Consider the following 144,179-nt stretch of genomic DNA (forward strand, 5'->3'; position numbering starts at 1 on the left):
CATAACCACTTACATTTTTTAAAAAGAACAGAATTGATGTGTTAAAGAAGATGAAATAGGATCATATAAAATGCTCAATGAAAGCCATAAGAGAGAAATAAAGCAAAATAACAAGTGTCATGAAAAGAACACAGTTGTAAATGTGGTAAAGATGAATTTATGCTAATAATCATTTCAAATGTGAATTTCTAAATATGATGTCTAATATCAGAATAGCTTTTTAAAAAGGCCCTACTATATGTTTTCTTTCTTTATAAGAGTTTTAAATCAATGATGTCAGATTATATTATTTTATATTGTTTTTTTAAACAAATGACAAAAACCCAGTTTACCAGTTTTTAAAATCTAAGCTTAATATTACATATTTAAATAAATGTCAAAACTTTCCTAAGCTACCAGCATTTATGCACAATTAGAAAACATCCTTACATCCTTAGGAAAAAATCCTTCTGATATTTATTAAATCAGAAATGTATTACCATTCATGCATTAATATCTTTCAATACTAAATAATGGGAAAAGAATGAAATTATTTCTATGGAATACTCATCCTGGCAATGTTAGCTCACAGCAGGCTGACACAACCTGGCTCATACGTCAAACACAATGGAAAGCAGATCCACACTGGTGTTAGAATACAATCTTGTCGTAGCACTACTCAAATGTCAAGGCTTACCTTGGATTACATTTAATAAAAAAGCAAAGGGCATAAAGAGATAACAATAGTTTTAAAGACAAAAAATGGTCTGCTTTGTGGGTACCAACAATAAACTCAAAAGTCTATGACAAATAGGGGCTCTGATGAGTTGTTTATAAATACTTTAGATCAGGTACAATTATACTGAAAGTTGAGTTCATTTGAAATCTTCATAAAAATGTTCCTGTTAATCCTATAACAATGGTGCTTGTTATAGTTTAACATTTCTGCTAAAGGCCAGAGTTGAATTGCTTGTTATTCCCACATAGCAGCTGCCCCTTGGCATTTATGGATAAGGACTTTAACTGGCCATCTTCTTTAACTTCTACTCTTTCTTGACCATTCTCAACAATTCTCTTTGTAGTGATTTTTCTGCCATTCACTATTTTAGTGGGAGTTGATATAGGTTTGAAGTTGGCCACCCCACTACCTCCGAATGACACAGGAGTGAATGAAGTGAGGCCATGGTGACCTACTGATCCAAATGAAGTAAATTCTGCATCAAATGAAGAAAATCCACCTCCAAATTATGGAAATCCACTGAAAGTACAGAAAAATAACCCCATACCTCTGTTTTGAAATGGAAAAGAACCAAAGTAACACTATTTTTTTTTTTTTTTGACTCCACTATATGCTTGCTTATAACGTGTTCCTTTCAGCCTCCTGAAGCTGCATCTGTGTTGACAGTACACTGGGATCTTCCCCTATCCCTGACTATGGGCCTGATGTATAGCAAAAATGACTCTGAAATGTGTAATCAAAACTATTCTCTCATGCAATCAAAATATCTGTCTCAACAAGGTCTTTTCTAACCTACATGTGCCTCAATTGTCCTTGCGGTTTTTGTAAATTTTGCCTTTATAAACCCTTTATTCCAAAATTCAGGGGCTGGGAGTTCTTTAAGGCATTAGCCTGCTCCCAGCCACTGCTTGCCTGGTATGCTCACTTAAAAAAACCATTTCCCCTTTCAATTTGGCTCAATATGCTTGGTGGTTTGTAATTTTCCCACACTCCATAACAGTTGCTGCATCCCTGGGGACTCCTTTGTTCTCAAAAAGTCTTCAAAGAGATCAAACAAAAATGGTTCCCATGCACAATAAATTTCCCTGAAGAATCTGGGTTTCGAACGTGAAGCCAAGCTCAAATAGACTATCAAAATGACTTCTACCTCCACCTCTACCATTTAATCCTTCTTTCCCATACTTGTCACAGATGTCCTGTTTTTTAGTATCTGATAACACTTCATATGCCTCTCAGCTACTTGTTTGAATTTTCTCTCTGCTTCTTTATTCTAAGGATTTCTAAAAATCAGGATGCCACTTTAATGCCAGCTTCCGAGATGACTTTTTGATATCCTCAGGTGAGACCCATCTCTGCATCCCTAGAAGGTCATAGTGATTCAACGCGTTTTACAGTTTGTTGAAACAAGTCTCTGGAAGTGGGACTGCTGGGCTACTCTGGGTCCTATGTGGCTATACGGGCGGCAGCCTCAGCAGCTCCTCATGCTTTCCTTTCTTTCCTCAGAATTCATTTTAAAGAAAGAATTCAAGCAGAAATAAGTGGAAGACAGGAAATACTAAATATGAGAGAAGAAATCAATGAAATAGAAAACAGAAAGATAAAAATCAATGAAACCTAAAGCTCTTTCCTCCGAAAGGGTAAACAAACTTGATAAACCTTTAGTTTAGCTGTTTAGGAATAAACAAGAGTATATCATAAATTACTGAGGCAGATGATGTCACCCAATGCCTATAGATATTAAAATAATAAGAAATATTGTCAACAGCTTTATATAGCTCTATACCCCATAATTCAACAACTTGCATGAAATGAACACATTTCTTAAAATTCACAAACTACTGGAGTTTGCTCAAGAAGAAATATACAATCTGAAGAGTCTTATATCTACTAAGAAATTGAATTCTTAAGTAAAATCAATTCTGCAAGGAAAATACAGATCATTGTACACCAGAAGTGATTTGAAATAATAGCAAATCTACACAAGCTTCGTTATTTTATTTTTCTCCCTCATCTCCCCACACATATAATAGGATTCATTAGATTTTGGACTTTTTAACAGGGAGAATAGAAGTCCAAGAGTTCTTTAAAAATTGATCTTATGCCCTTCTTTGCTTCCTGTTCTACCAGATAGGCTTTAAATTAAATTTTATAATATTTTTTCTTTAGGGCTATTTGTACAGGTTGGGAATTTCTTATTTTTCCTAGACTCCTGTGTGCCCCTACACGGCACTTACCTGCTCATAGATTTCAGGTGGCAGCAGTGTCAAGTAAAGAGTTGATTCATTTGGATCCAAACTGGGCCCCTTCAGTCCTGACAACTGCCCTGCTCCAGAGGGGGCTCCCTGGCCGAGTAGGTTCCTGTCTACTGTGGGAGGTTGAGAGCCAGACCAATTCAGCCCTCTTCTCTTTTTAACCTTCTTCACCAAAAATATATCCTCGTATTTAGATATTTTTTTTCTCTACAGTACACTTAAACATTTATCCCACTTATACTTACCTTATTTTTAACAGCTATTACTAAATTACTTAAGAAAACTAAGATAGCAGACAAGCATGGTGGTTATCATTTCAAGGTTTCTTTTTTGTTATTGTTTTGTTTTGTTTTCTTTGTCGTTGTTATTGTCACAAATAAACTGTGAAAGTTGCTGTACTTGAAACACAGAAAGTCATGGATACTTAATATACTTTCATTTATATATTTGGTCTTAGGTCTTACACAGCTGACAGAAATAAACATAATTCTGACTGACCAGAACCCCAGGCAAGCATGCATGCTAACAATTCTGAAGACATCTTTACTCTTATCTTACCATATATTTACTTTAACTATTTGTGTACTCATTTATCTGTAAGTCACTTTGAGTATAATTCCTTAGGGGATTTTATCACATAAATACACCAGTTTATAAAAAGACAATTGAATCCAAATTATTTTTGAGGCTGCGGACAAAAATTTTTCAGTTCACATAACAGGTTGATTTAAAAAAAAAACAAACAAAAAACACTCCTACTGTCCTTTCCCTTTTCTCATTCTCAAATGAAGTTAGGAAAAAAGGTCAGCCAAGAAAAAAATATTTTAAAGCCTTACATGTTTTTAATTAGGCATGCTGTTCAAAAAATTATTAAAGTAGACAAACTTAGCTTTCTGGCACCATGACAAAATACCTAAGATAAGCAACTTAAAGAGAGAAAAGTTTATGTTGGTTCATGCTTTTAATCCATGGTCACTTGACTCCATTGTTTCTGGGTCTTTGACAAGGCAAAATCTCATGGCAAGACATGTGGTAGAGAGAGAAAGGAAGGACCAAGGACAAGCTGTAACCTTCAAGGACATGCTTGTAGTGACCTAGCTTGCACCAACTAGACTGCACCTCCTAAAGTCTCTACCACCTGCCAATATTGTCACCAGCTGGGGATCAAGTCTTCAGTACATGAGACTTTGGGGAATATTCCAGATCCAAAATTTAACATATCCAGGACCAGGAAAAAGCCATAATATGTTGTTGCCATGAACAAATGAGAAAATGAACCTAATTCAAATTCACCAAGGCAAACTGCCCCCAGAATTTCTATGAATAGCTTTGTGGGTGTTGAGGCAAAGAAGTTGAAGGCAAATATGAAGAACTCTACTCCAAAACCCATCTTGCTGGGAGACTGATTTAGAGGCAGTTTGATTAAGGGATGAATGATGGCAGAGCGGTGGGTGCCTTCTCACAGGTGAACGTTTATGGCCTAATGATTCACATCCGATCCTCATCACCTAGTCATGAGAAACTTTACAATGCTAAAAATTTCAAGAACAAACATCATTGTTTCCAAGGATATTCTTGTCATTTATTAACTTCCTCATGTGTAATTCCTGACAAAATACACAATAGACAGACTAGTGGGATTAGCTTCCCTTAGGCCCTCTTGCTGATCCCCAAACTCATAAGAATGAAAGAAAACCTATTTCACTTGATTATTATGAAAGACAACAGCCAGGTGAGGTTAAACAGGGAGTCAGCCATTGATGTGGTCTTAATGCTAAGCTTCAGAAATTTCACTGGTGTGTGAGCTGGAATTAATGGCTTCTTTACAACACAGAGTGAACCTTTATGTAAACTATGGACTTATAAACTACACTTAATGCAAGACATTAATAATATGAGAAACTGGGAGGTGGCTGGGAAAAAGGGGTAATGGGAACTCTATACTTGTAGCTAAGTTTTTCTGTGTATCTTAAAATGTGCTCTAAAAATAAAGTTTGGTATAGAAAATACTTTGACTCAGGCACAGGTGGAGTGTGATCAAGTAGAGTTGACTTGAAATGTCTCAGGAGAGAAAGAAAATACAGAGTATTGGAGTTCCTATATTCAAGCAAATTGGGGAAAAATGGGCAGTAACCAGAAGGATGGACTTTTAACCCACAATGTTTCAAGATGTTGTCAAGTTCTCTATTCTTATGTTTCAAACTTGGAGAACAACAAGGAAACAAATGATTCTGCATTGAATTCATCCAATTTAGTTGGCACAGATATTTAAAGTCAACTTTAGATTTGTGTGTTATTCTCAATCTAATTAAATCAACAATCACCCTCCAAGTGCTGTTGAGGACACCTATAGTCAATTGTAGTATCAAATAGCTTTGGATTCTCATAAGACCAAGGACCTTCTGCTTTCTAAGAGGCTCCAAGAAAGGAAGAAAATTATATTTTTTCCTTAATTCTAAAATTATTTCATTAATTTGAAGTTATTGGAGTTAACTCTGGCATTTTATTTCCAAATGTTCATGAGAACAGTAAGATAGTGGCACACAGCTGAAGGAGACTTCTGGCATCTGGGTCTCGCTTTGTTGCACATTGAAATCACTGGCAGCTTTACCAAATGCCGATACCAGGCTCCCACCTCTGGAGACTTTTCTTTGGTCTGGGGTGCAGATTCAACTTCGGGATGTTTAATGTGTAGCCTGACTTGAGAAGCTAAAAGAAGGTCTTTCAGCACAGGAACAACTACCCTATACTGAGCGGTGGTGGGGCAGTGAGCATGCACTTTTTTACTGTTGGACGTGGAGACATCCATGATCTCATTATTATTGTTACAGTAGTCTTTCCCATCACTTACTCTCCAGGTGATCTTATGAAGATTAATGACTTCTGTGACACTGTATTTGTCTTCCAGTAAAGAGAGTGTACGCAACATTCAAAATTGTGTTTTCTGAGAATCACATGAAATACAGTAAGTTCCTGTACCAGGCACATGACTTGCTGCACATTCACGGTCAGCAGCTATTTTCTCCCTCCTGGGTTTCCTACCATCCTCCTGGCTCTCCTTCCTTTTCCACTATCACCTATGCTACCTTCGTCCTCTTCTTGCTTCCTTTTTATCTTCCTTTCTTCCTTTCTTCCTTGTCTTCCTTTCTTCCCTTTTCTAATAGAAGGTAAAATCCTCCATTGTGTCTTATTCATCTTGTTATCTTTAGGAACCCAGCACCGATCTGGACACAGGTCAATAGCTATGTTGAATTCATATCTAAATTTTCTGGGATAAGGGCCCATTAGCCTGAAGACTAAGTTGATCACATGAAATTATTTTGGTATATCCCATATGTGTAGAGAGAGCTATCAAGAGAGCATGTCCTTTCTCAGGATGATTTAAAAGAATAGCATACCACAAATACTTTTGATAACAGGGAGTTGCCTGAATGAAAGTAAGAAAATTGGGTCATTAATTCAGCATTAAAACTTTACATTACAAGGCCCTGGGTTCAATTCCCGGCACCACCAAAAAAAAAAAAAAAAAAAAAAAAAAGAAAGAAAAAAATTCCTTTACATTTGGAAATATACAAATGCTTTAGAGAAGTTTCACTATTTTAGATTATTGGTCTTAGGTATAAATACTTGGTTTCTCTATGAACAATCTGCCTTGTGGTGTTGTCTTAGGTGTTGCTATGGGGTGCAACTTAAGAACAGACTGATTACCACTGAGAAGTCCAAATTTGAGAGTCTTTATTAGGTTGGCTGGTTGACTGTCTCACACAATGCCCCAAAAATGGCTATTGGGAGAACATCCTGACCATAGGGTTGCAGAGGTTTTTATACTATAAATCAGTACATCAATCATAAGTGTCTGTTGTTATGATTTAAAATTACAAAGTAACATTATGGAATCTGAAATCATTAGCAGAGGGGGAAGTGGGTAAAAATGATCTTAGGTACAAACTAAAGAATGGTTACTAACATCTAAACAATCACTGTTAACATCACTGTTCACACAATGCGTTGTTTAGGAAACTAGGAATCAAAAAGAGAACAATTTTTCATTATACAAGAATTGCCATTTCATCATTTTGTATTGTCAAACAAGTCATGTTAAGCAACCATTGACAGGTACAGAGGCGGGGCTTTCCCATCAGAGAAGCTTTTCCTACATAACATGGAGTCTCAGGGTAAAATGGAGTCTGTTTAGTCATTGCCCATATAGCCTGGCCTATGACATTTCCATGGAGTCAGATATGTCAACCGGTCACATATATATTCATCTATTGGCAGACATCTGGAATGATTCCATAATTTGGCTGTTAAAATTTGTGTTTCTATAAACATTGAAGTGGTTGTATCACTATAGTATAATGGTTTCAGTTTAGTGCAAAGAGTGGTTCTAATCATAAGCCTAATTAGGCTGTCAGAGGGCAGGGTATCATTCAAAACCAGAGAGTAACAGTTTGAGGTTCCAATGAAATGAAATTATACCTTCAAATTATCAGGGCAGGTCAACCATTGAAATTAGTTTCTCTAGCAGAATTAAAGAGTTTTCTTCCTAGGCAGGATTAGAGGAAAGGCACAGAGACCGAACTCCTAGATGGGAATGGGTAAGGGAACAATGTTCCAACTCTACTGAGAGAGCACTGTGATCAGAGTTTTCATGGACACTATTCTGTCTTGATAAAAATATGTGGTCATCAAGGAGTCCCCGTTTTCACATGCTGTAGACCTCACTGTCGCATGTACTTAATCACTTGCATTACAAGTCCTCAACTATTATGTTATGTACTGCAGACTCTGTCAAGGGTTTGCCAGTTTCTTTGCCATGGCTTTTTTGCTTTATAGAAATGAAATATTTTGCAATTAAAATTATGGTATTGTTTTTTGCCAAGAAGTGATGTGTATGTGTGTGTGGTATGTGTGTTACCTTTTTTAAAAATTTATTCTTATGTTGGGAGAAGATATTGAACATGGTAAAGTAAACCTCATCAAGAAAATTATATTAAATGTTGAATGCATATCAACATATTAACTATTGAATTCTGTATTCTGAAATTATAAAAGAATCACTTAACAGTGTCAATGATATGTAAAATCAGCCTCTATTTGAGATATCTGTTTTCATCATGTTTTGGCAATATCAGTGATGTCCCTTCTCTTAGAAGATTGGAAAATTTGCCTTTTGGGAATTGTTATGATAATTCCTTGGAGAAGTAATTTCTTCCAAGTGCTACCCGGGTGCAGCAATGCTTTTGATAACTGCGGTTAGTCCTGTGAGTGAAGTGCTGAAATAGTGTGGATTCCAAAGTGTTGCACAACTAGTTTCTTTGTTTTTCCTCTTTCTTCCTGTCCAACTTGTGCTGCTGATTCTAAAACCAGAGCATTATTCAGTGAACTTAAGCAGGAAACTTTATATAAAGTGATACCCCCTGGAGAAGTAATAGGAGAGGTGATTTAAATGTGACAGGTGGGTCCCCTGACACTTGCTCCAAAAAGAAATTGATCTTTCACTGTGACTATAAAAGCAACAATACACAAAGGCTGAACAGAAGGAAGAGACAGTTGAGGTAGCTGCCTTCGAATGAGAAAGAGAATTTATTTTAAAGTTGTTGCTGTTCAGGCATTGGGATAAAATGGTGCCTGCCATTTTGCTGAGCACCTTTTTGCTTCATTTGACTGCTGCTGTGACTTCAAAACCGTAAGGGAATACTACACTATTTATATTAAACTAATAACAATTGTTAAAATAAGGCCAAATAAAATTTAATTGTATTTTACCATTTCAACTTCTGCAACTGAGTGCTGGTTTTTCCTATAAATGTTTAGCAAGCATAACTGCAATTAACAACTTAATCTCAAGATATCTCTTTGTGTACTAGAGTTTATTGTAATGCTATCTATGAAGAATGTGTGCTTTTAGGAATATTTCGATAAACTGAAATAGTTTCTGGTGGATGTTCTTCATCTTTCATACGCTTGTTTATAGAACGTTGGTTATTTTCTTTGCATAGGCAATATATCTTATGGGTCTCCTCTGTGATGCAGAGTTATTCTACAGAAAAAGCTTGTCTCCATCTTTTAAACCTCAATGAATCTGTATCATTGAGTGTTGTCTTGGAATATAATGGATCTAATACCACTATTTTTGACCTGTCTGTGGAAGAGGACACCTTCTATGCTTGTGCAAATTTCAAGGTGAGACAATGAATTTAGTAATTAGAACTGCAGATATGGGAACATTAACTTATTATTAAAAGATTATTTTTACATAACAAAATTAGAATTTGGATAAGTTGTAGAAACTAGGAGGGACAACTAGAAATTCCAGAGAGGCAACGAATAAAAGGAAAATTTATACATGCAGCCAATGTATAAATGTTGCCAATCTTCTATCATAAGAATTGATAATAAGATAACTACCTCATTTTAGGCAGTAAAAATATTTCACAGTGTCAGGAAAGAAAATTTAGGGAAAAAGTGAAAGGTTTGGATTCAGGGAAACAACAACAACAACAAAAAAGGAAATAGCAGGCAAGAAGACATAAAACACAAGTTTATTAGAAAGTGTCCCCATACTAAATTAAGCAATTGTAACAAGCAATCATTAATTCTTTCTTTAGGAAGTAAAGGGTTTACAGGAATCTCTCAGCCTGACAAGCCAAATTAAGACATTGTTTATGATTTTCCCATTCTCTGCTGTCCTACATCAACAGGTCTCTCAGAAGTCTTCTGAACAGTTTGCTTTTGTGACTCTCTTGGCTAAGGGAGATACTCTTAAAATCTTTGAGAGGAGATCTGTAGCAATCAGTTCAGAGGAGAAGGTAACATTTGTGCAGACAGATAAACCCATCTATAAACCTGGAGAGAATGGTAAGTCTATTCTCCTTTCCTTTCTAACATTGACTTTAGAAATGCATTCTGCAAGTTAAAAGCAATTCAGACATGTAAGATTTAGTTAAATTTATCATTAATATCATTGGTGCATGAATTTCAAAAGGTCTTATTGATGGTCTAGGCCTTTTATGAAATAGTACCTTTTAACTCTTGTCACTGAATACTTTGCTTCATCAAATTTACCTATCTTTCCCTTCCCCTGTGTATAAACACTAGTGACAGGCCTTCATAATATAAAGGTTTCAAGCATGGAATGTGGAGTGTAATTAATGAATTTGAATCATTTTTCCATATTTTACCAATTGGGCAAGTTAAATTAACCCTCTTTTTAAAGGTTCAATTATATCATATGTAGAATATAGAAAATAAAAGTTTATCCCAAGAATATTGTGAGAATGAAATGAGTACCACTATAAAAGAGTGACTCACACATAGGTCTCATAACTGATATTCATTATTTTCACTATTATTACTGATAGTCATAAGTGTAACTAGATAGATGATAACCGAGGCAGAACCCTGCATTTTCTTTATTATTATAGTAAGTAGAATGTGACAGAAGGACACCAAACTGTGTTCAAAAGAGGTTGGTTTTTGTCTTGGCTCTGGTAAAACAAATTATTGGCTTTTGTCAAGTAAGTTTGGATATTTGGGACTTGTTTCTTCATTTTTAAAATTAGAATCGGTGGAAAACATCTATACATTTTGTCCTGATGAATATTATATGTTGCTATGGTTTATTGAAAAGAAGTAAATGAACTAAATACAGAATTTTTATAGTGAGATTTTTGCTGCATTACATCCTCTCTTCTGAACTTACTAAATGTTGTGATGACGGCTTCTATATGAAGCTCAGTATGCACAAATAATTAAAAATTTTCTTTTCAACTGTTTACTAGTTTCAATTTATTTTTTTCAGGAGTATTGTGTTCTATCTCTTACTATACATTTGTTACATTTTTCCCTCTATGACTAATTCTGCCACCAAGCCTTAAGGTGTTCCTATGGCTCTTGGGGTAAAAGTTTCTGCTGATGGCAGCAACCAGAGTGTCAGCCTTGGTCACAGCAAAACACCATTAACAGAAGAATGACAAATATAATAGGAGATATTTCTTTCCCAGTGAAACTCAGTCTCAAAGGATCACATTGGAGCTGAGAAAAAAGGGAATATGGTATCCTGTGATATTAGAACAATTCAATTCTTTTATTAAAATATTGTTCCTTTCTTTTCTTTTAGCTCACTTTCGCATTGTGACATTGGATAACCACTTTAAACCTATTGAGGATTTGGTGAGTTCAATCATTTCTAATGGTACAGTAACATTTGAACATATTAAGCAAAGACATTGCTATATAAAGCATCTTCAGGAAGCTTTAAATAAGGTTCCAAAGTAGAGTGTAAGATAGGTGCAGCTTTAATACTAGTCTCATATTTAAACATAAAACTTTCATTTTTAGGGAGTTGATTTATAATTCTTTAGGTCTTTTCATCAAATAAAGAAAACACAGGTTGCATGGAAACTGTTTTCTACTTCCCAGAGGAGATTTAGGATCTCTTTCACATTTGGGGTGTGTCTGGCATTTTTAGCTATAAAAACTTTGTTTTCTGGGAAAGCAAGGGTAATTTTAAGAGATGTCATATGTATAATACAGCATTTGGCAAAAGGAATGTACTAATCTGTACTTTATCTCTTTCAGTATCCTTTAATCACACTTCAGGTAAGAGACTTGCTTTTCATATCCATTACTTTAATTATTCAGATAAATAATGTCTTGTTCTCATTTTGTATAATTAGAAATTAAGATGACTGAAATAAAGGGAAGAGCAATCTTCATGTGCATGTACAGTATAAGGCATCAGATTAAGATCTAAATAGAGTCTATTTATTTTCATGATATCCTGTGGGGCAAATGCAATAATTTGGTTTGTATGGAATATGAAAGATTATTAGACTCTAAGGCAGGTGTATATTTGAAATGACTTGATTTTTGTTGCCAGGCCCTTCTCAATCTTAATTAATTCACATTTTATTGTAAGAAAATGGAAAACACAAACACAAATACCCAAGAACTTAGAAATATATGAGAAGATGATATTATCTTGAAACTGATTTTTTGCTTTTAGAAAATAATTGACTGTCTCCTTCTACCAGTTTCTCCAGAGTACTGTAACCTTCAACTTCTTTGAAATCTTGTGCCTATCAGTAAATAAGATTGAATATGAATACATTCAGAATACATAACAGAAGTTATGTTGTTCTCATGATTTAAGACGATTAGTTCAATATAATGATAGCACTTTCTTTACTTCCAAAATAAAGAAGGAAAGAAAAATACTCACATGCAACTTCTGATTGTCTTTATTCATTGTTTTCTAGGATCCTAAAAACAATGAGATTTTTCAATGGCAAAATGTGACCTCTTTTAGAAATATTACCCAACTATCATTTCAATTGATTTCAGAACCAATGTTTGGAGATTATACAATTGTTGTGAAAAGAAAATCAGGAAATACATTGACACATCAATTTACTGTTAATAAATATGGTAACTAATTCCTATTTTTGATTTTTTTCTATATAAACAAGTTCAAAATAAATGAGAAAACTTTTACTTTAGACTTAGGCAAATGTAAGTGAAGCTTGAATTGGTTTTCTGTCATTGTTTTCTGCTGTATCATGAGTCCTTTCCTGCTCCTCACTCCTTATTCTGATCCCTGCTTATCTGTTTCCCCTAGAAAATACCCTAGTTTCCTAGAATGTATCTAAGTTTTCAACAAAATGTAAAGTTATGGGGATAGGGAAATTTAAAAAGGGGGGGGACTACTCAATCCTTAATGAGACACTATCATTCACTGTGGTGGACTAGTTCCACACAGAATTGGAGGCAATTGAAACATTGTCAGCTCAGATGCAAAAATAGGAAAAAATTATGCTTGGAAGCATAGTTATCTGCATTGCAATTAGTTTTGCTCCTAGCCAAAAGGGGGCTGAGATATATTTCTCTTTGTTTTCAGTGTTGCCCAAGTTTGAAATTAAGGTCAGTGCACCACAGACAGTAACTATTTCAGATGATGAATTTCAAGTGGATGCATGTGCTAAGTAAGTATTTATTATGATTTGTCCCCACAGGTAACTCAAAGCTCAGGGAAAACAAGATACGAGTTTAACCTTGAAATTTGTTTATATGCTTACATTAAAAATCTTAGGGAATTTTTGAATATTTGAAAAATATAGAGAAAAACATAAGAAATAAGCTATAATTAATTGTACTCGTTGTCATTAACATTGTGATTTATTTTCCTGTAATCTTTTATGAATGTTTTCCATGACAACAATCTTACTTTCTTATCTATAGTACTTAAGAAAACTTGTTTCCAAATTATGTCAGTCTTTTTATCTATGCCAATTCCTTACCATATCAACATACCTAAACAGTTATCTTTAGCAAATTCACTAAACTATTATTTTATTATCTAATGTGGGCTGTTCCATTCTATTTCCTAGTAATTAATAATTTTGTACATGTACCATTGTGTAATGCTATATAATAATTTTTGAATTAATAGTAATTTACTTAAGAAATATTTCCAGAAGGGGAAATACCAAGACAAAATAGATAACAGTCTTTTAATCTTTTGATTGCCCTATTACTCACCAAACATATTGTGCCAAGATACAATTCCAGCAGCTGTTGCAAAAGTACCTACCTCATTTAGTCTTCATAATTATTGAATATACTCATAAAAATAAAATACATATGAAAAGAAGGGAAAGAAAAACTAACAGGTATAATAAAATATTACTAATTGTACCATTAAAATAAAAATAATAACAAAATGAGCTATTGAAATTGTCATAGTGCAACTAAGAAAGTTTATAATTTAATTTGAATTCATTTAAATCCTCTTAATATAAAAAATACAAATTTTATTTTCTTCTTGGGAAATGATTTCTAATATCTTTAAACCATTTTTGTGATGACTTTTCTTAAATTTCTAATAATATAAAACATCTGCTATTTTTTGGGTGCCAATTACTAGTGTAATAGCTATACATATTCTCACCATGATGCCACAGGAGCTATTATCATCTCAATTTTATAAAGAAAATTGGTAAGACAAAAATGGAATAACTATCCAACAATAATGGAGCCCTTTGATGACAGAGCTAGGATTTACACATGGGCTCTATGGCTTTAGAGATACTTGCCCAATTAATAACTCCATTATACTTTATTCCAAATACCAATATTTGCCATATCTTTTAAATACTTTATGGCTGACATCAAATTACTATTTTTTTTTTTAGTATATTAATGATACATTGTGTAAAGAACTGTCTAGTAAACATGTGAGGGTAATTCTTGAAGTTCTTCAGAATCTTGGAAACTTTTAGTCTTTTTTAAAGTAGTATTTAAAATCTTTAGACTCTAGGGAAATGATCATAAAATTTCTCTGAGTTTTAATATAGAGTACTTGAATGTGTGCCAGAATTTAATATATATGAGATTGCAAATTATCTGTTAAAAATCATGAGATAATCAACATATGGTTGAAAAAATCCAGGATCATAAACGGGCTTTGCTAGAAAATCCAAAGCCAGAAATTTTAATGTCATTGGCATCTCTAATTTATTTATATACCTAGTATTATGCTAAAAAAGTTTAACCCACAGATCAGGAGAGTCAAAATGTTTATTCAAAGTGGTGTGTACAAAAACACTTTCTAGACCAAATGCTAACATGAAATTGGTTGTTTCTTCATTACTTTGGATTATTATCATTATTCTGACTTCTTGTAACTTAACCTTATATGCTAGATAGATCTGACATTAAGGAGCACATCAGTATCAGCAATAATTAGATCCTGTCATATGACCAGGCAACTAGACAGGAGCTGTGCTTGCTGCACAGATGTTACTGAGCGGACTTTGAGAGCAGGATGGTGTAGTCACTGTCCAGATTTGAATTAACACAATCAAGGAGTTGCCTGTCTTAGGCTGAATAGCACTGTACCAGCTGTGCCAGGGATTTAGTTGGAATGGCTAGGGAAAACAATAGCAAAATTACATTATTTTAGCAAAATCTCAGAAATGAACTAGGTTTTTAAGGAGGAATAAAATTTATCTACAGATAAAGAGATTTTTTCAATAAATTCCATTAGTACCCATCAAAAGCTTTTCAAATCACAAAGGGACTTCCTACTCTATGCTGCATGAAGACGTAAACTACATGTTCCAAGAACAAACATTAATCTGTAAATAATGCTACAGTAAAATTTTTATTTTATAAATAAAAAATAGAAGAAATAATGAGACATATGTTTTATTATTCTTACATTTTACATATATTAATCAGACCTAACATTTCTGTCCCAATTTTAACTCAATTTCTGTTTTACATGAGACAATAATTAGAACTAAAAGATGATTTTAGTAATTTAAGTTGAATCAAAATCTCAAAAACATGAAGTATTTTTAAGTAAAAAGAGAAATAGGTTAACAGAATGAAAGGAGGATAGACCATGGAGTGAAACAGATCTGAGTTTGAATTTTCAATCACAACATGAGGAAGTTAGTAAACATCAGTTGACTAATCAAGGTCACTGGTAAAATTAAATAATGTAAATAAGATCTAGTATAGATCAATGTCCAACAATCATTAAAACAAAGTATTGTAATCTGTAAATTCCCTAGTATTCAGTTTGATTATCTCCTAACTACGTAGTTGCTATTTTTTTTAAACCTAGTGGAAAGAATCCTCAAGTTAAAAAACAAACAAACAAACAAACACTGGTATTGACTGGATTTGTGTTTTGTTGAAACTTTTAAAAAATTTGCATTATAGTTTTTGGAGAAAATGAGATTCAGTACCACTCCAGAAAGTATTATACCTTTATTCAAAACATATCCAATTTATGTCGGTCCCCATGCTCGTGGCAAAACGAGCCTTGCTCGAGCATTTCTGCTTAAAATACTGATCTGGACATACTTCAAGAACCTGAATCATCCCAAATTTACTTACTTACATACATATTTTCTGCTAAAGAAAAAGTTACAACTAATTTTTATGATATTTCTATCAGATTAAAAATTATTTTTAAAAATTTAATCATTAAATTTTATTCACTGAGATTTTAGATTACTTCAGATACTATGTCACTGAATTTGATTTTTTAAAAAGCAGCCACAGCCTCCTAATAAATCAAATGACCAATTCTATGAGGAAGTACTGCCAATAGGTGAGGTTTCCTAATTGAATTGGGTTAGACTGAGGTCTTCACAGTTTAGAGATTTCATGTATAAGTGTTGAAGGAGTCCATAAAATACTGCTCTGATGTCATTAATTGGTAATCACAAGTGCACCTTTTCTCACTAGGTACACCTATGGCCAGTCTGTGCAAGGAAAAGCCCAAATCCGAGTATGCAGAACATTTTTTTCTTCTACAAATTGTGAGAAAGAAAACAATGAAATATGTGAGCAATTTATTGCACAGGTACTAACAATGATCTTTACTAAAAAAAAAAAAAAAAGATCTCACTCATTTTTGGCTATTATTCTTTCTTTGATTTCATTTATAAAAAAAGACTTAGCAATACTATTCATTTTATGGATAATAGAGGATGCAATTAAAAATGGTAAAAAATAAGGAGAAAATACAATGTCTAAAAGTTTCTTACTATCTAGGCAATGTAAATTGTTATTCACTTATCAATTTTTAGGATTTTTAGAACTTGAAAAGATTTTGTTGCGTTCCTTATTTTATACTCTGTAAGTGGCTGTCCCAATCTTTAAATAAATGAATCTGCATTATTTTTCACTATGCAACCTAGAATTGTCCTCTTTAAAACAGCTTATTTTCAAACATAGGCAATTATCATATACATCCATTGCTTTAGATTTGTAGGATTTTTTTGTTGTCATTGTCTTTGTGTGTGTGTGTGTGTGTGTGTGTGTGTGTGTGTGATACTAGAGATTGAACCCAGAGCCTTGATACATCCCCAAACCCTGAGGTTCATATTTCAAGTCAACAGTTGCTTTCTCCATCTGTAACATTGTAACTTTAAGAGAATGACTCCACCCATTTCTTTGAGTGAGGATTGACTTTGGAATTCCAATAGTGAAATTTGCATATACACCATAGTATATGTCTGATTGTCCTCAAGTTACTCCCAAAATTTGATGACCACCCTCTAGGTAAATATCAATAATTGCAAATACAAGCCAAAAAACTAGGAAATACAAGCTAAGAAATGTTAAGTGAATTTCTTCCACATCAGTGGCTCATTGTTCCACTGAGTTGTAACATAATCCAGTCAAACATTTTACCTAGGGAAAGGTGTTCACTCAGCTAATGTTTTTTTCTCTCCCTATATGAAAAACATAGCAATAAAAAGATCTGATGCAACCATCTCTATGTGAGAAGCTTTATTTATTTGAAACAGATTCCTTGGAATGAGTTTCCTGAGCCAAGGGAAGTATAGATTGATGTAACTATAGAGATCATTTTAAGAAATATTAGCATATTGCTATTCATAAAATTTTTAGTGATTCAAATTCTTGTCAGCAAAATGTCAGATTATATTTCCCAAGTTATTTCCAGCAATGTATTTAAGACTTTAATTTTTTATCATTTTGATAGACAAATTTATTTTGTTTTAACATGTATTATCTAATTACTAGCTAATTTGAGCATCTTTTCATATTTTTGTTATCAATTTGGATTTGGTCTCTTGAGAACTCTTAATTGACTCTGTTTTTCCTTATTAATATACAATTGAAACTTTCTTTCATTATAAACATTCTCCATCCTCTAAGCAAATTTTTCAAGTATTTAAATAAGTCAAACCATTGACTTTGCAATTGTGCTATTTTTGACATCCCAAGGCTCTTACCATTTTTGGGTTTCAGACTTAGGATAAAAAATGTCTGATTTGCCCTTCTGTTGCATTTGTAACTAAGTATGCTTTAAGATTATTTCAATTTCTTCAGTAAACATAAAATTAATTTTTGATAATGTTTAATATAAGAAGTTTATTTTCTCCCACCTAGATATTGAGTTCATAGCACCCATTTTATATGTTTGCTTTTCATCTTTATTCTAAATCACACTTGTGTTTGCCTATTGTACAGGTTTTTATTATATTCTTATGTTATTTATGTTCATCAATCATTTATTTTAATCTTCATCTTAATAATTCCTTTTCCTAATATTTTAGTTGATATTTTAAATATATAGTCATCCCTCCCTATCAAAGGGAATTGATTTCAGAAACCCCATATATACCAAAATCTGGGGTTAGCTAAGGCCCTTCTATAAAATGGTATAGATTTACATATAATCTAGAGCACATCCTTTAGTATACTTTAACTTCTCTAGAGTACTTATGCTATCTAACAATGTAAATGTGATGTCAATAGTTGTTATACAGTATTATTAAGGAATAATAACAAATGAAAAATTCTGTTTGTGTTCAGTACAGGTGCATTTTTTTCCAAATATTTTTTAGCGTGGTTGGCTAAATCCATGGTTGTGGCACCCATGAATACAAAGGGCTGACTGTGTTAGTGGCTTCATTTAGTAATACACACATTCAGTGTTTTACAGTTTCCTTTCTCCATACAACTTAATGTCATTTGATGCAAAGTATTTTTCCTTTACCCTATATCTAAATTCTTACTGGTTAACCTTACTTTTCTCTTTGATTGAAAGATGACTAAAAACATTTTTCTCCTAATTTCAAAGTCATTAAGAGTCTTCTGGCCACTTTTAATTATTTCATTTTAACTTGTATTATTTAGACAAAGTAGAAGTAATGTGTTTGATGTCATTGATAAAATAGCTCCTTAGTCTTTAGGAGTGCACACTCTACAACCACCACACTTGTTTAGCTCCAACACCTTAAATAACTGTGTGGCCTTGAGTAGGTTATATAATGTACTTGTGTTTCAGTTTACTCATCCTTATATGGTTATAATAATAGGGCCTAGTTCATATGAGAATCTTAAGAACCAAATGAATTGACAGATCCTTGTAATGTTTAAAATTTTAAATTAGTGAATATTTTTCAAATATAACAAAATATATATTGTTTTAATTGTTGATGTTACTGGCAAAAGATTATAGATTTTTCCTAATTTTAAATGTACAATTTACTCTTAAGAAGTATTTATTTTGATGGTACAGCCTTGAAAAGTGATTCTGTTCCACCCATTTTAGTGCCTTTCAAGATGATTTTAATATCTTACTTTTAAAATATCATTCAACTTCATTTCCATCCTTTAATCTCCTCCCATTGACATTGCTTCCAGGAGAATTTCTTTCAAATCTGTGAAATAATGATTATCTTCTTTACCTTGTTTGATATGCTGATGTAATCTTTTCCCTCCTCCCCCTTCTCCTCCTTTAATTTTTTTCTTTAGTTATTTCAACAGTCCTGGGTGGTGGTGGTTATATACTTATGCTAAAAATTCATAGTTTTTAAAATGCTCTTGAATCCCTAACTTTTTCACTTTATTTTCTCTTTATTTTTCAGTTGCAAAATGGTTGTGTTTCTCAAATTGTACATACAAAAGTCTTCCAACTCTATCGTTCTGGATTTTTTATGACATTTAATGTCAATGTAATTGTTACAGAATTTGGGACAGGTAAGGATTGTTTTATGTACAACTGGGATATCAGCTTACTGGGAAGAAGTTGATTAAGTTAGCAGCATGTATAAAATACACACCAATTATTGCTCAAACTGGTAAAAAGTTGTACTTTTGCCCTTAGGTCAACTTGAGGGTTGCTTTTGAATAAAATTTTCCTGATTATATTTAAAATAAAATAATTATGTAAATGTTTTATGACTTTATCTGTTTCTGTGACTACATTAACCAGAAGTAATAGAGCTGAGCTAATAAATTATCAATTCCTTTTTAACTTTGTATATATCAGTTGATAAGCAATTGCCATCACCTAATTTCTGATTTTATTCTCAGTACTTAAAACCTATATCCTGAGGACCAGATTTTTTTGAACATAGCCATATTTTGTTTACCTTGCTTAACAGCTATAACAAAGTAGAGTACTCGTGTCAGACTCAACCCAGAGTGGTCCAAACCCTAGAATGACTATTAGAGTCTTTATGGACGTTTATCAAGCCCTGATTTATTAGAACTGGGAACATTTGCAAATGAAAATGACTATTAGTGAGAAATTTACAAACTTATACATAGTGAGTGCTCAGTAAATATTTCTTAAACAAGTGAAAAAACAGGAAAGTGAGATTTAATTTTGGTGAGGGAACCAGTTGAATGGCTCATAATTTCTTACAACTTATAAAGAGGTTGGGAGTACACTCTTTATTTAGTGATCTATGTACATATACTTTATCAAAATTGCCATAGCTCTCACAATAGGTGAGTTTGTCACACTTCTATTATTACAACAACTTAACTAAATATGTTTGATTCTGCCTATTGGTTTGTTGTTATCTCAAGACTTTTTTTTTTTTTAACTTTGCTTTTCAAATCTGAATAAAGTCTATTTTTTTTTTTTTTTTTTTTTTTTTGTGGTACTGGGAATCGAACTCAGGGCCTTGTGCTTGCAAGGCAAGCACTCTACCAGCTGAGCTATCTCCCCAGCCCTGAATAAACTCTAAATGCTATATAGTTATTTTGTAGGTCAAGAAAGTTTTCAAAAGTGGAAACCCTATGGTTTAAGATATTTTCCATTATAAAGTTACAAGCCAGAACTGAGTGGAATGGTAGGAAGGAAAAACTTAAGAGCATTTTCTCCTGCTCCTGATTTAACTATCATTCCTTTCAAAGAAATAGGTTGCATGTATTTCAAATCATTTATACCTCCTTTTTAATATAGAACAAAAATGTAAACCTGTATTCATATAGTTCTTGTGTGTGCCTTAAGCTCTCCACACCCCCCAGGTGTTGAGATTGAAGCCAGGGCCTTGAACATGTTAGGCAAGTGCTCCACCACAGAGTTATATCCCCAGTTCTGGAATATTTGGTGGAATGGTTAATTCTTTCTTGACACTGTGTTTCCTCATTTCTTACAGGTGTACAAATCAGTGAAAAGACCTCTATTTTTATCACTTCATCACTTGGTAGTGTGAACTTTGAGAATATGGACCCCTTTTATAGAAGAGGAATTTCTTATTTTGGAACTGTAAGTTTAACTTAAAAAAAAAATGCATGTCCCTATTTCATTTTATTCGATCACTGATTATCCTTTGAAAATTTCTAGATATTTTTTTTTCCCTACTTTCATAGTACATCTTTAATATTACCATATCTGATATACTGGAAAAGTCCTAGGCTGAAAGGAATAAATACAATTTTAGTTGTTTCCATATTTTATATACACACACATATATATTTAATAAAACATCTTTCTGTTCATTAGAATTTAAGAAAATTTCTATTGAGTGATCAAAATTATGAATAGAAAATTATTTCTCTGTAGGAATATGAAATTTTGTATTTGAAGAATATTAACACTTCCTTATTTGTACAGCTTAAATTTTATGGTCCCAATAATGTTCCTATGGTGAGCAAGTTGTTGCAATTGGAGCTCAATGATAAAATTATAGGAAATTACACTACAGATGAGAATGGTGAAGCTCAATTTTCCATTGATACTTCAGGCATATTTGATCCAGAATTCAAACTGAAGGTAAGAAATCAAAGAATAGATGAAGACTGGTAGGTATCCTACATCAGAATCAAATGTTAGGAATTTTGAACATTAGGAGTTTCTATTTCTCTCTCTCTCTCTCTCTCTCTCTCTCTCTCTCTCTCTCTCTCTTCTTTTTAATTTGTTGATTCTTTTTTTAAGTTATACATGACAGCAGAATCCATCTGATATAATTATACAAACATAGAATATATCTTATTCTAGTTAGGATCCCATCCTTATGGATGTACATGATAGTGGGATTCACTGTGTTGTTTTCATATATGTACATTTGAAAATTATATCAGATTCATTCCACTGTTGCTTAAGACAGTATATGTTTTTTGCTTGTTTGTTAAATAATATATGAGAATATTTGTTCAGGATGATGAGAAACTAATAATACTACAATTGTTATAAGTTCTATAACAATCAGTATTCTTCTCTGTGTAACTAGAATTCACTCATGGAGAAAATTTGATTTTTTCCTTCAGATCATTTTATGCATAGATAGGGGGGATACTCTGATTTCTCTTTTCTGCTGCTTAAATGGAATTTTGCAGTTAAACAATTTGTCAGTCTTCAAATATAGCTTCAGGAAATAGAGATTAAGTCTAATTCTCTGACTTCCATTCAACTGTAAGAAACAATTTATTGTTAGTTTAATGAAATATTTATACAATTATGGTGATTTTTAGTACATAAAAGAGAAGGGTGTTGTTATTTCACTTCCAATAACTCAACAATGAAATGTCAGCCCCAGGCTGTTTCCTCTCTGGTTTGAAGACAGGTCTTCTGTTCTGTTACTTTCTTTGGAAGTCTTTACATCTCTGAGATCCTTCTCTTTGTTTTACCTGTCAGGCCTCATATGTTCAACCTCAGAGCTGCTATCCTACCAGCTGGTTGACACCTGAGTATTCCGATGCCCACTTCAAAGTTTCACGCTTTTATTCCCGAACCAGCAGCTTCCTGAAGATTGCTCCTGAACCAAAGCAACTTAAATGTAACCAACAGAAGATTATTACCGTCCATTACTCCTTAAATCCCGATGCATATAAGGATAATTCAAATGTCAACTTCTTCTATTTGGTAAGTCTCAGTTAGTGAATTCTTGAAATCCTGCCTAATTGTGAGTTTGTGGGCATAGGACAGTTCAGACAGTGTGCATCAGCTGAGTCATGTCAATCTGAGGGAGTTCCAGCCTCTCATTTTGCTCACTATTGGACCCATTAGAAACAAACAAACAGATAAAATGCTCTCAGATTGTTTCCCTCAGATTTCGAAACTTGCCGTTCAGAGTCTGCTTTCTTAGGCATTGAATTATAACTCATATAATTTATATGAGTATTTATAACTCTTTGTGATAGTAAAATATTAGGCAGATACAAAAAAAGGAAAATGGAAGATTCACTTTGTGTCCTCAAGGCATATTGAAGAGTGACACACAGACTTGAATGCCACTACGTCATTGTGCTCTTTTTCTTTTCTTTCTCCTTCTGCTCTTCCCCCACGTCCTCCTACTTCTCCTCATTCTTCTTTTTTGGTACTGAGGACTGAACCCAGGGTCGCTCTACCACTGAGCTACATCCCCAGCATTTTTACTTTTTATTTTGAGACAGGGTCTCACTAAGTTGCTTGTGGCCTTTCTAAGTTGCTGAAACTGGCCTTGAAGTTATGATCCCCCTGCCTCAGCCTCTTGAGTCACCACCACACCCAGCCCCCACCCTCTCCTCTTAATCACACAAGTTAGTCCATCCTGGACAGGTTTTTAAACTCCCTAAGCCTTGGATTCTTCAGATGTATAATATAATTGGAAATGGTAAGTTCTGCCTCCTGGGATGAGTATTACATGTCAGGCTCTACCCTTCTATGTGTTGGTTGGCTTCCTCAGCCTTATAGAATCCCATATTACAGCTAATGGAACAGAGGGGAAACAGATAAAATGATGTGTCTTAAATCATAAAGTTAATAGTGATTAGATAAAGGCATATTCAGAGCTAGATAGTCTGGATAAATTCACTGGCTCCTACAGTACGTTTCACATTGTTCACAGAGTTTCTAGTACATAATAGGCACTCAATCCATTGTGGTTACTTTCTGTTCTTCAAATGTGCCAAGTTCACTTTTAATTTGTGGAAGCTACTGTTATCTTATGAAACAGAATTATCATTGGATAATTCATTATATAATAACAATATGATATGATATTAGGCAATAGATCTCATATTGTGTTTTCTTTGTCCTATACAGATGATGGTAAAAGGAGCTATCTTCCTCAGTGGACAAAAGGAAATCAGAAACAAAGGTGTATATAATGTAACCATTTATAAATATGTAGTTTACCTTTTTTTTTCTTTAAGGAAATATTAGAGAGTCCAGAAGTTAGGAAGAGCACTTATTTCAATTTGTGGGCAAAGTGCAAATAGGATGGCTTAAAGAAAGTTACCAAATATTTTGATACAGGACACTTTGACCTCTTTCTACTATTGCGAGGTCATCGAGTACATTACAGAAAAGGGATTTCCAAAACCAGAGTATTCTAATTACCTAAATTACACAGTCTTTTTTTTTCATATGTAATTTGCATTATTTAATTTGTTTGCCTTTAAAACAAAGCCTAGTTTGCACTTTCTATCCATAAGCCATTCTCTTTTATCTAAGCATACCCAGTGATACAAGAAATTTTTGACATCATATCTGTTGATCTCCTATTTACACAGCCTGGAATGGAAACTTCTCATTTCCCATCAGCATCAGTGCCGATCTGGCTCCTGTGGCTATCCTTTTTGTCTACACCCTTCACCCCAGTGGAGAAATCGTGGCCGACAGTGTCAAGTTCCAGATTGAGAAATGTTTTAAAAACAAGGTGATTTTTTTTCTATTTCTGACCTGTCCAGAATAAGAAGGGTAAGCAGTTTGTTTCTTGGTACCTCCTTAACTGACCACTATGATCTTTACATGGTAATCTCACAATAAGGGTGGGTATCATTTAAGTTATTAGGGAATCAGAAAATTGCCAAATGGAATGAATTATCCTTAACAAAAGTGCTAATCCTGAGATAACAGGAGGGTGGTAAAGGAGATGTGCCCTTTAAGGAGAGTTGTGGGTGAACATGGGCTGGAGAAATATATATATACAGAATCTATCAGGATTTATTAAGAAAAGATTGAATTGATTCAGATTATCTTCATAGAAAATTATCTCTACTCTCATTTCTTTTCTTTCTCCACTTCAGGTTAGCATCAAGTTCTCTAAGGAGCGGGGGCTTCCTGGCTCCAATGTCAGTCTCTATCTTCAAGCAGCCCCTGACTCATTCTGTGCCCTTGGGGCTGTGGATAAAAGTGTCCTCCTGCTGAAATCGGAACAACAGCTGTCAGCTGAAAGTGTAAGATCCCTGATTTCCTCAATTTTCTTATTTCTATCTGGACTCAAAGTCTTATCCTTTATATGAAGCTTATGTGAGATGGAACATGTTGAAAACATCAACTATTTTATTCCTTTGTTACTTCATGGCTTATACACTTATTTTTCTTGAGTTACTCAGCACTCATAGTAAAACATAATTCTATGAATGATTATGACATGTTAAGAACTTTATAATAATATTTAGTATTCATTTGATACTTGGGACCTAATTTGACCACTATGTCCCATTGTTAATTCTCCTTTTTTTTAACCACATTTTGCTTTATTCCTGTAGTGAAAGATTCAGAAAAGAATCATACGCAGCATTTGTTAGTCAAATATCTCTTTAGTTTTCTTTAATCTGGAAAAGAGTCTTTCTTTTTTTCTTTATGGAATGGACATTTTTGAAGAATGCAAGACATATCTGTTATTTAATAGAATATTCCTTATATTAGGTTTATGTAATGCTTCCTATGATTAGGTGGGATTTATGTATCTATATGCAGAATACCACATAAGTGATATGTTTTTCAGGATATTATATCCAAGTTACACAAGATCCATCTTCCCATCTTTGATAATATTAATTTTGACTACCATGGTGAAGATGTTTTCCTGTATATCCATTGTCTTATTATCCCCATTGAACTGATAAACAGTTTGTGTTTGTTAAGTCTGTGTGTATAACCTCATCAATGTTTCCATGTAGATGCATTCATTAATAATTCTTACCTGAATCAATATTGCTGTAATAGTTGGTGGTTATTCCAGTTTTACCTTTTCCTCTTCATTGAGGAAACACAATTCCTATTATTCAATGGTGAAAAATTTATTGCTATTCTTAATTATTTTTATGCTCAAATTGTTCCAGGTTTGTTCAGTAGGAATATCTTCAAGTTGGTCTCTATGTCTTTTTTGACATGTCCACATGCTGGTTCTAGCTCTCAAGAAACTTTCTACTTCAAGAATGTTCCAGACCTATCTTTTATTGTCTTTGCATTAGTCTTAAAAACCAATATTTTCCCAGGGAGCCTAATTCTGAGTATAGAATAATATTAATCTAATTTGTCTTGTTTCAATTAATAGTGATCTATTTGACACAACATCATCTTCACTCTTTTCATTTAAAATATGAAATTTTTTATATGTTTCTATTTATAGTTATGTTTATTTCTGAACTTCATATTCTATTCCATTGGTCTGTTTTATCATGTGTCAGTTCCACACTGTTTCAATTATAGAGGCTCTGTGGTATGTAAAAATTATTGTTATGAATCAACTTCTTTGGCCTTCCTGGGTTCCCCAGTCAATTCAATTTCAGGGTTCCCCTAGCTGCTATTGGTGATTGTGGGTACCAACTTATTTCCAAGTTCTCAAATTCCAGTTTACTGATATTTTTGTTGTGATTACACAGAATTTATAAACTAACAATAATTTCAACTTTATGGGGTGATGTTCTGATTCAGAACAATAAATGTCTTTTTATTTGTCCAAGCATACTTTTGTGTTTTTGTGAATTTAAATTTTAAATGTTTTTCCTATACAGTTTCCTGGTAAGTTTATCAGCATTTCAACTTTTTTCTGTTGAAAATGAGATTGTTTTCCCTTCTATTATATATTCTAAATATTTTTTTTCTGTTAAAGGAGTCATTTTTGCCTAATAATTTTATATTTTGCAAAATTGCTGGATTGCTTTGGGTTGAATTGGTTTTTCATTGGTTTTCTGGGGACTTTCAGATGTGCTGCCATGTTATGAACAAATAACATGGCATCCCTTTCATTTTTCATTGTATATGACTATTTTTCCCCCTAATACCAGTGCAGTACCAAATTGCAAGGGGGAATAGCATTCTTGCCTTTTTCTTAACCTTAGTAGAAATGACTAGTGTCAGGTACATTTGTGTATCATACATTCTTACCAATTTTCTTTTTCTTTGGGGAAAATAGTTTAAGTTTTCTTTCTCTACTGGTGTCAGCATTGGCACATTATGTTTTTTAAGAAATTAAGATTTTTATATTTTTTCAATATATTGTTGAAAAGGGAAGCCTCAAGAATTTCACAAGTCTGGGGAGGTAACTCAGTTGGTAGAGTGCCTGCCTCACATGCACAAGGCCCTGGGTTCAATCCCCAGCACCACAAAAAAAAAAAAAAAAAAGAATTTTACAAACCATGTTGTCAGTGTCATTACATTTACTTTATCTTTATATTTTCCTCTCCATTATATAATTGTTATTTTGTATATTTGTACTTGTTTTTTATTAATTAGTGTTTTCCCTATTTTGCTCTTTCCAAAAAAATGGGATTTTAATTTATGTCAGTTAGATGCAGTATGGGTTTTTTGGTACTCTATCTTAATTTAGCATTTCCTTAGTAGTGTTTCATTTTGTTGTTGTTGCTTTTAGTTAGTATATTTTTTTATTATTTAAAATTTACACAGTTTTTTCAATTTTTCGATTTTTATTTTTTGGTTTGGATGGTTAGGTGTTTTTTTCTAATGTGTGTGTGTGTGTGTGTGTGTGTGTGTGTGTGTGTGTGCCTGAGGATCAACCCCATAGCCTTATGCATGTTAGGCAAGTGCTGCATCACTGAGCTACAACCAGCCCTGATCTCTACTTTCAAAAACATTCCATGCATTCTGATATGTCATGATGGCCCCATTTTTATTTTAAAGAAATTCTTTAATTTCTGTTTGCATTTATCCTTTCACCAAGAAATGTACTTACTGGAACATTTTTTAATTTATGTGTAGAAATGCCTTTTTATCTTGAATTTATTTTAGTTTCATTTTATATTGTCTTATAATTGGTAATATTTCTATTTTATAAAGTCTACTGATATATTTTTGTGCCCAAATATGTTTTTAACAATGTTTCCATTTGGTGAGAAGATATAGTTTCTATTATCTTATTTTGTACCCATAAAATCTGATGATTTAGATTTTTTTACTCTTGTCTGTATTCTTAAATCCACTTAGCGAGTCTTATACTGAAAATAGTAAGAATAAATACCCTGTTAGTATTGTTTACATATTTTTCTCTCTGTGTAATTTCTGCTTATTACATGGGACACAGATATTCATAACTATTAAAACTTTATTATGAATTGCAGCTTTTAGCAATATAAATCACAATCCTCTATTTTACTTGATGCATTTTGGCCTTAATTCTGTTTTTTTCTGATATCAGGAGGACCGCAACCTCTGCCTCCTTATTATTTTTATTTACCTGCCCTTTAGAGTTACCTTTTTTCTTTGAAACACTGAAACATTGTGCTTCATTATTTTTTATATAAATTATATCATTGGGTTTTGCTTTTTCAAAAAAAATGTTGCTCTTCAAGGAAAATTAATTCCTTTCACTTGTATTAATAATGATTTGTATATTTAGGCTTGAATTCTATCATACTACTTTTGTTATAATTACTGTTAAATTTACTTCCTCGTTGGTTTTTTGCTTTGTTATGGATATCTTTTTTTCCTTTTTTATTTTTATTTTTTGGTGTTTAGGTTAAATCAATATTTTGTTTTAGTGGTTATATTTTATAATACCCTAATCTCACTTTTTTCTTGTTTAAACTTTTTTTTTTTTTCTGTCCTTTTGCAGTTGTTGAGATCAAACCCAGGGTCTCATGCTCTTGTTTAACCTCAAAATTAAGCTAGTTATTTTTAAGTGGTATTCTTTGACTTAGACCTTTTACCTACTCAACAGTCAATAATCTTACTCTGTTTTCTGCTTTTCTTTGCCTTTTGTCTCATTTTACAGTTGTATCTTTTTCTTCTTTGAACATCTAATGCTTATGTTCTGACTTTTTCCTCTTATCTGCAATGTTTTACCAATTTCCTCATCTTTTGGTTACACAAAGCTCATTCTCTACTGGCTTCCTCAGAAGGTCACATAGGTTTAGAATTCCCTAAAAGTCTTCATATTCCAAATTGTTTTTCAAAAGACTTCTTCATACATGAAGACAGGCTACTTGCACATTAAATTCTTGGTTCATACTTTAAACTACTTGAAAATATGGTTCCACTATTGCCTTGCTTTGAATATTGTATTTAAGAATTCTGACTTCAGCCTAGTTTATTTTTTGTTCTAGGTTATTTGACCTTTTTCTCTGAAGGCCTTGAAGTTTTATTCCTCTTAATACTTAAAATGCAGTACTTTAAGTAAAATATCCCTCAATATTTATTATTAGATGGAAGTTTTACCAGGTACCAGTAAAACCATATAATATATAGTCTATATTTTTTTATTTCTAAAAATTTATCTTGAATTATAGTTTAAACATTAAAATTTTTATTTTTCCCTTTCTCGAAAAACTCCATCCATACAATACAACTACTCCTCTGCTTTGCGATTCAAGCACGAGGCTTATGACCTGTTTTAATCCATTCTTTTATTTTTATGCTTTTCTCCAAAACTGCTTTAAAGTTTTATTTTGATCATTTTATTTTCTCTTGAGGTCTTTTATAGTGTCATATTTGTGTTTAATATTTTTGTTTATTTCATCTATTTTGGAGTTCAATAAATCATTATTTTGTGTTTTCTTTTGTTTCACCCATTTTTATTCTATATTGAATTTCTGATTCACAGTGTTTTAAAATATCCAAATGACAGCATGTGAACACTTCATTTATACTGAAGTGTTTGGACATGGCTTTTTTCTATTTATTTAGTTAATTACTTAAGTGGAGAAGTTTCATCAGCTGAGATATTTTGATTAGCAGTTTTTATTTCTCTTATAGCAGTTTTATATGAAGTTTTTTTCTAATGCTTAATATTTTGTGGATAATGTTCATAAAGGAAAATACCTTTTTTTTTATTTTACAAAAATAATTTTTTTTGTAACCAGGATTGAACCCAGAGGTGCTTAACCACAAGCCATATCCCCAGCCCTTTTTTATATTTTATTTAGAGACGGGGCCTCACTAAGTTGCTCAGGCTGGCTTTGAACTCATGATCCTCCTGCCTCAGCCTCCTGAGCCGCTGGTATTATAGGCATGAGCTTCTGTGCCCAACCAAATTTTTCTTTGTTTTGCTAGTGCTGGGGATGGAACCTAGGGCCTTGTGCACGCCAGGCAAGCACTCTGCCAACTGAGCTATATCCCCAACCCTCAAAAATAATTTTTAATGAAAAATTCTTCTTTTGTTTCTGCAGTATTGCTAATGTTATCACGTTACATCCTTCCCTCCTTACCTGCCCTGCCTGCAATGGCCGGTGTTATCTTCCACTAACTATTTGAAGATCATAGCATTTTTCTCTGTGTCTTAGTAATGTTAGTGATGTAAGTCATGAATATTATTACTTGCTCTCTTTTTTTATTTTGTATTTTCTCATGAAGCTACATGAAAAAATTTAGAATCCAGCAGGTAATATTATCCTCTGGACCTGGGAACAGACTTAGCATTATTAGTAAGAAAAAATGAATCCTTTATATACTTGACTTTGAATTAATCAATAGCTAGATCTCAGCAAACTCTTTCATGCTCTCCTAAATTCTACACTAGGCTAGAAAAGTATTGTGACATGACATTGACTGCCTAAAATAAAGTTGGTTTCTTATTTTGAAATAATAAGTCAACAAAAAATATTGGATTAAATATTATTCCCTTGTGTTTAAAGAGGAAAAGAGTAAATGACTGTGACACAAACTTTTTCAATTTTGTTATTATAATAGTGATTAAAACCACTGGGAACCATGTACTTTTCCATACAGGTGTACAACCTGCTTCCAAATGTGGAACCATATGGTTATTTCTACCAAGGTCTCAACCTAGATGATGGCAAGGTAGACCCTTGCATTCCTCAGAAGGATATGTTCTATAATGGTTTATATTATATGCCTGTGAACAACTATAGAGATGGAGACATCTATGACATTGTCAGGGTAAGATCATTGAAACTTTTACAAAATATTTCTCTCAATTTTAATTTTAGTATTCATAATACCGGTTTCGTTGTTTCTCACCTAATTTGAGATTTAGTTTCAGTAATTTGCTAACCCAGTACTCCAAAATTGTGTTATATAAAATGAGACATCTTTTATTATTGATTTTTCTCTTTTCTGTTGAAAATACGTGGTTGAAATGATAAAACCTCAGGTTAGAGATTTTATAATGAGATAATCACCCAATTTATTACACAAAAAAATTGTATGCAGAAAAAGTAAAATCAGGAGGCTAAAATATAGTCTGGATTCTATACATACCTAAGCTACAAAATAGATGTGCTGAGGCTTCTATGACAGGATCTTTATAATTAGAATTACAGTTGTATAAGAACAGGGGTATTCAATCTGACAGATTTTAACTCAAGTCCCAACTCTTCAATTTACTCAGTGTCCATTGTATATGTGTGTGGGGGTGGGTGGGTGTTTTTCTGTTAATTAGCTAGTGCTGATTTCTGAGTAATATTAAATAAAGAATGATATACAATACTCAGCAAAATGCCAGCACATAAAATAATAATGATTATCATTTTTCTTCTAAATTAGGAGTTTATCCCTAAGTCAAATAGAGGTGGTGACCCCTATGATCCCAGACCTTGCTAGCACAGAAAATCTGCTTATTTATGATCTATTTATTATTATAATAATAAATACTTTTTATACTTTTTACATGAAATGAATGAACTTTCTGTTTGTTTCTTTGAAAGGACATGGGTCTGAAAGTCTTTACCAATCTCCATTACCGGAAACCAGAAATATGTTCAGAGGAGAATAATCTGCCATTCTTTGGGCCTGTGTATCTAAAAGAAGGAGAGTATGCATTGATACAAAGTGCTCCAGCTAGAAGTGCATGTGCGTAATCTAGAATTTTGTGTTGGGGGATATTCATAATGATTCTTAAAATTAGGTGTATTGGGGATAAAACCACAGAAAATTGGGATTTTTATATGTGAATTTTTAACATGTTTTTGGCTACAACTAGGCATCCTAAGCTTCAGCAAGCAGAATAAAACAGGCCAGAAATAGATTTTGGCTATTAGAATAATTGACTTTCGATATGAGAAGAATATTGTTTTTATTGGTAGAACAAAATGTCAAAATAGGACCAAGCAGTGTGTGATGATGTGAGAGGACAGTCATTGTAAATGAGTATGACAGAGGAGAGTGATGTCCCTTATGTGCCCATCATACCTTATTATATAGGTTTGTCTCTAGAAATTCCTTTGGTCTTCATGCCCATTTTGGTGCCAATACCATGCTGTTTTAGTGACGAGAGCTCTGCAGTATAATTTGAGGTCCAATATTGTGATACTACCAATAGTACTCTTCTTGCTTAGTATTACATTGCCTATTCTGGGTCTTTTATTTTTCCAGATGAATGTTCGAGATGTTTTGTTCTAGTTCTGTGAAGACTATCATTGGTATTTTAATGGGGATTGCACTGAATTTGTTTAATGCTTCTGGTAATATGACCATTTTGACAATATTAATTCTGCCTAACCAAGAAAATGGGATGTCTTTCCATCTTCTAAGGTCTTCTTCAGTTTTTTTCTTCAATGCTCTATAGTTTTCATTGTAGAAGTCTTTCACCTCCTTGGTGAGATTTATTCCCAAATATTTTGTTTTTTCCTATGTTATTATGAATGGGATAGTTTTCCTGATATTTTTTTCTCTGTAGATTCATTATTGAAATATAGTAAAGTGATTGATTTATATATTGATCTTATATCTCAATGCATTGCTGAATTCATTTATCAGCTCTAGAGCTCTTCTGGTACTGTTTTTTGGGTTTTCTTTTTGTGTTTTTTTGTTTTTGTTTTTGTTTTTGTTTTTGTTTTTGTTTTGGGTGGGGAGATCTTATAGAATCATGTCATCACCAAAAGGTTATTTTGTTGGGGTCTTAAGCCCCCTTGCTCTTCTCAACCAGCGACAAGGGAAGGGAGCACTCCCCAACAAGGTCAGACCGGGAAAGGTAGGGTTGACTGACTGCCCGCACCCAGATCTCCAGGCGGACAATCAGATGCTTTCAGGGAGACCAGTCACAGCAGGAACTCATTTATTGAGGAAGTCACACAGCTTTTATGTAGGGTGGAGGCTAGGCGGGAACCAATCAGCTTAAAGGTCAGCAAGGCGGGGGTTCACTCAGATGAGAGTCCCATAGGACTATATGGCAAGCACGAGCTGATCACGTTTGCGGAACTGTTGTTAACCACTCCCTGACGGTGGTCCAATTTATCGTCATTAACTTTTGAAACCACCTTTGAGGCCTTGATCTTGCTCACTCACCAGGGAGTAAGGAGTCAGCCTGAGTTAGTTAACGTGTCATTAGTCCCAACATTATTTGACTTCTTTTCCTATTGGTATTCCTTTAATTTCCTTTTCTTGCCTGATTTCTCTGGCTGAGTTTCATGAACTATATTGAATAGGAGTAATGAGAGTAGGCATCCTTGTCTTATTCCTTATTTCAGAGGAAATTCTTTGGGTTTTTCTTGGTTCTGTATGATGTTGACCTTAGGTTTCATGCATATAACCTTTACAATGTTCAGGTAAGTTCCTTCTATCTAAAGTTTCTTCAGCATTTTTAAGTAAATGGGTGCTATATTTTGTCAAGTGATATTTCTGCATCCTTGAGATGAACATATAATTCTTTCCTTAACTCTATATGATAAACTAAGTTTATTGATTTGTGTCTATTGAACCAACCTAGCATCACTGGGATGAAACCCATTACTGTGTTCCTGAATACAGTTGGCTAATATTTTATCAAGGTTTTTTGTATCTATGTTGATCAGAGATATTGGTCTTAAGTTTTCTTCCCTTGATATGTCTTTGTCTGGTTTTGGTATCAGGGTGAAACTGATTTCATATGAATTTGACAATGTTCCCTTTCTTTCCATTTTATGGAATAATTTGGGAAGTATTGGCATTAGTTCTTTCAAGGTCTGGTACAACTCAGCTAAAAATTCATCTAGTCCTGGGTTTTTCTTTGTTGCTTCAATCTTACTGCTTCATATTGGTCTCTTTAGGTTTTCTATAACCTGTGATTCAATTTGGTTAGGTCATATATGTCTAGGAATTTGTCAGTATTTTCTGGGTTTTCCAATTTATTAGAGTATAACCTCAAAATAATTTCTAATGGTCCTGTGGATTTCAGAAGTGTCTATGGTAGTATCATTTTTCATGTCTAATTTTGTTGAATTGAGTCTTTTCTCTCTTTCTTTTGGTTAGTCAGGCTAAAAATGTTATCAGTCTTATTTATCTATGTCAGTCTTATGTTCTGAAGGCAGAGATATTTTAATTCCTGTATAACCAGACAGCTGGTTTCAGAGGTATATGTTCCAATACCAGTTTATTTTCAACTAGAAGGACTGTAAGTATAAAACTGGGACATATATGAGATGACTAATGTAAGTATGCAGATTTCTAATATAGAAATGTATTCAGGGAAGCAAAATAGAACAAGGTCACCATAGCAGAACTGAAATCAAAGGTGTATTCTCAATGCATCTGGGAGGACTTGAATAGCACTCCTTAAATCCCTATGGCCTCACAGGAGATTAGTCCAGAGATTAAAGTGGGTCTGATTCTGGAAATAATGTCAGAAGTTCCACCTGAGAAAAATGAAGGTCCTGACAACTTTATGTAAGGACAGGTATTTAAATATTTAAGAGGTCTAATACAGTCTAAAAGTTGAAACCACTTTGAAGTCCTGGTCAAGATGACACTTTCTATTATGAGATTAAACCATATTTAGTGATCTTTATCAGAAAATCTAAACTTTTCTTTATCTCTGTTTAAAATATACTGAAACCCAAAGCTATTCTTTTTTTTTAAAAAAAATAGTTGTAGATAGACACATTAACTTTATTTTTATTATTTATTTTTAATTGAACCCAGTGTCTCACATGTGCTAGGCAAGTGCTCTACCACTGAGCTACAACTCCAACCTCCAAAGCTATTTTTTAAAAATATTTTCTTTCTTTAGTCATTCATTTATTAATTTACTTAACAAATATTTATTGAATTTGGGTACTGCTTCTCTGGAGACTTTCTTCTAAGAGGGAAGTATTACAATTATAGAGGTATTTCCCAAAACTTGGGAATAGTGCATTAAATGGAAATAACATAACTTTGAATAGAAGAGACCTAAATTTCTCTAGAGCCTATGAAATTCTCCTGGAGGAACAGTATACTGAGACATGAAAGATGAATGATACTGTATCACAAAAAGAGAACGATATTTCAAGTAAAAAGGGAAGTACTTTGAAAGATGAAGTAAGAAGCCACAGTCCTTGAGAATAGCAGAGCCAAGGCAAGAGCCCAAGCCCAGTTGAAGCAAGAGGGATAGGCAAACAGATCATGAAAAGATTGCAGGGCATTTAAAGTGTTCAGAATTCATTCTAATGTAATAAACCATTGATAAGCTTTAAGCAGACAGTGTAATTTGAGTTTTTAAATGATATCTGTGTCTGCTGTGAGGAAAAGGGAGTTGGAATTTAGACTGCTTAAGAATTTATGAAATTATGTAAATGTTAATTCAGGGGAAAGACAGTGGTAGCTTTGGATTTATATCAAAAGGCGGTGGACATAAAGAAACATGGACAGATCTGTGAACTGTTTGCAAGTTGTAAATAGAAGACATTTGTAGGTTGATGAGTTATGGAGAATGCAGGGTAGGGAGGGGACAAGGATAATTCTGATTTGGGTAACTGGAGAGAAGCAAGGGGATACATATTGAGTTTACTTTGGGAACAGTTACATTTCAAAAGCTTATACAGCATCCACAGGAAATGCATGCAGGGATGCATAAGTTTGGGGCTCAAGATCAAGTTCAGGGTAGAACATGAGGCTGAGAAGGCTTTAGAACAAGTATTACAGTTAAGTCATGTGTTGCGGTATCAATGTGGAAAGAGTGTGTAGTAGAAGAAGATACGAAACAGAGTTTTTAGGAACATCAAGAATGAGAAGTTTTCATCCTTCAAAACAGACAAGAAAAACACTAGGATATGGCATTATTCAGGTTAACAATTGTGATTATTTTGGAAATAACACTATTTAAGAATGTCAGATACAGTCTACAGGACACAAAGCCAAAAACCTATTCTTGAGAATTATAATTCTCTCTCTCTCTCTCTCTCTCTCTCTCTCTCTCTCTCTCTCTCTCTCTGTTGAAATCATATCAGATGTCAACTATGTAGAACAGGCTGTAATGGAAACAGTAAGAACAAACTTTCCTGAGACATGGATATGGGATCTTGTCAGTGTTGAGTGAGTTTTTAACAGTTTTCTCTCATATGTCTTTATTTCTGTTTTGTTTTTCTTTTTATTCATTAGCTTTTGTTTCTGGGTATATACAACTGTACCATATTTATAAAATATATAGTGTCATTCACTTGTAAATACCAATCATTTTGTCTTTTTTTCCTAGTAGATTTTTTTTCACCAAAGCTTTCTCCTCTATAAATTTCATGCAGATATATGTAAGCTGATTTCCTTTGTTTTTTTTTTTTTTTTAAAAAAACTAATGTTTTTAAAGAATATAACCTTTCTAAGGTTAAATTTTTTAGAAATCTGTCTCTTAAGATTTTTATCTAAAAAAGAAGTGGGGAGGGGGTGGGGGGAAGAAAAAATAACAGAATGAGACAAATATCATTATGTACATGTATGATTACACAAATGGTGTGACTCTACTTCTGTACAACCAGAGAAGCAACTGTTGTACCCCATTTGTGTACAATGAATAAAAATAAATAAATTAAAAAAAAACTTGAATTTATTTTTAATTGATTTGAAAAATCATATTTATGATGCACAATGTGATGTATTGTTATATTTATGTATACAATCTGAAATGAATAAATCAAGTTAATTAACATTAAAAAAATATTTTTATCTAATGCCCTATCCAAACACTACAACTCATTTTTTAACCTTCAGTTAATTCGTTTCTGCTTACTCTGCACTGAATTCAGGTTTTAGTTCAGACAAAGAACGTGTTTTGGGAATAATCACTTATTGCAGTTCCTCAGGTTTCGCAAATCTTTCATTCCTCATCCCTGATACTATAACCCAATGGGCGGCAAGTGCCTTCTGTGTGAACGGTGATGCTGGATTTGGCATTTCATCAACAGTCTCCTTGGAAGCTTCCCAGTCTTTCTTTGTTGAAATCATTGCCCCCTTTTCAGTTGTTCAAAATGAACAGTGTGATTTGATCATCAATGTCTTCAGTTCCCTGAATACCTGTGTAGAGGTAAGTTGCTTCCTTTGATCTGGAAACAAAAATCTAACAAAACTAAGAGTTTCTTAATATTTTCCTTCAATGCCACTATATTGCCTATACTCTCAAATGTGAAATGATACTATAAAGGAATAGACTTGTTTCCACATTCCTCAAACAAATCAGTTGCCTTTACTCATGGCAATGATTTGAATATAGTTTTGAGAATGGCATTTCATAATGAAGTACATTCTCCCATATTTATCTTCTTATAAGAAGAGTCTTTTGGTATCTTAATTTTGCTAATTTAAAACAAAAGCAATCTGGCATGGAGGCACACACCTGTAATCCTAGCGGCTGGGGAGACTGAGGCAGGAGGATCACGAAATCAAAACCAGCCTCAGCAACAGTGAAGTGCTAAGCAACTCAGTGAGACCCTGTCTCTAAATAAAATACACAAAAAAAGGGGGGTGACTGGAGATCTGACTCAGTAGTTGAGTACTCCTGGTTCAACCCCCAGTACCCAAAACAAAACAAAATCAATAAAGCGGAATTGTCATAAGAAGAAAGATGGGATAATAACATCACAGTATGTAAGTTAAGGAATCACTGTATTCGTTCCTTTTTTAGGTATCTGTTCAACTAGAAGCATCTCAGAACTATGAAGCTAACATCAACACCCTGAAAAGCAATAGCAGTGAGATTATCCAGGCTGGAGAGAGGAAAACATACCTCTGGAATCTTAAACCTAAGAAATTGGGTCAGTAACTTTGTGTCCCAATCTCTTGAGAAACAAGTCATTTTAGTACTATATTTTCCTTAAATTATCTAAAACAAATTTTTTTCTTACTTTTTTCTCTTTTCATTATCCTGCATTAAAATTATGTTCTTACCTAATTTCTATTTGCTAATGTATAAAGCAGAGCCACCATTAATTTGCATGCAAATATAATCTTAATAAAATACAACATAAATGCTGCTAGGTGGGTGGTATATACCTCTAATTCCAGTTACTTGGGAGGCTAAGGCAGAAGGATTGCCAGCTTATGATCAAAAGAAAAATTTTAAAAAGGGGCTGATGATGTAACCAAGAAGCAGAACCCTTCTGGGCTCAATCTCCAATTCCACCAAAAAAATTTAAAAAGCACAACATAAATGATAATTTGTATAACATGTCGAGTCTACACATCATGTCCTAAATGAAGAACGTGTTTTCACTAACGTGCCCTAATGTTTTTCTTTTTCTCACCCATCATTTATTCAAAATGTCACTAATATAAAAACTTTTCTTCAATCACAGTGACCAATTATTGGAATATCTGGGATATGTAAATTTACTAGATTTGTGACAGGATATCAAGAACACTGAATACTTGAATGAGGACCAAACCCTGAAAAGGATATTGTCTCAGGGCATGTATTATCTACAGCTAGGAAACTAAATTTAGAAGTATCTTATTGAAGATATAAGGAAGGGGAAAAGTTAAAAAGTACAGTAAAAATTCTAGATGTGATGTGCATAATACTAATTATGAGTAATTTTTTAAGATGTGGCAAAAAGTTTTTTTAATTTCCTATCTCATATTCATTGTATTAGTATAGCAGCAAAGAGTAGAGTTATAAGATTATTTTTGTTTACCAATGATATTAATGTGCCTTGGATTATTTTTCCTACAATATTTAAACTTTGTCAATTTTTAACCTATGCAAGGTCTTCAAAATTCTTACCTTGGAAATTTATTTATAAATACTTTCATATAGGATCTTGAAATGGGTGAAACAAAATGTACCACATTATCTCCAGGCAGAAGCAGCCAGTTAATTTGCTCTGACATTAATATGATGCTAGCATTTGGGTTATCCACTCCAAAATATGATTGACAGATTCTAATTGTTTTTCATTATGCAAGGAGCTGATGGTAGACTTAATTTATATTTGGGAATATTTTCTAGGTAAAGTGAATATCACCGTGATTGCTGAGTCCAAACCAAACAGTGCCTGCCCAGACGAAGTAACTGAGCAGCAAAATCTAAACTGGAAAGACATTGTGGTCAGAAGCTTATTGGTAGAGGTGTGTACCTGCAAAACTATCAAGCTCTTCCTGATAAGAAGCAGATAGTGTCTGAGAGGCTAAATAATAAAAGACATTCTTCTCGAAAAGAGTTAATTGAGCAGTTACTTTTGATACAAAACATTCCATTTTAAATGAGTCGGAACATAAAATTCATCCTTTCTTTAATTGATATCTCACCCAGGGTAGTAAAACTTACAGGCTTTTTGATTTTTTATTCATTCGTGACTCATGATGCTTCCTGTGTACCTACTCCTCTCCCGTCTCTTTTTCAACTGATTCTCAAAACCATTAGACAAATCTACTTGCCCTTGTCTCCTGAGCAGCTCCTGTCATCCTAGATAAAAATTGATGCCTCATCTCTGGGCATGTCCCTACTCCACAAAACACTTACACCTGTCTGCTGGAGATTCTGGACAGGATCAGAGGAGTTTAGAGTGTCATCCAATGACACAGGTTATCCTTGTCCAACCTATTAGAACAGAGAGTCCACAAGGCTGTAGGAAATGCACAGTGACTTTAGATATGTGTGAAGGGGACAATGAACAGATCTGCAAAGGCAACATTACCAGCCAGGCCTAACTGAGCCAATGATTTACTGCTTTTCCTTTCTGGAAAGATGATACAGACTCATCATTTTGTGTTTGCTTTTGTTTACTCTTTGATAGCCGGAAGGTGTTGAAAAGGAAATGACCCAGAGTTTCCTTATCTGTACACAAGGTAAGAAGATATTTTAGGTGGTCAATTAGTCCTAAAGAAAATATTTCAATAGGGTCAGTTTTTTTGTATAAATTTAGCAAATAAAAATATGCTTATGGAGTTTTTTAGTTCACCTAGAACATTGCTCTGCCTCAACCTGTTTTTCTCAATCTTATGTATGCTTGGCTCCTTTTTATTATATGATCATCATATAGTGTTGGTCAAAGAGAAATCAGGCTTATGTTTAAGTAGAACATGATATAACCTTTGCTTTGGTACTCTTAGGATCAAATAATCCATAGACCTATCACTAATCCTCAACTGCCTTCTTTATGCTCCTCAGGAGTACTGTCTTACCTGGGTAATGGTGATCAGGTTTTAATACTTAACCAGAGTCTTCAAGTTGTATTTTTTGTATGGACTATTTTATATGTCTTAATCAGAAGGTTTTGAATTTTTACATTTTTCCCTACATAAATGGTTTAGGCACTAAACTCATGGTGAATGGGTGCTACTAACAAACACACAGATTTATACCATTTTCTGAAAATATTGCCGTATTAAACTAGATCAAACTGTCAATTTAATTTCATGTAACAAGCAATTTGTAAAATAAAAATAAGTAATGAAATCTATTTCCTAATGTATTTCTAAAATCTATTACTTATAAAAGGGAGTCTTCACATTATTTTTTATGGATTTTTTTTTTTTTAGGTGCCAGAGCCTCTGAGGAGATAGTTATGGACCTGCCAAATGATGTAGTGGAAGGTTCAGCCAGAGCCTTTGTCACTGTTGTGGGTAAATAGATTAAACTTTGTTTCACGATATTTGAAAATCTTGGTCGAGGTAAATTTCCTAAAATGGAGAGATTTTCCTATGCTATCAATGAAGAAATTATTATTCAGGTCTTCCTTGTTTTTTCCATATTCCATAACGTTGCCAAGAAATGTTAGTTCTGGTAGATGATGAGTGGTGCAGAGAAAACCTAACATTCTCTTACAGTAACTAATATGAAATATCAGATCCATTCTCAGAAAATCAGAAAAACTTTTCCTATTAAAGATACTGGGAATTTTCTAGTAAAATGAGAAATCTGTTTTATAAAAGGAAAACTTCCTTGCCTATCATTAACACCCTTTGGAGAGGGATAGATTACAGTTTATATGGCATAGGATCGGTTTCTCAAAATCAAACAAGCAAAACACATTTTCCTAACTTCCCATTCTTACTGGTTAAAGGGATCTTCAGAAATATTTTCCTTTAATTCCATCTGTGTTAGTCAGCTTTTTGTCACCATGGCCAGAATTTGTCACCAATACCTAACCAGGAATAGCTTAAAGGAAAGTTTATTTGGGGCTCATACTTTCAGAGGTTTCAGCCTACACACAGCTGACTGCATTGCTCTGGGTGAGGCAGAACATCATGGCAGAAGGGCGTGGTGGAAGAGCAAGGCTTTCCTCATGGTAGCCAGGAAGCAAAGAGGAAAGAGGGAAAGGGTGACAGAGCAGATGCATCCTTCCAGGCACATCCCAGTGACATACCTCCTCCAGTCATGCTTTACCTGCCTGCATTTACTAATCTGTCCATTTAAACTAAAATGGACTGATTAGGTTACAGCTCTTAAGCCAATCATATTACCTCTGAATATCCCTGTGTTAACACAGGAGCTTTGGGGGATACCACATATCCGAACCATAACACCACTCTTCATATCCATCTATCTAGAATTACTTTTTCCTTGTTTTCACATTTTAGACTCACAAAGTGTTTCTTAATTCCCCAATCCTTTTTAATCTATGGCTATTCATGCTGAGATGGCAACTGTAAGTGATATGACTTTCTGTTTTTCCTGTTTCCAGGTGACATTCTAGGAGTTGCAATGCAGAATCGGGGAAATCTTCTCCAAATGCCTTATGAATGTGGAGAACAGAATATTGCCCTTCTATCTGCTAATACATATGTCCTTGACTACCTGAAATTTACTGAACAATTAACAGAGGAAGTTAAATCTAAGACTTTATTTCTCTTATCTAACGGTAAGATGATTTAAGTAGTCTCTGCCCATAGTAGGTAAAATTGATTCTTAATAACATCATGAAGTCAAAAAACTGTAATTATACACTTGTCTGGTACAGCAAAAGTGATCCTGACTCTTGCTAGTCTGAGTCCTAGGTGGGTTTTCTCTTGGATTTCAAAATTTGTGCAATCATTTAGCTTCATAATTTAGTGCTGTAAAGATTCAAATTATGAACTAATTTATTTTTAACACCTAATGTTTTGTCAGACAACCTTTGTTGTTGTTGTTAATAATAGCCGTAAATCATTCGTTTTTCATCTCCTAGATTTTTTCCCAGTTGTGTTTAATTGCAGTAATGAGATTTGTATATAGAAAGGGGGTGTATAAACCTTGTAACGTAATATTAAGGAAAAACCCAGGAGCATAATGTCCTTGGTTTTTGTTTGTTTTCAGAAAGGTAAAACTAAATGAAGTAAAGGGAAAAGTGTTGATTAGTAAGCAAAATGATGAGACAGTTATTAAGCGAGGCATATTCACATGTGACTTGTCATTAAAATATATAAGGAAGAAGTTATTTTTCCCCATTATGGATAAAAAATCCAACTGTCAGAAATTAAAATCAGAAGTATTCATTCCTAGTAATTTTTGTGTGTCTAATATCAAAACCCAGGGATTACACTATACCATTCTTTTTCTTCCATCTTCCTTAGGTTAAACAATTTCCTACTATGTTGTATTTTAGGTTATCAAAAGCAGTTGTCTTTCAAAAACTCTGATGGTTCATATAGTTTGTTTTGGCAGTGGGATCGGAAAGGAAGCATATGGTGAGACAAAAATTTTATTTTCTATGATATAAAAATTATGTGAGGAGGGCTTGAAAGGAGGTGAGAGAGGATTGAGTTCAGTGTGGTTTTTCCAGCAAAGTAGATTTCAAAGTGAATTTACAGAGAAGAATCCGATGAAACCAAAATATTCGATTATTCTAACTCTAATGTGACAATTTACCTACAGTCTCATACAATTTGCTTAGCAGTCTGACCATTTAATGATAATCTCTACACTTACACAGCTGGCTAACTCCCTGGAAAGTGGCACATCCTGCTCTGCACTTCGGAGTCCCATTTAGATTAAGGAAGTGACTCTGGAAGGCCTCAAAGCATCTGATGACAACAGTTCTGTCTCCATGTATATATAATCTAACAGACTACATAGCAAGACCTTTGAAGTTAAACAGGCTAAAAACTGCCTACCATAACTTCTACAGATTGTTTTTCATAATATTTTGCTAACCCCAAAGAAATAGCCACTATCAATCAAGACTGTTGCTGTCAATATTAGACAAGTTGAATGCATCTATCACCCAAGGGAAACCACAGTGATGAGCTGGCTGGGGAGCCGACATCATTTCTCTTTGTATCTAACTTTTGCTATGGCAATCCTCATTACAGGCTCACTGCCCTCACTTTCAAGACATTGGAGAAAATGAAAGAATATGTATTTATTGATGAAACAGTTCAAAAGCAGACTTTAATCTGGCTTTCAAGCAAACAGAAAAGCAATGGCTGCTTTGAAAATGATGACCAGCTTTTCAACAATGCCTGGGAGGTGAGGTACTAATAGAATGAGGTATTCCTTGTTCCTGTGCCTACTGTTCCTTCCCTTACTTCTGGCCTACCTCATCTTGAACATGGTCATTTGAAGGGGGAATGTTATGCCTTCTGAGTTAGCTGTAGTCACAGGACTGTGGTGTCCTGGTCAACAGCATCATTCCTGTTGTATGCATGTTTAACCATAGCAGAGATACAACTCCTCCAAATTTTGCATATGTCTTTAAGTCCTTAGGCCTTCCATCCTCAATCCTTTACAGTAAACAAATTGAAAATTGAGAGGGAGAGAAGAAAACCTACAGAGAAAACATCCATAAATTTGGAGCCAGAAAATATTTTAAAGGACAGGGGTAATCTTGAGTGTATGAGGAATGTAAATTTGTACCTATTTGTGGGAGGCAAGAAAGCTCAGGGAACTGTATCTAGTAATTACCATTGTTTCAATGAAGCAAGCTATTCCAATACCTCTCAAGGAAGGTTGAAGGATGGTTCAACCCTGGCCATAATGTAAATGAGGTAAAGTGTGTCCTTGGCAGGACTCACCTTTTTCCTTTTCCTACCTACATTTAGGTAAATCACTAAGCATTCTCCCTCCCTTCATATTTCTGCTCTTTGAAGACAGTTATCCACCTCTACCCCATCACATGTCTTCTCTATTCTCCCAACCTTCCTGTTTCCCTCTGGATGTTTGCAACCTCCTATCCTGATATTTCAGCATAACCTGATAGTCCCTAAGAAAATGTCCTGGGTTTTTCCTCTGTATCCTTCATAATGACCACTCCAACTTTTGGATTGTGGCCTATAAATCTAATTCACTACAAAATATGGATGAATGGGAACTCCTTACTAAGTAGGACAGAAGAGGCTGGACACCCAAGGGATTTTCAGGAACCAGGCTTATTGGCTGCGCCTGGCCCATCCAGGCTCATCCTGGCTCATGCCTGAAATTCTCCTCTGAACCAAAAGTCTAGAAATTCTTTGAACTTTATACCCTGTGATGGGGGCGGGTGTATGGGTGTTTAAAGTTTTTGTAGAAAGTGCTTTTTAGGCCAGACAGAGGTTTTATAAGTTTTTATCAAGAAAACGGAGATAATATCTTTTTATACAACAAACTTGACTGTGGTCTCTAACTCTATCACCTCTTTTGTGTGCAAACCTGATATGTACAAGAAAGAGGAAACTTAAAACCACAGTTCTCTCTGCAGACCTCCTGCTGATACTCTAAAAATCTTTCTGACAAGAAGAGAAGCTTAATTTTGGCAAGGGTCTTTTGGGTGGGGGTGCCTGGCCTGCTTCATTTATGGTATTTAACTTTAATGCAGTTTATTTTCAAACTGCTTTATTCTTAAGTAATTGAAAGGGAGGAGAAGTCTTTAAGTTATTCCAAACATAGTCTCACAAAGGGAGGACCCTAATGGGAAAAATTCTTGTTCCTATGTAGAAAAATAAAAGACATTTTAATGTTCTAAAATATCCTCTCCGTATCTTTCTTCTTATTGACCGTGTTACTGATCAATGCTTCCATTTGTGTGATCTCACTCAATCCTTTCTGTATACAGTGTAGCTGGCCCTTTGTATCCAAGGGTTCCACATGCATGGATTCAACCAACCATGGATTAAGGGTATTTGGGGTAGGATGGGGGACTGCATCTGTATTGAACATGTACAAAGTTTCTCCCATGTCATTATTCCCCAAACAATACTTATAGCAATAGAGAGCTATTTAAAATAGAAATTATATCATATTAGATATTATAGGTATTTTAGAGATGATTTACATTATACAGGACTTGAGCACCCATGGATTTTTATACCTGCAAGGCATCCTAGAACCAATTCCCCATGGATACCTAAGGATGACTGCAATTAAGTCTGTGTGTGTGTGTGTGTGTGTGTGTGTGTGTGTTGAATTCTGAGAAAGATGCAAGAGAAAAGTAAAAACATGGCAGAAGAATGGTGATACCACTTACTATAATTTAAACATGCTTCTAACCACATCTTGCTTTGGTGTCCACCCTGTTCTGTTATTTGCACCTTGAAAATTGTACTTCAGAAATATTACTTTTCTGAAAAAAAGAAAGGTTTCCTTTTGCTTAGATAAAATGAGAGTTGTGTATTAGATCATTGGATCCCAAATCCAGTCTGAATGCTGTCTGCACCAGAATCACCAGAGTACCCATTACAACTCATTTCTCTGAACACTTATTACAATTCATATTTCTGAGTTTTTAAATGATATTGTCTTGTGTGGATGCAGGCTTAAAAGTTTCTTAGAGAACTTTTATACACAGCCAATTTGAAAATTATTTGATTTATTTATTTTTTCTAGTTTTACACTGTAAGACTCTATGAGACCTGACAAGTATTACCTCCTAGGGTAATTTTGCATAGATTTTTCAGAATTGTTTTTCAGTGATTTTCTGTTTTACCATATCACAAATTCTTTATTTGCTGGTCAAATTAATACCAAATAATGTCAAATAGAGTCATATGAGTTGCTTGGAGTACATGCTTAATTTCAGGTCACATAAATATCATATATGTATTAAATATATCTAAAATTGTTATGTTCAATGTAATCATTACATTGGACCTTAATTGATTCTTGTTCAGATAGCATGGCTATTAATTAGCAAATTTAAAGTTTATACATGTTTGGGTTTGAGATTATAGCTTAGTGGTAGAACACTTGCCTAGCTTGTGAATCCTTGGGTTTGATCACCAGCATTGCACATGCATGTGTACACACACACACACACACAAATTGCACATGTTCAAGTGTTTTGTGAATTAGGATTTTTGTCCTTGCATTTCTTTCCTACTTAGTTTCTTTGCAGATGAATAACTGTTCTTTTGTTATCTACCATCCTATGTGACTCGCTGTTGTTCTTTTTAGGGTGGAGATGAAGAGGACATTTTACTCTCTGCATATATCACTGGAGCACTCCTTGAAGCTGGGCTCAATTCCTCTGTATGGATTCCACTAACTTCTAGCTTCAGCATCTGAATGCACATTAAGTAGACTCTAGATTAAGAGTAATCAAAATTCTTAGGATGGAGGAACATTGCCTTTTTCTTATTACTTAAATTTTGTTTATTACATAGTAATAATAACATTACAAATGTATTTCAAGTTATACTTTTGAAGTATATTACTTTTGAATATATATGAATGGGTTTATATACAAAATATATTTCAAAGATACACACACACACACACACACACACATATATATATATATATATATATATATATATATATTATGAACAATGACTAGTTTAAATATCCAGCAAACTTACAAAATGTTCAGGTTCATTTTAAAATATATTTTTCCTCACTAGTTTCCTGTTCTACGTAATGGGCTCTTTTGCCTGGAGGAGGCATTGGAAAGTGGTGTCCCTAATGGCTATACACAGGCAATCCTAGCTTATGCTTTTGCATTAGCTGGAAAAGAAGAGAAAGTGGAAGCCTTACTCCAGATCCTGGATCAATCTGCTACAAAAACAAGTAAGTTATAGCATTCAATTTTGCTAATAAGGGATTATCTTTAAAACAATGTAATGGAACTTACTACATAATGATTTTTTAACCCTCTCTTTACCAGGGTATTCCCACTCCTCTTAAGGAATTCATCTGTGCCCCCTTTATCTTTAAAAAATACTGTGTGTCTTAGATTCCCCTCTTTCTCTTTTTTGTTAAATTCTTCTCAAATGAGTATAGTAATGGAAATCAGACACACCAACCATGCCATATCCAGTATCTTCTTTTGTGTTTGTTTGTTTGTTTGTTTTGTTTTGTTTTGTTGTTGGGGGTTTGGGTTTTGCAGTTCTAGAGTGGAAACCCAGGGTCCCAGGTGTGCTAGGCCAGCAGTCCACCTCTGAACTCATCAATAAGAACTACTTGTGAAACTTAATCACACACCACTTTTGACCTTACATAGTTGCTCTTTAGGGCTGTATTCATTTTCTAAAACTTTAAAACAAAAGACCACAGTGACTTAAACAACAAAAACTTATTTACTCATAGTTCTGAAGAGTAAAATAATAAGATGAAGGAGTCAGCAGATGTAGTTTTCTTACTTGTAGCTAGGCATCTCCTCCCTGTCTTCACCTGGTTTTTCCTTTGTGTATAAGCATTCCTGGAGTTCATTCTGTGTCTCCAAATTCCTTATAAGGACATCAGATTGAATTTCATCCTACCCTAATGAAGTCATTTTAACTTTACCTCTTCAAAGATTCCATATTCAATCACATTCTGAGGTCCCAGGAGTTAAGACTTCAGTATATGAATTTTAAGGAGATTCATATACCTCAGTTCATAACAGAGGCCAAGAATGGAATTTTCACCCTCATTATCTGTAACTTTATAGGGACTTTCTATCCAGACTCTGTGAAAATTCTTCCTTTTTCTCAGATAATGTGATATATTGGGAAAGAGAAAAGAAACCCAAGACAGAACAATCCCCATCCTTTATTCCGTGGGCACTTTCTGGGCAGACTGAGAAGACTTGCTATGTGCTATTGGCTGTCATTTCCTGGAAAATTCAGGACCTCACCTATGCTAGTAAGATTGTGCAGTGGCTGGCTCAACAGATGAACTCCCATGGAGGCTTCTCTTCCACCCAGGTAATCAATGTGGACCTGACATTAATAACAATGTGCAGAAGATGGTATTCTACAGAATGCAAGTCTATAAGTGATTTCTACCATAAGCATCAGGTTTTCAGTACATTAGATATTTGACGATCCTTTCTACAATGAAGAGAGATTTCTCTCTAATTCTGTGCTTTAAACATTGGAAAAAGTAACTGATAAGAATGGATAACAGGAGAAATCAATAATCATAAAAATAATGATATTTCTTTTCCTAGTGGGAAAAATTGAAACTTCAAGAAAATGTGATTAATTTATACAAGAAAAATGTTCATTTCCCTCTCATTTTAGTCTCAGTGTCATTAAAACCATAGGCAGAGATAATATTTATATATATAATGTATATCTATTATATTATTATATTTTATAAAATATTTCAGAAAACTAAAATCAAATTAAGAGTTCTTGAAGAAAGTCAAAAGGCAACAACTCGCACAAGTGACTATATTTTTCTATTGTTCAGGATATTGCTTCTTGGTGTTCTCTTGACTGTTTTAGGGATATTTCTATGGGTTGATTTAAAGTTCACAGTTAAATGATGACTAATATTGCCTCATAACAGAGCTTGGGTCATTACTTGTACTGTTCTGTGCAGGACACCACAGTCTGCCTTCTTGCCATAACCCGCTACATGAAATTAACCTTCTCTAGTGATCAAAACATCGTCACCTTTAGAAGTGAAGAGTCTAGTGAGATTTTCCAGATTAACAGTGAAAACCGCTTGCTAGTCCAACGTTCAGAACTAACAAAAGCACATGGACGATATACAGTAGATGTGGAAGGAAATGGCTGCACATTTATCCAGGTAATAGAAATCAACCTAAGAGGGAAACAAATGTTTACCAGTTAACTGCTATCATACGAACTGTTCAGTTACATATAAAGTGTTATTTGCCATTTTGCATTGTTCTGTGATTATCTCTATTCTTCCTCTCATGTGTTTTCTAATCAATAGCAGAAAATGAAAGTTATTTTATGAAGAGGTACTCTTTTCTTTATTCCTTTATTTTTTATTAGTTCATTTTAGTTATACATAATATTAGGGTTCATTTTGACATAATTGTATAACCATGGAATATAATTTGCTCTAATTAAGTCCCTAGTACTCAATACATCTTAATTGTTCCAATATTTCTGTCTCCTGATGATGTAAATTCATCTGTAATTTCCCACCATGCAAATGATGCTACTGCGACATATTAACATAAAAATATATAACTCTTTGTCTTAGTATGTATGGACATGTCGGTGAGTTCTTTGGGTTACATACTGTGGAACAAATATTCAGAATTATAGGATATTTATCTAAATTATTAACTATTCATCTTTAACTAAAACGTATTAGCAGTCTCTACATTCAGTAGAGACTCACCCAGATTCATAAGTAGTGGAGTCATCTAGCTTTCTAGTTTTGTTAGTCTTTTGACTATAAAATGCTAATATATTATAATTTAAATTTGCACTTATTTGATTATTTATGATTATGAATTTATTTTATTTTATTTGTTCTTTTTAGTGTATATGCTCCTTTTTATTTATTTTGATTCATTATACACAAATGGGATACAACTATTGTTTCTCTGGTTGTACAGGAAGTAGAGTCGCACCATTTGTATAATCATGCATGTACATAGGGTACTGATGTTTGCCTCATTCTGTTATTTTTCCTTCCCCCCACCTCCTCTCAACTCCTTTTTTTCCTCTTTACAATCCATCCTTCCTCCATTCTTGCCTCCTTTTCACCCCCCATTATGTATCATCATCCGCTTATCAGAGAGATCATTCAGCCTTTGGTTTTTGGGGACTGGCTTATCTCACTTAGCATGATATTCAACGACTTCATCCATTTACCTGCAAATGCCATAATTTTATTATTCTTTATGGCTGAGTAATATTCTATTGTATATATATGCCACAGTTTCTTAATCCGTTCACCATTTGAAGGGTATCTAGATTGATTCCACAATCTAGCTATTGTGAATTGAGCAGCTATGAACATTGATGTGGTTGCATCACTGTAGTATGCTGATTTTAAGTCCTTCGGGTATAGGCTGAGGAGTGGGATAGCTGAGTCAAATGGTGGTTCCATTCCAAGTTTTCTAAGGAATCTCCACACAGTTTTCTAGAGTGGCTGCACTAATTTGCAACCCTACCAGGAATGTATGAGTGTACCTTTTTCCCACATCCTTGCCAACACCTGCTGTTGCTTGTATTCTTGATAATAGCCATCCTAATTGTTCTTTTTAGCGTATTCACTCTTAAGTTTAACTGGCTAGGAAAAGTTTCTTGAGGAATATAGTCATTAGAAAGTATTCTATCTTCCATAAATTATGTTGGGAAAGATTCTATTAATGATGAAAACTATACCTGATTACTTGATGATAAGTATATAGAGAGCATTAATAATGGACAAAGAGATACAAGAAGTCCTTTGGTTCTTACTACAGGATGAATTTTCTCATCATGTGTCATTCATTCTAGGCCACCCTCAGGTATAATGTGCCACTACCTAAGAAGGCATCTGGATTTTCCCTTTCCTTGGACATAGTAAAGAATAACTCCTCAGATATATTCCAGGCTAACTTTGGTCTTACAGTGACTCTCAAGTAAGTATAACATTTTGATATCAGTTCCCAGGTTGGAGAGAGAGTGATATATAAAAAATAATTAAACCAAAGTGAAATAACAAAATATAAATGATGGTACCTGTGATGAGGTCACATGTTGGTAGAGAATGTTCTACATCACTTCACAACTGTATGTATAGACACCACCATTTAGTACATCTTTAGTTAAATCAGAGCTAAGGTTATTCAAGTACAATTTGTACTCTGTGCAAGTATAAATCGAATGTTTTACCTTGCTAATATTAACAGTAATGTTTTTATTTGTGTGTGTGTGTGTGTATGTGTGTGTGTGTGTGTGTGTATAGTCACTTCCATTTTGGGACAATGGAGACAGTGTATTTTCTCCTCAAGACAAGTATAGGTGGCCCTATAGTGGAAGTCTCACAAATTTTATTTTATACCTGAAAGAGCCAAATTTTAGGTTTCTACTTTTCAGAATAGAAAAATAAAATAATCCTCTTGAATTCAAATATAATTTATAGACACCAAAGGGTTTTACCATAAGTTAATGTATAGGGAAATACTGAGTAAAACTATTTGGGGAGATTTTACCTAGGATTTCTAAATGATTAATTTCTTGAAAACCAGAGCTATGGATTAAATACATTGTGGAACTCTTAACTTCATGTCCCACTAATGCTTTCCAGAGGCCAAAATAGGACCTAGAAAATGTCAGGGGGTATGTATACCAGAATGCTCTCCTTTAAACAAAGATCTGCTCTACATGTTGTGCTGATCTAAGGCTAACATGACTATATGTAACATAAATGTATAAGCTTTATTTATGTATTTATTTATAAGTTCTGACTTTGAGATCGCAGGTGAACTTCACAGCAGTTTGGGGAGAGTTTAGATCTAGACACTTCATTATAGCTTCAGCCACTGTTGGTTTGTGCCATCTCCTCTATTGTCACTCTGGTTGTACCAATTCTCAGATGTTTGAGGATAAATTTCTTAAGGTCTTTCTTTTTCAACTTTTGGCTTTTCTCCAGATGTCTAGCCCATTAGAATTCATCCATCTGCCCCCTTTACTGTGAATTAAGTCACATTTCTAAACTGATGGCTAAACTAGTGTTGTTGTTGTTGTTGTTTTTAAATTTAAGATATACTGGAATTCACAATAACTCCATTATGGTCCTTGTGGATGTCAAAATGCTCTCAGGATTCACTCCCGTTCTGGCATCCATTCAAGAGGTAAACAGTTGGAACACAATCTTTCAGTACAGAGAAAATGATTTTGTATATAGATGAAACAAACCATTGGTTAGCAAACAAAACCGTGGGATTTTTTTTTTTTAATTTAAGCATACCTCTTTAGAGTCCACAGTTGTATTTTTGCTGTAACATACCTAGAGGAATGATGTTTTCAATTTGCAGCAATTCTCAGTCATTTTTCCCCCATGGCTCATAGTATGTTTGTTTGGTTCCTAAGTGTGCTTTTAAAAACATCTTATAAATAAGAACCTGACAAAACAATGACCTGAACGTACAATTTGCGACTGCTTCTCTCTGTGTTCTAATATCTACCTCATCTTCCCTGCCACTTTCTTCCAAGCTTGAGAACAATGGTCACGTAATGAAGACTGAAGTTAAAAATGACCATGTTCTTTTCTACCTGGAAAATGTAAGTTCACAATTATTTTTTTCTTTCATGTCTTTTTTTTTTGTTTTGTCTTCTAAAAGGTTATTGGGTGCTCCTATTTCATACAGACATAAATTAGAGTTTACAAAAAATATAAGAGATTAAATATTCTGTCCCACTGATCCTCTTCTCTCTGTTAACTGTAAAATTTTTTGTATGCAGGCCTTGTTTACCTGACTAGATAGTTCTCAAGTTTAGAAGCATCATCTCCCCATTTTTTCAATCCTTATAATATCTAACTTAGTCTTTTTTTTTATTGTATACAAATGGGATACATGTTGTTTCTCTGTTTGTACATGGAGTCAAGGCATACCATTTGTGTAATCATACATTTACATAGGGCAATGATGTTTGATTCATTATTTTTTTTCCCTTCCCCCCCAACCCTCCCACCCCTTTTCCCTCTATACAGTCCTTCTTTCCTTCATTCTTACCACACTCCTTATCCCTAACCCTAAACATAACCCTAACCCTAATGCTAACCCCTCCCACCCCCCATTATATGTCCTCATTCGCTTATCAGCGAGATCATACGTCCTTTAGTTTTTAGAAATTGGCTTATCTCACTCAGCATGATATTCTCCAATTTCATCCATTTGCCTGCAAATGCCATAATTTTATCATTCTTCATTGTGGAGTAATATTCCATTGTATATATATGCCACAGTTTCTTTATCCATTCATCAACTGAAGGGCATCTAGGTGGTTCCACAATCTGGCTATGGTGAATTGAGCAGCAATGAACATTGATGTGGCTGTATCTCTGTAATATGCTGATTTTAAGTCCTTTGGGTATAGGCCAAGGAGTGGGATAGCTGGGTCAAATGATGGGTCCATTCCAAGCTTTCTGAGAAATCTCCATACTGCTTTCCAGAGTGGCTGCACTAATTTGCAGCCCCACCAGCAATGTATGAGTGTACCTTTTTCCTCACATCCTCTCCAACACCTATTGTTCCTTGTATTCTTGATAATCGCCATTCTCATTGGGGTGAGATGAAATCTTAGGGTAGTTTTGATTTGCATTTCTCTTATTACTAGAGATGTTGAACATTTTTTCATATATCTGTTGATTGCTTCTACATCTTCTGTGAAGTGTCTGTTCATTTCCTTAGCCCATTTGTTGATTGGATTATTTGTATTCTTCGTGTAGAGTTTTTTGAGTTCTTTATAGATTCTGGAAATTAGCGCTCTGTATGAAGTATGAGTGGCAAAGATATTCTCCCACTCTGTAGGCTCTTTCTTCACATTGCTGATAGTTTCCTTTGCTGAGAGAAAGCTTTTTAGTTTGAATCTATCCCAGTTGTTGATTCTTGCTTTTATTTCTTGTGCTATGGGAGTCCTGTTGAGGAAGTCTGATCCTAAGCCAACAAGGTGAAGATTGGGACCTACTTTTTCTTCTATAAGATGCAGGGTCTCTGGTCTGATTCCGAGGTCCTTGATCCATTTTGAGTTGAGTTTTGTGTAGGGTGAGAGAAAGGGGTTTAATTTCATTCTGTTGCATATGGTTTTCCAGTTTTCCCAGCACCATTTGTGGAAGAGGCTATCTTTTCTCCATTGCATATTTTTGGCCCCTTTGTCCAGTATGAGAAAATTGTATTTATTTGGGTTTGTGTCCATGTCCTCTATTCTGTACCATTGATCTACCTGTCTATTTTGGTACCAATACCATGCCGTTTTTGTTACTATTGCTTTGTAGTAGAGTTGAAGATCTGGTATTGCGAAACCCCCTGCTTCACTCTTTCTGCCAAGGATTGTTTTAGCTATTCTGGGTTTTTTATTCTTCCAGATGAATTTCATAATTGCTTGCTCTATTTCTGCAAGGTACATCATTGGGATTTTAATTGGAATTGCATTGAATCTGTATAGCACTTTAGGTAGTATGGCCATTTTGACAATATTAATTCTGCCTATCCAAGAACATGGGAGATCTTTCCATCTTCTAAGGTTTTCTTTAATTTCTTTCTTTAGTGTTCTGTAGTTCTCATTGTAGAGGTTTCACCTCTTTTGTGAGATTGATTCCCAAGTATTTTATTTTTTTCGATGCTATTGTGAATGGGGTAGTTTTCCTAATTTCTCTTTCTGAAGATTCATCACTTATGTATAAAAATGCATTGGATTTATGAGCATTGATCTTGTAACCTGCTACTTTACTGAATTCACTTATGAGTTCTAAAAGTTTTCTGGTGGAATTACCTGGAAATTCTAAATATATAATCATATCATCAGCAAATAGGGATAGTTTGAGTTCTTCTTTTCCAATTCATATCCCTTTAATTTCTTTGGTTTGTCTAATTGCTCTGGCTAGAGTCTCAAGGACGATGTTGAATAGAAGCGGTGAAAGAGGGCATCCCTGCCTTGTTCCAGTTTTTAGGGGGAACGCTTTCAGTTTTTCACCATTTAGAATGATATTGGCTTTGGGCTTAGCGTAGATGGCCTTTACAATGTTAAGGAATGTTCCCACTACCCCAATTTTTTCTAGTGTTTTGAGCATGAAGGGATGCTGTATTTTATTGAATGCTTTTTCTGCATCTATTGAAATAATCATGTGATTCTTAACTTTAAGTCTGTTGATATGGTGAATGACATTTATTGATTTCCGAATGTTGAACCAACCTTGCATCCCTGGGATAAAACCCACTTGATCGTGGTGCACTATCTTTTTAATATATATTTGTATGCGATTTGCTAAAATTTTATTGAGAATTTTTGCATCGATGTTCATTAAGGATATTGGTCTGAAATTTTCTTTCCTCGATGTGTCTCTGTCTGGTTTAGGTATCAGGGTGATATTGGCTTCATAGAATGAGTTTGGGAGGGTTCCCTCCTCTTCTATTTCATGGAATAGTTTGAGAAGTATTGGAATGAGCTCTTCTTTAAAGGTTTTGTAGAACTCGGCTGAGAACCCATCAGGTCCCAGACTTTTCTTTGTTGGTAGGCTTTTGATGACCTCTTCTATTTCATTGCTTGAAATTGATTTATTTAAGTTGTGTATGTCCTCCTCGTTCAGTTTAGGTAATTCATATGTCTCTAGAAATTTGTTGATGTCTTCGAGGTTTTCTGTTTTGTTGGAGTATAGATTTTCGAAATAGCTTCTAATTATGTTTTGTATTTCACTCGTGTCTGTTGTGATGTTTCCTTGTTCATTCCGAATTTTAGTAATTTGAGTTTTCTCCCTCTTTCTCTTTGTTAGTGTGGCTAAGGGTTTATCAATTTTGTTTATTTTTTCAAAGAACCAACTATTTATTTTGTTAATTTTTCCAATTGTTTCTTTTGTTTCGATTTCATTGATTTCAGCTCTGATTTTAACTATTTCCTGTCTTCTATTACTTTTGGTATTGGTCTGCTCTTCTTTTTCTAGGGCTTTGAGCTGTAGTGTTAAGTCGTTTATTTGTTGATTTCTACTTCTTTTGTTGAATGCGCCCCATGAAATAAATCTTCCTCTAAGTACTGCTTTCATAGTGTCCCAGAGATTTTGATATGATGTGTCTTTGTTCTCGTTTACTTCTAAGAATTTTTTTATTTCCCTCCTGATGTCTTCTGTTATCCATTCATCATATAATAGTGTAATATTTAATCTCCAGGTATTGGAGAAGTTTCTGTTTTTTATTCTGTCATTTATTTCTAATTTCAATCCATTATGATCTGATAGAGTACAAGGTAGTATCTCTATCTTCTTGTATTTGCTAACAGTAGCTTTGTGGCATAAAATATGGTCTATTTTAGAGAAGGATCCATGTGCTGCTGAGAAGAATGTGTATTCGTTCTTTGTTGGATGGTATATTCTATATATGTCGGTTAAGTCTAAATTGTTGATTGTGTTATTGAGATCTATGGTTTCTTTATTCAATTTTTGTTTGGAAGATCTATCCAGTGGTGAGAGAGGTGTGTTAAAATCGCCTAGTATTATTGTGTTGTGGTCTATTTGATTTCTGGAATTGAGAAGGATTTGTTTGACGTATGTGGATGAGCCAATGTGTGGGGCATAGATATTTATGATTGTTATGTCTTGCTGATTTATGCTTCCCTTAAGCAGCATGTAATGTCCTTCTTTATCCCTTCTGACTAGTTTGGGCTTGAAGTCCACATTATCTGAAATGAGGATGGATACTCAAGCTTTTTTGCTATGTCCGTGTGCGTGGTATGTTTTTCCCCATCCTTTCACCTTTAGTCTCTGGGTATCTCTTTCTATGAGATGAGTCTCTTGAAGGCAGCATATTGTTGGATTTTTCTTTTTAATCCAATCTGCCAGTCTATGTCTTTTGATTGATGAGTTCAGGCCATTAACATTCAGGGTTACTATTGTGATATGATTTGTATTCCCAGTCATTTGACTCATATTTGTTTTTTGACATGATTTGGTTTCTCCTTTATTTGGCTATTCCTTTAGGCTAGTTCCTCCTGTTGCTGATTTGCATCATTGTTTTTCATCTCCTCCTCATGGAATATTTTGCTGAGAATGTTCTGTAATGCTGGCTTTCTTTTTGTAAATTCCTTTAGCTTTTGTTTATCATGGAAGGATCTTATTTCGTCGTCAAATTTGAAGGTAAGTTTTGCTGGGTATAAGATTCTTGGTTGGCATCCGTTTTCTTTCAGGGCTTGGTAAATGTTATTCCAGGCCCTTCTAGCTCTTAGGGTCTGGATTGAAAAATCTGCTGATATTCTTATTGGTTTCCCTCTGAATGTAATTTGATTCTTTTCTCTCGCGGCCTTTAAAATTCTGTCTTTATTTTGTATGTTAGGTATTTTCATAATAATGTGCCTTGGTGTGGGTCTGTTGTAATTTTGTATATTTGGAGTCCTATAAGCCTCTTGTACTTGGTTTTCCATTTCATTCTTCAGATTTGGGAAATTTTCTGATATTATTTCATTGAATAGATTGTTCATTCCTTTGGTTTGTTTCTCTAAGCCTTCCTCAATCCCAATAATTCTTAAATTTGGCCTTTTCATGATATCCCATAATTCTTGTAGAATCTGTTCATGATTTCTTACCATCTTCTCTGTTTGGTCAACTTTGTTGTCAAGATTAAATATTTTGTCTTCAATGTCTGAGGTTCTGTCTTCCAGGTGTTCTGTCCTATTGGTTATGCTTTCTATGGAGTTTTTAACTTGGTTTATTGTTTCCTTCATTTCAAGGATTTCAGTTTTTTTTTTTTTTTTTCAGTATCTCTAACTCTTTATTGAAATGATCTCTTGCTTCCTGTATTTGGTCTTTTAAATGTTGATTGGTCCGATCATTTAATGCCTGCATTTGCTCTTTCATCTCCCCATTTGCTTCCCTGATTGTTTTAATTATGTACATTCTGAACTCCCTTTCTGACATTTCTTCTGCTGTGCTGTCATTGGGTTTTATTGATGTAGTATGTAGGTTTGTTTGGGACATTTTCTTCCCTTGTTTTCTCATATTGGTCAGCTGTCAGTGGGACCCTGAGATTTTGCAGATTTCCTCTATTAGCTTATAGTGTCCCGGTAGATTTCCAGTGTATCACCTCCCAGCCTTCAGTAGCCTGAAGTCTTTGAGGAACTTGATAATGCAGTGCTTCCGAAGAAAGCTGCCCCTAGTCCTCTACTGGTTCCAGGGCTTGGAGCTGGCTCTGTGTGGAAAGGCTCTCACTGGGGGCCTGTACCATGCAGCTGGCCGTGTGGGAGGAGCCCACCGCCAGGTAGAAGACTCTAGCTGCCCTGCCCTGCTCTGATAAGCCACCCCTATCTGTGCCTGCCGCCCAGGCCAAGTTTCGCCCAGTGGGGGAGACTCACCCCGTGACTCTATTTTTGTCCAAGTCTCTCAATGTCTCCCCTTCTTGAGTCCTGGGTTCTGGAGCGACTGGAGATGCAGTCACCCTCTAGTCCACCATCTTGGATTGCCCCATGGAAAGAGCCTGTGGCCGGAGTGGGCAGAGCCGCCTGGAGAAGTCTCTGGCTGCCCTGCCCTGATCCCAGAGGCTGCTTGCGGATCGAAGCTCTCCGTTGGCTTGGGGACTTGTGGCTTGCTCTGTATAGAAAGACTCTCACTGGGCAGTCTGCTCTGAGAAGCTAGCCTTGAAAGGCGCCTCCCACTGCAGGGGGCCGGGCTGCTTGGGGAAGTCTCTGGCTGCCCTGTCCTGGTCCCTGAAGCCACTTGTGGGCCAGAGCATGCCGCACTGGCTCCGGGACTTGGAGCTTGTTCTGATCAGAAAGGCTCTCACTAGGGGCCTGCTCCGAGAACCTGGAGAAGCTGGCTGTGTGAGTGGGGCCCACCACCGAAGTGTGCAGGGCTGCCTGTGGAAGACTCTAGCTGCCCTGCCCTGCTCCGATAAGCCACCTCTATCTGGGCCTGCCACCCGGGCCAAGCTTTACCCAGTGGGCAGACTCACCCGTGGCTCTATTTTAGTCCGAGTCTCTCAATGCCTCCCCTTCTTAACTCCTGGGTTCTGGAGCGACTGGGGATGCAGTCACCCTCTAGTCCGCCATCTTGGATCGCCCCCCTAACTTAGTCTTGAGAGATACAATTCTTTTATCATTTGACATGAACTCCAGTGAAGGCAGAAATAATTTTTTAATTTATTGAAACTGTATATATTTAAGGTATACAGTCTGATGTTTCATATGTATATATACAGTGAACTGAATATTATGATCAAGTTAATTAATATATTCATCTCTTCATATAATTACCTCTTATATGATGAAAACCCTTAAGATCTATTAGCAAATTTTAAGTATACAGTGAGTATTTTTGACTATAGATCTCATACTTTAGGTCTTTATAACTTATTCATTCTATATAACTGAAACTTTGTACATTTTGATTCCTTGATAACTATCATTCTGCTTTCTGCATCTATGAATTTAATTTTATATATTTTACTTCTTTTTTTGTGTGTGTGTGTGTGTGTGCTGTGTATTGAACCCAGGGCCTTGTGCATACAAGGCAAGTAGTCTACCAACTGAGCTATCTCCCCAGCCCCTATATTTTACTTCAGAGTCACATCATGCAGTATTATTTTCTTTGTATGTTTTATTTCACTTAGCATAAATTCCTTCATGTTCTTCAGTGTTGTCAAAAATTGAAGGATTTCCTTCCTTTCTATGGTTAAATAATTTTCTCTTTTGCATATATACCACAGTTTCTTTATCTGTTGACAAACACTCAGGTTATTTCCATATCTTGGTAATTCTTAATAATGTTGCATTGAACATGGAAGTGTAGCTATTTCTTCAAAATAATAATCCAATTTCTTTTGGATACATACTCAGAAGTGGAATTGCTGAATCTAATAGTAGTTCTACTTTAACTTATTTAAGGAAACTTCAAACTATTTTAAAGTCATCCTTTTTATGTATACATCACTACTACTGCCATGAATGTCTGCATCCCTCTAACATTTTCAACTAAATTGTTTTCACCTCAATATAAACAATGGAACTGAAGATAATATACACTTTAATAATAGCTAGCTCATTGTTTTTGCTATTATGCAAGATTATGCTCACACTAGATCTCTTTGAGTAAATCATGAACTCCTAATGTTAATTTTCTCAGTGATTTCCTTTTTCCAGACATGTTATAATATAGTTATTGTTTGTATGTTTCTAGGTTACTGGTGTAGTAAAGAGTTTCACTTTTTCTGTTGAGCAAAGCAACCTTGTATCTAACATTCAACCCGCACCAGTTGTGGTCTACAATTATTATGAAAAAGGTAGGAAAGTAACAATTGTGCCCTAATGCAGTTGAATGTTATCTATGTCTAACATTCTATGAGGTATGAAACTTTCCAAAGTCATCCTCTGCCTTCAAAAACTAAACAATGGATGTTTTTACTTTGTATGAGGATTATTTTTATTCCATAATACATTTTCTGACTAGGCCATTTTCTAGTTTCCTAGAGTTTTTCAACACTTAGAATCTTTATGATATAATCTGAAATGGCTCCCTTTTTACTTAAAATACAAACCATGCTAAGATTCTAAGTCTTTCTTGTTTTTGTCATGGTTGTTGATGCCAAGATTTATCCTATCACGTTACCACTATGGACTCTGACTTTCAAAGGGATGTGAATGATACTCTGAAATGTTATAGAATTTCAATACCGTAGGTTCTACAACAGTTACTAATGTGTTGTAGAAACCATAAAACTCTTCCCAGGAAGGTTGATACTATTAGTTTCTTGTTGAGTGTCATATGAAGTTTGTTAAAAAGTATTTTAACTCTGTCCCTGTCATTTACTAATTGAATGCATTCTCTCAAGTAACTTAAGTGTTAGCAGAATATTTATGGATTTCTAAAATGAAGAAGTGACAGCTTCTCTTGAAAATTTATTGGAATATTAAATATAATGTGTTTATATTGTCTGATGTAGTCTGGTTATGGACAGTTGGAGAGTCAATATGGATGGATATTCCCCTTATTTTTCAGATGAGTACGCCCTTGATTCTTACAACATCAATAATATTCCAGTTTCCCAATGAATCAAAGGTAAGGAAATTACCTGCATCATAGTCTTAAAAGCATACCTAGTGAGAAAATGAAATATATAAAGATAAAACAATGGATCAAGCCAAGAGAAGTCTCTAGTCCTTCATAAGGTTTATGTAGCTAAGTGTGCTACCTCACTACTCTGATGATCATTGAAATGTTCTTAATTTATTTAAAATAGCTTTAAGAAGTTCATAGTTATTTATGTATTGTTTTATCTGTCATGTTTGTTTTATAAGTTTGCAGGTCATCAATCTATATGCAATATATTTGTACAATTCATGTATATATTCTATGTGTATATGTATATATTTCTGAACATGTATATATTAGCATGTTTTATATCTATCAATATATAGATACACACATATATGCATTTATCTATTTCTTAAACTATGTTTTAAATCCCAGGTGGAAAACTACTTCTTTTGACAAATTCCTCTTCTGTATCATGCCTGAGAGAACCACAAACTCCATTACATCCTGAAAAATCTGAAATCTGTTTTAACTTCTTATCAGATTGTATTTCTTTATTATCCCATTAAATGCTGTCATTTCACATCTGAATGCCTGATTTTCATTTATTCTAGTACTCATTCATAGTTTTTATTCTAGGAAACTTGAGGCTTTATGTGATAGCAACTTGTATAAGGCCCTTCAATGTTGTCAACTCTGAATTCAAGATTTTAGACATTGTGGCATATAGAATTGGAATGTTCCAATATGCAACAGAAGACAGAGAGAGAGGTGGAGGGAAGGAGAAAGACTGTGAAAGTTGAAGAGGGCTTTATAAAAGCTCAAGGAAATAAAAATAATCACACAAACACAACAAAACAGACTTCTCAGTAAAATATTATAAAGAGGGAAAAACAGAGAAAGGTCACAAATTAAGTGATTGATTTATTGAGCTTATATGCAAGATCAGGATGTTAATCTAAGGGCATTTATCTTTTTAAATTTTTTTATTCTTCTGAGTTTATGACTTATTGCTGAAAAGTAATACCCAATGTCTATAATTGTCTTATTTAATTTGAGTATTATAACAAGTTAATATTGGGGAGAGAAGATCAAGAAGAAAACGGAGAAAATAGGATAGAAATGAAAAATTACTGGCTTTCAGGAAAGGGATTGAGGGTTGCTGTTTGGACTTTGGCTTCACTGTTCGGAACAAACCTAGCACTCACTGCAGTGTTTGGTAGAGGAGGGACCTGACCCACTTGTTTTAAAATGATCTCTTGGCTTCTGTGTTGAGAAAAGGCTGTAAGAGTGCAAGAGTAGAAATGAGGAGACCTGAAGAGCCTGTTGCAGTAACCCAGCAAAAGGTGATGGTTGCTGGGACCAGTGTTAAAGCTGGGCAGATGGTGAAAAGTAAACAGATTCCAGGTGCGTTTTTTCCTATTGGTAAAGCCGATAGGATTTCTTGATGGGTTAGGTATAAGGAATGGAATGATAAAAATACTGATCAGAGATTATTTTCATGTATTTTGCCTGAGCTGTCAAAAAGATAGAATTGTCATCATCTGAGCTGGCCATGGCTGAAGTAGGTTTGGGATGGAAGATTAAGAATTCCTTGGTGAGGTTTTGATGTTACAGACAGAAGTGGAGATAGCAAGTTGGACAAGAACTTTGCTGTGAACATTGTGAGGTGGGGAAAGTCAGTTGAGAAGGAATCAGCCTTGGGAACCAAAGGAGAGACCAGTGAGATGGAAAGTCAAGTAAAAACTCTACGAAGGAAAAAGTGTCAAGTACTACTACCTAATAAAGTATAATGAGAACTGCAAATTGATCATTTACTTATGTGGGCAGAAAACAAATTTACAAACCGTTTGATTTTGGTCCCATATGAAATGTCATATACCAAAGTAATCAGATTCTGTTGAGACCATGGCCTGATTCTGCTAGGGAAGTGGAATAGGTTGCCAAAAGGCCAAAGAAAATACCTGAAGATAGTGTGCAAGATACAAGGTTTACTGGAAATTACTTTCAGGGAAATTCCAGTGGTGCCAGGCTGGACAGAGAGCACCTCTGTCCCTCATGGTACCTTGTCCAGTGGCAGCCAGATGGAAAAGTGACACATTCTTTCCATAGTGCCACCAACTCTGCACTAATTATCACACAGGAAGGGTTTTATAAGTTAGACTGCAAAAACAAAACATTGTTAGTTTGCCTACTTTGCTTTGTTCTTTGTGTGACTGGCATTCCAAGGAGCAGTCGTCCTGGTGTGCATGCAAGAAAGTAATTCCTGCTGATAACACTAGTTTTCCCCAGTTGCTACATATGTGAGAAAGAGTTAGTGTCCTTGTCCAAGATACTAATTATTTGGATATTCTGGTCTGAGCTCACTTTTATTGTTCCCTTAATTTGGCTAAGATCTTTGGACTAGAAAGAGGAGTTTCAAGGACATGGTGTTTTATTGTCCTTTTTCAAGGATGACATGCATTTGTTCTGCTTAGATCTTTCACACAAGTGTACTAGAAGAATCACATTTTTTTTGGAAGGAATTTCCTTGAACTTCATAGGAGCCCAGGGTGTTTGTTCTCTTTTTAAAATAAAAATGTAAATTCTTGGGTCTCACTTACACTAATGAGAATGAGGTAGTGGTTCTTGAACTTTAGTGTTCACCAGAATCACCCAGGTGATGAGATTGCTGAGGTTCTCTCCCAGGAGTCTGACTCTGTCTGGATGCACATAAGAATTTGTATTTCTAGCAGATTCTCAGGTATTACTGGTACTGCTAGGCTGAGGAAAACAACTAAAAATTTCTGATCTAAGAGTGTAGTTTGGGCATCAAGGTTATTAAAAGCTCTCCAGGCATTTCTCATGTTGAACTGGTTGAAAACTGCCACTTCAGAGCCTTGCCACTCCAAATGTGATCAGAAGAGTAGCAGCATCGGCATTGCTGTGAGCCAATTAGAAATGCAAGGTGTCAGGTCCTACCCACACATACTGAACCAAAACCAATATGTTGAGATCTTCAGATGGTGCATAAACATGTTAAAGTTTCAGAAGCCCTTTTTGGACCATCTCTGAGTGCATCTTTCAGGAAACACTACCCATGTAGTAGTATCTAGGGAGAAGGAGGAACCTTCGGTGAAATGTCTCTCTGAGGATAAGGGAAATTCTCAGAGCTGAATTCATCTGAGAGCCAAGAGTCCCTGACATTCCCAACAGCAGGAGTCCTGAATGCCTCTGCCATAAAGGGGAATATCTAAGGGCACACTACATCAGAGCCCACCTTGGTCTGGTAATGAGGGATATAAGCCAGGCATGGCCAACAGGAGTATTTCCTGGTGTGGCATCTGCAATCATTTCACTCCTTGGTTAAAAGAGAGGAGAAAAGGGAGAAGAAGAAAAAAATGCAGGAGTAGGACATTCTTCCACTGCTGATTACTTCCTTCCAGATTGGGATATTACTGGGTAGAAACAATCTTTAGTTCGTCATGATTCAAACTGTGGCCAAAAAAGCAATAATATTGATACACCAAGGAAGTAGAGCAGAAAAAATGTACAAATTCTTTAATGGCACGAGTGAGCTGCTAAACCAATCCCAGCACCACCATTCTTCAAATTTGTGCCATTTTTTCACAGTAATGCTCTGTATGGGTAGGAAATTGGGAGAGTGTGATTATGTGATATTTAGTCTTTGTAGGAATTTATCCAAATGTTTGCTATATGTCAGTCACCATGCTAATCACTTTAAGTATATTGCTTTATCTAATTCTTATTATAAGATTATGACTTAACCATTATTATTATTCCCAATTATAGACAAAAAGGATCACAGGGAATTTAATAACTCATCCAAGTTCACCCATCTAGTAAGTGGTAGAACCAGGATCCAAACTGTGAGACTTCAGGGACTATGAGGCTTCAAGGACTGTTCCCTTCTCTATAACCGACTTGCAAGGAAAGGAAGGACAATATTGCATACCAAAAAGATGGTCACATTTGAATATTTAAGTCAGTGTAATTGTAGTCCTTATAGCCTCAACAAAAGCATAACTATTTTTATGAAAAAGGCCTGCATCTACTCTAAACAATTCCTAGCACAAGGCATTCATTTCCCAACCACATTCTGCCTCCAAGACTCATCTGCTTCCAATGGCCGTAAGTTCCTGGAAATGTTTATGACCTGCCATGACAAGTTAATGCTAAATGAAACAAGATTACAGACACTCTATTATGTTCAGTACTGGTAATCCAGAGGACAATACTGCAAGCTTGCTACCCTGACACAGCCCCACCATGAGTCCATTCACCTGTGGATCTCCACACAAAAAGAGTCTTTCAGGGAGAAGACAGGTGAGCATTACTTACCTTCTACAGCATGAAATACCTGTCCACTGAGGATCTAGACAAAGTTCTTGTCAAGAACAGGTTCTGCAGGGGAAGGACAAGTTCTCATTTGTTAACTGACTCGTGGTTAAGTTCCTGGCAAATTTCCCCTAAGCCTTTCAACATCTAAGAAGAAACACTGAATGTTATGCAAACTGATGCCAGCAAAGGGTGCAAAATGGCTAGGATTCTTTCCTGAAGTTGTGACTTTCTTAATAGTCCTCTTGAGAATTCTACCACACTGTAAAGAAAGTGAATCAGGAAACATGAGAGGATATAGGAAAAGAGTTTATATTTCAAAATTGATTTTGAAGTAAAGAATATGCTTTCACTAGGAATAAAAGAATAATTTGTTCTTACTCTTTTTACTTTTCATGAGAATACATGCCTATTTACTTTTTAGGAATATATATTACCTATATATTCTTCAATCATTTTTCACTTTAGATAAAGGTATCTGGATATAAATTTTTCTCTTATTTTAAACATAAAAAAGTCACTATAAATAAAAACCCACCGTATATATTACCAAAATAAAATGATTGCAATTTATTCATAAAATAACTCCTCATAATCTTGTTTACATTTTAATTAATGATCACTAAACTCAAGTTTTCATTTCATTTAAAAAAAATGCTGCTTTTTGGGGAAAAATTTTCAATTTGAGGTATCCCAAATGCATCCTTGACTAGAAAAATCATCTTAAATTTAGGAACATTGATTCAGATTTTATTTGGAACTCTTATAGTAATTCTAAGGAGGACTTTTCCAAACAAATTTCTTTTATAGTTGTAATGAAGTAGATCTCTGCTTTACAGGATGAGGGAATGGATATTGGGATGTAGGTGAATGGAAAAAGGGGTTTTCCCATATCCGGTAAATAGTATGACCAAATTTCCTGACAGACAACCACACCGTCATTTTCTCCACTCTCTACACACCCTTAAATTTATTAATGATGTCTTTCTTTTCTTTTAAATAGTAACATCTTTTCTTACGTAGAGGGGAATTCCCCATGCAGTGAACTGAAAACCAGAAACAATTGCTGTGCATCCTCTATGCAAATAACATTGCTGTTCATTGATGTGATCCAAAAATCCTTGTTTATATCTGTGTGCATATGTGCATATATCTTTCTGTATTTCTTACTGTTTCACTTTTAAACAATTATATTACTTTTACAAAATTCAGATGTTCTATTATGGAGGTATGTAACTATGTATGTATCTATCTGTATAGATAATATCTAATGTGCAGTTACTTTGGAGATCTGGGGAGACATCTCAAAAATAAGAATCCTATTCTCAGTAAGATAAAATTCAGCTATAAAAAGAGGTAAGGGGGAACGCTTTCAGTTTTTCACCATTTAGAATGATATTAGCCATGGGCTTAGCGTAGATGGCCTTTATAATGTTTAGGAATGTTCCCATTACCCCAATTTTTTCTAGTGTTTTGAGCATGAAGGGATGCTGTATTTTATCAAATGCTTTTTCTGCATCTATTGAAATAATCATGTGATTCTTAACTTTAAGTCTGTTGATATGGTGAATGACATTTATTGATTTCCGAATGTTGAACCAACCTTGCATCCCTGGGATAAAACCCACTTGATCGTGGTGCACTATCTTTTTAATATATATTTGTATGCGATTTGCTAAAATTTTGTTGAGAATTTTTGCATCGATGTTCATTAAGGATATTGGTCTGAAATTTTCTTTCCTCGATGTGTCTCTGTCTGGTTTAGGTATCAGGGTGATATTGGCTTCATAGAACGAGTTTGGTAGGGTTCCCTCCTCTTCTATTTCATGGAATAGTTTGAGGAGTATTGGAATGAGCTCTTCTTTAAAGGTTTTGTAGAACTCGGCTGAGAACCCATCTGGTCCTGGACTTTTCTTTGTTGGTAGGCTTTTGATGACCTCTTCTATTTCATTGCTTGAAATTGGTTTATTTAAGTTGTGTATGTCCTCCTCGTTCAGTTTAGGTAGTTCATATGTCTCTAGAAATTTGTTGATGTCTTCAAGGTTTTCTGTTTTGTTGGAGTATAGATTTTCGAAATAGCTTCTAATTATGTTTTGTATTTCACTCGTGTCTGTTGTGATGTTTCCTTGTTCATTCCGAATTTTAGTAATTTGAGTTTTCTCCCTCTTTCTCTTTGTTAGTGTGGCTAAGGGTTTATCAATTTTATTTATTTTTTCAAAGAACCAACTATTTATTTTATTAATTTTTCCGATTGTTTCTTTTGTTTCGATTTCGTTAATTTCGGCTCTGATTTTAACTATTTCCTGTCTTCTACTACTTTTGGTATTGGTCTGCTCTTCTTTTTCTAGTGCTTTGAGCTGTAGTGTTAACTCGTTTATTTGTTGATTTCTACTTCTTTTTTTGAATGCACCCCATCAGACCAGAGACCCTGCATCTTATAGAAGAAAAAGTAGGTCCAAATCTTCAACTTGTTGGCTCAGGATCAGATTTCCTTAACAGGACTCCCATAGCACAAGAAATAAAAGCAAGAATAAACAACTGGGATAGATTCAAACTAAAAAGCTTTCTGTCAGCAAAGGAAACTATCAGAAATGTGAAGAGAGAGCCTACAGAGTGGGAGAATATCTTTGCCAACCATACCTCAGATAGAGCGCTAATTTCCAGAATCTATAAAGAACTCAAAAAACTCTACACGAAGAATACAAATAATCCAATCAACAAATGGGCTAAGGAAATGAACAGACACTTCACAGAAGATGTACAAGTAATCACCAGATATATGAAAAAATGTTCAACATCCCTAGTAATAAGGGAAATGCAAATCAAAACTACCCTAAGATTTCATCTCACCCCAATTAGAATGGCGATTATCAAGAATACAAGCAACAATAGGTGTTGGCGAGGATGTGGTGAAAAAGGAACACTCATACATTGCTGGTGGGGTTGCAAATTAGTGCAACCACTCTGGAAAGCAGTGTGGAGATTCCTCAGAAAGCTTGGAATGGAAACACCATTTGACCCAGCTATCCCACTCCTTGGCCTATACCCAAAGGACTTAAAAGCAGCATACTACAGAGATACAGCCACATCAATGTTCATTGCTGCTCAATTCACCATAGCCAGATTGTGAAACCAACCTAGATGTCCTTCGGTTGATGAATGGATAAAGAAACTGTGGCATATTTATACAATGGAATATTACTCCGCAATGAAGAATGATAAAATTATGGCATTTGTAGGCAAATGGTCGAAATTGGAGAATATCATGCTAAGTGAGATAAGCCAATCTCAAAAAACTAAAGGACGAATGATCTCGCTGATAAGCGGATGAGGACATATAATGGGGGGTGGGACGGGCTAGCATTAGGTTTAGGGTTAGGTTTAGAGTTAGGCTAAGGAGAGCAGTAAGAATGAAGGAAAGAAGGACTGTGTAGAGGGAAAAGAGGGGTGGGAGGGGTGGGAGGGGTGGGAGGGGTGGGGGGGAGGGGAAAAATATAATAAACATCATTACCCTATGTAAACGTAAAAAATAAATAAATAAATAAAAAAATAATAATAATAATAATTAGTAGCAGTAGCAGTAGAGGAACAGGAAATGAAACACTTAGGTATAAGGCTAACAGATAACCTGAGGAGCTGTATAAAAATTACAAAATGATGGTGAAAGAAAAAAAAGATAATTTAAATAAATTAAAGACATATCATGTTAGTAGGTTGAAAGACTCAACATAAAGATGCCAGTTCTCCCCCAATTGTTCTATGGGTTTAAGATAATTCCTTTTACATTTCAAGCATGGTTTAGTTTGGGGTTTTGTTTGTTTGTGCACATAGATAAACTTACTTTACTGATTTTTTTGGTTGGTGTTTGTGTACGCACATGTGTGTGTGTGTGTGTGTGTGTGTGTGTGTGTGTGCGCACACATGTATGAGTGTTACCGAGGATAAAACACAGAGCCTCGTGCTTGCTAGGCAAGTGTTCTACCACAAGCTGAACTTATTTTGAAATTTATATGGAACAGTGCAGGCCCTAGAATCAAAAGCAATGTTAAAAAGGAAAGTGGGTGGAAACAGTCTGCCTGATATTAAAGATTATGTATCTATCAATAGTAAACAAGATAGTGTGGTATGTAGAGGGACAGATACTCTGATCTATGGAACAAAATAAAGAACCCAGAAATAGACACACACACACACAAAAAAAAAAAAAAAAAAAAAGAGGTAAGGATAAATAATATAAAGTGAATCATTTCATAAGCATTGCACTTTTATGGAAAGAGAAACCATATTTCTAGATGTGAGCCCCAGGTACACCAAATTTTAGGTGCTATTTGGCCATCTAGAGCATTTACATATGGGCCAATGAGGTAAGCTCAATAGTGACATAAATTTACTTTCCAGAGAATTGTCATTCATGTATTTAATAATTATAATTGCCCTTACCAAATCAAATTGTATGTATGTGTGTAAACACAAATTTCATTCAACTTATAAAAGAGAAATGTTCTGCAAGTTTCCCTCCTACTCAATAATTTCAACATTTAAATTAATTTGTATTTTTGATATTTTTATGTGAACTTTTCTGTTATTGATGTTAGACTTGGACTTCTGAATTATAATGCACTAATAAGGTTTTGGAAGGCATTGGACCTCCAGATGTCCCTCACTACTGCTGTGATTTCTGTTATGCATTTTATTTAGCAAGGATATTCTATATGTAAGCAGATGTTTGCATTTTTCAAATAGTAAGTGACCATTTTAGATTTACACTTTGTAGTGAGTCTTCTGGCGAGGGGCAAAGAAACCCCAAGGAGTCAGTAATGGACAATCAGAAAGAGTAGTAGGTTTTGGTACTGCTTTTCATAAATAATATCATAAATGTTCACCAGTATGAGACTTTTCACCATCTGGCATATAAAAATGTAGTCAATTAAAGGCATAAAGTCCACAGTCTTATTCAAGTGAGTGGAGCCAGTTTTCTTCCAACTTGGTCAAAACCTTGTAGATGAAGAACAAAATAGTAAGCTATCTTTCTAGAAAGAGTTAGGGATAAATACAGTAAGGAGTAAATACAAACTAGTACCTCATTAAGTTGACCTAAAGATCATATCATGATTGGCATTATTCCATTTGCATTATCTAGAATGCAGAGCAGTAGGAAGCTAGCAGAAGACATTATTACCCAGAAAGGTATATCTGCCTTTTTACTTCAAAAGTCAATGTGCTCTCCTTGTATAGAAAGACAGCACCCCAATAAATGGGTTTGCTCACCAAGTCTGGGAGTCAAGAGTGCTTACTTACTTCAAAGATCTGTAGCATTCCAACTGTTGGAAAGCCAGCAACGAATCAAACGCACAGACCGTGACTTTGAGATTCTAACAGCCAAGTGGCACATGTGACATTAAAGCAAACAATTATGGTGTAAAATGACATCCTGTAATAGAGATTTGTACCTGATCTATATTCATACCTGATCTTAAAGGAGCAACAACCAATTTCAACTTGTGAGTCATAAAATTTGAACCGAGACATGAAGAATGAAAAAGAAATGTATTTCTGATAAAGAAGGAAGTCAGAAATAGCAAGAGAGAGGGAGATACTAGATACAGATGTTTGAGAGGAGATGAAAAAACGTGGCAGACTTAAGAAACTGCTGGTGTTTTCATGGAAGAAAACAAAAAGTGTCTGTGGGGAAGGATCCTTAGTAAGAAGAAATTTGCTGGAGTTTGGGATTTATCCAGTAGGCATTTGTGGACCACCAGAGAGTTTTTAAAGAACAAATTGCATAATTAATTTGCCTTTTAGGTAAAAAAAAAAAAAAGGAGTTGTTTTATTTTTAGTATAAAATGGATTTCCTGTTTATTAAAAAGGGCAATATTAGAGCCTAATTAGAGGCCACTTGGTGATATTTGGTGAAATCACAGCAATTGTGAGATTAGCCTTTCAAGAACTTCTTTTTTAGTCAAAACTCTAAAGGACACAAAACACTTGGTGATAAACTTGTAAAGGGAAAAACTAAAATTGAATTTTTTTTTTTAAATGATATTTCAGTCAACTTTCTTGCTAGTACACTTGGATGTGCACGCATAGGCCTTGTGAGGCTTACCTAACTCAGATTCATCTTAAGTTTGCCTGACTGTGGAAGTGAAAGTGATGTCCTTATCTCCTCTCCAGCTTCTGAGGCAAATTGTTCCTACTCTCTTGGACTCTGTTTATAAGAAATAAAAAGGGATGCAACCTTAGCAAAGTAAAGGAGGCTGAGCCTGGAGGTACAAAAAGAACTAAATGCAAAACAACATTTTATTCCATTCTTTCCAAGGCGCATTAATGGGCACCAGCTTGCTTTAAGTGAAAGGTGACTTTCTATGGTTGTGTCAATATAACAATCTAAATATATGTTTAGTATAGCAACTTCTCTTGCTAAATAAATTAATATGTGCCATTTTATTAGGTATTTTGCTACACTTATAAGCCATTTAGAGCAAGAGAAGATAATTTTATAACAATAAATTTTATTGATTTCTGTATTTTCTTATAATTAATCTATTAAAAACTTGAGGCCTAGAATTAATTATTTCCTCTTGATTTAGAATTTCAAGTATATATTTGGCATGTAAAATATATTATATGGAAAACACAACATTAACAATTGGTAAGTAAAAACACATGATCATGTTTGAAACTTTTTTTTCGCAATCTGAGCTTCCTTAAGCCTTTTTCTATTATTTTTAAATTATTCCCATTCTATTAACTGTATGGAACTATTGCCAACCAGAAATTAATACTATTATTTTCAACACAGATTTAGTTCCCAACCACTAAACAATGGTTTAGCAAGATATCAATTTATTTTTAATGATTGAATTTATTGGAATGAAATTTATTTTGTGCTAGAAAGACTCACTCATAGATATTATATACTAAGTCTGGGAATATTTTTCATAAGATGATGACACTCAAATGACACCCTAATAACATAATAGGCATGACTGATTACAGGGAGGTGACTAAAGTTTCAAAACTGTATCCAGTTGGATCACATGTGTTATTCTTTGGGAATGATTCAGGAAATGGTCCCAGAAGTTTTGCATGGATATATAACTCCACGTTTGGCTTTATCGACCAGTTAGAATGTCTGAGCTTCCAGTACATTGACCTAGACGAGGATCCAGTGAGCACAGTCTATTGACTTCTTTGTCTTTTTGGATCATGAAGTGGATGAGAATACTTCTGGGTGTTCTTCTCTTTCATCTGTCTCTTTCTCAGTCTCCAAAAGTGTAAGTGATTGCATAGAGTTTTGTTATTTCATGTGGAAGACAAATAGAGCTTGGCATTAAAATTAAAATATTATATTTTATTTCAGTGATTAGATTTTAAACATTAGATTTTAAACATTTTCACAGTGTAATAAACATTTTAATTTGCACAATGAATTCTGAATTTGAATGATACCATTATCACTGTTAGCATATCTGCTGATTAAATTATAATAACAATATTTATACTGGTGAAGAGGTGTCAAACAACTGCTTGGGGGAAAAATTGCTAGATAAACACTAGGCAAAAATGAAATGGAATGTGCCTATCAGTTTAGGAGCAAAAGCATTGCATGAGGACACAGATGTTGCTAATTTTTGTAGAACTAATGACAAATTAATTGCTTCTTTGGAAGTGGTATTGTTTTGTTGAATTTACAAAATTCAGTTCACAGGCCAGCATCTTTCTCTTTCATGCATTTGAAGTCTTCTGATGTAGCATTCTGGTATGTTTCTAACATTGAGAAATGATACATTTTTCTTACACTCCAATCCTTCAGCTAAATAAATAATTGCTAAGTAGCAAATCATTCCTTTGACAATTTCAATTTTAGTGTTTTTGCTTAAATTTTGTAGGCAATATGTCCTGCTGGTCCCTTCTGTTCTACAAGAAAGCTCTTTGGATAAAGCTTGTGTCCAGCTTTTTAATGTGACTGAGTCTGTTGTTTTGACTGTCTCCCTCAACTATGGTGAGGTCCAGACCAAAATATTGGAAGAGTATGTTACAGGAGAAAATGTCTTCAGATGCATCAGCTTTGAGGTAAACATTTCATTCTACTCACTATAGAATACAAATACTGCAGGGCCATGAAAGCCATCCGCAAAACTGACTTTCTAAGGACAAAGATTAATTGCTGTGTATATAAAGTTATTTTAATGTTTCTAAAAACAATGTACTCCTCAGTTTGAGATGATGTAAGTACAATTATAAATGGTGTCAAGGAGAAAGTTCTAACTATTTGATTTTTAAAAGAAATTTATTGAAAGGAAGAAAACACGGAGAGAAGCAGGGGAAGAGAGAGAGAGACAGAGACAGAGAGAGAGACAGAGAGAGAGAGAGAGACAGAGAGAGAGAGAGAGAGAGAGAGAGAGAGAGACAGAGAGAGAGAGAGAGAGAGAGAGAGAGAGAAATGTTTTAAGGCCAGAGATGTAGCTAAGTGGCGGAGTACTTGCCTAACATGTGCAAGGACCTGGATTCAATCCTCAGTACCATCAAAGAAAGAAAGATGCAGAAGAATTTATTAAAATGGCGAGATAACAAAATGGCAAAAGAAAGAAAAATAAACAAGGCGGGTTATTCAATAAATAGAGACAACAAGTTATGGATTTAAATTCACTGATAACGACATATACCTAGTCATAGAGATCTTTTGACAAAACACCAATCTCATGAAGTGTGTATTTGTTTGCTCCCTAGGTTCCTCAGGCCAGATTGGACCCAGTGGCTTTCATCACATTCTCTGCTAAAGGAGTCACTATCCATCTGGAAGAGAGGAGGTCTGTGGCAATCAGACCCAGGGAAAATGTGGTCTTTGTGCAGACAGATAAATCCATCTACATGCCTGGACAGAAAGGTGTGTGTACCTATATTCTATTACCCTCAACTAATATTATTTATAGAATATTTAAAATGATAGTACACAATACAAGCTCAGAAAATTTATTGCATTAAAATCTATTAGAGATTATTTAAAATCAAAATAGATTATATTACCTAAATATTAGAAACTTAATTTAAGTATGTCTGGGTAGGGAGCCTCAGAAACTATTATTAAAGAGTTCCTTAATATTCTAATAATATCTATATTTTTCTAGTAATTTATATGTTTGGGAACCATGACATTTCAGTTTATACAAATTTAGTTGTTTTAGAAATAAAACAGCAACAAAGTGTCTCAAGAACATATTAAAAGCAGGACACACTGGTACACAACTGTAATTTCAGCTACTTGGGACACTGAGGCAGGAGGATCACAAGTTAAGGCAAGTCTGGACAACTTAGTAAGACCCCCTCACAAATTAAAAAATGGGCCGGGGGTACAGCTCAGTGATAGAGTGCTTGCCTAAGCCCTGTGTTCAGTTCTTAGTATCAAAAATACATGCGCGCGCGCGCGCGCACACACACACACACACACACACACACACACACACACATACACACACAGAAAGAGAGAGATTCTCCTAGTAGCTAAAGAATTGTCCATTATGATGTCGAATTAAACTGAAAAGCCTCCTCTCATCTCCTGGTTTTAGAGAGAGATCAGGAACACAGCTCACAATCATAAAAAGGAAGACATTTCTGACGAGCTAAGTGGAACACAAGAAAACACAGAGATAAAATTAATTCAAAAGCCATACCTTAAAATGTGAAATATATAGACTTATTTGGAGTAGAGAAAATAGATGGAAGGAAGGAGAAGAAGCAAAGTGAATGACAGTTTAGGAAAAGCCTTTGTGAACTGAAGCGGCATTTTCATGCTGTTGAGCAATGTCAGTGAGACATCACTACAGCTTTGGGGATTACACCATATGAAACAGTAGAAGGATTATTCTGAGGAATATCTACATATTGTTATGGTACTCAGGTTTTTGAAACCATTAGTAAGCGTGATAGTAGTGATGAGTAGCACAAAGTGCTTGGTCAGGAAAAATGGACATGAACATAGGGGAAAGGTGTGAGAAAAAAAATAAACCCAAGTGCTTCTATACTTCTGCTCTTCAAACAGGCTTCTTTTGAAAAAAGAATGAACAAAATTAAAAATGTTACATCTTTTGATATGTGACATGATCATTTTTTCATTCAACTTGCAAGTATGATCATGTTGAATAATAGAGATTTAAATATTTATATATCTGTAATATATATGAGGACATTTATTTTTGAGATACACATGCACTCATATATTTAAAGTTTAATGAAACATGCTATTAAACTCATCTCATGTATCAGTTTAAAAATACATTTCATTTGAACTAGATTTATTTTTATTAGAGCATTATAGATATACATAGTAGTTGGGTTTATTTTCACAAAATCATACATGCAAGGAATTTGATTTCAATCCCCAATCTCCCCTCTTTACCTCCCCTATTCTCCCTCCTCTGCTTTACTCACTTTTCTTTCACTTCTTTCTTTATTTTTGACTGGTACTTTCTACATACACATAATGGTGAAATTCCTTTTGGAATTTAACATGATTTTGTTAAATTCATTGGATATTCCTCCCCTTTTCCTGTCTTCCCTCCTTCCTTCTCATTCTCTTAATGATCTACTCCACTGATCTTTCCCACATATTTATGATATTTGATCTACCCTCATCTGTCTTCATTCCCTTTTTTTTGCTCTAGATTCCACATATGAAAGAAAATTTTGACCCTTGGTTTTCTGAGTCTGGCTTATTTTACTTGGCATCTTGCTCTCCATTTTCACCCATTTACCAGCAAATGCCATTATTTCACTCATCTTTATGGCTGAATAAAACTCCCTTGTGTATATGTATTACACGGGAGTATATAAACTACTCCATTTATATATCAAGAAAATGTAGTATATATGTAATGGGGCACAACTTAAGAACAGACTGATCACCAATGAGAAGTCCAAATTTGAGAGTCTTTATTAAGCTGGCTGGCTGACTGTCTCACACAATGCCCTAAAAATGGCTATTGGGAGAACAGCTCCAGCCATAGGGTTGCAGGGGTTTTTATACCATAAATCAGTACATCAATCATAAGTGTCTTGCTATGATTCGAAATTACAAACTAACATCATGGGATCTGAAATCATTAGCAGAGGGGTCAGGGGGTCAAAATGACCCTACTTAGGTGCATACTAAAGAATGGTTACTAACATCTAAATAATCACTGTTGACATCACCATTAACATGGTACATTGTTTAGGAAACTAGGAATCAAAAAGAGAACAATTTTTCTTTATATAAGAATTGCCATTTTGTCATTTTGTATTTCCAAACAAGTCATGCTAAGCAACTGTTGATGAGTACAGAGGCAGGACGATCCCATGGGAGAAGTATTTCCTCTATAACATGGAGTCTCAAGGTAAAATGGAGTCTGTTTAGTCATTGCCCATATAGCCTGGCCTATAACATTTCCATGGAGTCAGATATGTCAACCCGTCACATATATATTCATCTATTGGCAGACATCTGGAATGATTCCATAATTTGGCTGTTGTAAATTGTGTTTCTATAAACATTGAAGTGGTTGTATCACTATAGTATACTGGTTTTAGTTCTTTTGGATAAATACCAGGGAGTGGGAGAGCTGGTACATGGTAGTTCCATTCCTAGTTTTCTGAGGAGTCTCCACACTGCTTTCTAGAGTGGTTGTACTAATTTGCAGTTCCACCAACAATGTATGGGTGTACCTTTTTCCCTGTATCCTGGTCAGAATTTATTGCTGTCAATGTTCTCAATAATTACCATTCTCACTGAGGTGAGATGAAATAGTGGTGGAGTTTTCATTTGTATTTCCCTGATTGCTAGAGATGTTGAATATGTTTTTCATGTATTTCTTTACCATTTGTGTTTCTACTTTTGAGAAATTTCTATTTAGTTCTTTGGTCCATTTAATAATTTAGTTATTTGGGGTTTTTTGGCATTGAGTTTTTTGAGTTCTTTATATATTCTGTTTAATTAATCCCCTGTCAGAGACGTGACTGGCTAAGATATTTTCCCATTCTGTAGGCTCTCTCTTTACTCTCTTAATCATTTCCTTTGCTGTGCTGAAGCTTTTAAATTTGATGGCATCCCACTTATTGATTCTTACTTTTATTTCTTTATCTTCTATATATGGATATCCAGTTTTCTCAATACCAATTGTTTAAAAGGCTATTGTTTTTCTCCAAACATACATTTTTGTCAAGTATCAGATGGTTGTATCTATGTGGGTTTGTCTCCGTGCCTCCTGTTCTATTCCATTGGTCTTCATGTCTATTTTGATGCCAATATCATGCTGGTTTTGTTATTGCAGTTCTTGTTCTTCCCTAAATATCTTTCTCGTACTATTAGCTACAATTATCATGTATGAACATGAATATGTTTTCTAAGGTGATGGAGGCTCTTTAAACACATATTTGTATAACTATTTTTGTCTAGTTGTTTTCATATAATATCACAAAGATCTGAGGTGCTACAGTGGTTCCCAAGCTTCAGTGACTAAAATTAATTACTTAAGAAGTGTGTTAAACGTTCATTTTGACCTGAGAGCAAAGGAAGTTTTAAAATCTGTATTTTAAAAATAAATTTCAAAGGCAGGATTTTTTTTCTGCTCAGGAGACATAAAAATTATTTTAGTATTAGCCTGCTAGTTGATACTGGACCTTTGAGTTGGGTATGAGTAAGTTGGGGATTTTTTTTAATCACAGGCTGCTTAGGTATCAACACGCTGTGACTTTGGAAAGTCCAAACTGAGGGAGGGGAAAAATACTGATACTGTGGGAACTGGGGCATGTGTGTATTTCCCTTCCACACCCTTCTACTCCCCTTTCCCTGCCCTTTACCATCACTCCCTCACTGCAGAGCAGTCACAAAAGTGGGGTTTCACAGCTACACTTGGGTACCAGAGGGAAACAGATACACCAGGTAAGAAAACAAAGGCATTGATCAGTGCTAAAATTTGTACAGCACCAACAGTTTTTGAACAGACACTATAAATTTACCTGTGGTGTTGAGAGGTGCTCATGAGGAGGAGGACTGTATGTAGTAGACACAAGCAAATGCCCAAGGAAGGTTCCTAGATTCTTGCTAAGAAGAACTGCAGAAGGCAGAGGTTGGTAAGGAGTCACTACTTCAAACAGCACAGAAATGTAAAAGCTTAATCAAAATGAATTTTTTTTTCTTATCCCATCCACTTTCTAGTGAAGGACCTAATGTGTACAGAGATGGTTTTTCTATAATGCATAAAATGAAGATTGAGTATTGACAATTGAAGAATACTCAGTTTTCAAAAAAAGTCATTAATATCTGAGATACAATGCTGCAACTATTCATAGTTTACACATTATAGCAGTTCTTCTTTTATATAAAGCACATTGTCGTATTAACTATGACCTTATGCTTAAACCTCAATGCACATATGGTTTTTCATAGCTTCCTATATGACCACCATCTTCATTTTGATGCATATATGTTTATCTTTCCTTCTCCTTCTAAGAAATTACAGATGATATGATATCAGTGCAAACTAAAAATTTTATAGGAAGTTATTTATGACTAAGTCATAATAAATCTAGCCATTTAAATCTCTTAAGAAAGGACCCATAAATTAGCTACATGCATTTTTTTTAACTTTGTGTTTTCCAACTTTCAAATTTGAATTTTATCTTACATGAAAGTATCTTACCTTATTATGAATGAAATCTTTGACCAGAATTATCTGGCTGACTGAAAATTAGATACTTGTTTGACTGGCTTTTCATGAAGATTGTAATCACTTCTGCCCAAACTTGCCTCAGATCAAAGAAAAGGAATTCTAATTCAGAGAACAGAAATAAGAATAGGATGGCCACTTAACTTGTCTTCTATCTTACAGGCAATGACAACAGAGTAATCCTTAGAAATTTAGAGCAGGTTCCACCTAGTATAATTTCAGATTGCAAATCCCTCCCAAATAATAGTTACCACCTGCTTTTTGTTCTCTGAATTTCGTAGTAAGAGTTTTATTGAATTCGTTTAAAATATTTACCCTGCAAGAACAAAACATTTTGGACATAAAGAGATTTTTATTATTAAACATTAGTTTAATAATATTTTAGTTTATCTCTTAAAAGTATATACTCACAGGTAAAACTTTAAAGACATCAGGCATTTGAATAGAGGAGGAAATGAAACTAAAGAGTTTCCACTTCTGCGGGCAGGTGGGGTCTGCATAAGCTGCAGGCCTCTGCAACCCAGAAATGTGCTACAGTTCTTAATGGTGGGCCCCATTTCCATTTCCCACTCTCGGCCTGCAGTCCCAGCTCCCCAGGAGGTTGATGTCAGCAGACTGTGAATGCTGGGGGCAGGGATGAAGTGGGCTTCTGCAATGGGGCATCAGCTCAGTCAGGTGAGGCTGCTATGGGGTAACAGGTCAGGTGTGCCCTGACTTGCCCCACCGCAGGCTTGGCCAGCAAGTTGGGATCTACATGACCATGGTCAGTGCTCGCTGCCCATGTTCCAGCTTACCCAGGCCACCACTCTGGCACTACACTGCTCCACTGCCACTTCTCAGTGGGGATTAGTGGACTGGCTACATGGAGGGTGGAGAGGGAGCCATGTCAGAAGGGAGTTCACCAAAAATCTGAAAGATGAATTAAGATCCTAAAACAAAACTCTTAAGATTTAAGGAGAGATTATTTTAATTTACCCACTAGCCTAGAAAATGTCATAGCTTTCCCGTTGACCAGAAAAGAAACTTGTGCATTTATTATGTTTGCACTGACAACTACTGTCATCCCATGAAGAAGAATGACAGTTTGGTGCTCTTTTGGCAATGAATTTTCTAAAGGTATAAGTGAATGATGTCAAATTATATGACTGATCAGTTTGGATCAGGTATCCATCCAGGTATTCAGGCCATGTTATAAGTTCACAGAGTGTTGGAATTGTTAGGGATTCACCCTCTTGGATGTTCAGACAAGAGAGGTGTGGGATGGGCAGTTTCCCCCATAGATATATACTCTAGTATTAAAAACAGCATTAAAGAAAATATTGCTTAACAAAGAAAAAATAAGTCACCCATGATTCTAGCATGTAAGAATAAATAAGCTAAATAAGAAAATCACTCTTCTTTTTTGATAAGAAAAGGGCTAAAGTTATTATAGACAGAAATGACAGAACTAAAGATAGTGCTCATGATGAAATAACACAGAGGGACATGATACATGGCTTCAGGTTAGGTGGCACCATGGGGAGTGGCTAGATAGGAGGCTGCAGGGAGGAGAGGCTGGGGCTTTCCAGAGTGTAAATGTTACTGGTTCATTAAGTTATTAAAACACACTTATTTTGCAATGGGAGGTTTTCATCAGAGAAAAGATCAGATTTAGTCTGCAGAAGGTCGCTTTTTTAACTACAGAAGGATTAAATCATGAGGGCAACACCAATGGCAGAGATCCAGTTAGTGTTTCTTGCAAAAGACCAAACAAAGACCATTATGTATTTAATAAAGAAAATGACAGTCAGAGTAATGGAGAAATCAGTGTCTAAATGATAGTGCTACCAAAGTGGGCAGAAGGATTGGGGCTAGAGGAAAATACTGTTTTAAGGTAAATAAGTAAAGACTTTCAATGAAGTGAGCCACAGGTACAGCATGGGTGGGGAGAGTCATTCTGGGTAAGAGACATGGTTAGCACAGTATTTTCCAGGTATATAGGGAGGTAACATTAGAAGAAGTCCAGGATTTCTGACCTGAATACCTGCAGTTGTAAAAACATCCTTTTATAAAATGTGAAAGAGTAGGGCAAGAGTAAGCTTGAATGAGGAAATGCAGTTCATTTTTAGACACACTAAATACAAAGTGAATTTTAAACAACCAGACAGATAAGTAGGCAAGTAGGAAGCATGGTTTACAAATCCATAGGTTAAAAGAAAGGGTGGTGACTTTGGGTAGCCATCAACAGGAAATCACATTTAAAACCATCAGACTTAAGATTGGGATTTTCCTGCCAGTCTATGGCAGGCTTGTGATATACAGAGGCATGTTTTTCTTTATTTTCAGTGCTTGACACCAATCCATGCACACACGTGAATAAAATTACAAAATACGTTCTCAATGAAGATTTTAAAAAGTGTATGCATAAGTAAATTGAAATGAGAAGAGGGTTAATAGTCTGGAAGAATGAGATTAACAAAGCTGAATTCTAACTCAGTCTGAAAAAAACATTTAAAGGGCCTGTAAGGATATGTATACAGGTGATGACATCTGACCCTATGAATGAGTGCCCTTTTCTCCAAAGTGCAATAGCATTGGCCTGATAACACAAATTTTAACACAGATCTTCATTTTCCTTAAAAGGACAACTTAAGGACCCTACCCCATGGAGCATTTCAAACTATCTAGGACATCTTTAGCTGGTGGAAAGAAATACCATTAGCTCAGTGAAATTTTTTATGTGATTAAAGAGACAATAACTACTTGCATAGGATTTTTTTTTAAACTAATGGCATCTAAAGTAACACTTTCTCCAATCTCAAAAAACCAAAGACTGAATGTTTTCTCTGATAAGCGGTTGCTGATACATAATTGGGGTGGGGGTAAGGGAAGAATGGAGGATTGTGTAGAGGGAAATTAGGGGAAGGGAGAGGAAAGGGAAAGATGGTGGAATGAGACAAATAGCATCCTATGTACATGTATGATTACACAAATGGTGTGACTCCATATCATGTACAATAAGAGAAATGAAAAGTTGTACCCCATTTGTGTGTAATGAATCAAAATGCATTCTGTAAAAATTTAAAAAATAAAAATTTTAAAAAAGCAAAAAATAAAGTAACACTTTCTCTTTTATTAAAGTGCAAGGAAATTGTTTCATTGGAGGTATGACTTCAGGAATTTGCTTATTTCCATTTTTAAGCCATGTGGAATAGTTCCCATTAGAGAGACCTAGAGGGCAAAAGGTAACCTCAGTGCAGAAAAGAAATGGAAAAAGCGTCCTGTGAGAAAAATAGGGACAAAAGGAAACTCCTTAAAACAGAATGAATTGTATTGACAGCATGGTAACATGGATTTGACAAGGACCATCAGGCTGAGAACGGATAGGACATAGCTAGGGAAGACTGGGAGAGTAGAGGGGCCTGCAGTTGCTTACACTGCGGATGATGGAAGAAGGGGATTAGGTAATGAGCCATAGACAGAATAAAAGTGTACTCGAATTAAGTCCACACAGAATTTCTGGGATGGATTGTGTAGGTAAGAAAGAGTTAACTTATCTCACCTTCCTCCTCTTTCTTTCTTTAAGGAAGTAATTAAGCAACCCTGAGCACATTTTATGATGACGCATAGGAGGAGAAAGTGCAGATGGATGTAAAAGAATGACAAAGTCATTTTACTGAACTCTTTGCTGAGTCTGCTTTAACGGGCTCATGACAATAGCCCCTGCACTTGATATGTATCACTTTGGATATGTGTGTTACTACTCTTTACAGTTTGCAATAATCTCATGCTCTCTGATTCACGTAGGTTAATCCATTTAGGAAGAAAGCCATTATGACACTAATGATAAATACTGTTTTATTTCTTTCTTCAGTGATGATTCGAGTTGTGTCTCTGGATGATCATTTGAAGCCTGTTGAGGAAATGGTAAGTTATAGTTGGAAATAGGTTACGTATATACTTAGTTCTGTTTCTCACATTATAAAATTAATCTATGACAAAGAAGAGGTCAGTCTTAAATTGTTGGCTCTATGTTCCATTAGTCTATGACCCATGGTGTTCCTCACTTAGAATTAAAATCCTTCTTCTCCTTCCTCCTCCTCCTCTTCTTCCTCCTCCTTCTTCCTCTTTTCTCTTCTTTCTCTTCTTCCCTTTCTCTATCCCTCCTTCCCTTTCCCTCCCTCCCTCTCTCTGTCTCTCTCTTTCTCTTTGGTTAACAAAATTAAATATATTTTCCAATTACAAATACAAGCCTATAATTTACTGAACTCCCACCACTATAAAGCACTGTGCTAGGTACACTGTGATCCAAAGATAGTGAAGATGTTGATCCTACCTTCCTCCCAAATGATTACATTAGAACTGAGGTAGTTGGGAAAGAACAAAAATGACCATAAGGAAAGTGGCATTAAAAACATAAAAGCAAAATGCATCACTGAGACATTGGCATCTGGAAGAATAGGATATGGCAGATCATAGGTTTTAAATTATATAGTGGGAAAATTGTGTATTGAGTGAATGAGAAAATATTATACAGGATGAATAACATTGTATAATACCTGCATTAAAGAATTTATAATGTATGAATGAAAGCATTAGGGTTGCTTCATATTTGAAATGATTAAGAGAGGTATTAAATTAAGCCACTTCCCCAAAATCAGATCCTGAGTCAGAGGAAAATGAGCAAATACATTATTAAGGAAGTGGTACAAGAGAAACCAGTGTGAGAGTTGGGGGAAGCAGGACGGGGTAAAGGAAGAAACCAAGCCTGTGCACAACTGGTTTTAGGCTAAGTCATCAGCCTGACCTACAGGAAGCTTCAGAACATATGTTACGCTTCAGTTTATTCCATTATTAGGAGTATTTTCATATGTCAGCACCAGGCAATTGTTGGTTAGAGGAAGCTCCCTAGGTAGAAATAACCTCCCAGGAACTTGCCAAGAGGCCCAATGGCAGGGCTCTCAAGAACTTCACAGATAAATGCTGGTAGGAGCAGAGCACAGGGAAATTGGGGCTGGGTGCAAAGAACCAGAAAAAGTGATCTGAGGGTGAACGTTAGCCACATCTACTACAGATGTCAGGGAGAGGTGAAGATAAGACACTCCTTAGAAAATAGATGACCCAATGGTTAAATTAGGAGTAGGACGATATAAATAGAGGGAAAATATTAGTGAAGGCACATGGGTGATGAATCAAGATGAGTTAGGAAATAGTAATGTAGCAGTCCATCTTTGCTGAAACACCTAATGGTAAAGAAGTCATGGGAGGAGGGGAACCTGCACAGGACACTTAGTGCCATGTTATAAAGGCACCTGAATTTCAGTTGGTCATAAAGGTGTAGTTTGTGGGTAGGATAGAGCAAGACACCGATTAGGGATGTGTTCCCAGACTTCTTCCTATTTCTTGAGAAATTATTCTTTATAGGTACACCAGGATAGTAAGAGGGGGCAGTGTAGTTACTCACTAGGGAAAGTGATTCCATTCCACTTAGAAATACGGAGGAGTTATTTCATGGATGCTTACCTGCAGTCAGGGGACTAAATGAATAGTAAGAATATGGTGTAGATAATCTCAGATGGTGATTCAGCTGGAGTCTCCAACCTGACTCAAGGCAATCTGAGAACAAGGGGGACAATAATGGAAATGATCAAGACAGTGAATATCTGCCTAAGCAGAGATTGAGGTTTCTACAGTGGGATACCTGACGTGGTTTATCCATATATAGAAAGGGGCTCATGAGAATAACCATTCTTTTGTGCTGTCGCATGTTGACCTATCAACTGAGCAGTCACATCGAAGTCTGTTAAGCTTATAGAAGCTATGTGGATGGTTTCTCTGTAGGTTGACTGCATTTTTCTCCTCCCAAATCACCCTCCTCCTTAAATAGTCAAGGCATCATCTCTTCTAATCCACGTCCTTTTCCTATCTCCTAAAGCCACATTAATCTTGTTGAATTCCTTCTTATTTTTTAACTTTGAGAACACATATACTTAATTTAAATGCCAGAATTCCTTTTAGTAATTTAAATCATAAATCACATCTAGGAGATACCATTTGCTTCTTATTCTCCTTGGTTCAAGGTTGAATATCATTTTTTTTTTTTTAAGAATGCTTCTCTTCTCTTTAAACAAAGCAGTAAACATTCCTACTGCAAGCATTTAATCAAAGATACCTAGCCTTGACTAGAAGGATCATGGGAAAGTGCAGGGTTCCCTGAAAACCTGAGGGACTGCAAAGCTATCATAATTCCCTTGTTAGGCTCCTCCACCCATATCAATTGTTCGTATTGTCAATAAAGCCAAATATGATTATCTTATTCCCAGATTTAATAATTATTGCATTTACGTGAAGCAAATCAAATCAATTAACTCTTCTTCAAATATTGGTCACAGAAAAGAATATCATTTATATGAAACCTTTCTGGGAAAAGTTTCTATGACATAGCAAATGGCATTCATTTTTGTACAGAGATCAAAATTATGTAGCATTTCCAAAAATGGTGATAGAGATTATATTCATGTATATTTCCAGACCAATATTTTTAAAATCAGCCACTGTTTCAGTATCATATTCCACTTAAATAAATGACTCAATATATGGCTCCTTCTATGAGAACAGGAATTCATAGTAATTTTGATGATAATAATCAAAACATAGTAGTAATATGACTCTTTATCAGATGGATGAAGATATAGAGCATACACCTAATTTCTTCTGCCCAGTCTTCCTTCCCTTCATTCAGAAGGTGACATGAAGGTGACCTTGGTCCGGGGCTGGTTGTGCAGAGTCATTTTTTACTATAGCAGATTCAGCCCCATTTTAATCCTTGCTTTTGGACAAAACAAGAAGCTTAGAGCAATGGTATTATACTTTTTTTTTTTTTTTTTTTTTACATTTACATAGGGTAATGATGTTTATTTTATTTTTCCCCTCCCCCCACCCCTCCCACCCCTCTTTTCCCTCTACACAGTCCTTCTTTCCTTCATTCTTGCCGCTCTCCTTAGCCTAACTCTAAACCTAACCCTAAACCTAATGCTAGCCCCTCCCACCCCCCATTATATGTCCTCATCCGCTTATCAGCGAGATCATTCGTCCTTTAGTTTTTTGAGATTGGCTTATCTCACTTAGCATGATATTCTCCAATTTCGACCATTTGCCTACAAATGCCATAATTTTATCATTCTTCATTGCGGAGTAATATTCCATTGTATAAATATGCCACAGTTTCTTTATCCATTCATCAACTGAAGGGCATCTAGGTTGGTTTCACAATCTGGCTATGGTGAATTGAGCAGCAATGAACATTGATGTGACTGTATCTCTGTAGTATGCTGATTTTAAGTCCTTTGGGTATAGGCCAAGGAGTGGGATAGCTGGGTCAAATGGTGGTTCCATTCCAAGCTTTCTGAGGAATCTCCACACTGCTTTCCAGAGTGGCTGCACTAATTTGCAACCCCACCAGCAATGTATGAGTGTTCCTTTTTCACCACATCCTCGCCAACACCTATTGTTGCTTGTATTCTTGATAATCGCCATTCTAATTGGGGTGAGATGAAATCTTAGGGTAGTTTTGATTTGCATTTCCCTTATTACTAGGGATGTTGAACATTTTTTCATATATCTGGTGATTACTTGTACATCTTCTTCTGTGAAGTGTCTGTTCATTTCCTTAGCCCATTTGTTGATTGGATTATTTGTATTCTTCGTGTAGAGTTTTTTGAGTTCTTTATAGATTCTGGAAATTAGCGCTCTATCTGAGGTATGGTTGGCAAAGATATTCTCCAACTCTGTAGGCTTTCTCTTCACATTTCTGATAGTTTCCTTTGCTGAGAGAAAGCTTTTTAGTTTGAATCTATCCCAGTTGTTGATTCTTGCTTTTATTTCTTGTGCTATGGGAGTCCTGTTAAGGAAATCTGATCCTGAGCCAACAAGTTGAAGATTTGGACCTACTTTTTCTTCTATAAGATGCAGGGTCTCTGGTCTGATTCCGAGGTCCTTGATCCATTTTGAGTTGAGTTTTGTGTAGGGTGAGAGATAGGGGTTTAATTTCATTCTATTGCATATGGTTTTCCAGTTTTCCCAGCACCATTTGTTGAAGAGGCTATCTTTTCTCCATTGCATATTGTTGGAACCTTTGTCTAGTATGAGAAAATTGTATTTATTTGGGTTTGTGTCCATGTCCTCTATTCTGTACCATTGATCTACCTGTCTATTTTGGTACTAATACCATGCCATTTTTGTTACTATTGCTTTGTAGTAGAGTTGAAGATCTGGTATTGCAATACCCCCTGCTTCGCTCTTGCTACTGAGGATTGCTTTAGCTATTCTAGGTTTTTTATTCTTCCAGATGAATTTCATAATTGCTTGTTCTATTTCTGTAAGGTACGTCGTTGGGATTTTAATTGGAATTGCATTGAATCTGTATAGCACTTTAGGTAGTATAGCCATTTTGACGATATTAATTCTGCCTATCCAGGAACATGGGAGATCTTTCCATCTTCTAAGGTTTTCTTGAATTTCTTTCTTTAGTTCTCATTGTAGAGGTCTTTCACCTCTTTTGTGAGATTGATTCCCAAGTATTTTATTTTTTTCGATGCTATTGTGAATGGGGTAGTTTTCCTAATTTCTCTTTCTGAAGATTCATCACTTATGTATAAAAATGCATTGGATTTATGAGCATTGATCTTGTAACCTGCTACTTTACTGAATTCACTTATGAGTTCTAAAAGTTTTCTGGTGGAATTTCCAGGTTCCTCTAAATATATAATCATGTCATCAGCGAACAGGGATAGTTTGAGTTCTTCTTTTCCTATTCGTATCCCTTTAATTTCTTTGGTTTGTCTAATTGCTCTGGCTAGAGTCTCAAGGACAATGTTGAATAGAAGCGGTGAAAGAGGGCATCCCTGCCTTGTTCCAGTTTTTAGGGGGAACGCTTTCAGTTTTTCACCATTTAGAATGATATTAGCCATGGGCTTAGCGTAGATTGCCTTTATAATGTTTAGGAATGTTCCCACTACCCCAATTTTTTCTAGTGTTTTGAGCATGAAGGGATGCTGTATTTTATCAAATGCTTTTTCTGCATCTATTGAAATAATCATGTGATTCTTAACTTTAAGTCTGTTGATATGGTGAATGACATTTATTGATTTCCGAATGTTGAACCAACCTTGCATCCCTGGGATAAAACCCACTTGATCGTGGTGCACTATCTTTTTAATATATATTTGTATGCGATTTGCTAAAATTTTGTTGAGAATTTTTGCATCGATATTCATTAAGGATATTGGTCTGAAATTTTCTTTCCTCGATGTGTCTCTGTCTGGTTTAGGTATCAGGGTGATATTGGCTTCATAGAATGAGTTTGGGAGGGTTCCCTCCTCTTCTATTTCATGGAATAGTTTGAGAAGTATTGGAATGAGCTCTTCTTTAAAGGTTTTGTAGAACTCGGCTGAGAACCCATCTGGTCCCGGACTTTTCTTTGTTGGTAGGCTTTTGATGACCTCTTCTATTTCATTGCTTGAAATTGGTTTATTTAAGTTGTGTATGTCCTCCTCGTTCAGTTTAGGTAGTTCATATGTCTCTAGAAATTTGTTGATGTCTTCGAGGTTTTCTGTTTTGTTGGAGTATAGATTTTCGAAATAGCTTCTAATTATGTTTTGTATTTCACTCGTGTCTGTTGTGATGTTTCCTTGTTCATTCCGAATTTTAGTAATTTGAGTTTTCTCCCTCTTTCTCTTTGTTAGTGTGGCTAAGGGTTTATCAATTTTGTTTATTTTTTCAAAGAACCAACTATTTATTTTGTTAATTTTTCCAATTGTTTCTTTTGTTTCGATTTCGTTGATTTCGGCTCTGATTTTAACTATTTCCTGTCTTCTACTACTTTTGGTATTGGTCTGCTCTTCTTTTTCTAGTGCTTTGAGCTGTAGTGTTAAGTCGTTTATTTGTTGATTTCTACTTCTTTTTTGAATGCACCCCATGAAATAAATCTTCCTCTAAGTACTGCTTTCATAGTGGCCCAGAGATTTTGATATGATGTGTCTTTGTTCTCGTTTACTTCTAAGAATTTTTTTATTTCCCTCCTGATGTCTTCTGTTATCCATTCATCATATAATAGTGTATTATTTAGTCTCCAGGTATTGGAGAAGTTTCTGTTTTTTATTCTGTCATTTATTTCTAATTTCAATCCATTATGATCTGATAGAGTACAAGGTAGTATCTCTATCTTCTTGTATTTGCTAACAGTAGCTTTGTGGCATAAAATATGGTCTATTTTAGAGAAGGATCCATGTGCTGCTGAGAAGAAAGTGTATTCGTTCTTTGTTGGATGGTATATTCTATATATGTCCGTTAAGTCTAAATTGCTGATTGTGTTGTTGAGATCTATAGTTTCTTTATTCAATTTTTGTTTGGACGATCTATCCAGTGGTGAGAGAGGTGTGTTAAAATCGCCTAGTATTATTGTGTTGTGGTCTATTTGAATTTTGTAATTGAGAAGGATTTGTTTGACGTGCGTGGATGAGCCAATGTTCGGGGCATAGATATTTATGATTGTTATGTCTTGCTGATTTATGCTTCCCTTAAGCAGCATGTAATGTCCTTTTTTATCCCTTCTGATTAGTTTTGGTTTGAAGTCCACATTATCTGAGATGAGGATGGATACTCCAGCTTTTTTGCTGTGTCCGTGTGCATGGTATGTTTTTCCCCATCCTTTCACCTTTAGTCTATGGGTGTCTCTTTCTCTGAGATGAGTCTCTTGCAGGCAGCATATTGTTGGATTTTTCTTTTTAATCCAATCTGCCAGTCTGTGTCTTTTGATTGATGAATTCAGGCCATTAACATTCAGGGTTATTATTGTGATATGATTTGTATTCCCAGTCAATTGACTCATATTTGTTTTTGACATGATTTGGTTTCTCCTTTATTTGGCTATTCCTTTAGGCTAGCGCCTCCTGTTGCTAATTTGCATCGTTGTTTTTCATCTCTTCCTCATGGAATATTTTGCTGAGAATGTTCTGTAATGCTGGCTTTCTTTTTGTAAATTCCTTTAGCTTTTGTTTATCATGGAAGGATCTTATTTCATCGTCAAATTTGAAGGTAAGTTTTTCTGGGTATAAGATTCTTGGTTGGCATCTGTTTTCTTTCAGGGCTTGGTATATGTTGTTCCAGGCCCTTCTAGCTTTTAGGGTCTGGATTGAAAAATCTGCTGATATTCTTATTGGTTTCCCTCTGAATGTAATTTGATTCTTTTCTCTCGCGGCCTTTAAAATTCTGTCTTTATTTTGTATGTTAGGTATTTTCATAATAATGTGCCTTGGTGTGGGTCTGTTGTAAGGTATTATACTTTTACTTGATTTTTGCTTATTAGTTTTTTGAAGTAGTCCATCCTTAGTAAAAACTAAACATACTAATAAAAAATTTTAAGGTATTGAACACAATGGAAGTCATCTGCATTGGAAGCATCATAAATAGGTAACAAAAAGGGACAGTACTCTAACTTTGACCCTAATTATTAGAATTTGATCCACGACCTCACCCTATGGTAATATGGATAATAGTTGTTTATTTCTCTCCTGTGAGGGAATTCCATGAGAAGATCTGTCTCCCTTACTGTTTGAGTTAATAACATAGTAGTAGTTATCTTTAATACCATCTTGACATTTCATCAAAAAACTCCCATAATGAATATATAATACAAATAGAGCCCCAATTCTGCCGCTATATTGAATACCAAAGATTATGGATTCTGCTTGTACATGATAAAACATGTATTTTTATGAGTTATCATGTTTTATGAGTTTTATCATATTCTACAGTTTGTGGGGAGTAGCACTTAATCTTGAGGAGCAGGCGCAGAAGCTTAAATAGCAGTTTCAACTGCCCCCTCAGCCTGTTCACATCTACCCCATGGATTCTCAACTATGGGCTGGTAGGTTTTAGGGTCCTGAGAAATTGCACTGAGAGATGAAAAGCAAACGGTTGACTCTGTGGGTCCAGAGGGGCAGAGGCTGGTATGCACTGTGAGAGCTGCGAGGCTGGGCAAACAGGTACAGGAAGGCAAAGGAGAGGAGACTCAGCAAGATTTAGAGTAAATGCCTAAGATGCTTTACTCTACTTATACAGAAAAATTAAAAATCTAAGATAAATGATATATAACTTAAACCATCAAAGTATTTCAGAGGTCAGCCAGCAGTGTAAAACTTTGTCCCTGCTCTACTGAAGACTGGTCATGGAATTTGTCCATTAAGAGTTAATAGCAAGCTCAGAGAAGTTTTTTAGTATGTTGGAGAAACCGAAGGGTAGGTTTGCTTACTGAGACTGCAAGGTGTGTGTTTGTGAAAGAAAGGAGTCAATGAAAAATTCTTGAAAATGATGTGGGAGAGCTTCTATGTAAGCAACAGATATTTAGACTTTCAGTCAGAAATTAATACTTGAGTTTTCCTACATTATCTGCTTAGGTATCTTTGTTCAATAATAGATTTATAATTACCCTATGTACTCATTGATTAAAAAACAATCTTGAGTTCATATATTAACATTATTTTATTTTTATTTCAGTATCCAGTAATCACCCTTGAGGTAAGATAACTGCAAGTTTAAGAGGGTTTATTTTCCCCCTCAATTTTAGAGCACCTTGTCAAATCTCAAAATTAGAAGGCAGTTTATGGGAAAATTATCTTAATTGCTAAGAAATTATTTATTTTATGTAGCCATCCCATCCTCAAGACAATAAAGTTTTTTCTTCCCTTTGATTTAAATTCACATCTACTCTTTAATACTGACGTAGGCCAGTATAATTTTATTTAACACTTATTGAATGTATATAAAAGTGCACTGGAGGGCTGGGTAGATAGCTCAGTTGTTAGAGTGCTTGCCTTGCAAGCACAAGGCCCTGGTTTCAATCCCCAGCACTGCTAAAAAAAAAAGATAAAAGAAAAGTGCACTGGGGTCAAAATATGACTCACCCATAAGAAATGAAAGTGTGATGCAGAAAACAGATATAACAAAATAATAATTCTAAAGATATAATAATTGAATCCCCAGTACGGCAAAAATAAATAAATACTAACATAAAAACATACTAAATGCTATAATATGTAGAGATGTGAATCCATGCAAGAAAACAATCACTCCTCTATGGGGACTCATTTAAAATTTGTGTTTTGAATCAGCAGATTAGAATTTTAACAACTAAGAAGTTACTTGTTGAAATGTTATGATGAATGAAAAATCCAACATGGAACACAATATACTTTCTTCCTCCTCAGGACCCACATGGTAACCACATACAACGGTGGGTTAATGAAAAGGCTGAGAGAGGCATCCTACCACTCTCCTTCCAGTTAATTCCGGAATCCACCCTTGGATGGTATCACATCACCGTGGAGATGGATTCTGAAAAAAAAACATACCACTCCTTCTCTGTGGAAGAATATGGTAAACTTGAGGTTATGAAGATATTATCTATTAATGAGGAAAAATGCAAAGCTATTCATTTTTGCAAGGGCCTGGTTCTTTAAAAACATGTCAGTAATTGTGCATCTCTGCCACTTTCCTTATCTCCCAGTATTATTTCAGAATTCTCTACTTTTTCTGATTTTTATCCCCTAGTTATCGGATCGTAATCGTCACACAATTTTCTGTTGACCTAGGATATCTTTTCTATTTTTCTTTTGTGGTGTCTAAAACTGAGTTTATGTGATGGTTTCTGGTATGTTTACTTTCTTTTTATGCCATATTTAGGCTTTGAAGCACTTTTTACAAAAGGAAAGGAATTAAAATTAGCTATGGAAGGAAGAGTGCTTCTCACAGAATTTTAGTAAATCCTTGTAAAATTCCATTATGATATCATTATTCCCATTTTACAGATAAAGAGATTGAGGCACACTTACCCAAGATCAATATCTCAGAAGTTATGGATTTGAAATTCACACCTGAATTTTCCTATTCAATTTCAAATCCATCTCTTATGTCCTTCTGTATCTTCCTAACACTCTTTATTAACAGCAAATATTGGCAAAGGCCCATGAATTATAAAAGGGAAAGATTGCTTAATATGAATACCTTCATATTAGTAAGTTATCTTTTTCCTTTTTATCAACAGTGTTACCCAAATTTCAAATGACTGTGGACGCACCAGAAAATATTTTAGTTGTGGACTCTGAATTCAAAATTAATGTCTGTGCTTTGTAAGTATAAATTGTACCCAATAAAATGATGTACTCATGGATAGAGAATAGAGCAAAAGTAGCTAAAAAGAAGCAAAATAAAAAGTGATGGAAGGCAAAGGCAAAAGACAGGGCAAAATTACATTGCTGATTTTATATCAAATAATGTAAAATATAATTATATCAGTAATTATTTGAATATGTGTTATGACACATTTCAGGTAACAGTTTGACTACTGATTACTGTCTTATATCATAACACATTGTTTTATACCATCCAATGCAGTATTCATTGAGCGGTCATATGTGGTTAGTTATATTCCAATTAGTTAAATAAAATTAAATATTCAATCCCTCAGTTGCACTAACCACATTTCATGTAAAGCAAAATGCTATCCTAAGAAATGAAACAATCAATGATCATTGTATTTCTTTCCTTTATTATTATTTTTCTTTATTTATACTGTATTTTAGTGATTTACTTTAATGAGGTCTATATGTTGTCTGTTTTGACCATTTTTAATTAAAACATATTTTAGCCTAAAGTGATCAGTTCATTTTAGTCAATATCATTGCTTAGATTTCCTCCAGAAAATAAAATTTAAGATAATTCACTATTTAAATGTTGTGGCAGTAGTAGTTTTAGACACTAAAAAGTAAGTTTAAAAAAAGCCTAGGCAAACTAATAATGTCATTGACTTTGATGATTGTGTTGTTGTTATATTCTTCTATTAGATACACCTATGGCAAACCTGTGGAGGGGAAAGTTCACCTTAGTGTGTGCAGGGCATCTACTTTTTATGGTTCTTGTGGACCTCTCAATTCACTCTGTAAAAATTTTACTCTTCAGGTAAGAGGTGTATCTGCAAAATCATAAATAAGTTTGCATTAACCGTATGACCTCAACATTCATTTTCCTTCCTTTCTTCTTATTTCCCTCTTTATATTTAAAAATTATACTTCTATTCTATATTCCTATTTCCATTTTTAAATTTTCTATTTTTTTTTTCTTGCTAACGTCTCATGTTCTATTAGATGACAAAACACAGATTGTATTATTGGAAAGCTCTGGAGTAAATTCCTATTCTTCACTAAAAATGAATTTGGTTCCATATCAAAATCTACACTCTAACAATGTGCCACATTTGATATACCTTTCACTTCATACTTTCTAGATATAGTAAGGGAGGTATGAAGATGTTCATGTGTTTTCAAGATTATTTAGATGACCGATTATTTTTTTCTCAATCTTTTCTCACTGGAATTGGGTGTTTACAGGATTTCCAGGTGAGACATGTATCAGGTGGAATTCTTAGTTACTAACAAGAGGAGTTGACTTTTTCAAACTTTTAAGGGGAGGAATTTTCTGAAAAGATTCAAGTAATGTTTGAGAACCAGCACCAGAAAATCTACACAAAAAGACTAGGATGTAACAAGGACTTCAATTATAATTATGCCAGAGTTTCACATGTTAATATACAACTGCTACTTACCATCTCTGTATCACAAACAGCAACACACCCACACACATGCACATGCACACATACACACATATCATATACTTCTATTATTCCTAGAGAAGAATTTTTGATTAAAAATAATTATAAATTCCCTGGCTCTAAATTTAAAAGTTGTGTTTGGACAATAGACAGTAACAGTAATAATTATAACAGCTAACATATTATGGATGCTTACTATGTGTCAAATGCTAGGACTAAGTAGTTCATAAGCATTTAAATCTTAAAACAACCCTATATGTTGTACTGTTGCTATCACTCATCTGTAGATGAGTGGATTTAAGGAGGGAGAGGTTTAAGTATATTGCACGAGGTCACACATTTGCATTAGTAGCATTGCTGTATCCTCAGGCACTTCAGGGTCTACAGAATTTTCTCCATTTATTCATTCAACATGTGAATACTGAGGTCCTTTAATATATAAACATTATTGTGTTTCAAAGCTTCAGTGTTGAACCACAGAGACCTGGTCCCATTCTCATGGGGCTTGCATTTTATGAAGTAGTCATTATCTTCAGAAGATACACACTCAGGAAGAATGGACCAAAGTAAGCCAAGAACATGGGGTAGATAGATCCCAGAATGAATTACAAGGAAGGTTGTGTTATATAGATGCCCTTCAGGAGATTTGAGAGATTTTTAAATTTAAAAATATTCATTTCCTTATATAAAGCAGGAGTGTAGCCTGAATTTACCTGATTGCTAACCTTTAACTCTAGTGAAATTTACAGGGACCCTTAAGATTGTGGAAATGTTTCAAGGTCTTCATATAGTTTTAGGGACACTGTGAAGCAGCATATGTTTTTGGTTTGGTATGATTTCTGTTGTTTTGGTGGTGCTGGGGGTTAAACCCATGGACTCACATATGCTGAGCATAAAGTGGCATAGGATTTTAACCTGCCACTCAAGGACTGTTTCATCATTTCAAGATGAAGGGTAGAACAACAACTCAATTGTCCCTTAATAATCTATTAATCTATGAACACATTTCATCTCCATCCTAAATATCTTTGAAGTAGTTGCCAATTCCTTCTGTTTAACTGCTTCCTAATTATGACATTTTAAAAAAATGAGGCATTCTAGCTTGACTAAATAGATACTGAGACAAATTCAAAGAATCTAATAATAATAACACTACCATTTACTAAATGTTAACTAAGTACCAGGCACTATGCTAACCACTTTACAAATACTGTCTTGTGCAATACGGCTGTAACATCTTTATTAACATCTCATTTTGTACCAAGTGATAAGTGACCAAACCAAGATTAAAATTCTAGTGTTTGACTCAAAAGCCTATGTCCTTAATTGCCATATAAATTCTAGTTCAATAAATATTCAAGGCACAGTAACCACAAAATATGACTGTTTCAAAACTGAAAAAGAATATGGTCTAAATTAACAAAATTGCAATATCATGTCTGAGTAAAAGTTATTAGAGATAGATGTGTTTATCTTATAGATTAACAAAGTAATGCCACTAGGAGGAATCTGTTTAACTAATTGTGAGAATTGGTATTTGTTAAAAATTCAAATGGAGTCAGAGTTAAATACATGAACTGGAATTTTAAAGCATATAAACACAATGAATTAATTTATAAAATTCAAATTTGAGTAAAATATTTCTCTTAACATTGCTTCCTGTGGGTTACACATTTTTTCTACAACTGTTATTTCTTAGTCTTTAAATTTTGATTTCTCTTTTATTGTTATATTCATTAATGTTTCAGTTGGGGAAAGATGGCTGTGTCTCCCAGCTTATTAACACAGATGCTTTTGAGTTAAACCGAGAAGGATACCGGAGTTACTTTGAAGTACACGCTGTTGTCACAGAAAGTGGAACAGGTAATGCTCCTGAACCCAAGATCCCAGTGGATATCACTTTCCCGTTTGAACTGTCACTGCAGATTAATTTCACAATGTTAATATGATCATTTTTCACAAAGGATATGTTATCAATTTCTTAGATCCAAACTCTGAATGTTTCTTATTTTAACCATAAGTTTTTAGACACCTAGTGATGATGGATAAATACTACAATCAAATGAGACTACAATAAAATTCAGCATGCTAATGTATTAGCATATAAAGGGGGCATCTGTTTTGAATACTGGTATTTTCCCTTTCCTTAATCATTCAATATATAACTGAGAAATGTAGTGGTTGATTGCAAAATATTTTGGTGAGCATAGAACCAAAACAAGGGTGTAGAATATAGTTTTTTGAGAATATTTTACCAAACCTCTGAAAATAAATTCAATGAAATATCTTTAACCCACAACCAGAAATATATTTCTAATGACTAATTTCTCATCTCTCTGATGTAGTATATTTTTCCCTCTCCCTTAAATAGAAGGTGATACATTCTTTTTCTTGAAATGACTTTTTCTGTTAAGATAGACTTTCTTTAACTCTCCTATGTGATATTTTAGTAAAATTTCTGTCCATGAGATCTTAAATATCAATATGCTTCAATCCATATTCAAAGTTTTAGAAACATCTTTCACATCCAGAGAAAATTCAAGTAATAAATAAATAAACATTTAATGGATATGTTTGTCACACTAAACAAAATAAATAATGAAAGAATATCTAAATGAAAACATGCACATTTATAGCTGGAATATTATGCAGTCATTAAAAGAACTAAGTGTTTAGAAGGGTATCAAAATTTCAATGTAATGTTTAAAAACATAATGTCAAACTACATATTTTTTACAAGTAGGTAAGTATGTATATTTACACACATATATAATCCCAACTATATTATTATAATGATAATTTAAAGGATTAAAAAAAAACTTGCAGAAAATAGCCTAACTCATTAAATTAGGTTTTCTTTCACCTTTTAAAAAATTTGCATTATCTTCTTAAAACTTTAAAATTTCTACTGATATATGTATGTTACCTTTCTTTACTATGAACAGATTAAAATGTATGTTTTAAGCGGGCAGAGAGTAAAAAAAAAAAGTTTTAAACCATTTAAAAGTAAACCATTAAGAATAATAAGAAATCAGTGATGTTAATACATCATGAAAGAATAATAAGTGAATTGAATAGTCTATAAAAAGAAAAACACTGGTTAAGAATGATAAGCTTTTTTATTTTTCCCGTCTGTATTAATTTTCCTCTAAAATTTCTGAAAAAAATTATATATTAAAACTGCATAGAAAAAGGGAACTATTAGAAAGAAATGACATTTGAGTTTTTTTTTTCTGTAGTTCTGTTTGGCTTATTTTTTAGGATATTTTCCAAATAATACTTAATTTACTATAGGTATACAGCTTACAGAATTCAAGTACATAACCATAGACTCATCAATGGTGAAGATTAGATTTGAGAATATGGAGACAGTCTACAAACAGGGACTGCCTTATTTGGGCCAGGTAAGAGAAGCAATAACTTCTTTACATACTCATTCATTTATTCTCTCATTCATTTCATTTATTCATCTATATTTCATTCATTTGTTCATTCATTCATTCATTCATCTATCCAAAAGCTATTTCCTGAGAAATTACAATATTAGAAGTTCTGTGGCTAAGCATCATAGGATGATTTATAATGTTGGTTTTCACAGACCCATCTTGGTTTTTGCCTTTTGCCAAAGTGTAACTGTTAAAACTGTCCCATTTCACACTCAAATGTCCATGACTGGAAAATAGATTGTATAGTCTGCATCACAGGATAACTAATTAAGGATTCTAGGATTAAATCTCCTCATTTGTGCAATGTTTGGTTCTCCTTTGCTATTATTATGTGCATGTCACTTCTAATGTCCAAAATGTCTAAAATTACTCCCAAAGGTTTTGATTATGTGGTCAAAATGCATCAGTTAAATCTATCATTCCTGACCTATCTGAATCATTCTGTTTCTCAAAAGTAATTGTCACTCTCAAAGATAATTCTCCTAATATCTTGATTCTCCGTTTGCTTTTTTTCACCTTCAAATTTCCAGTTTCTTAAATTTCTGTCTGACCTTTCCTTGGTTCCCACATTATTTTAATGGAGCAAGCCCTCTAGTAGCTTCCTGAGCAAGGCAGATGGTATTTTGAGAAAGTTAAATATGCTGCATAGGATCCAAGATGGCGGACTAGAGGGTGACTGCATCTCCAGTCGCTCCAGAACCCAGGATTCAAGAAGGGGAGGTATTGAGAGACTTGGACTAAAATAGAGCCACGGGGTGAGTCTCCCCCACTGGGTGAAGCTTGGCCTGGGCAACAGGCCCGGATAGGGGCGGCTTATCAGAGCAGGGTAGGGCAAGCTAGAGTCTTCCCCAGGTAGCCGGACTCACTCCCGCGGTGGGCTCCGCCACACGGCCAGCTTCTCAGAGCAGGCCACCCAGTGAGAGCCTTTCTGCCCAGAACCAGCTCCAACAGGACAGAGCAGCCAAGGACTTCCCCAAGAAGCCTGGCACCCTCCGGCGGGAGGCGCCTTTCAAGGTTAGTTTCTCAGAGCAGACCACCCAGTGAGAAGATTTCCATGCAGAACCAGCCCCCAGCCTTGGACCCAGTAGCAGGCTAGGGGCAGCTTTCTTCGGAAGTACTGCATTATCAAGTTCCTCCAAGACTTCAAGCTACTGAAGGCTGGGAAGGGATATACTGGAAATCCACAGGGACACTATAAGCCAAAGAGGAAATCTGCAATATCTCAGAGTTCCACTGACATCTGATCAATATGAGGAAACAAGGGAAGAAAATGTCCCAAACAAACCTAGATACTATATTAATAAAACCCAATGACATCACAGCAGAAGAAATGTTAGAAAGGGAGTTCAGAATGTACATAATTAAAATGATCAGGGAAGCAAACGAGGAGATGAAAGAGAAAAATGCACGCATTGAAGGAGGAGATGAAAGAGCAAATGCAGGCATTAAATGATCACACCAATCAACAGTTAAAAGAGCAAATACGGGAAGCAAGAGATCATTTCAATAAAGAGTTAGAGATACTGAAAAAAAAAAAAACAGAAATCCTTGAAATGAAGGAAACAATAAACCAAGTTAAAAACTCCATAGAAAGCATAACCAATAGGATAGAACACCTGGAAGACAGAACCTCAGACATGGAAGACAAAATATTTAATCTTGAAAATAAAGTTAAGCAAACAGAGAAGATGGTAAGAAATCATGAACAGAATCTATAAGAATTATGGGATATCATGAAAAGGCCAAATTTAAGAATTACTGGAATTGAGGAAGGCTTAGAGAAACAAACCAAAGGAATGAACAATCTATTCAATAAAATATCAGAAAATTTCCCAAATCTGAAGAATGAAATGGAAAACCAAGTACAAGAGGCTTATAGCACTACAAATATACAAACTTACAACAGACCTACACCAAGGCACATTTATTATGAAAATACCTAACATACAAAATAAAGACAGAATTTTAAAGGCCGTGAGAGAAAAGAATCAAATTACATTCAGGGGGAAACTAATAAGAATATCAGCAGATTTTTCAATCCAGACCCTAAGAGCTAGAAGGGCCTGGAACAACATTTACCAAGCCCTGAAAGAAAACGGCTGCCAACCAAGAATCTTATACCCAGCAAAACTTACTTTCAGATTTGATAACGAAATAAAATCCTTCCATGATAAACAAAAGCTAAAGGAAATTACAAAAGAAAGCCGGCATTACAGAACATTCTCAGCAAAATATTCCATGAGGAAGAGATGAAAAACAACGATGCAAATCAGCAACGGGAGGAACTAGCATAAAGGAATAGCCAAATAAAGGAAAACCAAATCATGTCAAAGAACAAAAATGAGTCAAATGAATGGGAATACAAATCATATCATAATAATAACCCTGAATGTTAATGGTCTGAACTCATCAATCAAAAGACATAGACTGGCAGATTGGATTAAAAAGAAAAATCCAACAATATGCTGCCTACAAGAGACTCATCTCAGAGAAAGAGATGCCCAGAGACTAAAGGTGAAAGGATGGGAAAAAACATACCATGCACATGGACACAACAAAAAAGTTGGAGTATCCATCCTCATTTCAGATAATGTGGACTTCAACCCCAAACTAGTCAAAAGGGATAAAGAAGGACATTACATACTGCTTAAGGGAAGCATAAATCAGCAAGACATAACAATCATAAACATCTATGCCCCGAACATTGGCTCATCCATGTACGTCAAACAAAACCTTCTCAATTCCAGAAATCAAATAGACCACAACACAATAATACTAGGCGATTTTAACACACCTCTCTCACCACTGGATAGATCTTCCAAACAAAAATTGAATAAAGAAACCATAGATCTCAATAACACAATCAACAATTTAGACTTAACCGACATATATAGAATATACCATCCAACAAAGAACGAATACACTTTCTTCTCAGCAGCACATGGATCCTTCTCTAAAATAGACCATATTTTATGCCACAAAGCTACTGTTAGCAAATACAAGAAGATAGAGATACTACCTTGTATACTATCAGATCATAATGGATTGAAATTAGAAATAAATGACAGAATAAAAAACAGAAACTTCTCCAATACCTGGAGATTAAATATTACACTATTATATGATGAATGGATAACAGAAGACATCAGGAGGGAAATAAAAAAATTCTTAGAAGTAAACGAGAACAAAGACACATCATATCACAATCTCTGGGACACTATGAAAGCAGTACTTAGAGGAAGATTTATTTCATGGAGTGCATTCAACAAAAGAAGAAAAAATCAACAAATAAACGACTTAACACTACAGCTCAAAGCCCTAGAAAAAGAAAAGCAGACCAACACCCAAAGTAGTAGAAGACAGGAAATAGTTAAAATCAGAGCTGAAATCAATGAAATCGAAACAAAAGAAACAATTGGAAAAATTAACAAAATAAATACTTGGTTCTTTGAAAAAATAAGCAAAATTGATAAACCCTTAGCCACACTAACAAAGAGAAAGAGGGAGAAAACTCAAATTACTAAAATTTGAATGAACAAGGAAAAATCACAACAGATACAAGTGAAATACAAAACATAATTAGAAGCTATTTTGAAAACCTATACTCCAACAAAACAGAAAACCTCGAAGACATCAACAAGTTTCTAGAGACATATGAATTACATAAACTGAACGAGGAGGACATACACAACTTAAATAAATCAATTTCAAGCAATGAAATAGAAGAGGTCATCAAAAGCCTACCAACAAAGAAAAGTCTGGGACCAGATGGGTTCTCAGCCGAGTTCTACAAAACCTTTAAAGAAGAGCTCATTCCAATACTCCTCAAAGTATTCCATGAAATAGAAGAGGAGGGAACCCTCCCAAACTCATTCTATGAAGCCAATATCACCCTGGTACCTAAACCAGACAGAGACACATCGAGGAAAGAAAATTTCAGACCAATATCATTAATGAACATCAACACAAAAATTCTGAACAAAATTTTAGCAAATTGCATACAAAAATATATTAAAAAGATAGTGCACCACGATCAAGTGGGTTTTATCCCAGGGATGCAAGGTTGGTTCAACATCTGGAAATCAATAAATGTCATTCACCATATCAACAGACTTAAAGTTAAGAATCACATGATTATTTCAATAGATGCAGAAAAAGCATTCGATAAAATACAGCATCCCTTCATGCTCAAAACACTAGAAAAAATAGGGATAGTGGGAACATTCCTTAACATTGTAAAGGCCATCTATGCTAAACCCATGGCCAATATTATTCTAAATGGTGAAAAACTGAAAGCATTCCCCTTAAAAACTGGAACAAGGCAGGGATGCCCTCTTTCAGCACTTCCATTCAACATCGTCCTTGAGACTCTAGCCAGAGCAATTAGACAAACCAAAGAAATTAAAGGGATATGAATTGGAAAAGAAGAACTCAAACTATCCCTGTTCGCTGATGATATGATTATATATTTAGAGGAACCTGGAAATTCCACCAGAAAACTTTTAGAACTCATAAGTGAATTCAGTAAAGTAGCAGGTTACAAGATCAATGCTCATAAATCCAATGCATTTTTATACATAAGTGATGAATCATCAGAAAGAGAAATTAGGAAAACTACCCCATTCACAATAGCTTCGAAAAAAATAAAATACTTGGGAATCAATCTCACAAAAGAGGTGAAAGACCTCTACAATGAGAACTACAGAACACTAAAGAAAGAAATTCAAGAAAACCTTAGAAGGTGGAAAGATCTCCCATGTTCTTGGATAGGCAGAATTAATATTGTCAAAATGGCTATACTACCTAAAGTGCTGTACAGATTCAATGCAATTCCAATTAAAATCCCAATGATGTACCTTACAGAAATAGAGCAAGCAATTATGAAATTCATCTGGAAGAATAAAAAACCCAGAATAACTAAAGCAATCCTAAGTAGAAAGAGCGAAGCAGGGGGTATCGCAATACCAGATCTTCAACTCTATTACAAAGCAATAGTAACAAAAACGGCATGGTATTGGTACCAAAATAGACAGGTAGATCAATGGTACAGAATAGAGGACATGCACACAAACCCAAATAAATACAATTTTCTCATACTAGACAAAGGGGCCAAAAATATGCAGTGGAGAAAAGATAGCCTCTTCAACAAATGGTGCTGGGATAACTGGAAAACCATATGCAACAGAATGAAATAAAACCCCTATCTCTCACCCTGCACAAAGCTCAACTCAAAATGGATCAAGGACCTCGGAATCAGACCAGAGACCCTGCATCTTATAGAAGAAAAAGTAGGTCCCAATCTTCAACTTGTTGGCTTAGGATCAGACTTCCTTAACAGGACTTCCATAGCACAAGAAATAAAAGCAAGAATCAACAACTGGGATAGATTCAAACTAAAAAGCTTTCTCTCAGCAAAGGAAACTATCAGCAATGCGAAGAAAGAGCCTACAGAGTGGGAGAAAATCCTTGCCACTCATACTTTAGATAGAGCACTAATCTCCAGAATCTATAAAGAACTCAAAAAACTCTACACCAAGAATGTAAATAATCCAATCAAGAAATGGGCTAAGGAAATGAACAGACACTTCACAGAAGAAGATGTACAAGCAATCAATAGATATTTGAAAAAATATTCAACATCTCTAGTAATAAGAGAAATGCAAATCACAAGTACCCTAAGATTCCATCTCACCCCAATTAGAATGGCGATTATCAAGAACACAAGCAACAATAGGTGTTGGCAAGGATGTGGGGAAAAAGGTACACTTATATATTGCTGGTGGGGTTGCAAATTAGTGCAGCCACTCTGGAAAGCAGTATGAGATTCCTCAGAAAGCTGGAATGGAACCACCATTTGACCCAGCTATCCCACTCCTTGGCCTATACCCAAAGGACTTGAAATCAGCATACTACAGAGATACAGCCACATCAATGTTCATTACTGCTCAATTCACCATAGGCAGATTGTGGAACCAACCTAATGCCCTTCAGTTGATGAATGGATAAAGAAACTGTGGCATATATATATACAATGGAATATTACTCAGCCATGAAGAATGATAAAATTATGGCATTTGCAGGCAAATGGATGAAATTGGAGAATATCATGCTAAGTGAGATAAGCCAAACTCAAAAAGCTAAAGGATGAATGATCTCGCTGATAAGCGGATGAGAACATATAGTGGGGGGTGGGAGTGGTTAGCGTTAGGGTTAGGGTTTGGTTTAGGGTTAGGGATAAGGAGGTGTAAGAATGGAGGAAGGAAGGACTATATAGGGGGAAAAGAGGAGTGGGAGGGGTAGGGGAGGGAAAAAAATAACAATGAATCAAACAACATTACCTTATGTAAATTTATGATTACACAAGGTATGCCTTGACTCCATGTACAAATAGAGAAACAACATGTATCCAATTTGTTTACAATCTAAAAAAATACATTTTTTTCTAATTCTGTAAAAAAAATATTCTGCATAGTTTTTAAATAATTGGCTAGCTATTTTTAGAGTTTGCATTTAATACTTCTGCAATAATTGTGGATTTGTTAACAAATTTCTGTGTTATTTCTGTTAATGTTTGGTACACACACACTCACACACAAAGTTGAAATTTTTTTTTATCAAGTATGTACCATTTTATCCCTATTGGTGCATTTCACTTCTTTCACTCTACTTTAATATTTTAAAATCAGTTTCTGAGTGTCACTTTTCATTCTTCTGTTTTTAACTTTCTGAATATTTTTATGTGTGTCTATGATTGAGGTGAATTTTTAAATGCAACATGAAAATTTTTCCTTATTAATAAGTTAAATCCATTTATTCATTAATGCTGATACAGGTGTATTTATTTCTACCTTGTTATTTTTGTTTTCTATTCCCACAGACCTTTTTTTCAACTTCCCTTTTTTTTAAATCTGGTCTTCTGTTCAGTTCTTAAAATTTCTCCTTGCACTTTCTTTCAACAGTTTTTGTTACTCCTTAAGTATTTAATATATTTAAATTTCTTTTTTTATTTCTATCCTAAAATATGTTTTTGAAATTTTAATTGTATTTTTTAATTTCCAATTTTACTGCCTAGTATTTTTACATCTATTTTTAATTCATAACCACATCTGCGTCATACATAATCTTTCTTGTTTTATTGACAATATTTCTAACTTATTACACATGCGTGTCCTAAAATTCTTTCAAATTATTCTTATTCAGATTTCCTAGACTGGTGATAATAATAATTTATGGACAAAAGAATTGTCGTTCATAATATATATGTCAAGGCCCTGTCACGATTTCTTTTTCAGGCCCCCATGCAAATAGTTCAATTAATTATAATTCTCAGATCATGAAATGATAATTTTAGAACATATCACTTATTTTATTTGTTTATTATTTCCCTTTTAAGTCCCATTTTTCTCTCCCTATCTTAGTTATTTACTCTAATATACTTACTTGTACTCTTAAAATTCTGTGTGTAAAACTTTCTCTGGAATGTATTCTCTGCAGTGGAATTGCTGGTTCATCATAGAATACATGTGAAGTTTGACTAGTTATTGCCGAATTGCTCAAAATAATAACTACAATGTCCCCCAGCAGAGGCTAAGAGGCCCCACATTCGAACAGTTCCAATAGCACTGCATTATCACATCTCAATCTTTAATATCATCCAGTTAATCAATTATTTTGATGATCTATTGTTTCTAAAGTGATTTGTCATTATTGCTTGAGTTTGCATTTATCGCTTTACTCACGTGCTTCGCATCCCCTCATGTACACATTAGTCATTTGAACCTTCTCTTTTGAGAACTGCCTGTGTTTCTATTGGTTTATCATTCTCACGATTACCTTGCTTATTCTAGATATTAGACTATTTTGCATTTGGGTATTACAAATATCTTCTGATTTTTCATGAATTTGATGACATTTTGTTAAAAAACGGTGACTTTCATTAAAAAATATTTCAAATATATAAAATATTAGAGAAAATAGTATATTAACCACCATGTACCATCACTCAAGTAAAACATTTATAAATTTGTGCCAAACTTATTTCCTACATACAACTACCAAATTAAACTTTCTTTTCAGATTACTATAGATGTATCAATCCTTCTTTAAATACTTTTGTATTTTTTTCTAAAATAGATGGATTCTTTTAAACCTATTACCTCAATTCTATTATTCCATCTAAAAAATCAATAGTACTCCCTGAAAACATTCAAGTTTTCAGTTCTCCAACTGGAATTTTTAAGTATATCTTAAGGTTATTACAACAGGACAGAAATAAGATCCATAGATTCTGTTGGTTAATATGTCTCTTAATTCTATTTAAAATCAGAAGGATCCTCTTTCTTGTTTCTTTTGTTTTCTTGAAATATGTCTATTGAGGAAACTGTGTTATTTGTCCTGCAGATTTTTCCAGAGTTTGAATTTTTCTGACTGCATTCGCATGTTAACATTGAACACTTTCTTCTGTCTCTTGCATTTCCTATAAGCTGGTAGTTGGATTTAGGGACTTGACCATATTGGAGTTCATTTTTGTGCAGGAAGGTAAGGAAACTTCATAGGTAGTATCATATTTTTCTCAAAATACACTCTTTCCCTTGTGCTGTTAGCAGCCCTTGGCAATAATTGCTTAGATACATTATTTCTCTAGCTACTATATTTTTAGTCTTGGAACTATTTAAATTTTTGGTCAAATAATACTTTGCTGTGGGGAGTATCCTGTGAATGGCAGATGTCTAGCAAGATCTCTGACTTCTTATTAAATGTCAGTAGCACCATCCCTGCCCCATTTGCTACAATGGCCACAAAGGCAAAATATGTTAGCTAACAAATTAAGAAGTGACAGCGTTTTGTAATCCCTAGAATAACAGTTCTCAACAAAGGGGAATTTTGGATACTTTTGAGCACATTATCTAAATTATATTATTTTATCCAAAAATTAGTAATAATTCCCTAAAATTTCCATGTCAGTCATGTTAAAACTTAGCTCAGAGATTTCATTTCTTTTTCTCCAGCACAGGACCTGGGTCATAAAGGCTATGTGTATGTGTATATGTGTATGTGTGTGTGTGTGTGTGTGTGTGTGTTTAGAAGCTAAGCCTCAACCTAGCTACTAAAGCCCAGCTCTTTCCCATTCCCTCTCAAATGTTCTTAATATATTAAAGTATAACATCATCTCCCCCTATGATCAGGAACACCGGGTTATCTCTTCCTATAGGAGACAATTAGGAAAACCAACTGAGGTGAGTACTAACTTATCACAGACAGGCAGATAAGTGACAGCTACATGGCTCAGGAATCCTTGGCAAAGTAGTCTGTTATATCATAATATAATGCAGATATCCAGCCTGGATTTATCTTTTTCATTAGCATTTGAATGAGTTAGTTCTTGAAAACTAACCCAAGAGCTCTCATATCCTTGAACATTATAGGGTGACAGATGGCAGCGATAAACAGATGTGACTGAGTCTCATTAAATAAAATTGTTTTCACTAAAAAATATGGTAGTACGGAGTGGCCTCTTCTGGATTTTAGGCATTTCTTAATGGCAAGTGCTCTGATCACTCTTTGGAGATGTGCTAGTAAAAATCAGTGATTCCTCTTCTACCTTTTAGAAATGGGCCGATTACTTTGTGATACTTGGGTCACTGTACTAGCTGCGTTATTATAAATTACAAATGGCACATCTACCTGCCTTCAGTAATAGAATTCTCCACATGTGGCACAGGAATATTAGGTGGTCCTTTGGAGGGCAAGTTTATCACTAGTACTATTTTACCTTTGAGTCATCTGGTGAACATTTCAAAATTTCAGAGGAAAGGGTACCAGGGGGAGCTGTATTTGAACATAAAAATGGAGCAAGGGTGTGGGCTAACAGGAGATTTTCTTCATAAGTGACAGTAGCAGTGTCACCGGACAGCTAAAATAATAGCACTTAAACTTGAAAGACAGAGGATACACATATGTGCCACAAGAAGTATCTGCTAAGAGAGTGTTGCATGCCTGGCCCCTGAAGTCTACTGTGAGCTTACCGCCACTATTCAAGCCCTATTTCAGGGTAGAGACATACAAAGACCCTAGGGACCTTGTGGATTACTCCTTCTGTGACTAGAAAGGGCCCGAGGATCTTTCTGGCTTCAGTGTACTAAGATTAGAACAAATGTCTGTGGGGATCATAGAAGCAGGTTGTCATGTGTCCATGGCCTGGGGATCACTAAGTTGAATTTTTTATGAGGTCAAGCCTTTAAATGAAACTGAATTTAAGAACCATGTATGTGGTGCAGGTGAGGCATGAGTCTACAAGAGCCAACCAGGGACAGAAATGAGAGATGCCTGAACCAATAGGAAAATGATAGGTGCCATAAATATCAGGGCAGGTGATTTGTGGAAATCACATGAGCTGAGAAGAGGGTTTCTGAAGACCATTTTTTTTTTTCTGATGACTGTGGCATTAAATGTTGTTAATAGGGGTGCACTTACAGGTTCATAAGAGGCATAGAAATCAATGCAGGCACTATATCTACTATAAACTTGCAGTTTCGGAAGGGACTTTTTAAGGCTAATACTGCCTGTACCACTAAGACAATGAGAACAAGATTTCTAACTAATAAATGTGATTTAACAGCACTCACTGAAATGTTTTAGGGGGAAAAATTCCAAGTTTTGAATTTTAGAGAATTTGGCTTTGTGTCACTATAAAGAATAGAAGCAATACAGAAGATACAGATTGGGTAGGACACTTAACACATATGAGGAAAAAATGAGAAATTAATATAAGGCAGTAAAAATGATAATGAATATGATGAATTATAAATAAAAATCATGAAAATTTAAATTGAAAATATTTTATTAACAATTAAAAATTATAGATTTGATTTCAGTAGCTAAATGAATGGTTGGGCTAATCATTGAAATAAAGAGAAAAAGAAAGAAGAGAAGGTAAGGTGTAGTAGTAAATCATGGCATTTTGAGGGTCTCTATAATATTTTTATTATAAAGTATTCAGGATACAATTATATATGTGGACTTGAATTTCCAAAGATCTTTATGCGAAGAAGAAATGGAGTTTAGAGTCAACAAAATATGGATGATATAGGTCATGCAGTCCACAGGAAATGGAACTACCCAGGAAGCACACCAGGAGAGAGGAGTGTGTCTATGACACAGCTTGGCAGTTCCATCAAGATTGGTTCTCAAACTTACTAAATGCTTCAGAAATTGCTTTTCTTCCTCTTGTACAGATTAAATTGCTTCATCCTGACAACTCTCCCATCCCAAATGAAGTTGTCCATTTGCACCTAATGGACAAAATTGTGGGAAACTACACCACAGATAAAAATGGTACTGCTCAATTTTCCTTGGACACATCTAAGCTTATGTACCCAAACATCACTTTGAAAGTAAGTTATCCAAAGGCAAGTAGTGAAAAGCAAACAAACGAATAAGCAAAAATATATTGACTAGTTAAGGTTTACATTTATGCTACATTATATTTTTGGAACAGAAATGAAAAAAAGCATGTTGGTATGAATTTAGAGTGCTACAGAATGGTTATATGTTAAAGAAACAGTCTCTATTAAAATAGATGACTATTTTACAAATCCTGAGAAAATACAGGAGAGCATACACATTGAAGTGTACAGAGGAAAATTAGCTGAAAATAAGCCATGCTTCACTTTTATTGTTGAACTAGAAAGAGAATGGCATTTCTATAGAAGGAAATACTTTGGAAACTTTATAATCTATTATCATGGATAATATAAAGAATTTCTCTGGGGGCGGGCCAAGATGGCGGACTAGAGGGCGGCTGCATTTCACGCTGCTCCAGGACGCAAGATTCAAAAGAGGAGATAGTGAGAGACTTGGGACCAACTCAAAGCTGCCGGGTGAGTCTCTCCTGTTGGGGAGGCGTCCCGGATGGGGCGGTAGCCCCGGAACGCAGGGAATTTGTGAAGTGGAGTTGCTCGGCGAGTAGCCCCTCCCCCCGCTGGAGCGGTAAACACGGACAACTGGGATCATCGTAGAGGAGGCGGCTCAGCATAGCGCTTGGACTCGAGCACCCGCTGGGGCTCCGGGTGGCTGCCTGGGGAGGAGCTGCGTGGCGAGCTGTTTGGACCCAGAGTGACCCCTTCCAAACACCGGGGGGTTGCCCGGAGGAGGAGGAGAGGCCCGGCGGGTCGCTTGGGTCTAGGAGTGACTGCATCAGAGCCACGGGCGGTTGCCAGAGGAGGAGCTGCGTGGTGAGCTGTTTGAACTCAGAGTGGGCGCTCCTGAGCGCCAGGGGACTGCCCGGAGGAAGAGGAGGAGCACGGCGGGACGCTTGGTCTGGGAGTGACTGCATCAGAACCACAGGCGGTTGCCAGAGGAGGAGCTGCGTGGTGAACTGTTTGAACCCAGAGCGAGCGCTCCTGAGTGCCGGGAGGTTGCCCGGAGGAGGAGGAGGAGCGCGGCGTGTTGCTTGACCTGGAAGTGACTGCATCAGAGCTGCGGGCGGTTGCCAAAGGAGGAGCTGCGTGAAGAGCTGTTTGAACTCGGAGCAGCTGCTCCAGAACACTGGTGGCCTGCCTGGAGGAGGAGAGCGGTGGGACGCTTAGCCTGGGAGTGACTGCATCAGAACCACAGGCGGTTGCCAGAGGAGGAGGCGAGTGGTGAGCTGATTGGACTAAAAGCAACCGCTCCTGAACACCAGTGGCCTGCCTGGAGGAGGAGCGTGGTGAGTCACCTGGTCTCCGAGCCACCGTTCCTGAACACCTGGGGGACTACCCCAAGGAGGAGGAGGAGGAACAGGGTGGGTCACTTGGACTTGGAGTGACTGCCTAGGGCTACGGGTGGTTGGCGGGAGGAGGAGACCTGAAGTGAGTTGTTTGGATTCCTAGTGACTGCGTCGGAAACCGGGCGGCTGTCCGGAGGAGGAGGTGTGTGGCGGGTCTCTGTGTCTTGGAGCTATTGTACGGGGCTCCAGGTGGTGGCTCAGGGGAGGGGCTGCATAGCCAGGCGATTGGTGCAGAGCAGGGTCCCAGGAGCTAGGTGGCTTCTTGCTGGAAGAGCCGCACAGAGACACGCCTAGGGGCGGAGCGAAGTTTCCAGGGACGGCGGGCAGATTCTCTGGGAGAGGCAGCCTAAGGAGACTCGCCTGCGAAGGGTGAGGCTCCCAGGCCCAGGACGTAGGTCCGGGCCCCTGGGATTGTTGCAGAAGAAGACAGCCCAGCCCAGGTGGTAGTTGTAGATTGAGGGGAACCTCTAGGAGGGCAACTGACCTAGCGAGACGTCCCCACCGAGTGACTCTTCCCGGCCGGGGGAGGTTTTCCCACAGGGACGGTAAAGCCAGAGACATAGGCACAAACAGGCCTTGCCTCAGCCCAGCAGTCTACTTCCCCATTGGATGACCATTGGTCAACAAGTGGAGGCACCTCCGCCCACTAGCAGGGAATATACGCCACCTGAGGGTTACCACACCTAGAGAGGCAGCTTCTTCGTGGAGCTCTGCATTATCAACCTCCTCCAAGACTTCAGGCTACTGAAGGATAAGAGGGGATATACTAGCAATCTTCAGGGACATTATAAGTTGATAGAGGAAATCTGCAATATCTTAATGACCCACTGATCCCTGAACAATATGAGAAAACAAGGGAAGAAAATGCCCCAAACAAATCTAGATGTTACATCAATAAAATCCAACGACAGCATGGCAGAAGAAATGACAGAAAGGGAGTTCAGAATGTACATAATTAAAATGATTAGGGAAGCAAACGATGAGATGAAAGAGCAAATGCAGGCATTGAACGATCGCACCAATCGACAGTTAACAGAGCAAATTCAGGAAGCAAAAGATCATTTCAATAAAGAGTTAGAGATATTGAAAAAAAACCAAACAGAAATCCTTGAAATGAAGGAAACAATAAACCAAATTAAGAACTCCATAGAAAGCATAACCAATAGGATAGAACAGCTGGAAGACAGAACTTCAGATATTGAAGACAAAATATTTAACCTCGAAAACAAAGTTGAACAAACAGAGAAGATGGTGAGAAATCATGAACAGAATCTCCAAGAACTATGGGATATCATGAAAAGGCCAAATTTGAGAATTATTGGGATTGAGGAAGGCTTAGAGAAACAAACCAAAGGAATGAACAATCTATTTGAAGAAATAATATCAGAAAATTTCCCAAATCTGAAGAATGAAATGGAAAATCAAGTCCAAGAGGCTTATAGGACTCCAAATACACAAAATTACAACAGACCCACACCAAGGCACATTATAATGAAAATACCTAACATACAAAATAAAGACAGAATTTTAAAGGCTGTGAGAGAAAAGAACCAAATTACATTCAGGGGGAAGCCAATACGGATATCAGCAGATTTTTCAATCCAGACCCTAAAAGCTAGAAGGGCCTGGAACAACATTTTTCAAGCTCTGAAAGAAAATGGATGCCAACCAAGAATCTTATACCCAGCAAAACTTACCTTCAAATTTGACGATGAAATAAGATCATTCCACGATAAACAAAAGCTAAAAGAATTTACAAAAAGAAAGCCAGCATTACAGAACATTCTCAGCAAAATATTTCATGAGGAAGAGATAAAAAACAAAGAAGCAAATCAGCAAAGGGAGGAATTATCCTAAAGGAACTGTCAAATAAAGGAGGAACCAAGATGTGTCAAAAATTTTAAATATGAACCAAATGACTGGGAATACAAATCATATCTCAATAATAACCCTGAATGTTAATGGCCTGAATTCATCAATCAAAAGACATAGACTGGCAGATTGGATTAAAAAGAAAGATCCAACAATATGTTGCCTGCAAGAGACTCACCTCATAGAAAGAGATACCCATAGACTAAAGGTGAAAGGATGGGGAAAAACATACCATGCACATGGACTCAGCAAAAAAGCTGGAGTATCCATCCTCATTTCAGATAATGTGGACTTCAAGCCAATGTTAGTTAGAAGGGATAAAGAAGGACATTTCATACTGCTTAAGGGAAGCATAAATCAGCAAGATATAACAATCATAAACATCTATGCCCCAAACAGTGGCTCATCCATGTATGTTAAACAAATCCTTCTCAATTTTAGAAACCAAATAGACCATAACACAATAATACTAGGTGATTTTAACACGCCTCTTTCACCACTGGACAGATCTTCCAAACAAAAATTGAACAAAGAAACCATAGATCTCAATAACACAATCAATAATTTAGACTTAACAGACATTTATAGAATATACCATCCAACCAAGAGCGAATACACTTTCTTCTCAGCAGCACATGGATCCTTCTCTAAAATAGACCATATATTATGCCACAAAGCTAATGTCAGCAAATACAAGAAGATAGAGACACTACCTTGTATTCTATCAGATCATAATGGATTGAAGTTACAAATTAATGAAAGAGTAAAAAAACAGAAACTACTCCAACACCTGGAGATTAAACAATATGCTACTATATGATGAATGGATACAGAAGATATTAGGAAGGAAATTAAAAAATTCTTAGAGGTAAACGAGAACAAAGAAACAACATATCAAAATCTCTGGGACACTATGAAAGCGGTACTTAGAGGAAGATTTATTTCATGGAGCGCATTTAATAAAAGAAGTAAAACTCAAAAAATAAATGACCTAACACTACAACTCAAAGCCCTAGAAAAAGAAGAACAGACCAACACCAAAAGTAGTAGAAGACAGGAAATAGTTAAACTGAGAGCTGAAATCAACGAAATTGAAACGAAAGAAACAATACAAAAAATTGACAAAATAAATAGTTGGTTCTTCGAAAAAATAAACAAAATTGATAAACCTTTAGCCACACTAACAAAGAGAAGACGAGAGAAAACCCAAATCACTAAAATTCGGAATGAACAAGGAAATATCACAACAGACACGACCGAAATACAAAACATAATTAGAAGCTATTTTGAAAATCTATACTCCAACAAAATAGAAAATTTCGAAGACATCAACAGGTTTCTAGAGACATATGAATTGCCTAAACTGAACGAGGAGGACATACACAATTTAAATAGACCAATTTCAAGTAATGAAATAGAAGAAGTCATCAAAAGCCTACCAACAAAGAAAAGTCCAGGACCAGATGGGTTCTCAGCCGAGTTCTACAAAACTTTTAAAGAAGAACTCATTCCAATACTTCTCAAAGTATTCCAGAAAATAGAAGAGGAGGGAACTCTCCCAAACTCATTCTATGAAGCCAATATTACCCTGATTCCTAAACCAGACAGAGACACATCGAGGAAAGAAAATTTCAGACCAATATCCTTAATGAACATCGACGCAAAAATTCTCAACAAAATTTTAGCAAATCGCATACAAAAACATATAAAAAGATAGTGCACCATGATCAAGTGGGTTTCATCCCAGGGATGCAAGGTTGGTTCAACATCAGAAAATCAATAAATGTCATTCACCATATCAATAGACTTAAAGTCAAGAATCACATGATTATTTCGATAGATGCAGAAAAAGCATTTGATAAAATACAGCACCCCTTCATGCTCAAAACACTAGAAAAAATAGGGATAGTGGGAACATTCCTTAACATTGTAAAGGCCATCTACGCTAAACCCATAGCTAATATCATTCTAAATGGTGAAAAACTGAAAGCATTCCCTCTAAAAACTGGAACAAGGCAGGGATGCCCTCTTTCACCACTTCTATTCAATATCGTCCTTGAAACTCTAGCCAGAGCAATTAGACAGACCAAAGAAATTAAAGGGATACGAATAGGAAAAGAAGAACTCAAACTATCCCTATTTGCTGATGATATGATGGTATACTTAGAGGAACCAGGAAATTCCACCAGAAAACTTTTAGATCTCATAAGTGAATTCAGTAAAGTAGCGGGATATAAGATCAATGCACATAAATCTAAGGCATTTTTATATATAAGCGATGAATCTTCAGAAAGAGAAATTAGGAAAACTACCCCATTCACAATAGCTTCGAAAAAAATAAAGTATTTGGGAATCAATCTCACAAAAGAGGTGAAAGACCTCTACAATGAGAACTACAGAACACTAAAGAAAGAAATTCAAGAAAACCTTAGAAGATGGAAAGATCTCCCATGTTCTTGGATAGGAAGAATTAATATTGTCAAAATGGCCATACTACCAAAAGTGCTATACAGATTCAATGCAATTCCAATTAAAATCCCAATGATGTACCTTACAGAAATAGAGCAAGCAATTATGAAATTCATCTGGAAGAATAAAAAACCCAGAATAGCTAAAGCAATCCTTGGCAGAAAGAGTGAAGCAGGGGGTATCGCAATACCAGATCTTCAACTCTACTACAAAGCAATAGTAACAAAAACGGCATGGTATTGGTACCAAAATAGAAAGGTGGATCAATGGTACAGAATAGAGGACACGGACACAAACCCAAATAAATACAATTTTCTCATACTAGACAAAGGTTCCAACAATATGCAATGGAGAAAAGATAGCCTCTTCAACAAATGGTGCTGGGAGAATTGGAAATCCATATGCAACAGAATGAAACTAAACCCATATCTCTCACCATGCACGAAACTAAACTCAAAATGGATTAAGGATCTCGGAATCAGACCAGAGACCTTGCATCTTATAGAAGAAAAAGTAGGTCCAGAGCTTCAACATGTCGGCTTAGGACCAGACTTCCTCAACAGGACTCCCATAGCACAAGAAATAAAAGCAAGAATTAATAACTGGGATAGATTCAAACTAAAAAGCTTTCTCTCAGCAAAGGAAACTATCAGCAATGCAAAGAAAGAGCCTACAGAGTGGGAGAAAATCTTTACCAATCATACTTCAGATAGAGCGCTAATCTCCAGAATCTATAAAGAACTCAAAAAACTCTACACCAAGAATGTAAATAATCCAATCGACAAATGGGCTAAGGAAATGAATAGACACTTCACAGAAGAAGATATACAAGCAATCAACAAACATATGGAAAAATGTTCAACATCTCTAGTAATAAGAGAAATGCAAATCAAAACCACCCTAAGATTCCATCTCACCCCAATTAGAATGGCAATTATCAAGAATACAAGCAACAACAGGTGTTGGCGAGGATGTGGGGAGAAAGGTACACTCTTACATTGCTGGTGGGGCTGCAAATTAGTGCAGCCACTCTGGAAAGCAGTGTGGAGATTCCTTAGAAAACTTGGAATGGAACCACCATTTGACCCAGCTATCCCACTCCTTGGCCTATACCCAAAGGACTTAAAATCAGCATATTACAGAGATACAGCCACATCAATGTTCATAGCTGCCCAGTTCACAATAGCCAGATTGTGGAACCAACCTAGATGTCCTTCAATTGATGAATGGATAAAGAAAATGTGGTATATATATACAATGGAATATTACTCAGCCATAAAGAACGATAAAATTATGGCATTTGCAGGCAAATGGATGAAACTGGAGAATATCATGCTAAGTGAGATAAGCCAATCTCAAAAAACCAAAGGAAGAATGATATCGCTAATAAGTGGATGATGACACAGTAATGGGGGGTGGGAAGGGTTAGTGTTGGGGTTGGAGTTGGGTTTAGGGAGGGGGGCAGGAATGGAGGAAGGAAGGACTGTATAGATGGAGGGGAAGGGTGGGAGGGGAGGGGGGAAGGGAAAAAATGGCAGAATGAATCAAACAACATTACCCTATGTAGATTTATGATTACACAAATGGTATGCCTTTACGCCATGTACAGACAGAGAAACAACATGTATCCCATTTGTTTACAATTTTATAATAAAAAAAAAAAAAAAAAAAAAAAAAAAAAAAAAAAAAAGAATTTCTCTGGACACAATCAAGAGAAGTAACCTAGTATCTTGAATAAGTTAGTAATGACTAAATGTCAAGTTTTCCTAGATATTTTTAAAGGACCTCACAGACTTTTGTATTTGGCAATGGTAATTGAGCATAGTTAGATTAATCTCCTTGCTCTATTTGATAAAAACTTATTTTCAATCTTTCAGCAAAACTCCATTATGTTATTACTATCAACATCAACTGATGTATGCATTCACAGGTTCTTCATATAACATTGAGAGATATAATGATATACACACTAATAAAAACATAATTTTAGTACAGAGCACAGTGAAACATTTGGTGTAATATTACTGAAACAGGATTTAAATAGTAAATTATATAATGTAGTGGTCATTCTAGAGTATAACTGGAAAGTGGGATTGAGGGATTCAGTTAGACTTTGAAGAATGGTCCTGAAATTTTCCTAGAGATAGAGCAGCATGATGATAAACCATCTTTCCAAATATTCTTTCACTTATTCTTTCTTTTTACCTTAAAATAACTAAATTTAATTCTCCATCTAGGCAACCTACAAGGACAATGAGAATTGCCATGCACAGGGTTGGGTGTTGCCTCAATACCCACAGGCAGAGTACTTTGTGACCCGATTTTACTCCAGGACTAATAGCTTCCTAAAGATTGTCCCAGAGATGGAAGAACTGAAGTGTGACCAGCAGAAGCAGGTGACAGTGCACTACCTCCTCAACATGGAAGACCTTGAAGACAAAACCTATACAGTGAACTTCAATTATTTGGTATGAACTGAAACTATTCTGCCCAAACTAGAATTGCTTCTTGACTTTCACTAGGTCTTTGAACCTAGTACAAATCCTTTAGCTTGAATATCATGAAAAAGGTCAAAGTAAACATAGAAGAAAAAGCTTACGTAACTTAAAAATTTAAAGTTCCAGTTTTAAATTAAAAAATATAAGAGGAACCACACAGAGCATGTTACCATAACCTGGATGCAGTCCATCGTCCTTGCCGCTCTTCTTCATAGTTACCCATTTTTTAAAAAAATTACCTCTCACATTTTTTTTTCTTTCTTTAAGCATTTCTACAAACATTAAAATATTTTAGACCAGTAAGTCTAGACACCAAATTCTCAGAATAGACAATGTATAACTCCACTGAATCCCTTAGCTAAGCTGACTGTGGTTCCCTTAGGTGATGGGGGTGGGGGTGCTGGTTGTGGAGGAAGGTCCTAGCAGGACCAGGTGAGAGATCTGGGGAACTCAGAGAAGTGACTCTACCAACCAGTACTGACATTCTTCAGCATTTCAACAGCAATATTGCCATAAGGGTGTGCAAGGAATATCAAACATCCTTGGGTGAGAAGCTGAGCCTCTTAACTAGTCTGCATGTAGACACTCAAACATCTCCCTACGCTTGTGTCTCTCTTCCCTGCTGCCGCACCCTGCCCATCTCAGTATCCAATAGCTCCCACCCCAGAGTGAGCCCCCTTTTAGGTCTGAGGGTGAACTGGTTTATTCCTCGTCAATTTCACTCTTGAAACAGCTTAAGGTCAACCCTTCCCTGCTCTGATAATGCTTTTCTAGGTACCTCTCCTGATTTCCATTTAAAATAGAAAGTTTGCCTTTCCCTTCTTCCCTTCCTCCCTCCCTAATTCTGGAAATTTCAAGTGATTTTTTTTCCAAAGCAACTTGGGTTATTTCAATCCTCTAATAGAAATACATTCTGTAATTTCCTGTCTCTATTTTGCCTGCTTAGGGCTGCAGACTAGCCAGCTTCATTCTGCATCATTCTTCTTTGGCTCTCTCTACTGAGGCTCACAGGCCTGTTGTTTCTATGACAAGCCATGTTCTTGTCTACCTCAGGAGCTTCTCACATCCTTTTCTGACTGTTCATAACCATCTTTTTTCCCATGTGCTGGCACTGCACCCACACTACCTGTACCCCATTTTCCTAGTTGATCCCTCTCATCATTTCTCTCTCAGGTTAAATGAAATTTTCTAATCCCCCTGGTAATTCAAGTCTTACTCCATACACTTTCACAGTACATTATTGTTATCTATAGTCACCTACTGTCCAGAAGCACACCAGAATTCTTGTTCCTAACTGTACCTTAGTACCCACTGATCAACCTCTTGCCATCCCTTCCTCCTTCTGACTCGCCCAGCCTCTGGTCATTCTACTCTCAACTTCTATGAGATCAACATTTTTAGATTCCACATGAGTGAAATCACACAGTACTGGCTTAATTCATTCAATGATCTCCAGTTCCTTCCATGTAGCAATAACATGAGAGTCTCTTGATAATGCCTCTGTGGACTTTGTTCCACTAAAGTAAATAAATTTAAGTATAATTCAGGAATTGCAAATATGAATGAAAGTTTTTCACCTGGTTACAGGAACTGATTTGGAATGTGTAACATTAATTGTTTTTACAGGAAATTTAACCATGAATCTTAAATTCTCTTGAAGATTGTTAATAGGATTATAAACTCATGTATTTGTATCCTGAGTTCACTGGTAAACATTTTCAGTTATGTTGTTCAGACTAAGAAAACAGAAAAATCATATATATTTATAATTAAGTATAGTTTGGTTTCTATTCCACAAACTTTATCACAATATTTTCTTTCTCCTAGGTGATTGCAAAAGGCGTAATTGTTCTTCATGGGCAACAGAAAATGGAGAAGAAAGATGCTTGTGAGATTTCTAATTTGAGCATGGGATTTTATGCAAATAGAATGTTTTAGCTGGGGTATATTTTACATATTTCTTTAAAAGTCACAGCCTTCACTTTTTAGGACTACAAAAGCCAAATCACCCTTGGAGATTATGCAAGCTAAAAGAATAGGCAAAATGTCACACAAAAAATGATCAGTTAATAAGTATTTATAATGCTAACTATATTTAAAGCATCTTTATATGAGAGAAAGCAATCATTCCCTCTCTTTCTCTTCCAAGAATTACAGTTAAGTATTTGTTCACTCAATTAGGAAGGAATAAACAATGAAACAAAATAAAACTTTAGGGTTTAAGGTACTAAGAAATGTCCAACTAATCCTTCCTTGTATAATTTACAGAACAAGTTATGAACTCCTCCTAAAAAGTTTCCATAAATTAAATGTGTTAGATTGGGGCAGTCTCATTCATTGGCGGAGGCTGGGATGTCTAGGAAGCTTTCTACAAGATGGCAGTCAACTGTTTTACCAAGGCGCATCTTCAGTTTGAGCTTTTCTTTCCCCAGCTATGAAAGGAGTATTTTCTGTACCTATAGACGTTAGTGCCCAGCTAGCTCCTTCTGCAGTTATGCTGGTCTATAGCTTGCATCCTGAAGGAGAAATGATTGTTGACACCACCCGATTCCAAATTGAGAAATGCTTCAAAAATAAGGTGAGGAAAAAAGGGGAAAAAGACTCTTTTTCAGATTTGTTTAACTTATTGGAAAATTAAATCAATTTTGAAATGTGTTGGGCTTCTACCTCCATTTATTCTGAGTTCAAAATAAAAAATGAAAGCTAGAATTTTAGTTAATATGTTAGACAATCAAAAAGTGTCAGGATTATGCATTCACTTTGGATGTCTTTCCCATCCTTCTAAGTTACAGGCGTCATTAGAAGAGTAAATCAGAGAACGCTTCCAACTTGTGTGTTTGAAAATTAAAAATAATGAAAGATGATTCTTCTCAAATGATTTGAAATCCCTTCGCCCTTTTGTTTGTTTTTATTTCCAGGTCAACTTAAAATTTTCTGAAGAAAAAAGTTCACCAGGATCTGCTATCAGTCTTCAAGTCTCAGCTACTTCAAATTCTCTTTGTGCTCTTTGGGCTATAGATCAAAGTGTATTGCTACTAGGGAATTATGGTCAGCTCTCAGCACAAAGTGTGAGTGCTTGAAACTACCTCAATTTACCACCAAACTGTATAGGTTTGTTTTTACCTTTAGATATAAATGAGAAACCTTAAATAAACTAGGGCACAAAGAAATTTACTGGAATCCAAGGAAAAAACATTTTAGGTTAGAAATCAGATCAAATGAACTTTATTTACTGATTATACTTATTCTCTTATGCTAAAAATTAAATTTACCACTTTTAAAAATGAATTAAATTTTTAAAATATTATTTTTATCCTTTTCAAAATATATAATATTTGCTGAATGTCTACTGTTTGACACATACTATATTGAGTAATTCTGGTATACATTATGTAACTTTATTCTCATACTAGCCATATAACATTAATGTAATTCCCCATTTTGACTAATGAATAATATAGGGGAGATTAATAAATTAACCACGGGTATTGTCTGACAGTGTCTTTGAATGAGCCATTGAAGAATATTGAGACACCCCTTTATCTGGAAGTTATTAAAATCCAATTGAGTATCACGTATCTTTGTTAATTTTATTTCAAAATGATTAAACCAACAATTATGTAACTGACTAAATAATGTTTCAGTCTTTATAGCTCATCTTTCCTAGTGACTCTTTATATATTACTCATAAGAAAAAGAATAAATTGCTTTTTATGAAAATATATAATTAATTCTCTTCTATCACTTAGGTATATAATCAACTATATTATAAGGAACTATATGGCTATTATTTCAAAAGACTTAACTTAGAAGATGGTCCAGTAGTTCCATGTTTGAAAAATGAACAAATCCTTCATCAAGGAATTTATTATGAACCTGCGTTGGCTGACTTTGGAAAAGATGCTTATGATCTTGTGAAGGTAAAATGACTATGCATTAAAATGGTGACTGTGTAACAATATATAAATAAGCTAGGAATGAAAATAAAAATGTCCATTGTGTGAATTTTTAGTACAAGAATTATTAGTCTAATCTATAATTAATATTGATATCTGAGAACTAATATTTCAAAAATATATTTTACAAAAGAACTACTATTTTACATTTGTTATAAATTTAATAAGATAATATTACATGATTATGATAATATAAAAAATTGATAGTCATATTATTAAAAGAAAATTAATACCTGAGAGAATCATCAGTTTCATTGACAATGTTATATGCATTTTATACTGAGTCTCTAATGTAAATACCAAAAACATGTTCCTACGTCTATATTCCAAATTTAAATTCTACTGTATTAAGTTGTAAATATTTTTGAAGTGTTTACAAGTGAGATATTTTCCCTAGTCTAACAAAAATGCCAAATTCAAAGCAGTGACTATACAGTGAAGTAGGATATGAACTGGGGTCTGGTTGGTTTTTTAGTTGTTGTTGTTGTTGTTGTTGTTTTTCTTTTTTGGTCCTCTCTTATGTAAAGGTTTTCATCGCTAGCTGTTAATTATGAAAACAAGGGAAAGACTGTTAAATCTAAGAACCTAGGGAAATGGAAAACACACACCTTACAAAATGGCCATGAAATTCTCTAAATATGTGACCAATAGAGATAGAGAAATAAGTAAGAGAAAGAAATAAAAGCATGTTTAAAAAAACTGATCCAAATGATATCCTGTACTGTCATATGATATAAAATTGATTTTTATCTTGAAAGGCAATAGGATTAAAAGTCTTCACCAATCCTCATCTCCGGAAACCAGTGCTGTGTGAGGATCCCAAACATCCCGGCTATGCTGATGAAAATTACTCAAGTGAGTTGTGGTATAATGTGAAAGAGAGATGACAGCTTACAGTCTTGTAATTCATCTAAACTGCTGTGGGCAAGAGAGGAGGATGTTGTTTTGTTTTGCTTTGGTTTTTAACTCATTCAATGTGACTGTCATAGCAAATGCTAGAAATATAGTGAGAATACAGCAGGCATATCTTTATACTCATGGAGTTTAAATTGAATTTGGGATCCTGCCTATACACAAATGACATAATTTCAGATGGTCATAAGTGCCCTGATAGCTAATATTTATTGAATGGTTGCTTTGTACCAAGCCATGTTTTAACCATTTTACATATATCAACCAACTTGCTCATCACAGGCTATAAGTTAGAAACTGTTATCTTCAGTTTGGCAGAGAGAAAAAGGAAGCACAGGGAGGTGAGGTAATTTACCCAATGCCACAGACAAGTGACAGAGATGGGTTTGTGATCCAGGCATTCTGGTCCCAAGTCATATTACATTAGCACTATGTTGTACTCTCTCTCAAAGAACTACTATAAAGAAAATAAAACGATAGAAGGGAAGAGAGCAAACCATGAGGATGCTGTTTCAAATAAGGTAGTCAGCAAAACCCTCTGTGAAGAGGCAACCTTTGATCAGAAACTGAATGATGTCAAGTTCTATATAAAGAAATATCTGGAAATTTTTAAAAATATGAAGACATGATACAAAAAAAGGAAAACAAATAGATTAAACTACATGAAAAGCTTATATAATTTCACTAGTAATCAGGAAAAATAATTAAAAGAACATCAAGAAATCAGTTCGCATACATGCTAATAGCAAAAAGAAGAGAAAGCAAAAGTCAAATAGCAATTGTTCCAATGCACAAAATGGGAGCACCCCACACGCTGCAGGAAAAACCATAAGTTGGCACAGCTATATGTGGGTGAAAACCCTTAAGCCAATATGATCTACCTTCTAACACAGCAATCTCAGAAATACACCAAAGTATTTTATTCAAGTTCACAAGTGGCCTTGAACGTTATGGGATATCTAGCACATTGTCATGTGTGCTGCCATAGGATGGAGACAATCCAGGGAACTATTACTAAAAGAATGGATTAAAATCACACAGTGACTGCATGCTGTGGAATGTTTTATAACATTCAGAAATAGCATGGATATGATTTAAGACCAGTTTTACGTGGGGAATAAAGAACATCGTAACATCCAAATTATAATATCATTTCCCTTAGTGAAAAATAGATGAATATTCTCAACAAAATTTCAAGTATATATACATAGTGAGTATATATAAAAAATAACTAGATTGCTAGTGGAGGGGAATAGTTCTTCAGGGAAAAGAGATTGGAAATGTTTAAATTTTTATATATTATATATGCTAATAATATATTACTTTTATGTGTACTTACAGATTAGTAGAAATATGGGCTAAAATTAGCAAACAGAAATTGACACAGATCATAGTCTGCATGCAAGATTATCCAGTCACATCTAAAATAATCAGGAGACCATCCAGATGAGAGACCATTGAAATTTAAAATGTACACACAAAGCCTCCCATAGACTATGTTCTCAGGACTAAAAATTATAAGCTCCTGAGCAATCTGTAAGCTTTGAAAGGCTATGAAAAGTTAACAACAAAAAGGAAGCTACCTTGAAAGCTAAATGAGTGATAAGAAAATTGAGTGATAAGAAAAATATATGAAAATGAATATTGTATCCTTAAGGTATTTAGAGAGATGAAGGGAGCATTGGTGGTAAAATCAAAGGAACTTTTTGTTTTTTGCCTTTTAATTATTTTGTTGGATGAAGTGTTCCCATACTAGTTGTGTAGAAGATGTTTAAATACAATGACAAAATATCAATGACAATTGCAGGGATAAATAATTAATATTCTCCTGACTTTTTAATAAGCATTTATAAAATATTCATGGGTTATTTATCAAACATAAGACATACATAGAAATAGAATCTTAAAGCTTTATCAAAGTTTTTTGTGAGGATTGAATGAGTTAATTATGAAAAGCACTTTCAATACTGAGAAATAGCAATAATTCTATAAAGTGATGACTGCTATTATTATTAAATATTGCCCTCAAAATATAACTTCATTTATTAAGAGATGAGTTTTTGGATGTGAACTAACTAATAATTTGTTGCCTTCCTCCTAATATGTTGTATTTTATTTTATTAAGACTTGTAAATTTACAAATAATAATCTTATATATTCATGAGGTACAATTAGATATTTCAATATATAGTGAGCAAATCAGGCTATTTAACATACCTTTTGCCTTAAAATTTATAATTTCTTTATGGTAAGAACATTTAACATCTTCTACTTTAGCTATTGCTGCAGGACTAACAGAATCAGATTCTGAACGTGACTTTGGTGGATTTTATACTGAAACACTGAGGAAATCATTTCCCGAAACTTGGGTTTGGAATCTTATTACAACTGAGTGAGTTTTTAAATTATTATTGTTTTTCTTCATTTAATTTTTCTTTTTGCTTGAGTGAGAGACAGTATTCATAATGCTTATAAGCCTTCACAAAATGAGAATTCCCTAAAGACTGAAAATTAGGAGAGTGTCAAACTTCTGCCAAACCTCTGAGAGGTTTCCACTAAATTCTTTTCTTTCTTTCACTTTCTCCTTTCTTTCATGTTTTCTTTACTTATTTTTCTTACTCTGTTGCTTTTTTTATCATTTACTTTCATAAGAACTTGACTTTGTTGAAAGGACAGTTGTATATAAAATACTCAGGAATTTTCTTTTTTGTTGTATGACATGATGAACCTGAGACTCATCAAGTACATAGGGTTGTAAGGGAGACAGGAGAAATAATAGGAAATAAAATTTTAAGAAAGCAAAAGAGAGGGGAACAAAGTAGAAATAATGAAAAGAAGGAAGATAGGGAGGAAGAGAGGTTAAGAAAGATGAGTTTCTAAACAGCACCCAAAAGATTCAAGTACAAGGCTGATGTGCACATTTTAAACTTGAAAACTACCTATGTAACTCAGATTTCCTTGCTTATCACTAAATTTGGGCAAATGCACTATGAATTACTTTAAGTACATTGAAAGTAGACTAAACTAGTCACTAAATTATGTCTTCTGTGTAAAATATATTAAATGAGTCCTTAATACATGTATCCTGCCCACTCAACATTTCTAAATGCTTTGATATTTGAGAAAATTCATGGTGTCCACCAATAACAAAGATAAAAATATATACGGATAAAAGCATCTTTCTCAGTATTCTATAAGAAAGTGAGAGATTTATGTCTATGTCAAGTACTTAAGTAGTTTGTAATTTGGTAGGAATTGTAAGCATCAGTAAAATGTAGAGTTAAAAGGATGAGATCACAAAATTAAGAAACAGAGTAGAGGCAAAGGTAACTTGGTACTACAATAAGATCATCTAATGTCCAGAACACAAAGACTTGATTTTGAGCTTCTTCATAGATTAAGTAACATGGAACAAACAGAGAAAGGAGAGGATAAAAAGAGGATTTGTCTACTGTAGTTTAATAACTGAACAGTAAAAGTAAAGTAAACCTTTGAATAGATGGAATGAGGTGATGATATGGTGACAGCTCCTTTCTTCAGTGTTACCTGAATCTCCTCTTTTAGCTCCACAGGAATAGCCAACCTTGGTCTGACGGTTCCTGACACCATTACACAATGGAAGGCCAGTGGATTCTGCATGAGTGACAAAATTGGATTTGGCATCTCTCCAACCATCTCCCTGACAGCTTTTCAGCCCTTCTTTGTTTCCCTCACTTTACCCTATTCAGTGGTTCAAGGAGAAGCATTCACCCTAAAAGCCACTGTGTTCAACTATCTGAACAAAAGTGTTCAGGTATTAACTCAAGTCTTAATAATATATATCTTAGTAATAATATACCTTTCCATTGTAATAATATACGCTTCCAGGTATATTATCTTCAAATATCAGTATTATGAACCTGTCTTTCCTAAGCTTTTGAGCACATTAACCAACCTTTCAGTGAGGGGTTTAGAAATACAAATTACCATATCTGGGTGACTGAACATAGAACTTAAGACAAGCTTTATGTTGTAAGTCATCTTTTCTGTTTGTGAGAGGAAGATGGATGGGCAGATGAGATGAAGAGATACATGGTACCTCCATTCTTCAACATATTCAAAAACAAAACAATTTCATATTGAAAAAAAGCTCAGACATTTAAACCTGAATTCATATCTTAGTTTTAATAGTTTTTAGTTCTGTTTCTTTGAACAAAGTTTACCCCTTTTTTAGTCTCAGATTAGGAGTGGGTAAAAATGGTATCAGTAATAGGTATTTCACTTTGTTCTTATGAGAAATGAATGAGATTAATACAAACAGTCTTGTACAAAACACTGCAAATAGACTTTGGGTTTATTTTCCTCACCCCAGGAAGAATGGCAGTCATCAAAAATACAAGTAATAACAAATGCTGGAGAGGATGTGGATAAAAAAGAAACACTTAAACTATCGGTGGGATTGTAAATTAGTAAAACAACTATGAAAATCAGTATAGAGGTTCCTTAAAAGGCTAGGCATGGAACCACCATATGATCCAGCTATACCACTCCTTGGAATTTATCCTGAAGAATTAAAGTCATCATACTACAGTGATACATGAATATCCATGTTTATAGTCACACAATTCACAATAGCTGAATTATGGAACCAACCTAGGTGTCCATCAATGGGTGAATGGATAAAGAAAATATGTTATATATACATGATAGAGTTTTATTCAGCCATAAAGAAAAATAAAATTATGTCATTTGAAGGAAAATGGGTGGAACTTGAGATCATTTTGTCAATCCTTTATTGACACCCATTTATTGGGTCAAAGTCACCAAACAATAGGTACATCATGATATACTCAAAATGCCAAGTAATAAAAATGATCAAAATATTTTTACTTTAACTGATACTATTTACTGAAAAGATTAAAGGGGTTTGTAGGTCGAGTTCAGTGATAGAGTATTTGTTGGGCATATGCAAATCCCTGGGTCCAATCCCCAGAAAAAAATAAAAATAAATTGGAAAATACATTATAAATATCTATTTTGTTTATCAGGATGCAGTATTAAGTAATAGTTATTTTTAGGAAAAAATAGGAGTATTTTTCATATTCAAGAGAGTTTGTATTTGCTTTTTTGTGAGGCTGAATTGGAATGTACTGTTCTAGATATTCTGTATATGCTATTTATTATGGCTTATACAACTGCAAGCCTGTGATGACAGTGGACTCAATTTGTAATAAGGAAAATGAAACCAAGATTCACAAGAGCTTATGATAATTTGTTCAACACAGATTGATCAAAACACCAACTTTATTGTGCTGCAGATCTCTAAAGAAATGTATTGTTGAGTAAATTACTAGTGCATTGATCTCTTTTTCAAACTAATTAGTCAGAAGGTACCAAAGGTCAAATTATAATAATTATATAACAAGATTTTGAAGGTTTCCCTCATGGTTTGGAAACCATTCTTCCCATAGCAGAAAATGTGAAATGTGGGAAATTTAACTTCTCAGACATGAACAACTGTATTATGTTTACATGTGTAAAAGATTAAATCTTCTTTCTCTCTCTCTCTCTCTTTTTTTTTTTTTTCTCAATCTGGTCTTCACAGATAAATACTGTACTGAAAGCATCTAGTTTTTACCAAGCCAGATTTCTCTCAACTAAGGATGAAAATGATTACATTAGTAGCAATGAAAAAAAGTCCTTTACTTGGCTGGTTATCCCACATAAAGTCGGTAAGATTTGCAGTTATTACATGATTTTATATTCCTAGGTAAATTCTCCTAAGAGTTGATGTTATATTATTTCTCTTCTATAGCAAACTTACCCATTTTATTGTACCACCATCCATTCTCCTATTCCTACTACAATACTCTTTTACAACCAAAAGCTAATATACCTGGGGATAGGGGTGGGAAGTTGCAATTTCTGACTTTAAAAGTTCGTGTTTTCTATACCATTTTTAATTTTCTCTTCTGTAAAATTTCAATTACTTTTATCATTTGCCTCAACTTAGAGGCTAAAATGATCACTGCTTCCTTGAATCTCCATTCAGCTGACTCTGCCAATTACATTTCTTGCCATTTCAGGTACAATCAACATCACCATCACAACTAAAACCCTGCAGACAAGTGGCTATGTGAATGGGTCATCCATGGTTCATGATATTGGTTGGAAGGATACATTGATCAAACCACTGTTGGTAGAGGTATGACTTTAAAGGAAAACTGTGGTCCTTCATGTTTATTGCTGCACTATGCATAATTGTAAGATGTGGAATCAACCTAGGTGCCCATCAAAAAGGGAATGAATAAAGAAAATGTGTTTTATATACACAATGGAGAATTATTCAGTCATAAATAAAAGTGTAATCCTCTCTTTTGAAGAAAAATGGGTGTAACTGGAGGATAGCATGTTAGTTGAAATAAGCCAGATATAGAGAGACGAGTACTATATGTTCTCTCTCATATGCAAAAGCTAAAAATGTTGTTTTGAAAGTAGTGACTATCGCCCTTCTCATTTCCTTCTTCATAATTTAAAGTTCCTCCAAAAATCATGGAATGAAACACATCATTACCCTATGTACATGTATGATTACATGATTGGTATGAATCTACATTGTGTACAACCATAGATGAAATGATGTACCCCATTTGTGTACAATGAATCAAAATGCAGTCTCTAAAAATTTTTAAAAAATAAATAATTTTCTTAAAAAGTAGTGATTACTAGAGATTGGGAAACACAAGGAGTGGAGATGAGGGGAGAAAAGGGGAGGTTGGATTTGCTCATAGTGCACATTGTATTCATGCATGGAAATATCACACAAAACCCCATAAGTATGTGCAATAAATGTGTGCTAATTTTCAAAAACTTACAGGCCTTGAGGAAAAATATACCTGTATTTCAAATTTTTTTCTTCATAAACAAATATTAAGTATCCTTTTCAGAGTTCATAGAAATAGGAATTATCCACTTATATAACAATACAGCACAATATTTCAATAAAATTTTGGGGACAAAAAGCCAGGGATAGCCACTTAGTTCACTCCATAGAGAGAACATTTGCAATCAAATGTATATTATTCTTGAAATTGACTGACAGAATTTTGAAGATTGAAAGATTTCTTAGAAAGTTCTTGACTTCAGTTTTGGTAACACTCAGCTTCTTTTATAACATGCAAAATTGAATTGTTCATTTCAGCATTATCTTGGGCATAAAAATTCACATATTCATTACCTGACACAAATTTTTGAGAATGGTTTGTTCTATTCAAATATTATTATTAATTGACAAATATTCTAAATTTACTTGAAACATGAAATTAACTATGACTACCCTCTCTTCTTTCAACAATTAGCCTGAAGGTATTAAAAAGGAGGTGACACAAGGCTCACTTATTTGCACTAATGGTAAGTAGATATCTTTACACAGACTTGTGACATGGCAATGTTGAAAGACACCTCTATTTCTCTTTGGGAATTAATTCGTTTTTCTTCTCAAGTAAATGGCTACTGGGAAAACTTGTTACTTCCAAATAATAAAAAAAATTGAACATCCTACGCACCAATGTGTAATTGTAAAACTTTTAGGTCTTCCTTATTTCCTACTCCCCAAATAAAAAATCAGAGCATTCTTGATTTTATTCAATTCTTAACTCTATCCCTTAATGTCTTTCCATTCAACATTGATTCTTTCATCAAAATACTCATGATTATAAATGTTCTGTCCAAAGACCATCACCAGACTAGAATGATCTCTAACTAACTCACATACATGACTTCTAGGACCTTTTCTTGTCATCCTACCTCTGAGCCAAATTATGACATCTTTTTTCTAACTACTACATCATCAGAGATTCATTACTTACCCAGAGGTTTAACTCATATCTATTGTCTAGAAATCTTTCCATCTCACCAAATTTGACAACTAAATTGTTCCATAAATAACATAGCAACAAATATTTTTGTATTATCTAACTTATTTTTAGTGACTTTTTTTGTTTATTTGTTTCTTGATTTGTTCGAATGTTAGAAATGTAGAAATTCCTGTAGTCAGAGAAGCCAGAAGTCTCATTTAATTTTCCCAGTATTTTATCACCTCAGGGAGTATATACTCAGGTAGTAGAGTACTTTAGCACCTGTGTAGAAATTATATTGACCCTGAATTCAAAAAGCGTGGATCCAGACTCTGTGTTTTATTGTTTTGAATTATGCAACATTTCACATCTCTTATTTTCTATTTTCCTGAACATTCTCTCAATTTGAAGGCCAGGAGTGGTGCTCATATCTGGTCTCTATATATACCATAATTTATTTCATGAAAATTGATCAAATGATATCTATGAAAGTACACTGTAAATTATAATGTGCTTTCCAAACTTAAGGTTTCACTATATGTTAAATTATAATTGATTGTGGAAATATTTAAGATAATCCAGTTAATTATAATTATAGAAATTCTCAATTTTTTTTCTGGTTGCTTTACAGTTGGGAATAAGCAATAAGAAGATATTAAGTGACTTATTAATAATGAACATAAAATATAACATAAAACCCTGGTTTTGAAAACAAATGAAAGTTCTGAATTAATTGGTTAATTTTTATTGTTTCCTAGGATCCACAATATCTCAAACAATAACGTTCACTTCACCAGAAAATCTTGTGAAAGACTCACTGAGAGCTTATTGGTCTGTCCTTGGTAAGTCTGTAATATGATATAAGGAAGGTATACATAGGTTAGGAAGAAGGAAAAGCATTCCTATTTCTGCCCTGGTTCTGTTTGTTAGCTTGTCATCTATTGGGTTCCATATCTACTCTGCAAATTTTATGATTCAGATAGATATATCTGACTAGATATTTAAATGCCCTCAGAAATTGTCAGAAACTAAAACACCTTCATTTTTCTGGTTCTTACCTTTCCCTTACTTTTTATTTTATTTTTTAAATTTTTTCTTTTTCTTTTTTACAGGCTGCATTTTGATTCATTATACACAAATGGGGTACATCATTTCATTTGTATTGTTATACATGATGTAGATTCATACCATTCATGTAATCATACATGTACTTAGGGTAATGATGTCTGTCTCATTAACTGAGATAGTCTAGCAATATTGCCCAGGCTTGACCCCAAAGTAGCAATCCTCCTGCCTCAGCCTCCTGAATAGCTGGGATTACAACTGTGTACCACTATCCCAGCCTCTTTCCTTTTATAAAGGTCATTGTAACTCTGGTACATACAATTTAGACTCATTATTGATCTTTCCCTCTGCTGTCTCATTTAAAGACCACCACAGTAAAAAATAGTTCTGATATGTTCTCAAAAATTAGTGATTTTTAGAGCATACCATGCAGGACTAGTAAGTATTGATATTTCACACCTTTTGATTGGAATAATAATACTGAGGCAGGAACAAATAACACTCTACACAAAGGTAGTGGTTCTTGCAGGTCAATAACCACGGGCAGACAAAACTTTTTTTTTTTTACTTTGTAGGCTCTGTAAACATAAAGCCTCAGCAATCTACAAATAAGTGGAAGATCTTGAGGGTGATCAATAGCAACTATTAAATGCTTTCAGACATTGAAGCATAAATTATTTGCCAAAATTAAGTGCAATATGAAATCATTTTAAAAATCATTTTGTACAAATTCTGTACTGTTTATCATCTACCCTGTACTCAATAATACAGCACAAGGTAGTTTTAACCTGGAGATCTGAGGGATTCAATAGAAGGGCTTTGCACTGCATGTGGCATTATGGTTACTCCTCTTGTTGCCAAAGAAAAAGTGTGTTCTAGAAAAGTACTCATGAGCAAAACAAGAAGTTATATCAAGAACATCCTCTAACCTCCAACATCAAAAGCAAAAAAAAAAAAACCACGCTGGAGTTTAATTGAGCTTACACTCTAAGCAAAATGATGCCCTACAACTATGTTGCAAACATAATCATATTAATGGCAGTGATTCTAAGGCCCTTCAACATTTTATGATCTTATTTGTAAATAGTTTAATTTCCCTTCATTTAAAATGGTGTTGAATTCACTTTGCTAGTATTTTGTTGAATATTTTTGCATTTATGTTCAGCAAAGTTACTGACCTATAGTTTTCTCTTTTTAAGTAATGCTGGCCACCCAAAATAAATCTGGGAGTATACCATCCTCTTTAATATTTTGAAAGAATTTAAGAAGAATTGGTTTTAATTATTCTTTAAATGTTTAATTGAATTCACTGTGAAGCCATCTGGTCCTGAGCTTTACTTTGTTGGGAGACATTTTTTAATTTCTCATTTAATCTTATTACAATTATTGTTCATGTTTTATATTTTTTTATGATTCAATCTTGGCAAATTGTTCATTTCTTCTAGGTTATCCTATTCATTGGCATGTAATTATTCAAAGTAGTTTTTATGATTCTATCTCTATGGCATCCATTCTAGTGTCTTCTCTTTTGTTGTAAAATTTTTCCAATTTTATTTACTTGAGTCTTCTCTCTTTTTACTTAATCTAGGTAAGGGTTAATCAATTTTTTGTTTATCTTTGAAAAACCTGCTGTAAGTCTTTTCTATAATTGTTTTTAAGTCTTTATTTCAACTCTGATAATTTATTTTCTTCCTTCTGTTGGACTGTTATTTGTTCATTTTGTAGTTCCTCAGGTGTCAAGTTAGGTGTTTATTTGAAATCTTTCTTTTTTCTTAATGTAGGCATTTATTACTATAAACTTCCATCTTCAACTACTCTGCTATATCCCATAAGTTTGTTATGGTTTGTTTCCATATTTTTTACCTCAGGATGTTTTGATTTCTTCTTTGACCCATTAGTTGTTCATAAGTGTGTGTTTAATTTCCACAGAGTTGTGTGTTTTACTTTTTTCCTCCTGTTGTTGATTTTTAGTTTCATGTCATTTTTGTCAGAACAGATGATTGATGTGATTGTGTGTGATTGTGTTGGAGCACAGCAGATAAGAAAACTGACTCTCCCAGAACCCTTCCTAGATTTGAATCGAAGATTTATCACTTTCTGTAGCATTTTGGACAAGTTGCTGAACCTTTCTGTGCTTCATTTCTTTATTCCTTAAGAGAACTTAATAATATTACTTACTTCATAAGGTTGTTATAAAAATGAAAGTAAGATGTATAGATACCTCCAGATACATTTTCAGGCTACATAAATACTAAACATTGACAGGAAGTGTGTAGGGAAGGGGCTGAGTTCAGGAACTCTGAAGCCATATTGATTTGGCTTATTCCTGACTCTGTTGCATCTTTTATGAATGATGTTGGAAATATTTTTAAACTTCTCTGCCTGTTTCTTCATAGATGGGAACTGTGGTACCTATTTATGCTATTGTTCTAAGGATTGAATGAATTAATATAAGTGCTCAGAACAGTATCTGATACAATTTTCATAGATGTTAATTTGGAGGCCACATTCTATCCTATTTGATTAATGAATGACCTGACATTTTCTACCTTATCTTGGGAGCTATTAGGACTTTTGATTCCCACAATTATTTTAGTTCTTCTGCTCTTGACTGTGCTGCTTGGGATAACAATTTCCCCCCTTCTGGAAATAGTGCCTTAAAGTATCTTGCTAATTTTATGGTATGACCCTAACAAACAGAACAGATAGAAGGCTCAGATAATATTTAAAAAGTTATCATGAATATCCATAACATAAAAATCTTGAGCATAAACTAATTTTATTTATCTTACTAATTTTTATGAAGCACTTCATATTGACTCGATTGTCTTTTCAGGAGACATTCTGGGTTCTGTCATGCAAAACTTACAGAATTTTCTCCAAATGCCTTTTGGGTGTGGAGAACAGAATATGGCCTTATTTGCTCCTAATATTTACATCTTGGACTATCTGAATCAGACTGAACAACTGACAGAAGAGATAAAATCCAAAGCTATTGGATATTTGACTGCAGGTGAAGCATTTAAAAGTCATATTTTGTTTATCCTAGTAAATCTCTGAATCCAAATTGTTTTGCTTATTAAGTACATGAATGTGCATATATATATATACACCTATATATGTATGTATACACACACATTTATACACACATATTATTTCTTTTGGATAATTTTAAATTGAAAAATAATAACTCTTTTCTTATTCTAGGATATCTGAGGCAGATGTCTTATAAAAACTCAGATGGATCATATAGTACCTTTGGACATACAGATCAACAAAAAAATACATGGTTTGAATTTATTATTTATATCAGCAAATAAATATATATATTTATTTATATATATTTCAAAAGATGTATTTTTAAATGGATTTTGGGGATTTTCTAAAAAGTATAGGCCCTCACCTCCAAACTATGGACATCATTTTAACAGGACTCTTGGGCTCTTAGATCAAACACATGGAATTCCTATCTTTTATTTACCCAAACAACATATGGTAAATAAGAAAATCATTATAGATAGTTACTCATTGGGGCAGGATAAAGGATGGGAAATCACATTTATTATATAGCAAATTATTCTGATGAAACATTAACATCTTCCAACATTGCTTATGCTGACTTGCAATGCTACTCAGAAATCATGTTGTGTAGATGTGTACTCTCTTAGTGACAAATGACTAATTTTATTAGAATAAAACTTACCATAAATAGTGCAATAACTAAGACAAGATAAATTAAGCATAGGTTGTGTTATTATGTAAGCCTAAAATATAAGATCACTAGTGAGATGCAAGTTGTTTTAAATTTTATTCCTCCTATGATTAATCTTTATTTACAAACATATATTCACCTTGTTAATATGTTCTGAACATTAATAAGCCCTTGAGTTACAAAAAGATAAATGGTAATTAGAGTAATCATTGTCGTTTCTTTTATAATTGAGTACAATTAATACCACAGGTAACATTATAATACTCATTTTGCATATGAAGAAATAGAAACACAGTTTATTGCCAGGTCTACCATAACAAAGTGCCACAGGCTGTGTGGCTTAAGCAACAGAAATGTATTCTCTTAGAGTTCTGGAAGATGGAAGTGCTAAGGTCGGGGGGATGGCAGGCTTGATTTCTTTCAAGGCCTCTCTCCTTGGCTCCTACATGCCTACCTTTTCCCTCGGTTTTCACAGTCTTTTCTCTGTGCATCCAAATTTCCTTTTCTTCCTATAAAGACACCAGTCACATTGTATTAACACCTACACAAATATCTCACTTTTACTTCATTACCTCTTTAAAGATGCTGTGTCCAAATATGGTCACTTTCTGAGGCATTAAGGGGTTGGGACTTTAACATATGAGAATGAGGAAGACACAGTGCAGTCCATAACACAATTTTTTTCTAAATTCACCCTGCTAATTATGTGGTGGAATTTTAATGTCTGTTTCAGAATCTGATCTAATATTTTGCTTCTCAGTAGTACATGATCTTTGACCTCAGAATGTTTACAGCACAGTGGGAAAGAAAAGAAAGTACATTGGAGCACAATATTGCAAAAAATGTAATCAAAATATACACAAAATGCTATGGTAGCCCAGAGGCAGGACAAGCTCCCCAGGAACTGTGTAATGACAGGTTTGTACACATTACACACGTTAATCAATCTGACCTAGCACTTGCCTTTAAGGAACACCAGTCTACGAGGAAGAAGGATGCATTTCTAAGCATACACCTTGCTCGTCACGTCTGGAGGAGCATTTCAGGTTACATTCTGTGAAAACAAGTCACACATGCCTGAGCTTGACTGCTAATAGGTCTATCATTCTGTAACCTCTCATTAAATTCTTAGATGTTAAGAGAGGAGAAATGCAAGAAGTCTACTTTTGCTCAAGGTGCAGATTAAATAATCTGAGAATACATCATAGAGGAGATAGCCTTTCATCTGGGACACATGATGAATGGGGAGAAAGAAAAAGAGGCACTTGAGCCAAATGAGAGGAGGTTTGAAGGGGACAGGGGATACATTATTAGACTAAAATTTGGAGAAGGAATTTTCAGGATGTGACACTCAAAAATCCAGTTGCGTCCAGTCACCTATGCTAATGAGAAACTGTCTGCCTCTCAATGATTGTTACGAATATGCACTGCATGTAATTTTTTCCAGGCTCACAGCATTTGTATACAAGTCATTTACACAGGCCAAACGCTACATTTATATTGATGACAAAGTTCAGTCTCAAACCCTTATTTGGCTCTTAAGTATTCAGGAATCAGATGGCTGCTTTATAAACTTTGGCGAAGTCTTCAACAATGCTTTGAAGGTATGCATGGAATTCTGCCTTACAGTTTTCTATTCTTTCATCATGATCATTTAATGAATTCCAAAGTACCACTTAAGAAATTGACAAAGGTCATCAAACTGAATTTCTACTCACATAAATTAACTATCTGGAAAACCAGTAATTTCTTTCTTCTTCTTTTTTTTTTTTTTGGGGGGGGGGCGGTGCTGGGGATCGAACCCAGGGCCTTGTGCATGCAAGGCAAGCACTCTACCGACTGAATTTCTTTCTTCTTAACAAATAGAAAATTTTGTTTCCTTCAGTCAGATTTAAAAGTCTAGAAGAAACTAACAGTAGTTGTGGTAATGAAGGTGGGGCACTGTGGCAGGATGACTGGTACAAGTATTCATGGAAGAAGAAATGTAAGAGAACTCAGATGATTACCAGTAACTTAATAGTTAATCATTTAAGAAATTCTTTATTCTTGGGCAGCTAAGGCAGGAGGATCACAGATTTGAGGCCAGCTAGGTAACTTAGGACTGGGGATGTAGCTCAGTGGTAGAGAGTTCATCTAGCTTACATGAGGCACTGGGTTCAATTCCCAGAACCACGCATGAATAAATTCTTTATTAATTTTTTAATTATTAGAATTCAATTTGTTTAACTCTCACTTGTTAACATCCCCAAGGTAGGTGCTAACAAATGAATTTGTATTTCTGACTTTTTCCTAAGCTTGTATTTTCTTCCTAATTATCATGTATTTATAGTACATCAGAGATTTAATATAAGAAATTTGCCAAAATATTATTCCTGTTTCAACAGCTCAGAGGTGGTCACTGTTGATGTTTTGACAATTGTTTCCTTCAGTCATTTCTCCAATGCTATATAAACATAATTTGGATTATTCTGTACTAAGTTTTTTAGTCTTACTTTTTTGAAACCTAATTTGCATATAATGATTTGCTCTGCCATTACAATAACTTAAAAACATAAAATAAATAGCTTTATATACTCTATCATATGGATAAACCATCAGTTATTAATTGTTTGATCTTGTATTGAGTTTTCAAAAATGTTGAATAAATTCAAACTAAAGTTATATAAACATTTTTATATGTGCTCCAACTTTATTGACTTAAGGATAGATATCTACAAGTAAAATTTTTTAAAGTTCTAAAATAATGACATCAGACTGATTTTTAGTAAAGTTATACCAATTTACATTTCCTCTATGTAGAGAGTATCTATCTGAATCATAGTAATATCACTAGAACTGAGTAATATATGTATGAAAACAAAAATCTTCAAAAGTATGAGAGCACCAAAGAACTGTTTTATCCTATTTCTGTTAATAGGTCAATTGCTTAAACAATTTCTTTTCACATGATTATTTCCATTTGTATTTTCTCCCTTGTAATTTTCATTTAACTTTGTTTTTTTTTTACTACTAGACTTTTTTTTTACTAGACTTTGATTTTATTTACTACTAGAATTATTGTATAATCTAGAAATCATTTATTTCTATATTCTAAATAGTTCACCACTTGTAGCACCTCCTATTAATTATTGTTGTCTGTGTCTACTGGTTTTTAAGGCCAACTTTGCACTTTGCTTTCTGTACTTGCTAGGATGTCTTTCTGCTCTGCTCATTCTGTTGATCAGCATGCCTTTATATTTTATGCCACACTCTTCTAATTATTGTAATATGATAGCATGCATTTTCCATGACACTTTCTATGTTCTTTCTGGGGTGAGGATGAGGAAGAGAGTTGGGAGATGTTTGCAGAGCATCCTATGCTTCCTTTGATTTTAAATACCTTTGTAGGATCATAATTTATTTTTCTAAATTATGTTCCTATTTCTATAAATGTTTTATATTTTCATGCACTATTTCCTAATTTTATGAGCAATACCTTTTGAGGATATGAAAATCTTTGCCCAAAAAATTTAGGAAAAGATATTCAAATCTTAAGTTTTCACAATACACTACATTTGTTTTTTAATTAGTACATTATAATTATACATAACTGTTTGTTTCATTATTCCATATTTGTACATGCCCATAACATAATTGGATCAATCCCATTATTCCGCTGTACCTTCCTTTCCCTTCCCTCTGCCCTCCCCCATCTGTTGCTATGATCTTCTAATCCCATTTCTAAGTTTATTATTATTTTTATTGGTACATTATAATTATAAAGACTGACAATACATTGAATTATAAAGAAAGGCTTCTCTTTGAATTCCATGAAACTTAAGTGATCATGTTTTAATCAGGGAGAAGATAATGAAATCTCCCTCACTGCATACGTCATCAACGCTCTGCTCGAAGCTGGTCATCCAGTCTCAGTAAGTAGCTCCCACTCATACCACTAATTTGCTTCTTATGAATTAAAAAATTTCTGCTAACAATATCGTAATAAGAACTAGAACTATATGCTCATAGCTACTGCAAAATAATGCTGAACCAATATCCTTCTGTCAGATTTAGATACAAGGTGTCCCAAAAAGGTCTTTTGTGAGTCAATGCAAGGAAGTTCAGAGGTGGAAATGATTTACATGAGAGGTGTGACCTAATCAGTGCATTAACTCACTAAGGTAGATTAACTACGTGGTAATTATAGGCAGGTAGGTGTGACTGAAGCAGGTGGGCATGACATTGGAGTTTATATTTTGTCCTTGAGCAGAGCTCTCTCTGCTTCCGGACTATCTTGTCCTAAGCTACTTTCCTCTGCCACACCCTTTAATCATGATTGTTCTGCCTCACCTCAGGTCCACAGCAATGGGATCTGCTGACTATGGGCTAACCCTCTAAAATCTTGAGCCAAAATAAACTTTTCTTCTTAAGTTTTCTTGTCAGATCTTTTGGTCTCAGTGATTTAATAATCAAATCACACTGTACAAGGTGGAACCATGCGAATATTAAAAATAAATGCATTGCCTTTGCCCTTTGAACATTTCAGCACAAACAAGATTCATTCCTGTTTTTTCCAGTAACAAACACACCTGTATTTGCACATATGTTTTCATGTGCAAATATTTTTTCTTTTCTTTTACTTTACAGTTTGTGGCAATTCAAAAGGGCCTGCAGTGCATAGAGGCCGCATCTAGGAGGAGAGCTGTTACCACTTATGATCAGGCTCTTTTGGCCTACACTTTCAGTTTAGCACACTATGAAGACAAAAGAGAATTCTTCATCAATGAGCTGAGTAAAAAAGCAAAGAGAGCAGGTGAGTGCCCTTGACCTTTTTTGGAATCACATGTTGAACAAGTAAAATGGCTAGAAGGAGTACAGTTAACATCCTGTCATGTTTCTCTGTTTCCATTTGTCAGGTTTGCACTCCCTCAGATATCACCCATTCGGTTAGACACAAGTGACTATGCTTTGACATAAACACTACTGACTTCCCTTCACTGTTTCCTCAGGTGGCTCAGTGTACTGGGAACTGGAAGAGCAATTTTCCGTGGAAGGTTCATCCTCTTTCTACTACCCTCAGTCTTCCTCTGCAAACATAGAGACGACCTCTTATGGCCTACTGGCCCTTCTTTCCAAGTCGAGGCTGACTTCAGAAGAGCTGTCCAGTGCTTCACAGGTTGTGCACTGGGTAGCAAAGCAGCAAAATTCCTATGGAGGTTTCTCCTCCACAAAGGTAACAATATCTATTTTAAATCTTTAAGTGCAAGAAAACTGGGCACCTACTTTGCATTGGCAGTATTGGTCTTTCAATGTATAAATTAAATTTATCCAATTTAATTTGTTATCACTATTAAGCTTGCTCTCCTTATTTTACCCATAGCTCATAGGAATCTTTAATTGGTGCATATTAATAGTGGATTTCAGTGTGGTATGTTCAAAGATGCCTATAATTTTTAAATTTGTAGTCTTTCAGGTTTGGGGGCATATGTTCTCTAGTAAGAACTCTTAAGTATTTATTCAAAAGTTAATTAGCTTTTAAATCTTTAAAATTGGAGTTTTAAAATAGGAATACCTACTTGTTAAAAATTTCTATGTAAAATTAAAAGTCAGAATTTTATCAAAAAAGTGTATCAATGCATTTTTATTAGCAATGAGAATAACTTTCTCTAACTGCAAAATCATTGGTTAAATCTCTTTTGATCCAATACAATAAAAGTGATCACTCATTCTCTGTAAAAACAAATTTCCATGGTTTCTACTTATATAGACTATTCTTTCCTCTCTTCGTTTTCTTATTTCATGTGTCATCAGTTTCCTGGTCACATATCATTTGTACATTTTCTAATAGGAGTATTCATCTTTTTCTTGATTCTTTCTAAGACTTCCAAGTAAAATAAAGGCATCAGCCATGCTGGTGTCTGTAACATTCTTTCTTTTTCCTTTTTGATTTGTGTAATGCTTTGGATATGTAGCTTTTTTCTTTTCATTTTTAGTTAATTTGATAATGTTTAAAGTTTTCACCTTAATAGTATGCTAAGAGTAACCACAAAAACAAAACAAACATTATATAAATATACATCCATACTTTATGGATTAATTACATTTAGTTATTAATTAACTGTTTTCAATTATCAATTAATTTATAATATATTTTGATATAGACATATGGTAGAGGCATAACTTGTTTTGTAAAGTAAGTAACGGGTTGTCTCAGTGTCATTTATGCACTAATTAATGTTGCTAATTATTCAAACCACTGCTTTTATTGGGGAAATAAAATTGTATATTCTTGTCATTTTAGGCTTCCCATTCTTTTCCACTAACCTGTGGCCTTATATGTTTTAACATCTGATAGCCTGGCTCAGTAGACATTTTAAAATGTCCTTCTTTCTTCTCACATGTGTATTATATTAGATGACATTTTTGTCTTCATGAAAGAATGGAAATGTTGCCATAAAACCCATTTATTTAGTTAGGTACTGGGAATTGAATCCAGGGATGCTTAACCACTGAGTTACATCCCTGTTTTAGTCAGCTTTTACACTGCTGTGACTAAAAGACCTGACCAGAACAATGCTAAAGGAAGAAAAGTTTATGGGGGCTCATGGTTTCTGAGGTCTCAGTCCATAGACCATCAGCTCCATTCCTCCAGGCTTAGGGTGAGGCAGAACATCATTGCTGAACAGTGTGGTAAAGGGCAGCAGTTCACATGATGATCAGAGAGCAGAGAGATGTCCACTTGCCAAATGCAAATATATACCTCAAAGCCATGCTCCCAATGCCCCGCCTCCTCCAGCCACACCCCACCTGCCTTCAGTTACCACTCAATTAATCCTGTCAGGTGATTACTTTGCTGATTGAGCTAAGGCTGTCATAACCTAATCATTTCTAAACCTTCTTGCCTTGTCTCACACATGAGCTTTTGGGGGACACCTCACATCCAAACCACAACAATCTCCAATTCTTTTTATTTTTTATTTTGAGGCAGGGGATCACTAAGTTGCTGAGGACCTCCCTATATTGCTGAGGTGTGCCAGGAACTTGTAACCCTCTTGCCTCAGCCTCCAGAGTAACTGAGATTACAGACATGCACTACCACACCTCACAAAACAAACAAAAGAAGCATTTATTTTTGATAAATTATACAGAGTCCAAGACAATATAGTTCACTGAACAATGAAAAACAGACAAAAATTGCAGTGGCTTTTAAAATTATTTTTGAATGAATTGTAGCTATATTTGACTGTGATTTCTAAACCCTATAATATGCTCTAATACAATCCCATCTTTATTATTTTAGGATACTGTTGTGGCTCTCCAAGCTCTAACTCTATTCCAAAGGCTTACTTATTCTAAGAACAGACAAAATTTTGTGCAAATTTCTTCTGACAAAGCATTCAATATGGCCTTCCAAGTGAATGAAGAGAACCGATTGCTGCTACAACAAATTCCATTGCCAGAAATTCAGAAAAACTACACTGTGGAAGTGAGTGGTGATGGCTGTGCATACATGCAGGTAAATCTGTACTTTCTCCCCTAACTTATCAAAATTGTCAAATACACATGAAACTAGAAAGAGTAGTAGCACCAATATCCAGACTCAACAGTTGTTCACATTGTTTTCTATTTGCTTCACTTTTTTTCTCTTTTTTTCTTGGCTGAATTTTTAAGTAAATTAGAGGCATTTCACCACTCCAAGTATGATATAATGCAGCTTCAAAATGTTCCATCATGTGGCTGCAAAGCCATTATCACAGCTAGCACAAGAGAATAATAGTTTATAATATCATTTAATTACCACCAAATATATTTTGTAGTTGTTTTCTTTTTCAAACCAGATTCAGTCAAGGAAATGCTTTGCAATTGTTCATTGTGTGTCATAAGTCTCTTAACTTAATAGCTCTATTGGGTCTTTTGTATCTTTGTGTGTGTGTGACATTAACTTTTTGAAGACATCAGGCTATTTGTGTTGTAGAATATCCTTAATTCTGGATTTATCAGATTGTTTTCTTTTTGGCCTCATTACCTGTGTTTTCTACAACCTAAAGTTAGGTCTGTATTAATTTGTCTCACATACAGAGATACATCATTCTTAATGATATTGTGTTTTATCATTAGCTTAAGGTGATAATGGCCAAATTTCTTCATTGAAGGTGCTGGTTTCTTTCTGCTATGCACCTACCAATTAATATTTAAAATATTACATTGGGACCATGCAAAAGTTAATTTCTGCATCAATTTTCATCAACATGTGTTAACATGCATTAATGATCTTTGCCTAAATAAGATACTCCAATAAAGAATATGAAGTAGTGAATTGTAATTCTAACATGTCTTCTGTTTTTAGTGGCTGGTATTTTCACACAATATAGATATGACAGAATGTGGTAAATAAATTAAGTATTAATGGTCATTTGGATTATTTCTCTTCTTTCACTATTACATATAGCATTGTAATGAATAATGTATGCAAATTACTTCATACTCATACAAGTGCAACTTCAGGATACATTTTTATAAGTGTGATTACTTAAGTCAAATTAAATCTTTAACCAAACTTATTTCCAAGCCATGTTATTGTAGATTTTGATTCTATAATTTCCTTTTTTATTCATTTGTTTTAATACTGGTGTTCTCCTTAATCCTGTAACTTTTGCATTATATTAATTTTAGCAGTTTCTTACATCTAAAATCAGATAATTTTAATTAGTTCCCAAAAGATAGTATGGATATAATTTAGCTCTGCTATTCATTAGCTGTGTAAGTTTTGACAAGTTACATATCTCTCTGAACCTTATTTCCCACCTTTACAAAATGGACAATAAAGTAGCATCAACTTCACTGAGTTATTGGAAATAATAAAGAGTTATTACATGAAAAGCATTTAAAAGGGAGCACATAGGATATGCTCAATAAATGTTAGCTTATCACTGATATTATCAGTGGCATAGAAAATAGGAAGCACAGAGGTAAAAATTGATTTTTCATTTAATTTTAAACTTCAATAAGGAGGTAATAAATGAAAAATATTATTTTATTAATAAGTAATATATTCTATATTTATTTAAGACAACTCTGAAATATAATATCCTACTGCCTAAGAAGTCATCTGGGTTTTCCCTTTCTGTAAATACAGCCAA

The 144,179-nt window shown here is 34.8% G+C and overlaps 2 protein-coding genes and 1 pseudogene across 2 annotated transcripts in view; 2 read left to right on the forward strand and 1 right to left on the reverse strand.

Annotated features, from left to right (window-relative positions):
- Positions 1 to 927: 927 nt before the first annotated feature.
- LOC124982811 (dnaJ homolog subfamily B member 6-like) lies at positions 928 to 5,779 on the reverse strand (annotated as a pseudogene).
- Positions 5,780 to 8,594: 2,815 nt separating this feature from the next.
- On the forward strand, positions 8,595 to 61,410 carry LOC124982812 (ovostatin homolog 2-like). The gene is made up of 36 exons (XM_047549727.1): positions 8,595 to 8,659; positions 8,973 to 9,156; positions 9,675 to 9,831; positions 11,093 to 11,145; positions 11,554 to 11,574; positions 12,234 to 12,402; positions 12,872 to 12,956; positions 16,234 to 16,351; positions 19,392 to 19,503; positions 20,916 to 21,025; positions 21,374 to 21,532; positions 22,394 to 22,621; positions 23,783 to 23,837; positions 24,253 to 24,398; positions 24,769 to 24,918; positions 30,653 to 30,823; positions 31,591 to 31,735; positions 36,067 to 36,151; positions 36,905 to 37,133; positions 37,731 to 37,860; positions 39,054 to 39,172; positions 39,841 to 39,892; positions 40,586 to 40,669; positions 41,731 to 41,907; positions 42,631 to 42,712; positions 43,337 to 43,493; positions 46,392 to 46,466; positions 46,838 to 47,003; positions 47,910 to 48,121; positions 48,744 to 48,953; positions 50,630 to 50,754; positions 51,879 to 51,969; positions 52,331 to 52,399; positions 59,991 to 60,093; positions 60,810 to 60,869; positions 61,281 to 61,410. The coding sequence occupies exons 1-35, from the start codon at positions 8,595 to 8,597 to the stop codon at positions 60,860 to 60,862; spliced, it is 4,347 nt and encodes a 1,448-aa protein (XP_047405683.1). The 3' UTR covers positions 60,863 to 60,869; positions 61,281 to 61,410.
- A 10,947-nt stretch (positions 61,411 to 72,357) lies between these two features.
- The window catches only part of LOC124982813 (ovostatin-like), a 77,207-nt gene continuing 5,385 nt past the window's right edge, over positions 72,358 to 144,179 (forward strand). Inside the window, exons 1-31 of the mRNA XM_047549729.1 lie at positions 72,358 to 72,457; positions 73,073 to 73,256; positions 73,914 to 74,070; positions 82,740 to 82,792; positions 91,421 to 91,441; positions 92,131 to 92,299; positions 92,967 to 93,051; positions 93,766 to 93,880; positions 96,278 to 96,392; positions 97,824 to 97,933; positions 107,134 to 107,211; positions 109,210 to 109,368; positions 117,320 to 117,550; positions 119,408 to 119,468; positions 120,013 to 120,158; positions 121,330 to 121,500; positions 122,295 to 122,391; positions 124,726 to 124,840; positions 126,013 to 126,241; positions 128,033 to 128,159; positions 128,514 to 128,632; positions 129,786 to 129,837; positions 131,042 to 131,125; positions 134,185 to 134,361; positions 134,556 to 134,637; positions 136,508 to 136,664; positions 138,900 to 138,971; positions 139,687 to 139,852; positions 140,049 to 140,272; positions 142,340 to 142,555; positions 144,109 to 144,179. The exon at positions 144,109 to 144,179 is cut by the window's right edge and continues 51 nt beyond it. Of these exons, the coding sequence (XP_047405685.1) occupies positions 72,390 to 72,457; positions 73,073 to 73,256; positions 73,914 to 74,070; positions 82,740 to 82,792; positions 91,421 to 91,441; positions 92,131 to 92,299; positions 92,967 to 93,051; positions 93,766 to 93,880; positions 96,278 to 96,392; positions 97,824 to 97,933; positions 107,134 to 107,211; positions 109,210 to 109,368; positions 117,320 to 117,550; positions 119,408 to 119,468; positions 120,013 to 120,158; positions 121,330 to 121,500; positions 122,295 to 122,391; positions 124,726 to 124,840; positions 126,013 to 126,241; positions 128,033 to 128,159; positions 128,514 to 128,632; positions 129,786 to 129,837; positions 131,042 to 131,125; positions 134,185 to 134,361; positions 134,556 to 134,637; positions 136,508 to 136,664; positions 138,900 to 138,971; positions 139,687 to 139,852; positions 140,049 to 140,272; positions 142,340 to 142,555; positions 144,109 to 144,179 (3,911 nt within the window). The 5' untranslated portion in view covers positions 72,358 to 72,389. The remainder of the gene's footprint in view (positions 72,458 to 73,072; positions 73,257 to 73,913; positions 74,071 to 82,739; positions 82,793 to 91,420; positions 91,442 to 92,130; positions 92,300 to 92,966; positions 93,052 to 93,765; positions 93,881 to 96,277; positions 96,393 to 97,823; positions 97,934 to 107,133; positions 107,212 to 109,209; positions 109,369 to 117,319; positions 117,551 to 119,407; positions 119,469 to 120,012; positions 120,159 to 121,329; positions 121,501 to 122,294; positions 122,392 to 124,725; positions 124,841 to 126,012; positions 126,242 to 128,032; positions 128,160 to 128,513; positions 128,633 to 129,785; positions 129,838 to 131,041; positions 131,126 to 134,184; positions 134,362 to 134,555; positions 134,638 to 136,507; positions 136,665 to 138,899; positions 138,972 to 139,686; positions 139,853 to 140,048; positions 140,273 to 142,339; positions 142,556 to 144,108) is intronic.

This window comes from Sciurus carolinensis, chromosome 4, assembly GCF_902686445.1.
Source record: "Sciurus carolinensis chromosome 4, mSciCar1.2, whole genome shotgun sequence".
NCBI classification, from domain to species: domain Eukaryota; kingdom Metazoa; phylum Chordata; class Mammalia; order Rodentia; family Sciuridae; genus Sciurus; species Sciurus carolinensis.

Coding starts and splice junctions, on each gene's coding strand:
- LOC124982812 (XM_047549727.1), top strand. CDS start 8,595: ATGGTGCCTGCCATTTTGCTGAGCACCTTTTTGCTTCATTTGACTGCT. Junction 11,146..11,553: donor TTAAACCTATTGAGGATTTG/GTGAGTTCAATC, acceptor TATCTCTTTCAG/TATCCTTTAATCACACTTCA. Junction 11,575..12,233: donor ATCCTTTAATCACACTTCAG/GTAAGAGACTTG, acceptor ATTGTTTTCTAG/GATCCTAAAAACAATGAGAT.